Source organism: Cimex lectularius, unplaced genomic scaffold (genome assembly GCF_000648675.2).
Source record: "Cimex lectularius strain Harlan isolate CLEC.00 unplaced genomic scaffold, Clec_2.1 scaffold75, whole genome shotgun sequence".
NCBI classification, from domain to species: domain Eukaryota; kingdom Metazoa; phylum Arthropoda; class Insecta; order Hemiptera; family Cimicidae; genus Cimex; species Cimex lectularius.
This window is the reverse complement of record NW_019392758.1, coordinates 144,459-288,637: the sequence shown is the minus strand read 5'-3', so window position 1 is coordinate 288,637 and position 144,179 is coordinate 144,459. Positions and strand designations below refer to the sequence as shown.

The window sequence follows — 144,179 nt, the reverse complement described above, 5'->3', positions numbered from 1 at the left end:
TATATTATTTAAGTTTGAAAGAAATGGAACAAAATTTTATTAAACATAATATTTTTAATCATAACGTTTTTGTAGTTGACGACTTATAATAAAATTTGTAAATTATGTGCCGAGGGAGGTTAAATAAGCTCTGCCCCTCAGAAAATTGAAAAACTCCCATCTTCCCGCTTCATGATGTTATTTAACTGAATCCCATAGGACTTGAGATGAAATGAAAACATTTTATTTTCAGTCGGATCCGCGCAGATTTTCCCCCGGGTAATCCGACGATGTCCGGAGGTTTGTTGTTCTCGCCCTTCAACCGATTGCCCGTAAATTCAGAGAAAGGTAAATACAATTAACGGAGCTGCTGATAGATACCGGAGGAAATGTAAGAACAACGACTGGCTTCAAACGCTTTATATTGGAAAGCAGTCCCACCGGTGGAGGAAAAAGTCCAAACCCAAAATCTTAAGACTCAATCGAACACGGTTTATGTCTAATGAGCGGGTCGGTTTGAAAGGTTTAGGACAAAGTTGACTCTATGGGATGTTTATCTTTTACTAAACTACATAATATTATACTTCAGACATAAAAAGTAGTTCACTTTCAAAGGTTAATGATAATAATCTAAATAATGACTGTACGAGACAATGTCATATTAACATTCAGAAATTGAGAGACTAGACTGTACAGTGGATCGATTAACTGTCAACAACAGTTGATTAACAAGACAAATACAAATCATCAGATATGCTAAATGACGTCTTGATTCAATCAGAATAACTATTGAATATTATATGCTAAATATATAATTTCTGTTTTGCCCCAGAATATGACATATTTTTTAAACATTTTTCCTGATATTTTTGGGGCTCAGTTCCCGTTAATTGTGCACTAACGTTAACCGTTTGTCATCATTAATTCGGTTAATATGTTCAAAAGTTGCAGCATGTGGTAGTACCGAATCGCGTGTATTGCGGATTTTGTTTTAGCGCTAAAACCAGGTAACAAAAAAGCGGGGAAGACGTTTATCCGATGCTAGCCGACGCAAATCCAAAGTCCAATTTTCCATAAGATTGTATTACCCTCTTGCACTTCTGCCCGATGCCACGCAGCGCTACGCGATCCCCACTGTTCAGATTTTCGTCGGGTAGCATCGGGTACAGTCGAAGACAAAAGAACCGGACACTCTATATATATATANTATAATTTATTCAAACTTCGTTTATTATAGTCGGTATATTAATTACAACCTACTTATTATAATATAAAACAAATTAACAGAAATCAAAATTTCATTAGTTTTTTAATTAATTTTAATGGTATGGAATAAAATTGATCAAAACTCCAGAATACCATTTTTGATATAATGAATTTAACTAACAATTTATTTCTTGGTTTTGTTCATAAAATTTAACTAACAATTTATTACATGGTTTTGCTCAAAATAGTGCATTAAGAACAAAAGAGTCGTTGCGACTATGATACTGATTTGTGATAAATGCTGTGGACTGCACGTGGCGTACGTCGCATAGATGTGCACACCCTACCAAAACGTGACAAGGAGTCGGGTAGCGTCGCATAGCGTTGCATCTTGTAAGTATGTTGTAAGTGTGGTTCCCAGCTTTACCCGATGCAATGCTATGCGACGCAACCCGACGCAAATCCAAAGTCCAGTTTTCCATAAGATTGTAATACCCCCGTGCACATCTGCCATATGCCACCTAACGTTACCCTACTCTAAACTACGCGATCCTCACTGTTCAGATTTTCGTCGGGTAGCATCGGTACAGTCAAAGACAAAAGAACCGGACACTCATATTTTTATGCAAACTTCATTTATTATAGTCGGTATATTAATTACAACGTACTTATTTTAATATAAAACAAATTAACCGAGATCAAAATTTCATTAGTTCTTTTTTTTAAATTAATTTTAATGGTTTGGAATAAAATTGATCAAAACACCGGAATACCATTTTTGATATAATGAATTTAACTAACAATTTATTTCTTGGTTTTGTTCATAAAATTTAACTAACAATTTATTACATGATTTTGCTCATAAAATTACTCCATTTTTGTCGAGTAGCGTTAGAACCGGACACTAATATATTTGCAGTTTATTTCGAACTATGTATATGTAATTTTGCCGTTATATCAATTACATCATGCTTATTTAAATGTAAACCAAATTAAACGTGATCAAAAATTCATGAGTTTGTGTAAGAAATATTTAATTATGATGGTTAGGCAGCAAATCTGAAAACATACAAGGGACATACAAACATACAGGTAACATACAAAAAACATACAAGGGAATAACTTTATTTAAATTTAAATAACAATGTACTACATGGTTGTGCTCATGAAATTTAACTAACAATTTATTACAAGGTTTTGCTCAAAATAGTGCATTAAGACCAAAAAGTCGTTGCGACTGTGATAATGATTTGTGATACACGCTGTGTGAATGCACGTCGCGTACGTCGCATAGATGTGCACACCCTACGAAAACGTGACAAGGCGTCGGTTGCGTCGCATAGCGTTGCATCGGGTAAGTGTGGTTCCCAGCTTTCTCCGATGCAATGCTACGCGACGCTACCCGACGCAAATAAAAGTCCAATTTTCCATAAGATAGTATTACCCCCGTGCTCATCTGCCCGATGCCACCCAACGCTACCCTACTGTACGCTACGCGATCCCCCCTGTCCATATTTTCGTCGAATAGCATCGAGTACAGTCGGAGTCAAATGAACTGAGCACTCATATTTTGATTTCAAACTGTATGTATTATTGTCGTTATATTAATTACAACATACATATTGTAATATAAACCAAATTAAGTGAGATCAAAAATTCATTAGTTTTTATTTGAAAAAATTCATTTTAATCATTTGGCAGAAAATTGATCAAAACATCTGAATACCATTTATTGATAGAATGAATTTAACTAACAATTTGTCAAATGGTTTTGCTCATAAAATTTCACCATTTTCGTCGGGTAACGTCAGAACCGGACACTCACTAGTTTATTTTGAACTATGTATATGTAGTTTTATCGGAATATCAATCACATGTTTATTTTAATGTAAACCAAATTAAACGAGATCAAATATTTATGAGTTTTTATAAGAATTATTTAGTTATGGTGGTTAGGCAGAAAATTTATTGAAACACCGGATCACTTGATTGAAAACAATTAAATTTAACTAACAATGTATTACATGGTTGTGCTCTTAAAATTTAAATAACAATTTATCATAACGTTTTGCTCAAACGTGTTGCATTAAGAACAAAGGCGTTGCGATTGTGATACACGCTGTGTGACTGTACGTGGCGTGCGCTTGACGTCGTATACATGTGAACACCCTACCAAACGTGACAAGGCTTCGGGTAGCATCGGGTAACGTGGCATAGCGTTGCATTGGGTAAGTGTTTTCCCCGCTTAACACTTCCATAGAGAAAACGTTAATCAACTCAAACGTGTCGACAATCCATATGGTACTACAAATTATAAATATTATATTTCAGTTAGGAATGAATCAAAATTAATTTTGTTTTTGGTTTTACTTATGTAACTTTCTGTTTTCCACTATGTTATATTTCAAATTTTTATTATTTACAATTACGGTTAGTTCAAACAATGAACCTTAACTTTTTGGAGAATGTTATTTGAAACTACCGTTTGATCATTCACCACAACAAGTCTTAATATGGAAGGTTTATTGGCCCAAAGGATATAAAACTTTTGTTGCTAATGAATTGAAACTTCTCGCTCTTGATACAATTATTAAAGTTTAGAAATTCTGACAATAGAGACACAAGGCAGTCAATCAAACGCTCCGAGGAACAACATAAAACATTCATCCTCTTCAACAAACTTCCTGTTACGATCGTTACTTCCTCAAATAATTTATGGGAGAAATGCCTTAAATCACTACTCTTAGCAGCTACTGGAATATTGTTTTACTATTTGTTTTACAACCGAAACAAACATCAATCTTTATGATGTAATTTATCACTAATTCAATGAAATACTTATTTCTTTGCACCAAAATGTAAATTGCCTGATGTGTTTTTGAAGTCGTTAAATATGAAAAGAAGCCATACTTTTTTTTATTCAGGGTACTTATGTTAAATGTAAATAAATTCCATTATATTATTGCATAAGTTTATCACATAAATTTAGACAATTTGTGTAAGAATCAAGTTTGGATTTACTACATTGCTAATATCATCAAAACTCGTGCGAATAAGGAATAGCGAATATAGATACTGCACCATATTCTCACGATGAACGTTTCATAAAATATAAAACAAAGATCCACGATGATATGGTCAAACATAAACTGGGTTATTATAAACATGTATGTAACAAGGAGGGTGAAACTTGTACGAAATAATGAACAGTAGGAGGATAATTTTATTTTATTATATGGAACCAATCTCAGATATTTTAGTTTCTTATTGGTATTGAAACCTCACTAATTTTGGATGGATAAGGACTCACTAGCAAATAATAAGTGAAATACCTCAATTCTGCCTGAGGGGCACACCTGTGAGGTACGTGGAGAAGGTGCGGTTCCTCGGCCTCCTGTTTGATGAAAGGTTGAGATGTCAGACACACATCGACGCCGTCGAGGTCCAGAGCAGGAAAACCCTCTCACTGTTGAGATTTGTTGGTCACTTTAGGTGGCGAGCGGACACGGAGATTCTGCTAAAAAAATTTTGACTCGCTGCTTTGTTCGAGGATCTTTTATGATGTATGGCTTATTCCTCGGCCCGAAAAACGCGCCTGAGAAAGCTCGATAGGCTCTATTATCAGGGTCTCAGAGCAATCTCGGGGGCGTTCAGGACCAGCCCCTTGGCCAGTCTGTGCTGCGAGCTGGGGGTCTTGCCTCCCGAACTTCGGAGAGAGCAACTCACCCTCGGTTACGCGGCCGGGTTCTTGGCCAAGCCGGAGCACCCCCTGGCTATGAAGATCCTCCACTGCCCGTACGGAGTAGTTTACGACAGGCTTCGCTCGCGGACGGAACCCCTCGGGATTCGCTTCGGTGAGTCCCTAGGGAGGGCCGGATTGGCGCTGGGAACGGTGCTTCGGTTGGGCCACCGGCCGACAGCCCCCTGGACCTTTCCGGCCGTACTCGTCCGCGACGATCTGGCGGACTTGTCTAAATCGTGTACGCCGCCATACCTCTACAAGGCTAAGTTCCTTGAACTTAGAAATAGATACGCCGGTTTTCGTCTGATTTTTACAGACGGGTCTAAGACCGTTGATGGTGTGGCGTGTGCTGTGTATAGCGAGGGAGTGGCCACCTTTTGGTCGTTGCCCCCTCATTGCAGCGTATACACGGCAGAGCTGTATGCGATTTGGCACGCGGTGCGGACCGGGGAGGGCTCAATGTGAACCCTCTCGTCGTGCTCTTGTTAGAGAAATACGCGGAGCTGGAGTCTCTCGGAAAAAAGGTGATAGTTGTCTGGATTCCCGGACATGTCGGCCTGGAGGGTAACGAACGGCGGACGAGGCGGCGAAAGCCGGTACGTCCCACCCTCCGGATCGGACCATCGCGATCAGGCCCCCTGACGCTAAACACGCAGTAAAAATATGATAAAAGAAAGATGGCAGCTTCAGTGGGCGGGGTCGTCGGAGAGGCTCTTGCGAGTCAATAGCACCGGCAGATGGCCCTCAGAGAATCTGAGCAGGAGACGAGGGGTCGTCCTCACCCGACTGAGGATTGGCCATACGCGGTTGACACATGGGCACCTGCTTTTGGGCCAAAGCCCGCGCAGGTGCCCCTTATGCAGTAAAGGTTGCTCGATGTGTCCCACATAATAGAGGCGTGTCATGCCTTGGCTCCATACAGAGAGAGTGTAAGCATGCCGCCGGACTTAAGAAAAGTTCTCGAGCACTGCAGTGAGTTTCAGGATCCCCTGTTCCGCTTTTTAGGGGAAAATTTTTTTTTTGTATATAGTATGTTTTATGTGTTGTGTGTCTATATGTTTTGTCTGAGTGCATGTATTTATTAGCGTGATTGGCGAGAGGTGAGGGTAAAATATAACATCATCATCTCCCCTCGAACGTTGAGAGCGTATGAGTGTGTGTTCGGGGTCGATGGCGGAATATTTATAAAAGTACTCCATCGACCCCCTAGATTAGTTTGAGTATAGGTCGGTGGAGGAATATGAAGTACTCCACCGACCAAACGAAATGAGTGTATTGTATGAATGTAGTGTTTGAAAGTGTAAATATAATATTGACTTAGTTTGGGGCTGAAATGACCTAGCTGTCGGAAGCCCCAGTAAATAAAAAATAAATAAAATAAATAAGTGAAATAGTGTACATTATTATAACAATGAAAATGAAGACTATCGTGGCTTATAGAATAACAAAAACTGGAAATAAAAAGAGAGAAGGAGATAAATAGACAGAAAATAGAGAGAGAGTTTGTGAGATAGAGGAAGAAAGAGTGAGAAAGAGCGAGAGAGAATGTCCTTTTATTTCTTAAAATTTAAATTTAGTTGGTGAACTACCCATTTGATAAATAACATTAACGAGAGAGAGAGAGAGAGAGAGAGAGAGAGAGAGAGAGAGTGAGTGAGTGAGTGAGAGGAGGTGGAGGTGGTAGCGGTGGACGAGTAGTAGGAGGAGGAGGAGGAGGAGGGAGAGAAAGAATGCAAGGTTATGAGTACTATAGTTCTGAAGGACATGACGGTCGTGATGGTTTCCTATACTCTCTCCGCATTAAAACCAATATGTAGTTGATAACATTTTTTGAACCTCGCTGTTTCGTTCTCAGGAAGAAGCTCATAGTAAAGGATATCCGTTCAATACTAACAAATGCACAGCGTGGTCACCCTACAGAAGGAAGAAAAATTTCTTCTTAACTCGGCAAGCCTTTCTCCAATCCATTGCCTCTATTAATCCATTTTTTTTATAACTGGTCGTATTGGTTATACTTTCTTTCCCTAAATTTATATTAAGTTGAAAAGTAATTATTACGTTCAAAATTGAAAAAGATCCTCACCGGTGTTACAGGGAATAAAATGTTGAAAACATGAATATAATTAGTATTATAAAAGCAGCTTAAGCCAAGTTTTAAAAAACAATTTAAATCTTCTTTTTTTTAATTCTCCATCATTATGTCGTTTAAGTCAATAACAATTGGATAAGCAAAATATACTTACATTAAGGTTTGTGGCTAACAAATTAGCAAATGAACGTCCGTGCGAGCTTTTTAGGTCAACGAAATCAAAATGAAAAAACATTGGGTCGAAAGGTTGAAAATTCTGTCAAGGCAAATATTAGAATTTATCTACGTCGAAAGGGAAAAGTTCATAATCTCCATTTGGCCCGGACTGTGATGAAACAGTGCTGAGGAGGAGCTTTAAGCTTTAGAAAGTAATTGGCACCATGTCAACCTAAAGCCCGTCTCACTCTTTAACTTTTATGAGAAAAACTTTCGCCATAAGCGGTTTAAAAATGTTATAAGGCTTGTTAAAAATTGTCGTATTTAATAACGTCCGGGTAAACTTCGGGGACCGTATTTTCCCATTAACGGAATTTTTTTCCGTTATCACTTTAGCCAGTTATTCCGGGAAAGCAATCTTGGAGGGGATAATTTAAATGAATTTTGTATACCAAAGAAGTGGGATGTATCTCACCTTCCTATGTAAAATATATTGAATTCCTAAACCCAATAACTTCACCGAAGATTGGATATCGGAAAGAGTTTATTGTTTAAAAATTAAAAATTTCACACAATATCAATCGACTAAATTATTTACTTGACTCAATTATTATTAAAAATTACTTTCTCTATTTAATAAAAACAATAAAATTTAAAAAACCTGACTTAATAAAATTCCAGATTTTAGTAGGGAACTACTACTTTTGTATGGAATACAAGTTAATCATTTCTAATTGTAATCTGGGTACTTTCCTTCGTTAAATATCGTTTCTATTGAATACTAGTCTAAAGTGTTTAATAAGTAGGAATGATTGAATTAAAAAATAAAATAAAGTATACATTTATAACTAAATCCTTCATAAGGTACTATTTATAAAAAACCAGAGGATTAGAAAAAAAATATCAGAGGATTAGATCCGTATAATCGATAGTGAGGCCTGTCCCCAATCACAGATGATCAGTGATAGTGTATGTATTATGGATGACGGCTGATTCTGTGATTGAGTTGCTCTATCATTAAAAAAAAGGTTTTCTTTCATGAGAAATTAAAATTCTAATTAATTTATGTTCATTTCTTTATTACTAAATAAACAGCAGTGTAATTTTCTTTTCAATTACTACATTTTATTTATTTGGAATAATTGTTGTTAAGTCTGGTCACAGCCTTAGTCGAGATCACACTGCCTACTTAACTCATCGTCCAGCATTCAGCTAATACTTTAAAAACCTCGAAGTTGTATTAAAAAAATTCATGGCTTATTTTGACTTTTAATGCACAAAAATTGTAAACAATTGTGTACAATTCAATTAGATTTTTAGTCTTTAACAATATTAGTTAATTTTTATTCGTAAAAAGGCAGTATTTTAAGTGGACAATACAAAGATTTTTGGCAAATTTTTAAAAATAATTATACGTAATAATTAAAATAATGAAATAGAGTTTAGGAGGTTCTTGATTAGATCTTACACTTGTTGCATATTTTCGCTTAATAGCCAAAAAATTGCAAAACGTAGGCCAGCCCAAAATACACAAAGTCGGCATTCAACCTACAATTTAGATCTTCGAAGTAATATAACAAATTTTATTAAATATGTAGCCAAAAGCGTACCTTTTAAAATACGAAACATTCAAATAAGTTTAAGCAATTTACTATATTTCTAGTTTTTTAAAAAAATGTAATTTATTTATTTNTATTTTTTTTAAGGTAGCTTTTCTGTAGGAAGTCTGGCGATCTTTCTGGTTGTGATCTGGGACGTTATTTCTACATTTTTAGTCCTCCCATACGTGGTGAAAAGGCTCTGAAACTATCTCATTCATTAACATTCACTCCTAGCCTAGCCTATATGCGGGTTTCAGAGTAATCGATATTCCTCTGAAACGTTCACGCTAATAAATCCATCCATACATTATGTACAATTAAAATTACAATTAATCTAAAATATTAACCTAGGTTGGTCGGTTTATGTCGTACATGATATTCCACCATAGACCCACCCATGCATACACTACTATCGCACTAATAAATACATTCACTCAAACAGTAACCAATCATTCTGTATTTCCAAATTTAAAAAATGCGAATCAATTGGCGCATTTAATATTACAACAGTGCCTCCGGCCATTCACTCTAAAAGATATTACAGCCTAATTCTAACCTAAATCGATGGATCTGTAGAGTACTCGATATTCCTGCCCAACCCACCCAAACACACTCAGTTTCGCGCCAATAAATACATTCATTCTACCCAAAACACACAAAGAGATATCTATCCTAGTTTGGTGGGTCTGTGGTTACTCGATATTCCGACCACTACCCACCCATACACTCACACATTCTCGCCAATAAATACACTCACTTCAGTAAGGGAAAATGAAACCACGTGTGGAGAAGCATTAAAGGCGACCATATGCATTTATTTGCTTCAGATATTCGATTGCTTTCTTGCTGTTGTCACTGCTGTGTTGTAAAACCTCTTTCAAACTCGAGGATTTCTAGTTGTAGCCACAAAAGGTTTTTACATATAAGTTCCAAATCAATTAGAAAAAAAGAAACAAGAAAATTTTGTAGAGTTATTAAATTCAGCCTACATTTTACTACTTGGGAGTTATGTTATTATTTTATGACCTCTCCTGTTCATATGTTGCATAAAGTCAACCATGTTTTTAGACCAACTTTCAAGTTCATATCGGATGAATAAAATAATTTCCAATGTCTTGAATAATTAGCGGACAACTAATGAGAAGAAAAACAGAGTTGTCTTGGATTGGCTAGATAAAAAGGGTGAATGTTATTTGCTGGATTTAGGTTGAATCTGATCTTCCATTTCCTGAACCATTCTTTCAAGCAGATCCTAATTTCTAAAGACCATTTCTGGGTTTGTTGCTGGGATGGCTTAATGGCAGTATTATCGGCATATGTGAAGATTAGTGTTTCAGGACCGAGGATGCTGCCTCGCAGAACACCCGCTTCGATGTAATAGACGTGAGAGAAAGATGTTCCGATTCGTGCTTAAAAAACCTATTGAACAGTAATTTGAGAATATAAAGATGCCATTGAATTTAAGGAGGCTCATATTTAGGTAAAATATTCCAGCTTTCTCAAGTGTTTATTCGAAAATGTCAGTTCATTTCCTCCAGATAATAAATAGTTTTGCGTGTATTAAGACTTCATCGGGTTTTTGGCAGTCATTGAAATAAATAAATAACACCTTTTGTACTTGCTTTTTGCAACCTTGAAAATAATATCCTGGAGGCAATAACAAAATTCCTGGTTTTCGCCATTCGTCAATTGTTACACCACTTTTCCTTAGCGTTTCAAAAATTGCAGATGGTAATAAAATTTTGGAATTAAAAAATAAATAAATAAAAAAACAGCGATTTTACAAATTGTAACTAAAATACTGCTGTTTTACATACACTTGTATGTTTTAATGACATTTTGTCCTTATCAAAATTCTTTTCATCTGCAAGTTGTTTTGTTTCTTAAACTGAAATAGCAAAGTTTAGGAAAGATTGATCTCCAAAAACATAATAGACTTTTGTCAGTTATTCCTAAACCATTGAACGATTTGTATCTTAAATTCCAATTACATTTTAAATATCAATCGTGCTAATCACTTCAAATATTTGTGTAATGTCTTTTCCTCTTATCGGTCGGATTTTGTAGACGGAAAAATTTATAGAAAGTTAAACGTATTTTCAACATATCCCTGAAGCGTACATTTCCGTCTGAACAATTTTGAATCAGTACCTAGGAACTTAAGACTGGCCAAAAAACAGTAGGAAAAAACCAATAAGTCAAACTTTTCTACATGTGAATTACAGATGGGTAAAAGTAAATATAATTCCCTGTTTTGTCAGCCCAGATTATGGTCAAATTTTATAATTTGAATTATTCCTAACATATAAAACACAGCATAAGTTGTATATGCTATTAAGATTTCTCAATCGGACATTTGTTTACATCTTAGGACAGGGTCAGTTTGAAAATTCTGAAACTAAGTTAACACCATAAGGATATTTATCTTTTACTAAATTACAATTCATTTCACATCGGATATTGGTAAAAGAAAAAATAATGCACAACATTAGATGTTATTCATTCAAAAATAAAAGCGTCAATGTTGTAGTGTACCTTTCAAAGATAAATGATAATAATTTTAATAATTTAAATAATGCCTGTACGAGATAGTGTGTCGTATTAACATACAGAGTAAATTGAGAGAAGACTGAACAGGAGATCGATGAACTGTCAACAGCAGATGATTAACAAGATAAATACAAATCATCAAGAATGCTAAGCGGCCTCCTGATTAGCTCCTAATCAAAAATGATAATTAATAATATTATATAATATCTTTAACTTAGATCAGGAGTGTTAACACGGTCAAACATTGTAAATGATGTATTTTTTATTAGGAGGTTAACATTTATGATATAAAAATTTTCTTAAACACTAGATTGTGTTTAGCATGCGGTACGACAAATAAGCTATGTTTTATGAAGAGTATTGTTTAGATGTTGAGTACAGTTTAAATATTTGATTAAAAAATAATTTATTTGACTTCATTTCCAACTCTGCTATGTATTCTCATTTTTGTTGTTTAGTGTCTGAGCACTGACAAAAATAATATTACAAATTTTGAACAGTATAAGGCTGAGCAGATAAGAAATTAAACTCTTTATTTAACTCAGAGGAAGTAATATTGTTAATACCGTTGTTGACAGTATTCAATGCTTGACTGATGTGGTTAAGGTAGTAGCAAATTTGTTCCCGAGAGGATTCACACGGCTTGGCTTTGTATATAAATACTCCGGGGAAGTATACGTACCAATGACAAATCTTCATTGGTAAACTTCAAGTTTGAACTCGTGTACTGAGGATTTAGAAGTTTATTTGATTCTGTCCCGTTTTAATTTGAAATTTATAATAGTAGTAGTTACATACATATTTGTAAAAGTACGTTTATTGCTTATATTTTAATAACAACATTAATTCGTTCCCAACAACGTTAATTTAACTTACTAGGATGGGGGTGTATTACACCCCAGCGTTCTTTTTCTTTTTATTACCACTTGTCTTTTTCTCAAGGATATTGAGGCTTTAGGTAACCTAAAAGATCTAGTCTAGTCTGTTATCAAATCAGGGAAAAACTTCAAATCGAAAGCATTCTTGAATGATCATCTTATTTTTAATCAAATTATGAGTGTGATGTTTGATAACTGATGAAAATTGTTTATTTATTTCCGCAATATTATTTTTATTTTATTTTTTAGTTTTGTTAATGCCATGGTGGTAAGCCCCAATAACTAAAACAAAGTTAATTTCAAATAGGGAAGAAATATTAAACAATTATTGCGGTAATTCGAGGCTTTGGTGTGTATTGTGTAAGACTTTGACATCTTACCAAAAATAAAGGACATTTTAATTAACGATGATGACATTCCTGATGGTTTGTCTGAGAAAACAATTACCATGACAATTGTGATATTGACGTAGTTTATTGTCTGAGGAATACCAGGAGCAATCTAACACTTTTTTAAATTATTTTTTTAAGTTATGGGGTTAATTAATAATTATAATCCTTTTCCCCATTGCTACCTAATTAGATCTATTTTTGGCACCTCTATCAATTATTGCCATATCGTGGAAAGTTCAATTGTTCCTATAATAGTAAGCGCTTTTCTTGGTGCCATTTTGCGCACCTCTTTTGGTGTGAGAGTTGCCTTACCGTAGTGACTATACCGTAACCGGGCCATGCTTCGCATTAACAAAAGATATGTGCAGATGTCTCTGGTTCCTCCAGACAATATCGACATATTTTTCTTTGCTCTGCCTATATTCTTTAGATGTTAAATAAAAGAGTAGTGGTCAATATAGAGGCCTATAATTTTTCTCAAATCTAGCCAGCTGAGAGGGAGGAGGTCCTTCGCTTTCGTTTTTGAGAGATTTATAAATCTCTTAGCTTGCCTCATACCAAATCTTTGGCCCGGCGATTCAGTGTTGCTTTCTCAAACAATTGTTCCAGTTCCAACAAGCACACATTCCGGTGGGCGCAGTATTGGTTCTGGCCCCATAGATGAGAGGGTTGCCCATTTTTTTGCTAGTTGGTTAGACTTTCATTTCCTTCTATGGCTTTATACCCGGGAACCTGCTTTAAGGTATTCTTGGTTTTCCCAAGTCATTAAGCAATTTAGACACACCCAGATAAGATTTATTTAATTTTGTTTAGGACGGTGAAGTTTGAAGCATTTTGACACACTATAAACCAATAAAAATGAATGAATTTAAAAAGAATCAGTGTAATCTTGATTTGAATTTTTAAGAGTTAGGTAAAGTTTGAAGCGTTTTAGCTCATTATAAAGCAATAAAACAGAATGAATTTAAAAATAATCACAAAAGTCTAACTGTTCTTGTCGTGCAATGAATTAAGGTTTGAATACATTTTGAAAAGTAAAATTTTTTATTACCTAAATAAAGTCATAACATATCTTTTTTTTAAACATATTACGTGAAATAAGCAAATAGCCTTTAAAAGTAGTATGAAAATAAGAAAAGTCTATTAAAAAAATCATCAAACAATAAGAATATCAACTAAATAACTAGTAAATGCGTTTATTATGGTACCTTTACTAATACTAAAACAGAGAGCCACTGTCATATAACTTAATTTTTGAAAATTGTAATTCTACTTTCATGTTTGCATAATTTAGAAGTAGTTAAACTAGAAACACCTGCGCCCATAAATGATAACCGGGATACAGTGCACGCAAGACAGGGGAGTAGCGCGGGTTTAGCCTAAGTAGGCCGAGTATGTCAGCACAAAAGTTTACAACAAAAGCCTTTTAAAAAGTCAGATTACTGGTTAAGTCACATCTAGGTAAAGTCTGACTAATGCATCAATTTGGGAAGAATTGGTTTGGGAGATTGCTGTTTTGGGCCACGGTAAACGGAAAGGGCTCTTGGATTGCAAAGATCCAGGACGGAAACGCAGAAGCACTTTAGGTAATGATATGCACAGGATGGCCATTTCGCCATTGGAGACTTAATGAGCCGTGTCGTTTAGAATGTTACCACATGGGATTCCTATTTTCATATGGTGTCACCTTACAAAATTTACGGTTGATTGGAACATTTACATAAATTATTCTATTATTCGAATGGTACAAGCTACAGGCTCGTCTCCCGTCGTTTAGCGTATAACACATCTTTTGACACCTAAAAGCAAATTATTATGAAATATACTTTCCTCCTAACCATTTACTTCATAATGTATGTCAAGAAAGAATACTTAAATTATACGGGATTTATTGATATTAAATAAGTTGGCCCTTCATTTTTTAAACTTAGCTAAGTTTGTTTATTAAGGTTGTGTTTTCGAATTTTGAAATCAGATTATCTTTCAAAAGACATTAAAACAATTTGTAGGTTGATTGTTCTCTATCATTCGACAATCATATTTTTACCTAACGATTGTAATATTTGCGGGGCAAAAGAAACAATAAGATAATGCCAAAACCTTGGCTAGAAAGGTGTTTAAATAATTTTTTAATACTACATACCGTACTAGGAATAGTCCTAAATAGGCATTTTTGTGCTATAACAGCCAGTAAATATTTTTCTTTGATGTCCAGTTTTCCACAGTAATATTATTAAGACCGGTGTTATTAGGATATAACGCATTACTTATTCAAGTAATTAGTTATTAATTAGTTATTACAAAAGGGGAAAAGTTGAACATCTCTTCTTTCAGCCTATGATAATAACGTTTTACTTTCCTGTCATTACAACAGAAGCCTAACATCAAAATCAACAGAATCTCGTCAAACGTTTAAACTTTGTCCTACAGTTCTAATTTCTTTACAAAGATCTGATTTGTGCCATTAAGTGTACTATGTAGGATTAAAAATCACTACAATGTAGATCGGTAGAGGCTAAACGAAAAAACTATGATATGCCGTAAAACGGTCTGGAGAACACTCTAATAAGAACTTTTGGTGAACCCCACAGCTATCTAAGTCCCTTATGTGCCAACAAAAAATTCTCAAAAATATCGAAAGTATAATTCTGACACTGGATGAATCCCTTACCTAAACCTAAATGTGGCGGTATTTGAGGAATGGAAACATACCTCGGGTTTTCTACAAAAGCGTTTTGTGAATATGCCATCAAAGGAAGAAGTAGTCAAAAAACCCAGATCAGGCAATACATGGTGTTAAACTCTATTGTAAATAAAATTAAAAATTTTGAATTTCTACGTTTTATTTATTTGTAAAAAATACAGCTGTTCAAAGTATTGTGATCAATTTGAAGGAAAATGAATGTACAAAACCTACCAAAAAACCCAAGTTAATTATCATCACCAGAATTTTTATTTAACTTTCTATTATTTATTTGGCCACAATATTTTAGGTATTATGTTAATGTGTGTGCTACTTATTGCATTTGTCATAATTCATAAAAACTACTATTGTTACATGTTACATTGCTAGAAAAAATTCACCCAAATGAAATAGTTTATTTAAATAACTGATACTGAAAAAATAGTATGATAAATGTATTAAGATGAAGATATAGGGTATGGCAGACACTAAATGAAATATTTCAAAACCGCACTTTCGAAGTTTTTTCTTCCAATTAAATTAATAAAATTAAATCAATGAAGTTTCGTTTAGATATTCAAACAGGCTTTTATACTTTTTACTTTGCTTGTTAGTAAATTATACCATGCTTTTATTTCATAAGAAACTAAATTATTTAAAATTTTAAAAATGGTTGCAATAATTGTGCTTTTGATCAAGAAAAAATACGATGATTTTTAACGGAAAATGGTGAAAAAATGTGACAAATTGAACTTTTTTTAGTGATGTCATACTAAGATAGGAGTCATGACGAAACACTTCCATAATTTAAAAAGAAAATATGATCGTAATTGACTAATCGCTTTAGTAATTAATTCATCAGTCATTATGGCAGAGAGGAATTAAACGCAGGGGAAATTAGACGATCCACCGATCCTTTTAATTCCTTTTCCACCGGTTCGTCTCCGCCCTGAGCGTTTTTTTTTTTTTAATTCCCCTGATGGAAATCCTTTTTCCAGAGAAATAAGGCGTTTCCCAAGACAGATGTTTATTGGCCGGGCACGTGAAACCGATAAATCCGTGACAAGTCTGACAAGTTGTGACCGAATCGCCTACGGCCAAAATCGGCCGAACTCTTAAAGTCGGGGATTAGTCATCTGGCAAAAGCGGACTTCGATCCTGGCGATAAACGGACCGAGGGGATATCCAGGAGGAGATCGATTCTAACTTATTTCAGAAAAAAAATGCTTCCCCAATTTGGCTTTTTCTCTAATCTTAAAATGAATTAAAGCATGTAATTAGTCCAGTTATAGAAAAACTGAATCTAATATCTTTCTTACACTGTAATAATAATAAATCTTACTTTTTGTCTTTAATCTCAAACNTTTATATAGCTTCACAATATAATGATATGTATTACGACAATATTTAGAAAATTTTACAATAATGTTGATTTGTAGAAAAAAATTGAAAAAAATTAACACGCCAAAAGATTTCCGTTCTATTTTATTTTATTTTTATATTTATTTTATTGTATATTTTTTAGTATTTTTGCCGTGCATTTATTTTTGTTTTCATTAGTTTTACAGAATTGTTTTTGCTTAATTTAGTAATATTTCATATATTGTATATAGCCCTGAAGCGGGGAACCAGATTGGGCCCGAAATGCACCGGCATCAATAAAATTGGACTTAAGAAATTCTCTATTTGTATGTACCAATATTTTTTTAAGCTTAGTAATGCATTACATGTTGATTTTATTAGAATATGAGACTTTTAAAAAAATTATAGTAATTGTATTCAAATCATGGCAGTAGTGTATTATTTTTTTAAGAACTATATTATTTTAAAGATGTGAACTACAATATTATAATTTTTTAAATAATAGTTTAATCTTTCAAATATTAAATAATTATACAAGTTTTTCCAGGAATATACGAAGAGGTAGGCATTATTTGGGCATTTTTAATGAGATTAATAGAATATAAAAGTTTTGTTAAATTTTTCAGAAAGAAAGTATTGTTGTTTCACTTACGTAACTAAATTTTTGCTAAAACTTTTAACATATGAAGACAATTTATGCAAATTAGAAAAAAAATTAAATGTTGTTTCAGAAAAGATAATAACTGCCCCCGATATTTACATTTATGTCTTAGTGTTTGTTGTAATATAAATCGTCAATGTTACGTATTTTTTGAAAATATATTAACAGCTAAAAGTTAAGTATGCCAAGGCACTTCTTATCGTTTTCAACTTTTTCTTATTCAAGGCCTACTTTTTACTTTTCCTCGTTTTTTTCAAACTATTTTGAATAGGTGTAGTATTTGTTATACACATAAATCTCTCTCAAGACATGGTGTTTTGTACAATTTTGTAATTGTGTATTGCGCTAAAATCGTAAATATCTGAAAAATCTACAGAATTAAAAAATTATTATTGTATACAGACGATAATATATACACTCAAAGACAAAAAACCGGACACCCGTATTTTGTTGACTATTACAAACGATATGTATGTATTGATATCGTTTTATTAATTAAAACATACTTAATGTGTACTAAAATAAACGAGATCAGAAATTCATGAATTATAACAAAAATTATTTAACTATGACGGCTTGGAAGAAAATTCACTAAAACACTGGAAAATCATTTAGTGATAGGTGTGAATTTAACTAACAATTTATTCTATCACTAAATGATTATAAGGTGTTTTGGTGAGTTTTCATTTAAACCAAAAGAAATAAATAATTTTTATTAAAAAGAATTTCTGATCTCATTTAATTTGGTTTACATTAAAATAAGTATGTTGTGATTAATATAACGATTAAGTACATATAATTTGAAATAAACAACGAATACGAGTGTCCTGTTTTTGAAGTATATTTTATTAAAAAAATTAGTTTTGGTTCCTTCCAAAAAGAAAAGTTTCCACCTTGCAAAATACTCGGCATAACCGAAAACTTGTTTGTACTCTCACGACAATTTTTTCAAAACCTAAAGGCTAGAAAAAAATTCAATATGGTTAAAGAAATAAAAGTCAGGCAAAACTTTATTTTTCAGCCGTGCAATATATAAATTTTAAATGTTATTATTCAAAAGGAAAAGAAAACATGATAGTCATCCCAAAATAAAAGAAATAAAGTTTTTCACGGCAGGATTAAACGCCCCACTAGAAAATTTGAAATAAAATGTTCAAAGACTATTTTTAAAAGCTTATTTGTTTTACAAGAAATACGATACGACTGTTGGTTTGTAAATCTATGGCAGAGGTCCGGTGAACGTATTGGCCACGATAAGATATCGATTTACGCAAAAGACCCATTAAAAAAAGAACTTTTTAAAAAACAATATTGTTTTATCAAGTAAATAAATTTTTCGGGTAATTAATCTTGTTAAACAAATTATAGTAAAAATTTGCCTTTAAATAACAAAGGTTAAGTCAAATGTTAGAAGATTTTTTTAAATAAAAAAATTAAATTAAATAATACATAATCCAAAACAATTGAACACATATCTGCATTTCTTCTCTAAGACACAAAATTTGATTATACTTAATATTATTTAAATACTAAGTATTTATTTTAGGGGGAAGATAATGTAATTGTAACATTCTTTATACATTTGAGAATGATTTGTTTGGTAACACGAGATGAAGTTGAATTTCAAATACACTCTCAGGATTAAATTTCGGGAGGTGGAGTCAAATATTTTCCCTCTTCAGTATTGTATCGTACATAACGTAACGGAACGAAGTTCGAATTTGTCTGCTCAACATTTAATGGCATTCTCGCCAAAGCTGCGCGCACCACACCGCCAGAGGATCAAGAACTAAACTGTCTAATTCCATTGCGGAATCACTAAAGTATGGAAATAGTTGTTATTGTATCCGCATAAACAAATGTCCGTTGGACCTCTTATGAGTAAACTTCTATAAATCCCTGTTCAGAAATTTACCGTCTAATCAAAGTCAGGGGTTAAACTGGATAAATTCCGTGGTATTGTACTTTCATTTATAGTCAGTTTGTAAATAGTTTTCTATATAAAGAGCATCTGGCATGATGCCTTTCTTTGAGGTTTAAAAAATATTGGTTCACACAGAAGTAATTTTTCTTGCATAACGTCTTCATTGATTGTTTCTAAATGTGTCAAGGTCCGTCGCTAGAAGTGGATTGTATGAGTACCACGTTTTATCCTTGCAATTGTTCTCCGATCCAAGTGACCATGAATTATAAATAAATCTACTTACAGTATCAAAAATAGATTTATCTTATTACTTTTTTTTGAAGAAATGCAACGAATTATTCTAATTTTATTACAATTAGACCGTAAAAACACTATAACAAACTAAGCAAAGGTCCCGGGTTCGAATCCAGCAGCTCTTCATTTGAACCCGAGATTCTTACAAATGGCTTTTTTTTTCAAAAACACCGGCAACCTGAGGGTTGATATAACCTCTGCTGTTGCGAACCCTCGAGGGGAAAAAACTAAGATGCACTGTAGCATTACAGTTTGATTTATATTTTATTCCTTTTTTTGGAAATTGCGAGACCATTTTCTTCTACATTTAAAAATTAATTTAAACTACAGATTAGCGTTTGAAGAAATCAGTGTTATGAAGTAGTGATTTTCAAAAAATAATATGAGTTAAATCCATTAGATTTCGTGGTCCGATGGAACAAATAATCTCTTTCAAATAATTAATCTTTATGTAAGGTATTGGCTGAGATAAAAAAGTCATTTGTCGCCGAGAATCGAATAATCCACGACGTTTGAAAAATGGCAAAAAGGAGGGAAAATTCAAAAGGTGGTTGAGATGGGGAATTGGTGTCAGAGTGGATCGAAGTCACGATAGCTCAAGTGGTAGAGCAGCGGCGTATTTAGCCGAAGGTCGTGGGTTCGAATTCCGCTCGTGATACTGACTTTTTTATCTCAGCCAGTACCTTAAATAAAGATTAATTAATTGAAATATGAGTTAAAGTTCCATTAAAACACAACGTTCTAAAATCGTTTTCTTTTTAATTAATTTATTCCATTATTCAAGGGAGGAAATGTTGTCCCTTCGAAATTTAAAAATAACTGTTCCTACTCTTTACAAACTCTTTACATAATTGGCAAAGGATTTAGACGTTGATGATTTTTTTAATCCTAAAATAAGCCAAAGATTAAATGGTATTAGCGTTCGCAAAAATCTCATGCCGATCTTTACTTTGGCATAATAAGGCAAAAGTCCAATTACGTCAAAGTGAATTGCGTGCATATCGGCATTGCGCAAAGGTGTAAAGAATGTCTTTAACAAAATCATATTAATTGTTTTTAATTACAGAAAAACAAACACTCTTATTGTTTTATTTATTGATTTTTTGATGTAGTTATATAGACCACATTTATCAGACCGTGAAGGATTTCAATCATCCATCCGATCTATTAACAATTCAAAACAGGCGAACTAATATTTTATTAATCTTATCTTAAGATAACAGACTATTAATTAACTCTTAAAATTTAAAAAATAAAAAAACCCCACCTCCCTGTGCATACACTTTTATTTTATACAATACTGATTTTTATATAGCAATTTTGAAAAAAAATTGGAATGGCAAACGACTTTCAGTTCTTGGAATTTCAAAAAATATACACACTAATTCAAAAATTTTATTTTTCATTATTAGAATTAGTCAAAAATTCGAAAATGGGTGGGAAATTGAAGAAGCATTAGGTACTGCACACAAGATGAATAAGCATACTTAAAGACGATAAAATACTGGTTAAAATGTTTGTAAATTGGGTGAAAGTGAAAGTGAAGAAAAAACACCTTTACATACCATTGTACGATAACGACGGAAACCTATTTAAAAAAAAGTCATATGATATTTCTACCATCCTTAGAAAATTACTGAAATCAGCGGGTTTATATTCTTTAATAAGATACATGTAGGTAAATGTTATCAACAGGACAAATCATTAATCATTCTTCCAAAATTCTTCAAAAGGCTTCCCACATAAGTCAGTGGACAAAAAATAAGGAAAATAAGGAAAAGGATAAGAATAAATCGGTAGATATAAAATTTTCACAAATAAAATTCACCGTCGATTGAAGTATTATGCCGTAAAGCGATACATGTAAATACATATCTAGAATGACCCTAAGTGCCATGCTGAGAAGCAGGTGAATAAAAAAAAGGAGGAGTAAAGAAAGTAGTTTTATTGGTCGCTAAGACACACCTTAAAATAAAATACCAGTATTCAAACAAGTCTTAAACTCTATGGACATATGGCATTCAATTCCAAACTATGTTTGCATGTACCGAACTAAGTTATACAAAAATTATACAAATACTCCAAAAACATCCGCCTAACAAGGGCAGAGCATCATCATAAGAAAGTGATTTACGAAAGGGAGCTAGGACATTGGATTACTAGTTTTAATACTTTGGTGCTACTAGGTCGAAAAATGTTGGACATCTATATGTCCATAATAAAATCATTTTTAAAAAAATGGTTTTCTTCCATCGTTGTAGATATATTTGAATGTTACTATCAGTCGATTTACATTTTTACCTAAGATAAGTGAATAATATGCAAGACGTTACAAAATCCAAAAGAAAGTTTCAGTAAAGTGGGCCAAAACTTTTTGTAAAAAAAAAATTGTTTTAAGAACTCTTTTAATCTTCCAATACGAATTTTTGTAGCAAACAAAGAGTATGTATTTGGCTGATTGAACCAGGGACATATTTTTTCTCACCTATTTCTGGTTGACGAAATACGAGAAATATAATTTTTTTTTCAAAATTTATTTTCGTGGTGCAGAAAATAAATATAAAATTCATTTCTTGCTTTAAAAAATATTTTAAGCTGCATTGCTATGTAGCTCGGTAAAAAAATTTATAATTCAATATATATAGCAAATATATAATATGGCTTGCTGGCAAATACAATTTTAACGATGTGACTAGGAATTGTTTTCTATCTTATTTTAAAAAATTCGACTTATATATAATATAAGTCTATATACTTATATATAATAAACTTCCAACGCATTCAAGACAAAAATCTATGTTTAAAATTAATTGAATTAATTGAAATATTTTATTCTTACATCCTAATGGTCATCGGCAAGAACGCTTAGACACGTGAATAATATTTATCGTCCTAAAATTTAAAAAAGTTGTTTCATTAAAATCTGTGATCCCCGTCCGTAGCTTCACCTCGTTAGTCACAGCGGAAATCCCATTATTTGCTGCCAAATACCTGTTTCACATCTGTTTACACGAAAATGTAGAAACGACCATATATTTACAGCGCCGGAACATCTTCAGAATGTTGAAAAGAACAACATTGAATGCCATTTAAAATGTTGTAGAACAATAATTTAGTTGTTAGTAGAGTTGGGTTTATAAAAATATGTATGTATTTATTTATTACAAATATAATTTATTATAAATAAATAGTAACTAAATAACTGTATCATTTATTATATTTATCATTGTAAAATTAACGAGTGGTCTTAGCACGGCGAGTAATTATTTAACCGGGAACTGTTAGAATTTGATTTACATAACGGCAATGTCAATTATTCACTGTATGATACTAGGGGGAGAGTACGCGTTAGAAACATAATTATGTTCGAGAAACTTTATTCGTTACACATCCAGCCACAACAATGGTAACAACATCTTTAAATCCCAGCTGAGTTATTCAAAACTTCAAAATACACAGAGAGTACATTAATGTAAAATTCTTCCTCGCTGTGTTTTATCGGGGAAGGCATTCCGGGAATAAACCCAAATTATCAGTCGGCAATTGAATACACCATTTCCAACAATTGTCATAAACCATAGTCAGGCTCACAATTGTTTCCGAGTAATTTAATTTTCCAATTGCTTTCCCGTAAAATATGCTAAAAATTAATTGTCCTACCGTTTAAAATATATAACCGCTGTGTAATCTTTCAATTAAACCATGAACTGATGAGCATTGTTTATATAATTGACCATTTACTTAAAATTGTTTTAAAAAATGTTCCGATCTAAGAATGTTTTTTTACTTGTACACATCTTAACGTTAAACCTCTTGCAAATTAATACGTATTAGTTTTAATACAGTTTTAACAAATAGCTTATCCGTCTTTAGCTCATTAATGATAATCTTCGAAATTAATGATGAACCGTGATGCTGGGGGCGCTAATAGCTTTAATGGCTATTAACCCCTTCATCTCCATCATGACTTAAATATAAACCCTCGAGCCGGGTTTAAAGATTATTTAGGCCAATGTTTGAAACAGGACTACAATTTCAATAATTATCATTCTGCCCCTCATTATATCGTCCCAAATAAAATTATTGATGTAATTATTTTACGAAAATATATGGTAATAAAATGTATGGTAAGAATTATTTTGTTATTTGCCTTGACACAGTTTAAATGCGTGTACACATTTGTTTTACAGAAAACGATTAATACCTCATTGTTAGTCGTGCTCTCACTCTCTCTGTCTGTCTGTCTGTCTGTCTGTCTCTCTCTCTCTCCCTCTCTCCCTCTCTCTGTCTCTCTGTCTCTCTCACTCTCTCTCTCTCTCTCTCTCTCTCAGACTCTCTCTCAGACTCTCTCTCTCTCTCTCTCTCTGCGTTATGCTTAAGAGGAGAAAACTATAGTTAGTTCTTTGTAAAAATTTCCAATCAGATATGCCAAAATTTAAACTATCGATTTGGAGATCACAGTCACAACGATAATTGTTCTTCATTGTGGAAATATTTACGTTATAATACGATTTTATATACTTTACCTTTATATACCGTCATTAATGAAATCGTGTATGATTGTTTTTCAAACGTTTATGTATGATTTATAAGTGCAATATTTATATTAAAAATTGTTCTGAAGTCAATTGATTTGATGTTGTATGATTCACCTACATGGGAAGTTGCGTAGTGATAGCAGCCATTCTGAAACACCTTTAATAATTATCACCGAAACGGTATCACAGGCACTTGAGCTTTAAGGATCCTGGAGGATTATGCGGTAGTGTAAAGTGCTTTACTGTTGAGCAAGATCGTTGTTAAATGTTTGTTGGGATTTTTTTATGTAGAGCTTACAAGCATATGTATGGACACATAAAATGGAACATTAGAATATTGTAGATAATTTTAGATTAAAGTTATTTGAGAAAGAATAAGATCCATGGGTTCTTAAAAGTTTTATCGTTGTTTTATACATTAACAATTGTCCGCATGTCTCATTTTGATTCCCATTGTCTGAGAATTCAAAGTTAATTGTTTGTATATGAAAGGACAGAGAAACCGTACAAGGTTTAAGGAAGGTAATGGAGTTTCATGTAATTTCATTGGAGAACAGATACTTATAAGTATGATCAAGTTTATCTATTTTCTTTTTCCATTTTCTAAATTTGTCTACTGTTTGTTGTAATTTGAATTTGGTTGAAAGTGTACGTAATATCTGCTGAATCTATTGGAAAAGAGATCACCGAATGATACAACCCTGATAAATGGACACAAAGTATACTATTAACACTCACTTGCATTGATTCAATCAATTGATAGGATTTTACAAAAATTGGATGTTTTCGTTGATCCGTGTTAGATTTATGGTCAAATAGAGTCTTCATGATGTACCCAATGACCTAACTGACGGTAAACGTAGGTAAATAAACTACAATTTTCCAGTCTGAAATCATAGCGATTGAACACCAGAGAAATAAAAAAAGCTAGGAATACATTCCCGAAAGATAGCCATTTTTCTGTCAGTCAGGCAGAACTTAGGGCCCTAGCAACATGCGAGGCAAAGGCAAAGAGGTTTTGGAACTGCCTTGGGCACTCGGGGCATAGAGACAATGGAAAGTTTGACATGTTGGCCAAAAAGGGGGCCAACATGTCCTAAACCCTACCGTAGCTTAGCATCCTGCCACAAAAGAGAATACACTTAACAAGGATACTTAATGAATACAATACCTGGTGGAACAGATATGAGGCGCGCGAAGAGATTCATAGAAGGACCATCCACAAAACTTACTAAAGAATTACCGGAAGACAACCGCAACCGAACCAGGGATTCAGGTTGGCCTCATAACAGGGCACTGCCACTTAAGAAAGCACATGCGCCGGATAGTAATATAGACAGAATAGGCACTATGCATAGGAAGAGAAGGAGACCACAAAACATATTCTATGTTTCTGTGATGATCTAAGTAGGTGCAGTTTCTTGCATCTAGGACAAGAAAAGGGGCAAGCAAGATCCTACACTAAGGAGCCGCTGGCAAAGCTATGGAGGCTGATTAATTAATCTGAAACTGGCCAGTGAATTATAAATAATAGGGAAGCACAATAAGTTTATTCAGGTGGAGGTGCAGTATGGCTTGTAGCCGCCTCTTTTATCCATATCCCTACCCGTATGGTCATGTAACTTAAAGAGCAATTCCTAGCGTCTGTTAATTTGCGATATTTTCAATCATTTAAGTGATTCTACGATAGTCTTTTGTAAATGTATATTATATGTCCCAGGTCTGGTGCATATAATATCGGAGGTTGGCATGAAATTTCCATTGAAACAGATTGTATGATAAGTGGAGTTTTGGAGAGTAAAGGTGATGTGAGAGTGTTCATCAGCAAAATAGCATTTATTTTTGTTAGGAAGAGCAGGAATGTAGACTATGTAAATTAAGCGATTGGGAAATGAGTAATATTGTTCCTGCGTGTAGTATATCGATGAACACGTGCAACCTAATTGTTTGCAATTTCCTCTGGGATCTGATTTGAAAAACTGTCATCTACTTTTCGATTTGGCGGATGATCGGGGATTCATTTAACGCGAATCGGGCCCCCATTGCCGTTTAATCGTATTCAAAAAGGGAAACGTTTTACAATCTGTCCGGCTTCCGTAAAATACGGCTAGGCCAGTAATTATCAAGCTGAGTTAACAAATCGTCCTAACTTCATTTGCCTTGGACGAACTGCCAACTCTCGTTAATGGACAAAATTCGTCGGGATTGATTTATTGGGTGGTTGCCGTCTACTATGTCGTTTGAAAATTGATTATAATCAAACAACTAAACAAGTTGTGAGATGCTTACTCACAACGTTTAAAAAAAATTAATCAAGTGACAACCACTATAGAAAAGCCATATAAAAAAGATAATGGATTAATACAATGCAACTATATTCAATACCAAACTATATTTTACAGTTTCAATACTCAATATTTTAATATATNTATATTATATAAAAATTGTCTTTATAAGAAAATAGACTATCTAGACAAGGCAAAGACAAGAAAAAGTATATATATACAAGACAAGTATTTAATGAAGTATAATTGAATAACAAGTATAAATATCATTACATAATTAAAACTTGTACTCCACTGACTATTAAAGGTAACTTTTTTAGACCAAATCCGCTATCGAGATTAAATCTTGATTAATCAACGTTAATTGGGACAGGGCATTAGACTAAAAATGAACTGGCATCACATTTGATCAAAATGTGTGGTGATTAGTGTCCGTTAGTCGATGATTATTCGGAAATCGTGAGATGCGGTCTGGTGTAATGTAGGTTTCAGAAAAACATTTTCTTAATCGTGCCAACTTTCGATCGTTATAGAGATCATCTTCATGGCCCGGGATTTATAAACATTCTTTAAATTTAACAAATACATGTAGGATGTGGAAAAAAGTAAATTTATACAATACGAAAAAATATTTCTACTCAACTCTTTTGATCAAAATTTATCTCCGGTCTATCCTCGTTGTAATCCGACGGAAAATATGTTGTGGTTGGGTGTTGAAAAACTTGATAAAGTTCTCACATCATTTTCAGTTTTCATAATAAGGCATACAAATCCTATTTTTTAGTTTTTTTATGTATATGAGAATGAAGTACAATTTAAAAGGCAAAAATTAATTTTTAAATTTCATAACTAGTTTTAATTTCTCTGTAATAATCTGGTACTTTAACGAGCTCTAAGCTACTCACTTACAACTCTAAAGAACATATTTCGGGGCATCGGTGGCCCCAACGGTTTAGGCGTTGGCACGGCGCTCATCACTGTAAGGTTAAGGCCCCAGGTTCGAATCAAACAGCCCTCCATTACTCATTTCCCAAACGCTTCATTTACATAGCCTACATTTCTGCTCTTCCTAACAAAAATAAATGTTATTTTGCTGATGAACACTCTTAAATCACCTTTACTCTCCAAAACTCCCCATATAATACAATCTGTTTCAAAGGAAACTTCATGCCAACCTCCGATATTAGTGCACCACACCTGGGACTATACATTGACAAAAGAGTATCGTAGAATCACTTAAATGATTGAAAATATAGCAAATTAACAGAAGCTAGGAATTGCTCTTTAAGTTATATGATCATAGGGATATGGATAAAAGAGGCGGCTACAAGGCCTACTTCACCTCGACCCGAATAGAATTATTTTACTATTATTGATAAATCACTTGCAAGCTTCAGTTAATCAGCCTCCATGGCTTTGCCAGTGGCTCCTTAGTGTAGGATCTTGCTTGCCCCTTTTCTTGTCTTATTTGCGAGAACCTGCACCTATATAGAACTACACAGAAACATAGAATGTGTTTTGTGGTCTCCTCCTCTTCTTCTGCCCAGTGCTTGTTCTGTCTGTACTACTATCCGGTGCATGTGCTTTCTTAAGAGGCAGTGGTAAATCAACAAACAGGTAAATCCTGGTTCGGTTGCGGTTGTCTTCCGGTAATTACATACTTACAAATGGGCTTTTTTTCAAAAACACCAGCACCCTGAGGGTTTATATGACCTCTGTGTTGCGAATTCTAATTTAAAAAAAAATGATAATAATAATAAAAGAACACATTACAATATGCAAGTAGCAACCGCATTAAAAAAAATTAGGAAGAAGTTTCAGGATTTATTTCATAAGTTGTTACATAGTTGTTCAATATTATAATAGCTATATTTATTGAAAATACACTCAGATTAAGAAAATGTATGGTCTATTGTCTATCATGTAACAGATAAACAACACTAAGATAAACGCTAAAAATTATAAATCTTAATAAATGTTTTTCTCTTAATTTCCCAATATAAAAAGCATCGCATTATAACAGTTTTAAAGTCATTAATCCACCGATTATTGGAGATAAATTTTAAAAGCCGAATTCGCTATTGGGATTAAATTTCTATTAATCAACGGTATTTGGACAGGACATTATACGAAACATGAACCGGCATCGCATTTGGTCAAAATTCATCCCTGGTCAATTCTAGCTGTAATCCGACGGGTATTTGGAAAATATACTCTGTTTGGGGGTCGGAAAACTTGAGATAGCTTTCAAATAATTTTATATTTACAGATTTGATTAATCGTGTGTCTTAGTTGATTTTTTTTTGTATTTGTGATTTGCAAAAAATATATAAGACAAAATTTAGTTTTAAAATTTTGACACCAGTTTTAATTTCAACAAAGGACTGCAGTTTTTTTTTTTTTTTTTTTAATTGGTTGGCCATTTGTTCAACCTGGCAGACGAACCGTGTGATTGCTGTTTTAAATGGGTCCGCTGGACACAGTGTTTGCTTCGAGCGTCCAGTGTGGCACTTATTGTTCACTTGAGAGTCTAATCTACAATTCCAATTAGTTATGAGCACTTTGCCGTTTTCGTTTGCAAGTTTGGTTAATTTTACAATTCTAATTCCACCAGACAAGATGGGCTCGGACCTTTACTCTTGAGCTGTTTGGGCGTTTTTAAACAGTGTCCGACTAACAATTTTTTAAACAATCGTTTTAATTCTGTCACATCGGGCTACTGCTCAAATTGGAAAGTTTTCTTTCATATTGAAACCACTAATAAAACAACACTATTAATGTTTTTGACTTATACTTTTTTAATTTAGAATAATCCCTTAACTAATCGTCGTTCTCTTACCATTTATTATTTTGATACCCCAACTCTCCTTGTTTTTGTCTGTGTTTGTCGTATCAACACGACACTCTCCGTCAAAAATACCATAATATTGCAACACCTATGAAACTCCACATTTTTTAGTTTTTGACCTTAACCCACGTTTTCTGTACATTTGTAATAATATTTTTATAAGAAATATATTGAGGATTAATTTACTAACAAACGAAGTGAATTTCATCCCGAGATGTATAGTTGTGATTTATATAATATATATATTTTATATCTATTATACATATTGGTATAAATAACTTTACGTTTAAACGCATATATTAAAAATTGGCTGTGCAGTCTGTTCAGAAGTGAAAAATTTCAGGATACAGTTTGTAAATTATGCCTACTTATAATTATTTTAAATTTAACAAAAACATTAAAAATTGTATCGTAAAATCAACTATTACCTTCCTCTCACGTCTCATGAATTTGAAAAGCTAACGAAGTTTAATCATTTTTCCTGTAGCACACTTAAATTATTCCGATAATTTTTTATGATTATAAAAAGAGAAAAATTATATATTTTATTACTCACGTTTTGAATGGCATATTCAAGGATTTTTACACAGTTTTCAAAGATAATTTTTTGTGATAAAAAAATTTATTGTTATCAAACAACAATACTTCTATGCGTAATAAATCAGTAAAAATAAAGTATTAAAAAAGTTTATATTGAACACCGTTTTAAATATATTTAGTTTACATATAATCAATCAAGTTCAAATAAACTTGAGAGTTAATTTTTTTAAATTTGATTTATTTCAATTTTTTATGGAAAATACGGTGCAACTGGGAGAAATGTCATCAGTTTTTATTTTTTAAAGATTATCTTTGATTCATATTTTTTCTTATCCGACGAACAGTTTTTTGTCGAACATCTTTGTGAATATCAGATATAACACAACTCACGAGAGGGCTCGTCAGCCAAAATCTTTTGAAGCTCGTTTGTGATATGTTATATAATACAGGAGATACAAGTCTCTAAAAAACCAACCCAGGTCAAGGTTAAATCGACTAAAGATTATGATATTAATTAATTATTAAGATTATAATTTAAGTGCTCAGATCTGGAAGGAAGCGGAGGAAAGGAAATCGCAACGATCCAGAAACGTTACGACCAAACGAAAATATTTAACAATTCCCTTACCATTTCAATGAATTGCAAAAACTTTATTTTTCTATTCCGAGAGAGAAAAGTTTAAAAGATGTAGATGATATGAGAATAACATATACTTAGTTAAATATGTTTCAATCTTATTTATCAGTAAGTTTAAACCGGAGCTTTAAAACCCTGTCGCGGGCCATATCGAACTTCGGAGTGCCGGTGTTTTTGAAAAAAAAAAAAAAAACCAAAGTTGTAAAAATATTGGGTGAATGCAGGGGCGCTGGATTCGAACTTGGGACCTTTATCTTACAACGATGGGCGCTGTGTCCACCGTTGCGGCCACCGATGTCCCTATTCGTCTACACTTTGTCTATTGTGAAATCCCCATCATTGTCGAGACCCTCCCATAAAGCATTAGGCCTTTCACCAGCTCCCAGAGATTTATCAAGGGCTCCCGTATGTATCTTACAGACCTTGGTGTTTCCGCCCCATCCTTTGCACCAACAGAGAACATTTTTGCTGTTGTTCTTCTTCCTGGCAATATCTGCACAGGCTTGTTTCTGCAGCTCCGAAACACGTATGCCTTCGGAGTCTGCAGTGCCCAGTCCGCCGTCCTATCATTCTAGTCCTAACACGTCCGAGGTTAAGTACTTCTGCGTAAGTTTCTGCCATGGTTCTTTAATGGACTTTTTTGCCTGTTTCTATCCTGCAATATATTTCTATTGAAGCAATTACTTATTCTTAACCCATTGGCTGGTGGTTCTATGTTTTTAGCAATTTGATATGCCGCAAAAAAATATAGAGGCCATAGTTGTCCTGATTGAACAATTGTTAGCTCCTTTACCGCCTTCCTCGTTGCCCTATGGCCTATAACACCGGTACCCAAACAATGGTAATATATTTGTTTTCCCAAAGTCTACCAGGGCCTTTATAAAATTCCAACGGTTCGGGTATTATTACAGATAAAATAAAGCTGCTTCAATAAAAATCACATGGTATTATTTCTTTTAATATCTAGTGACAGTTTTGGAATTTCAATTAACTGCTTATGTTCTCTAAAATTTAAAGGTTTATTAAAATTGTGCTATTTATTCGAAATGTATCATGTGCCATTGACTAAAATAAATATATAAATTAAAAAAGAAATATGTTACCCGTGGAGGCTAGAAGTTATTGCAAAAATAAATTAATAATATAAATTTTAAATATTAGTAACGAACTAAATTTTTTTTTTTTTAATTTATCATGGGTTTGTTTACAAAACTGAAACTTTCATGAATAAAATAGTTAATTACAATGTGAAATTGTAAAACTTCAGTTTTCTGTACAAGTCTGTAATCCGTACTGTTCCTGACTAACATTTTATGCAATAAATTAAAATAAAAAATACACTTCTTTCAAATGTTTTATTTATATTATGTATAGAATATTTTTAATATAAATGTAGTATAATTTACATTGTACTTTGATAAAGTCGCTTCTATATACAACGAAGTATATCCCAATTTGTTGACTAGACTATTATTAGTTGCCTAATAATTAAATTTTGTTAAGGCTTAGTCAACCTTCAGAATTAATTAAATAATGTAAGTAAAACATTCAGACTAGACCTAGATTTGTTTACCCTTGACAACGCCCTACGAATAAAATGAACCAACATAGCCACGCCCACTGGGGTTACATTTGACAGTTTATCAACCTGGCGTTATAACAAATCCCAACTGACCTAATATTTTTTTTTTCAATTTAAAAAGATTTATTTATAACTAAACATAAATATAGTTACGTACTGTTTACAGTGTCAAATTAAATGTGTGTACTCGTAAAATGAAGCAAACTAAGCTTCATTAGATGGTTTCTAGTGTGAAGTATGCAATAATAATGATATAACTTCGCAGGCAATCAATAAAAGTGGGTCCAACCGTAAGTTGCATGTATTAGGCCTGGTAAAGTATAAAACGGGCCTTCCTAATCAACTTTTTCCACGGGAGAAGTTTTTCTTTATTGAGGACAGCATTCAACGCGAGTGTTTCTCCTGTAAAAGTTTGTCCAGTAACTTTTTGATTACGTATTCATACTGCACTATGCCAGGACTACTGGAATCGGTCCTTATAGAAGTGAAAAATACATGTTTATACTAAATCAGAAGAAAAAGTTTTTGTATAAACTATTTTATACATAAGATAGATCAGATCGCATTTAAAGGGTAAGTTATCAACTGGTAAATTCTCTTTGGGNCTCTCACTCACTCCTCGCTTAGACTACAGAGGCAACAAACAGACACCCACTGAAAAAGACGAAATGACGAAAAATTTCCGTTTCCTACATCTGTGCGTAATTCATCACTATCGGTTCAACTTATGATGGACTTTTCTAATAAAAATGCGATAATTATTCTTTCTGTAAAGCTTTTTTTTCTGTTTATTTGAGTTTAGGGGGAAAGATAAACTCGGAAACTAATTAAAAGATGTTTTAGGGATTCATTGAGGCCAAAGTTCTTAGATTAACTCACTTTCTTAGCCGGACTGACGTCTCATTGTGTACTTTGGACTAGGTAATGATTACTCTTATCAGAAACAAACAAACTTCTTCAACGCTCGAGCCCCCGGCGTCAATATATTTAATAATTTTTTGTCTTACCACTCCACGTCGGTGCCATTCCGTAAGGTCAAACCCGATTTGGCAATAAAACCGCCGTTATTAATCATGCATTTTTGATTTTATAATAGTTGAGTAATTTATTATTAATTTACCGATAGATTCGTAAATTTGTCTGATTTTAATGAAGAGAAAATCGATTATACAAAAAATATAACCAAACGATATGTTTTCCATATGTTTATTTATTAACAAAAATATATACAGATTGTTCCCTACAAGTATTTATTTTATTATATTTATATAATGATCTCATTTGTCAATAAAAAAACCGGTCGGAGTTTTATTAATTAAGATTGATTAAACTATAAAACGAACATAAATCTCCGTACTTTTTATTAACTAGGTAGGAAGGAATTCCTGTTATGAAATTACCCAGCTCGGTCTTAATTACAGCTGTTTTAAATCTGCTCAAGTTTCATCCACATCTTTTAATTAAAATTTGCATTTTTCACATATCCTCGAATGGCAGAATTTCATAAAATTTTGCTGAAAACACTTTCATAAAATATCGGTTCAGCTTATCAAGCGCTGCAACAATTGCTTAGACGGTTAAAAAAAATCTTTTAAAAACTCTAATTTGCATATGTAAATAGAATCCGGTGTCTCGAAAACTTTCATTTGATAACAGTTAAATACATATTCATTGAGCTGCCCGTAACTATTGATACCTCTTTGTTTCCTTGAAATTAACACTAAAGCACTGGAATTATTAATTATCTTTCAACTAATTAAGGTTTCAGTTGAGATAAAAAAGTCAGTGTCACGAGCGGGATTCGAACCCACGACCCCCGGCTAGATGCGCCGCTGCTCTCCCACTTGAGCTATCGTCACTTCGATCCACTCGGACCTATTTCAACCCCACCTTTTGAATTTTCCCTCCTTTATGCCATTTTTCATTATTCATTATTAATTATCCTGTACTTAGAAGATCAAGTTGTATCCTTATATAGGACACAAAAACAGTATGTTTTAGAAATATATCTGCCAATATTTACTATTAGGATATATTTAACGTAAATCTATCTTTTCAGATAGATAATAAATGTTTTTGTACACCATTTCGACTTTAATTGGGATGTTTATTTCTTCTAAACGGCCAACCTGTGTTCCTCTACTTTATCGGAGTACCTTCAAAGGAAATATAATTTATGATTGACAAATAAAGTGCATTTCACTTTAAAGATAGTCTTTGTACCTTTAAGGGTTTGACGAGTAAGTAATCGAGATGAAAATCAGCTTCTTTCCTTCTTTTTGTAAATGTTAGTTTCCCCGATCGTGGGCAAACATCCAAACGGACACAACCAACGAATTAAGCTGGAAAAATAGCCGAACGTGGAAAAGATGGGATATGAACTATTTACCGTCTACAGTAACCGCTCCGAATATTGGCAATTGGCACAAGCCCACTTTTAACCGGAAAATATCACCGATCCGAGGCATTTTTCACCCTCTACACTACAGATTTCCTTGTTTTTCATATAAATCATGGCCATTGCCCATCTAAACGGATCTAAATTAAAAAGAAAAACTGTTCTTTTATTCTACTAAAAGAGTGTAATTTAAACATACTTATTTATTCTTAGAATGTATTACTGTAGCTATTATTATTTATGATTTGGAGTTGAAAGAAATTATTGTGCAAATAAGGAAAAGTAAAGCACCGAACTTGTAACCTGTTTCATTAAGTTTTAATGCCTTCATAAGATAGCCTTACTCCAGTTGTTAAACTGAATTTTACATTACTTGAGTACAAACTTCTTAAATTTTTTCTTCTTTTTTTAAGTGAAGGTAAAAGAGATAAATCAACTTTTCCTGCGTACCAAGAACTTAATGAAACTGGGAAACACTTCTTTTCTTTTTATTTTTCCTTTTACAGATCAAACGGCGGGAAGACGATAAAAATATTATTTTCTTGGTTTATTTTTAAAAACGGCAGGAAGGAAGAGTTTTATTATTAACGAATAATTGATAACATTGTTAGACAGTTTTTTATAAATAAAACAATGAAAAATACTATCGAATAATTCATATAGCACTAGTTATATATTATGTAACACTCTTACATAAATATACTATTATTTATGCTGTATTTTGTGAATAAATAATCTTTGTTTATAATACTTTATATATAATACTTTACCAATATTTAAGATTGTTGATAAAATAATTGTTTTGCATAGAACTAAGTTATAATGATTTTTCACTCCGTTGCATATTTAGTGCAGAGTTCAATGAAACAATAAATCAGCTTACGCACATTCCATTCACGTATTCATTCTAATTTTACTAACAAAATAATACGTTATTTGGTTTATAATTTGATCTTTAAAATATGTAATATTTAAATGAGGAAATAAAGAAACGGCCGTAATAGCAGGAGCTATGGTCTGACTTAACACTTGGCCGATTTATAGCAAATATTAATTATGATTTATGGAAATTTGAATTGTTGTGACTTACTCTATTACCTAAAAATTCTTAGACAATGTTAAAACGAATTTTAAATAATCAAGAGTAGCTGAAATTGATCAGAGTTTTTATAATTATTTTTAAATACGCCACAATCTGATCCGCAAGAATTATACATTTTTTAACAATGAGTTAAATGTTATCACTGATTTTATTTATACTTTGTTTTAGATACTAGATCAATAATATTAGACATGAGTCCAAGCGTTCTTGCTAGCTTACGAGCTGAGAAAATAATGTAACTTTTTTTCTCTTTTTTTTTAAACAATTAGGTAATATATAAACATGTTTAAGTAGGCCTTTACGATCATAAACATTGAAATATACAATTTATGACCTAGCGATGTAGCAAACTAGGTAAAATCAATTTTTTTAAAATAAACAAAATTGATAAATATTCGTTTTTTGCACTTCAAAACATAACTGAATGCATTTTTTTGGGGGGGGAGGTAGGGAAATAAAAGAATTATATATTTTTTCTCAAATTTTTTGCCACCACATGATTCAAATTTTTCAAAATTGGTAAAAATAGCTATAACTTTGAAACGGGTAAAGATCCACCCGAAACTTTAAAGGCCCCTATAATCTACTTGTGTTGGCAAAAACTTTCCTAAATAAAACGATTGAAGAGTTTTGTTTTATTCCATTCTAATTGTTCAAGCTTATGACATAAATTTTTGATTTTATTGAGGGTGAAATTTAAAAAATTCGGCTTTTTAGATGTTTAATCACGTTGGATGTATACAAAATCCAGCTGAATATTATGAATTTTTTATGTAGAACACCGGTCATCGGAAAAAAAATATTGATCCGGAACACGGCGCTTACCATTGCAAGGTCTTGCGGCCCTGCATTTGAACCCGCCGTACTTACAAATGGCCTTTTTTGCAAAAACATCAGCAAACCCGATGGGTGATATGACCTCAAGGGTGCTCTGGGGGGCGACGGTGGTATCAACGGTTAAGACGTTGAAACGGCGCTCAAAACTGTAAGGTAATGGTCTGAGTTCGAATCCAGCGACCCTGAATTCGATTCCCAACGTCGGTTCCCCCCCCCCATATAACCTCGTAGTTTAAACAAATATATATATAAAATCCTGTACTGATCGGTCAGAATAACAGAAAACCTCAAAGAAAGTATAGATTACAACATTTTCAAAACAACCCACAAGTTTTCAAGTCTTCTGTATCCCGTTGGCGGGAAAAAAACTGGTCTCGAGTGCATCAAAACCTATCCTGTTATTACCTGACCGGACTGTTTTCTACCGCTTACCAGACATGATACTTTAATGATGAAAAGGCTTGGATACTTTTGAAACGCGATCCATCCTCCTGTTCATCTCAGGCAGTGAATCAAAATAATATTGACAAAAAAAAATGCCCAAAACGAACAGTTTATTTGGGCATTCTTTACCGGAAGCGTCTTTTTGTTTTTGTAACTCTTTACATCTGTAAACTCGTTTAATACATTCCTGCAAATTTGTTTCCTTACATATTTGTTATATTTGTCTGAAAAGATTCTAAAACTGAGCTGTAAATGAGCAAATGTTCCAAAACGTCAGTATCACCAGTTTTACATAACCGGCATTGATACGTTGGATAATACGTGCTTTTAACCATTTAGAAATAATCAAATTAATTTTGAGCTCGCCAAACGTATTTAGCTAATAAAGTTAATTTATTTATATAAGATTAAATAGAAATAAAGATAAATTTATTTATATATAAGTAAACACAAAATTTGTCTTAAAGCCTACCAAAACACAAAAATTTACCGTGTATTTTGTTTATTATTAGATGTTTCTTTTGCATAGTTTGAAGAATGCCTCAAAATACATTTAAATTTTTTAAAAATGTATAATAACATTTGTAAAGCTTAATAGTATCAGCCAAACCACTAACATTTATATAGTCTGCTTTTATATACGCATCAAGATTTAAATTTTTTTTTTTCGTACTTACAAGTACGTTAATTTAATTAACAATTTCAATTAACTATTCTTTTTATGTGAGGTCTTGGTTAAGATCAAAAAGTCAGTGTCACGAGTGGGATTCGATCCCATGACCTTCGGCTTCGAATCCGCTCATGACACTGACTTTCATCTCAGCCAAAACCTTACATAAAAAGAATAATTAATTGAAAGAAGTAACTTTGTCAATTGAACACTAAAACGAAAATGGATTACTTAACAATATTGATTAAGTACAGCGCTGATTAAGTCGCTAAATAATAAAAGACAATTAAAGACTGTCCAATAAAAATCTAAAATTAATATTAGGTCATCAACCTGTGTTTTTTCTTCACCACAACCATTTTTAAATAGAACGTTGAGTTTCATACTAAAACAGAATATTTTGTTAATATTTAAACAGAATTATTATGTTCAAAGTTAAAAAAAATAGCGATACAGGTAGAATACGTGTCGGAGTTTTCGTTCGAATCGACCGGCAACACCCACGGTAATGACCGAGTCGACGTCTGCCTCAGTTTTATTTAGTACACACACATTTTGGTCGACATCCAACTCAAACCTACGTCATCTTTCCTATGCGCTCTGCTAATCCCGGTTCTTTTGTCAAAGTCGTCTGGAAAGTGTGTCTGTGCGGATGTGACGTGCCCGACGACCTTTGATAAGATCGCATTCGACACATGGTGAGTAAAGTTTCAACGTTCAGCTGTTCAGGGCTTTTCAAAACTTCCGCGACCTTTCTCTTTCAAGATACGCATTTTATCATTTCTTGTTAAAAGGATTTTGTTGAGCAAAATAATTATTGATGTTGAAATAAATAAACAATTAATTAAGGTTTACAGTTGAGATAAAAAAGTCAATGGCACGAGCGGGATTCGAACCCACGATCTTCGACTTGATACGCGCTGCTCAATGCGTAAGATATTAATTGGTCAAGCGGACCACGAACTAGTGAATTTAATAAATAAACAATAGCATAATGGAAACCTCTCAGATGAATTTTTTTACGCCAATCAAAATTTCATTTTAAACCAGTGGCATTTCGGTTTGCTTTTCGTTGTTAAGAAAACAAAATTAACTGCATTTAACCAAAACTGCAGTACTTAATTTACTCAAGTTCAGCAGAATTGTAATAAGAAAACAACAATTGCACCAACACATCACAATTCAAACTATTGTACACCAATAATGTTTATTTTATTTTGCCATATAAAAATAATACGTACACTCAATCAACTACGTTAGCTAAACTTATTGCTTGACTTATTTATCATTTAAGAACATATTTTTTTACTTTGCTTCTACTTTCAAGCCTTTCGTTTAATACCAAGTTGATATTGCTGTAAATTCATATTTGTAATAATATAATACAATGATTCCAAGGATTGTTTTAGACATCTTTCCCTTTTTAGAACGAAAAAACAGTAAACAACTATATTTGGACAAAAGCGCATAATTTAATTTTGTCAAGTTTAGCAAAACCTGATGGAGTAAGAAAACAACTATTACAGCAATAACTTCATTGATTAAATTAGTTTATACCCAATTTTGTTCATTAAACAACATAACAATACTACATACATGCAATCAACTTCGTAACTTGTGCTTATTACGGTCAAACAAGTTATTCACATGTTCATCCATTTACATTCATCACCCTTTTCATTCCACTAATAAAATAAAAATTAATAAAACATAAATAAAAATTCACTTAATTAAGGTTTTTAGTTGTGATAAAAAAAATTCAGTGTCAAGAGCGGGATTCGAACCCACGACCTTCGGCTTGATACGCCTTCTTGAAGTCACGATAGCTCAAGTGGTAGAGTAGCGGCGTATCAAGCGGAAGGTCGTGGGTTCGAATCCCGCTCGTGACACTGACTTTTTTATCTCAACTAAAAACCTTAACTAATTGAATGATATTAATTGGTCAAGCGGACCACGAAAACTAGTGAATTTAATAAATAAAAATAAACATTTTCTCGAGGACTTCAAAGTCTGATCAACCAATATGATTAAATCAGTTTAAACCAAGTTTACTGAATAAAACAGTAAAATAATACATATCATCATCAGATAAAAACTTTGCGATGGTTGATCACAATTAGCTATTTTAATACCACAAACGTTCAGCACAACATGTTTTTTTCGTTGTGTTTCGGCGACGATACAAATGGTACAATAATTTTTAAGTGGGCCAATAATATTTAACCCATTTCGGTAAGCTTTCCTTTTACTACGAAAACAAAACTGCATTTCCCAGCAAAAGTTCAAAGTAATCAGCATCATTTGATTCATTAGAAGTTCGAAATGTCTGATAAAAAAGAGCAAGCAGTATCGGATGAATTTAATCCCAGATCAAATCGACTTAGCCCAATATTTTCGTTACTGGACAGCTTTTTCTAACAATCTTTTGCTAAAGCAGCATTAAAGTCATACATATTACGATAATACAAATAATACTCTTATTCATCGATATACTGGGAATCATATCTGATCATTTTTAGATTAAAAAAAGCAAAAAAACATAAAACATGGCAACAACACAAATTACATACAAACCATCGTCCCTTCTTTTTTTTAAATATTTTATTTATTAGATTATAGAATATGGTTAAAAATGGAATACATATTTTATTAGTAGCTATAATTTTCATAAAAACACTTGAAAATGCAATATAAACCATCAAACTGCTCGTATGGCCAATTTGAAAAAGAAAAATATTGTAAGTTTTTTGATCATTTGTCCGCGAATTCTAACAATCAGGTGGCCTTTCAAAAACAAGAAAATTATTATAGTATAACAAGAATTGAATAAATAAATAAATTTATTTATTTGGAAATAATAATAATCACAAAATACCAAACATTTTACGGTTCAGTTCAAATATTTGTTCAGTAAATAAACATTATATTTTTCAATTGTAAAGCCTTGCTTTAACGCTGATAGAGTAATCGGTTATACAGAAAATTTATCGGTTTTGGTGGAAAGTAAATCAAGAGTATACTTCACAATTCTATTTGTATGTGTATTCTCCTATTAATTTTATCGGATAAAATTTTTATTTACCATTACATCGGAAACTAGTCAGAACGTCGTGTTTACATAAAATTAAAAGGACGTAAATACTTGTTTTATTAGAAGCGATAAATATAAACTTCTCAAATGACAAAATTGTTATGGGATATTTGCTTTTCGTCTTACTAATTTTACCAAACCAATATTATTCAATGAAAGTGACTTATCTGTTTTGCGACTTTTGACGTATGGTAAACTTGAATTTCAAGAAATTACCTAGAAATATGTATAAACGTATTTATCATAGCAACCCATTAAAACCGGCTTTTCAGCATAGTAATCCATTACATTATTTTACGAGATGATTTATTGTGTTAATCTTGTCAAATAGCTGAATTTCTCGTTTAGAATTCAGATAGCCTAAATTTAATTAATATTAAATAGCAGGACTGTGAAACCTCATTGGTTGGCCTGCGAGTTGAACGTTTATTTCACGGCCGAGAAATAACTATTTTAGCAATGTATTAATACATCTAGCAATACTTTTTGTTCAATTATCATGTACTAGGAGAATACGTTACCTTTTCCAACCATTTATTGTTTATTTATTACACTAGTTACATCATAAAAATCTATGAATAACAATTAGGTTTTGTATAATGTTCATATTTTATGATCATTCTGGTGCGTTCGTTAAGTGTCAATATTACGTCTCTTACTGTTTATTTTTATTTAAAAAAATTACTTTTTGGACCGGTTGATGGCCTTCAGAGAAACTGAGCAGGAGACGAGGGATCGTCCTCACCTGATTGAGGATTGGCCGTACGCGGTTGACACATGGACACCTACTTTTGGGCCAAAGAACGCGGAGGTGCCCCTTATGCAGAGAAAGGTTGCTCAATGTGTCCACTTAAGGCGTGTCATGTTTGGCTCCATACAGAGAGCATGTAGGCATGCCGCCGGATTTAAGGTTGGTTCTCGGACCCGGTAGCGAGTTTCAGGGTCCCCTGTTCCGCTTTTTAGGAAAATTGGAAATTTTTTACTGCATATGGCCGTCAAAATATGTTTTGTGTTTCTGTGATTTGTATGAGTGAGTGAATGGAGATATTTATTAGAGTGAATGGGGAGGGGCTGATGATAGAATAGCATCCCCATCGCCCGTCGAGCTGTGTACGTGACTTGGGTCGTTGGCGGAATATTTATAAAAGTACCCCATCACCCCCAATTTATACTAGTGTATTGTATGCAGGTTGATGGAGGAATATTGAGTACTACGTCTACTAAATAAAATGAATGCAATGTATAGGTCTGAATGTATTTATTTGTGTGAGCGCATATTGAGCGTGTGTTGTATTTTTCATGCGCTCGGGCCTGAAATGACCAAGATGTCGGATGTCCCTTAAAAAAATAAAATAACTAACTAATGAACTTTTGGTATAATTGTTGTAAAGAAAACATCCCAAAATATCATGCTCCTTTGTGAGGGTTTTTGTTTATATTTCCCCTTTCTTTAGTAATTAACCGCTCAATTTGGCACGATACCATTTGAAAGATAAGAAGAAAACCTGGTTTGGAATCTAACTATTACAGTATTATTTATCGATTCCATTTGAAAGATAAGAAAAAAACCTCGTTTGGAATCTAACTATTACAGTATTATTTATCATAATATTTTTTGTTCAATTATCACATACTATGAATATATGTTACCTTTTACAACCTTTATTATAAATTTAATTACATTAGTTAGATCAAAAAAATGTATTATCTATAATTAATTTATGTATAGTGCTCATATGTTATGATCATTTCAGAGTGTTCGTTAAGTGTAAATATTACGTCTTTTATATAGCTCTTGTAATAAAAGCTTACTCGGTTTTATTTTTACAAGAATGTGCTTTTTGTGTCATATTATTGTGAAGAATCATCCTAAAATCTCATGCTGCCGTGTGATGGGTTTTGTTTATATTTTCCCTTTTTGTTAGTAATAAACCGTTCGATTGGGCACGATACCATCTGAAAGATAAGAAGAAAACCTGGTTGGGAAACTCTTAAATGGTCTATCGGATAACTTCGACCCTGTAAATCGGATGTCATGAGATTCCCTTTGTGGCACCTCCTCGGAGAGGAACCTTTCAGAAATTCTACCCTAACGAACTCAAAGACTTAGCCCAACGGAAATTTGAGCCGTTTGCAATAAAGACTGCGAACTCATTAATAATTATATTAACCTTTAAGCCTTCTAAATGCTGACGTACGCTGTCATGTTACAGAATTTTTTACATTGCTCAAAAGAACAAAAAAGTTTTATCACTGCCATGTAGTACCACTCATAATAAAAACTGTTCTTACGATAAATTTTTACCGATTTAAATCCAGATTTTTTTTTCAACATTATCAACTTTTTCAAAAGTTTATAAAACAGAGATATGCACCATCTTAATGAAAGAAAATCGTGAAGTGTTGAATAATTGTTGCATCATTATCTTGATTGTAGTAAATATTTGTTGTATAAATTATTTGTTTGCCAGTGATTTATTCATTATTTGGGGCGATACACAAAGAAGCTTAGGACCCGAGTCAGTAATAAGATAAGANATGTTTTAATGCTATTAATATACGTCATTTAATTCCGATACATATAGAATGGATAGATAGATTGATTATGTGGAATCTTTGACCGCTCTTTCTCCCTGGTATCTAAATTATCTACCGGCGATAAGATAAAAACCGGAGCGTTTTTTACATGGAAATTATCTTCAATTCTACTCAGAACAAATATCGGGTGAAGTGTAATTGACTTTCTTTGGTCATGTGTAATTTTTGGCTTAGAATGTTGCTTTAAATACGTTGATGTTTGATGAAAACATGCCACTCGTCCAAATTTAACAATACGCCTTTCATCCTCCGTCTAAATATAAGAATTCTTGTATAGATTTGGCAAAGCAATTTTTCATCTAGACGCAAATTATTCAGTACAAGATATAATTCAATTATTTAGAGTATCGTCGTAGAAATTTTTTCGAATTGGACGCATTAAAACATTTGGCATAGGTACATCACTTGTGACTCGAGGTTAAAACTCGTTTTCTATTAATAAATTACAGAAAACGATACTGTTTAACGAACCCTCGTTGATAAAGTAAAAATATTCTTATTATAGTTTTAGTTAGAAATATAAAAAATAATTTACGCTATAACTTTTTTCTAGAAAAAAATTAATTACATGAATAAATCATGTTTTTATTTAATTAATTACATTATTGCCTGATGAAACTATGAATTTGAGTTAACTAGAGCATCATAGCATATATTTATTTGTCAAACAATCAGCTAAGGGATCAAACAATAAGTATTTAAGTTATCAGTATCTTGTGCGCCTTCTTCCTGGAGTTGGAAGTACTGGGGATTTACTTACCACAAGCCGAGCTTTGAATCGAGTTTGGCACCTCGGTATGCTGTCTATGCTTCAGTGCAATCTTCCTTTCATCTACTATCTCATACTTCACAGCTACCTCACTGACAGGTCTTTCCGAGCTGTTGAAGGCAATTCCTCTCCTCATTGGCGCGGTAACCTACGTAGTGTTGCTGGTTGGCTCACTTTTTGCGGGAGAATCTGGAGAATCGTTAATGGTGTTGATGGTGGTGATGCTCCTAAGGTGGTTCCCTTTCTTTGGAATGTTCCGAATTGGAGCTTAAAAAACTTTAGCCTCTTTCATGTACCTTGTAGAACTAGTTATGGGCCTTCCGGTCGTATTTCTCGCCTAGCTCGAATTCTCAGTGGTTCATCAAACATTGGCGATCCATTTTTTCATAGTCGCAATATGTACAAACTATTAATTTATTGTTGGTAAACTCATTCAGCAGGCCAAGTTGGCCATTAGTATACATTATGCTGTGAACACTTGGTATAGTCCATTCACTAACGGCAAAAAGGATGGAAAATTCAAAAGGCGGGGTTGAGATGGGAATTAGTGTTCGACGAGTGGATCGAAGTCACGATAGCTCAAGTGGTAGAGTAGCGGCGTAACTAGCCGAAGGTCGTGGGTTCAAATCCCGCTCTGACACTGACTTTTTTTATCTCAACTAAAAAACTTAGTGTAGTGTGTGGCCAGAACGCTACCCTGAGAAACACCAACGTGGATAGGGAAAAACGGCCTTCGATGACTATGAAAAATCGGTCAGTGAGGTAACTGTGCAGTATCAAAAGGTGGATTGAAGTATGCCCTTGGGCATGAACAGCAAGCCCGTGCCAAACTCGATACATTAAATCTAAATTTACTTTTATGTGTAGTTTTTAAATTTCTGTTTTATATGCTATAATGGATGTCTTATTTTGAGAATGTATCCTGTTTAAATTTTGTACAAATAAATAATCATACCTTACTCGGCCATGGGAAGTATGTGACTTGAAGATCTGGTAGAGGAAAAAACAAAGTACGATTATATGCCGAGCTTTCGGCCTTTTTATAAATGTTTATATTTATGTATATATGTAAATGTTTATATTTTATGATAAAGTCCTTAAATAAATGTACAAGTCTGTGGGTTCCTATATAGTGATACTATTTATGTAATATGTACATTTTAACTTATTTCTATGTGTAAATATTTAGGCTGTGAGGATGGCCTTATAAGGCCAAAAGCTCAGCAAGTAGTTTGTTTTTTTCTTCATACCTTGAGCAGGAACCAGATTTTCAAGTCATAAAAATTAAGGACAATAGTTGAAGTGACAAAATACAAATTTATTTAATAAATGTAACAACGTTTATTTTATTTTTAATGGAATTTTTATTTTTTATTTTATACCATAAACCTTTAGCTTAAACTAAAATAGAACTTTTAATAGATTTTTGTTAAATTTCTTATCATTCAAGATAGGAAGAAAAACTTTGAACATGTCCATTTGATTCTCTTTTTCATCATGGAACTGTCGTCGGTCAAAACTATTGCAAACTTGGATATGTTCGACAACCACTTCGGCGAGAATATTGATTTTGTCCCTATTGTTCCCTGCTCACTGTCTGGGGTCAGAACGTTACATTTTTCTAATCGGAATACAATAGGCCTGGAGTGACAAAGCGATAGAAGGTTTTTCGCCGTTATCCCGATACACCAGGAGAATAAGGGAAAAACCTCTCTGGGTTAAGGTTTATCTCCAGCATTGGAAAGCCGTTCTTTCCCTATACATTACGAATTGAGATGCCACCGATAATAAATACTTCTTCCACTCGACGCCCGCTTAGGCGAATTTAAATTTACATAGCTTTTACTCTGTTTCGGCGACCCGCTTTCTATTTAAAGTGATTTTTTCTCTGTTCGAATACCGGCGGCTTGGAATACGAAAGAAAAATTAATTCTTAACTTTAATTGAGTTTACGCCCTTCGTATTCTTTGCCACACAGAGAATGAAGTAAATAAAAATTATATAATCAAAATTGATTAATAGAACGATGCCATATCAAAAACATAATCGATATGTTCAACGGTCCCAGAATTAAAAAGCACCAAAACAATTTGGATATTTAAATTATCTATTTAAAAAAATGGGAAAATTAATGGTGACTCTTTATATTCATTAACATAAATACATAGATCACTATTTTTCCTGGTCCGCATGACCAATTAATAACAGCCAATTAATAAGGTTTTAAGTTGAGATAAAAAAGTCAGTGTCACGAGCGAGATTCGACCCACGACCTTCGGCTTGATACGCCCCTTGAATCCCAGTCGTGACACTGACTTTTTTATCTCAACATAAAACCTTAATTAATTGGATGATATTAATTGGTCAAGCGGACCACGAAAAATAGTGAATTTAATGAATAAAAATGAAGTATACTTCACTAAAGCTCTCCGTGGCCATTTCACTTGTCGCCGAGAATCAAATAGATTACACGACATTTGAAAAATGGCAAAAAGGAGGGAAAATTAAAAAAGGTCGGGTTGAGATGGAAGTTAGTCCCGAGGGATCGAAGTCACCATAGCTCAAGTGGTAGAGTAGCGGCGTATCAAACCGAACGTCGTGGGTTCGAATCCCGCTCGTGACACTGACTTTTTTATCTCAACTAAAAACCTTAATTAATTGGATAAATACATAGTATAAAAAGTTCAAAAAAACATTTTATACTATTCGGCATGATCACAAACCTTGTAAATTTATAAGTATTTTATAATCTAATAGATAGCTCCAAACAAGTTTCAAATAGTTTTATGCCAATTATTTCTTTACACTATTAAAGTAATAATAAAAAGAAATTTAAAAATGTCTTCTAGCCATTATTTATACAGCAACTTCCTATGTGCTTAGTTGTTTTTCATGACATATTGCAGTAATTTTTAAATAATCGTTTAAAAAAAATGAAAAACTCTATTTCGAAGAATTATTTTCTTCCTATAGGAGAACCCATGTATGCTCCAAATTACATAAAACACCATTTCTACTTTTTATGACAGTGTAGAAATTATCACGAAAAAATGTTTCACATATGCGGTGGAATCGTTAATTTTGTCATTACAGAACTGATTAAAAATACATGCAGTAAATAGTAGTTCTTCTGGAGTAAGTCAAGCGTGAGTATTGAGTCTAATTTTATTTTTATGACTCATCAATAAATAGCATATGGTAAATCAGCTCATAAAGCAAAATAACTTTTTGTACAATCTATGTAAGACTATGATTATTTGGAGATCTGGTCACCAGACCGCATATGACGATCTGCAAATAGTCATTACTTAACGGTCACTAAATACCACACATTTATAAGACTGTGTTAATATGAAAAGCGGGGTCCGAGTTGTATGACATTTATCTCACTCATGTCATTCTTATGGACAAAATTCCCATGGCTAAATCCCCAATTTAATATAAATTTTTTGAAAAATTACTTCGACAAATGTGAACTACTCACAAGTGAACCTAGACAAATCTAAAATTTTTATTCTTGTTTTATATAGTTCAGCTTTAAAGAGGGACCAGGGAGGTGACCGGAAAGGCATAGTTATAGTTCAAAAACAAACAACCTAGATAATAAAAAAATTTAACACCAAAGTAAATCAATAAAAAAATTATGTTGTGTTTAGAAGTGAAGGCAAGCTGATTTCAAATTTTTTTTTGTTACACTTGAAAATGACCCTCAGTAATGTTTGGGTGGGTTTCCTTGCGCAAAACATGATCCTTCCCTATAAAACATTTAATCTTTTTTACCTCTGTGGTTAGATCTATCACCTGCTGTAATGCATAAAGTTGGGTTATGTATATTTTATATTAAAAAAAAGCAATTAAAGTCTTTCATAATGGATTGTTTCCTCGCCTAACAAGAATGAATTTTGTCTATGTGTTTTTTTACTGATGTTTGTTTGTCACATCTATAACGTAATTTACACGTTATGTTAAAATCATGAAAAGTGGATTTATAACCAACATGAATAAAACTAGTTTTTAATTAATTAATATGTAGTTGTTTATCCCAAAAATACCGTAGTATTCCCATTATTATTGTAAAAATAATTTAGCAATATAATTCTCAATGTGGAAGTTGTCTACTTTCTATGAGTAGACTCAATATTTTTTTATGAGAGTTCTATGTTTTATTTCATATGCTACAAATAACAATAATTATCTGTTATTTATTAACTTAAACCTACTTTCGAATGATTCATTTTTAAGAAAACTTGATGATAAAAGCATTGTATTCTACTTGTACTTTAACCAAGATAAGTATAACTAACATTACGTTCCACAAGTAAAGCAGCAAGTATACATTTTTGATGTATCATAGATTTACCTTAATATTCAAGAAGAGTGAGCTCATAAATCTAGGAAAGACTTTGTTTTTAATATTTTGAAAAAAAAAAGTTAAATTTGATCTAGGTGCTGAAAACAGTATACTTGACTACATGATATACATTTGTCATACAAAGCTGTACTCACAACTGAGCATTTTAGTTATCTACAAAAATTAAATATAGATTTGAAAAGTCTATTTTTAAGGGTCTCTTGTTTCCCACCGGGGTCGATTCCAGCGTTCCATCTTTTTAAAAAATGGAATTATAAAACGAAATAAAAAAAATAAGAAAAGAACATTTCCCAGAAAAATTAATAGAAACGACTATACATTTAATTAAGATTACTTTGATTAATATACTTGAACTTTTTTAATTGTCTAGAGTCTAGACGTTTAAATTGAGTTTGACAATCTGGATATACATGAGTACATTTAAATTTTAAATGTGTAGTATTTAGTGGCCGTGTATCTCACGATATCCAAATAATCATTAAATTTTTAAATTGAAAAAAAGTCATGAAAGTTACCTATTTTACTTTCCGCTACTTCGAGAGCAAATCAAAATAAAAGCTGCAATTATTATTGCAATAAAAAAAAAAGATTGGTTCATTATGGGTGTGCAGCAAGACCTGGAAGTATCCTCCTCCCCTTAAAAATCATTAGGGCAATGTTTTAAACTATTGAAAAGTTTTGGTTTCCATATTTCAATTTTAAAAACTAACTTTAAAATTTAACTTTAAAAATTAAAAACTAAAACTAAAAATTGAATTTAGTTATTAATCTTAGCTAGTTTGATAGAAATGTCTTTCTTTACAATGCACTCCCTATAGCTTTAAATTTTCAAGACTCTTTTACACTCTCTGATCCAAAATCATATGAACTTCAGCGTTTTTACGTATTAAAATGTTTCAATTATTTATTTACAAACATACAATATAGAATGGCGGACCTAAGTTGAAATATTTATGTAAACAAATAAACTCATTAAAGATGATCGAGACTACAGCACTGGCTGGATTCGCTTCACATGGTAGACTTGGAAATGTTCTTACCATTAGAAATAAACGAGACAATTATAATTAAGCCAATAACCATAAAAAAATGACTGAATTTAATAATAAACTTTTTTTACTGGCTTATTTCAAAAAGACTGTAATAGATATTCAAATCCCGACCATAGACACGTACATTTAATTAATTCAAGTTTTTTAACCTTAGCCAAAAAAAAATTAGCTGTAAAAGTATATTTACAATGTTTCTTAATATAGTGTTACTTATTCTTGCGTAAATGAGTCATAAACATTAATTATCTTTATCTATAAAATTTGCAGAGAGCCCCTGCGTTAAATAATTAGCTGTCAGATTCTCGTCTCTTTCAGAAAACGATGTTTTTTTTAAATAAGATTACCTACAAAATCATATATCGAATAACTCATTAACGATGAAAAGAATTAGTGTTTACCAAACAAAAAATAGGTAACATTTCAGTTTATTTTGAATGTAAATGGTTCGAAAGTTGATCATTTAAATTCCACCATCTGCAAACTCAATTAAATATCCATCGGAATTAATCATTTTTAAATCCCATTGTTTTGTTATTATGACATAATGGTCTTAGAATGCTGGCTTACTTTTCTACATTAAAAAATCATTAAAGATTAAGGTATGCTAATTTCTTCTAGACAGTAGTTTAGAAACATTTTACACAAGATTTCGTTTTATCTCTATGCTTCTGCTTAGTTATGAATTATTATAGATTACTGTTTTCAGTTAAAACTTATCTCGATACACTAAGAAATAAAAAAAATTCTCTTCAGTTTATCCGAATGATAAATTTTTGGATCTCTTCAACCTGCATAATTTAAATAACACAATTCTTCATATTTTGACCGTTAAATATGAAGACGATAAATAAATTCTATTTATAGTTAACAGTTTACCCTATCCCAGCGAGACCCCAGTGTTTGATGTAAACTGGTACTGCCCGATCCCAGCCATTTACCTTTGTCAAGGTTAGTTTACAAGCTGTTTCGTCAACAAACGGAATGAATGATTTCGCAAACAACCGCGGAAGGTTTTTTTTTCCTTGAATGCCGCGAAAGAAAGAAATGTTTCTGCCATAGAGCTCCCGCACATAAAAATGTACTCAAATTGTGTAAATTTTGCATGCACCGTGATAGACTAGTGCTGCCAAATCACAGATACAAAGTGCTATATTTATTTACAATTTTTCCAATACTGCAAAATAAGGTGTTTATGTCTATACATTGGATTAACTTCAGCAATACACTTGTTTATCGAACTATTTATCGATATACAATAATAAATTTATGTATTGGTATATTCGTCCGTATTTATGTTACATATTTATATCAAATTCTCACTCTTCCTCTCTCTCTCTTTATCTCTCTCAATATTTTTCTCTCAGCGTTTCTCTTTTTCAATTTCGCTCCATTTTTTCTTTTTTTTCTTTCTCTCTTTTTATTTCACTCCATCACTTTCTCTCTCTATTTTCTTTCTCTACCTTTCTCTCTTTCTCCTTTGCTACCTCTCTTTCCCTCACTCTCTTTCTGTCAATCTGTACAGGATGTTCGGCTACTGATGTTACAAACTTTGTCCGTAGTTTCTGCATCCAAAATAGAACCAAAAAGTTCTAAGTAACTATGTCCTGCATCTCAACAGTTCCAGAATTATTAAACTTTTTCTGATTTTTTTAAGATTTCACGGCCTTCTTTCAAATTAATAATGACAACTAAAAAGGTTTTGAACACGTCCGTTGATATCAATGAAAACTGCGCTAAATTTCAAATGAGGTGTGATCAATACTAAACTTGTAAACTTCCGTGAAATAAGCGTTTTAGTAGCGAGAACTTTGAAAAATAATTTTGTTGATTTTAAACTACTATTTCCAAACCTAGAGACCAGCAGGTTTCAGAAAACGTACGCCATTTAATATCCTTTTTAGTGGAGTAATTGCTTTTTTACTTACTGTTTTCAAAGATGAAGAAATTCAGGGAAGATAGGAAAAAACCGTAGCTGACGGATTGGTAAGGTGGAAAATTAAAAAAAAAATTAAGGAAATTTTGAATGAATTTATTAAACTTTTTTTTTAATTTGGGTTCGAAACAGAAATAGTGCAAGTGTTTACTTATTTACCAACGCGACTGCAACTGTGATTAAAGAATTATTGTATTATTATTCTCATTATTATTATTTTATGTTTTGCGAGTTTAATGCGACAGTAGCGCGTCGCAAATGTATTGCTGATGGTGGAGAGCATTTCGAATCAAAATTATCCTTCAACCACGATTTTTTCTTTTTCTTCAATAATTTTGATTTCTTTGAAAAAGGTAATTGAAAAAGCAATTGCACCACTAAAAAAGATATTAAATATAGTACGTTTTCTGGTTTTATGAAATTTGCTGGTCTCTAGGTTTGAAAATAGTAGAAGAATCGACATGGTGTTTTTCAACGTTGAAAAAAAAATATTTTTCAAGATTCTCGCTACTAAAACGCTAATTTCACGAAGTTTACAAGTTTAGTGTTGATACCATCTCATTTGAAATTGAATATAGTTTTCAATGGTATCAACGGATTTGTCCAAAACCTTTTAGTTTGGAGTTATCAATTGTTTATTTGAAGCAAGGTCGTGAAAACATAAAAATCAGAAAACGTGAAATAACTCCTAAACTGTAGAGATTCTAACCATATTTAATTAGGACTTAGGAAGTAGAATCTACTGGCAAAGTTTGTCGTAGGAATAGCCGAACACCCTGTAACCTGTCTAGTCTACCTTTTCCTCTCTTTTCCGAGTTTTTTATACGACAGCTCGTTCCCGGCCCAAATTTGCGAGATTTTAAATAAAACGAAATTTATTCATTCAATCCTCCTCGCTTTCTNCTCTCTCTCTCTCTCTCTCTCTCTCTCGTCATTTTTTAAATATTTTCATAAACTATTTTTATGACACTTTCAATTATATTATATATACACTGATTGTGTTTATTTTACACAGTATGAATTTCTAATTTGATGTGTTCCTCCGGAGATTGGGTAAAATAGCTTTCCAACAAACATTTGCTTCAAGTTCATTATATTAACCAATTAGCGTTATTTGGCAACGAAAATTGCTAATTTTATTATGGTATTATAAATTATATCACAAGTTATTTTAAAGTAGTTGTAGGCACTAACTAAGGGAATTCGTCGTATTTTTATTTTCTTCGGCCAGACCGACAATTAATTTTCTTGTGTAAAGCAATATCGTTAGATTCGCGTAAATGTCAGAAAAGAAAAATAATAAGAAGGAATTGTTTTTCAAGACGAATGCGTTTTCTTCTTTGTAACCTTTGTAGACGTATACATTTAAGTCAAAAGGTTCGGGAAGAATGAAAACGCCTTGTAATATTTTGTTTTGAAATGTTGAAATTGGCCCGAAGCGAGAAATTATGTAGAATTAGGTTTGCACTTTCCCATTTTGCTAACGATCTAATTTGTCAGATGGAAGAGGGTAATATTCACGAAAGTATAAGTGGATTCATTAGTGCCCATCGCAGGTAGTGTCGCATCTAGAAAATGAGAGGGCTAATTTTGACACCTTAGGAGTAAAATGAAATCGTACAAATCGAAAATCTTTTCCTTCGACATGAAGTTTAATGAAACTCACATTAAGAGAAGTTGTGTTGTAATATTGAAGGTTAAACCACGTTAAACATTTAAACATTAAATTCGTTTATCAAATTTAAAAAGAAATGTAAGAAGTTGTAACTACTCTTATATAAATGGTTCAATATATTATTTTCATTGATAGAGAAAATTCAAAACTGGTACTTTTAACAATTAAAATCAAAGAAATTAAACATATTATTTATAAACTTTACTGTATCAAAAGCTGAAGTTAAAAATATTACACACAATTTTTTTCAATGCGTAATTAATCAATCAATTAACAGACTCATTACCCAAAATATTTACTAAATTGTTCACCCCCCATTTGTAATCGAAGAAATTTTCCCCTTTATCATCAACACTTTCATCCATTATGTCACGTCTCTAATAACAGCTCTTCTGGATTTTCGTTTTTTTAATGATGCACAAAACTATTCTTCGGGTTATGGTACTGAACAGGACTGGTTTTCCTATGGAGCATAACTTTTTCATGGGGGCAATTGCGTGGGATATGCTCAATTGTCTCTGCCTGGTCTAGACGTAGTCGACATTAGTATTCTGTTTATAGCCCCATGGTTTACTAGAGTCCCATAAATATTCCTCAGATATATAAATATACCTTACGTGTATTATTAGTTAGAATTAATGACTCCTTCCTAATTCCCCATTCGGTTGTTTTTGAGAGTTGTCTGTGTTCTTGTCTGTCGTCTGGCATACGTTTCTACTTTTTCGTTGGTTTTTTAGTCGTTTGTTTTTGTTAGTAACCCAAGAATATTTTTAACGTGGCTATTATTTACAAAATGGATTTCGGCTTATGAGTTATTCCGTTGCTCCCTTTAAGTAATTATAGTTGCTGACTTTATAACCTGAAATGCTCTCATGACAGTGGGTACACCTTAGGGTCAGGCAGTTTGTACAACCCAATTATATAAGACAAACTTTTAACTGATCTCGTAGGCTGGGAGAGCCTACAGAGCTGTCTGGCTATCTGAGTTTATTATTGTTGCGTGAGGTGTTTGTTATTCACTTCAAATACACATATTTTTATGGCTAGTAATTCTAGTAATTCAGAGTAAAAGTTGGCTGGTTGGACCGAGGTTTTACCTTTCCATTTTTCTCTCTTTTCAGTAATTTTGAATGGTTTATAAAGGTTCAGTATTTTTTCTGATAGGCCAGAGATAGTTTTAGCCATGTCGGGTATACCAAGTTCGTATAAAATTTTGGTATGGCCAGCATTTGTTTGATGCTTTCTTTTAATTGTTCGATGAATTCTCAACTCAATGTATTTTTTTCTTATCGGCCTGCAGTATCCTTGATTTCTTGTTGGACGTTATATTTCTTTGGAATAAATCATCACAAACAAGAACATTCAACTCCTCAAACCTTTTAAATATAGGTACGGATGGCAGCTCGAGAATATTTTCTATTTTGGCTGTGTGTGTTCGGAGGAGTGGTACTAAGTTATTACTATTATTTGAACGTTTTGTATAATTCCCCTGTCTTTTTTTTGTTATATTTTTGGTCACCATATATCACTTACATATGTGATCATGGGTACGAACATCATATAACTATAACGTAGGACCTAGCCCCATGATCTATCATTGGCACATTAAACCTTTGATGCTCAGTCATTTTTGACCTTTAAAGCATAGTATCTTTAAAAAAAAAGTTCGGTATACTAACAATGGCGGTCTACAATTTTCTTTCAGTTTTATTTACAAAGCACCTATGGATAAGTACATACTATCCAAATTTACCAATCCAATTTTCCAAGTAAATAAAGAACCTCATTTCCGTTAAATTTTGATCTAAGATTTTCTTTTCAGAGTTAACTGAAACTACTTGGTACAGCTGCAAAAGCATCAAAATTGAATAAAACGATAACATTTTACTTTCTTTTTCTATTTTCTTCGTGAGAGTACATTTTGTATTTTAATAGAGTTTTTTCACTCAAAAATGCATTAACAATAACTAGGTTCAAGTATTCTCCGGAAAATAAACTGTCAGGGAAACATTATTCTTTTTAAAAAGGGGCTAACTTTCTCAAATTTGTTAAATAAATGTCATAAAAAGACTATAAATGTTTTCTATTTGTCCTATTTCAATTTTGAAAAACGATTTCAACTGATGTACAATAAATAAGGGTTTACGTGCGAAATTTGACGTTTTTATGTTTCCAAACTACAATTCTATATTATATAAATGCAATATAAATAATATGTATGCATATGATTAAAAATTTTCTTCTACAAATTTACAATTCGTTCCACGTTCAATGATTTGTAACGCCTTTTGCACTTTGAGGTCAGCTTAGAAAATTTGCATACTAATTTTCCGGTCAATTTCCCTTTCAAGGGGTGCGGATGATTTGTTTTCGCCTTCGGGAGCCTCAGGGATTTTATTCTCTCCTGAAATAAGGTGGCTATGTATTTTCAAAACCACCTTATAACGTTCACCTTATAACAACGATAAAAGAACTGATGCAGTTTCAAGTTTTTTTTCTAGCATTCTTAAAAGCAAAATGAAACACAAAATTATCTGCAATTTGAGCTTAAATTTTTAATAAACGTATCAAATAATATTCAAGTAAACTTAAATTTGTATATAGTATAATATTGTATTTAATATGGACGTGCCATATTTAACAAGAATTTAGTAAGAAATTTGAATTAATTAATAGGAAAATATTTGAAGCATATAAATTAAAATCTGTTATGATTCAAACCTACTTTCTGCCAGATGTACGGCTTAGAGTTGAGCTTAAGAGGGGGACCCGGTGACCCACATATTCCAGACAAGTTCGTCCTAGACGTTCCATGATTATAATCCAGAACAAATGTGAATCACCACTTCAAACGGCTTGGTCCGTTTCTTTTCCCATGAATAAAGCGACAAAACATCACAAATTTCACTCACAAAGTAGTCAGTCGATAATTTCAGCAAGTACAGCACATAATCCCATGGTGATTTTTCAATTAATATTGTCTTGTTTAATTATTCAGAAATCGTGAGATGCGGTCTGGTGGCACTGTGAACACGACACGCAAGATTGGCACAATTACACAGAAGACAAACACTTCGAGCCCTGAAGATGATCTCAATAAAGATCGAAACGTTGGCACGATAAAGAAAATGTTTTTCTGAAACCTACATCATACCAGACCGCATTTTACGATTTCTGAATAATTATCGATTAACGGTCACTAATCACCACACATTGTCTTGTTTCTTTTGTAATATTGTCGAATATTTCAATACATTATATTTTAGCATAGAGTTGATACTACTATTTTTTCCAATGTTTCCATTTCCTACTTTTCGTCTTCATAAAACTATCCATTTCTTGTACTAGTAATTACAACGAAGGTGATGTGTAGGTATACTTATAATTTATTCTTATTCGATAAATTGTAATTAAATTAACAAATATATTCATGTTAGTTGGATAAAACCAAATAGAAAATACAAACAGTAAACAAAAAATATGAGTCTTCATTTTAATAACGGATTTACTTAAGAATAATAAATATAAAGATTACACATTTTGTAAACAAACGCGTTTTCTCGACTTTTTTCAATTTTATTCCTGTTGTTGTCTTGTTTGTAAAAAGCTGTCAATTGGTCAGCATCCACTTTGCCCGATTTCTCAACCTTTTTCGAGTTATTTGCGATTGTTGAGCAAAATACGTGGCCCTTTACGTACTCATGATAGAAAATTGATCACTCTTTCTCCCAATTTTCAAGAGAGCATAAATTTTGAATCTCCATGTTTTCGCAAATTTTACGCTCTACAACTTTTGTTCACAGGACTTTTTCAAAATAGTGAACAGAAAAGCGACCATTCTTACATTTTTGTGTGAAAAAAACTAATTAAAATTTCCTATCGATTGCTATTGGGCGCCGCTCAAGGACGATTTCCTGTTTTGATTTCCGATTTGAAGTTTTCGTAAAAAGAGCTATTAATATGTTCCCGAATGTTTACATTTAGTGATGAATAACTGAAGCTATGAAAATATTTAAAAAATCATCTTGTTCAGCGTAAAACTTACTTATAATATGAGACCTAACGAAGATCTGTGGCTTAAAAGGCTGAAAAAATATGCGTTTCCCATGTTGCCCATTTTTTCGTGCAAAACCCAGATGTCGGTTTTTTTTCATGGGGAGTGAAATGTATTAACGAAAATAATCCAACATGTATCATCCTGAGCGAATTCTCAGATTTTTCTGATTGTTTCAGTATTTATATATTTTAGTAGGAACTCCATTATATGTAATACAACTGAGGTTTATATTAATTGTCGAACTGCTTAATTAAATACAATAGAATTTAATAGAATATAAATTATACCTCAATTCTGAGAATGCATGATTAACTATAGACAATTCAACAACTTATCCCAACAACTGCAATATAATATAATCAGGCAATTATATGCAATATAATTACTATTAGGCGATTAGATTATTTATGTCGTCAGAATTGGGAACAACGTTTTTTACCAATTGTGTCTAACTAGTGGATGGAAGGACGATGGTAGGAAAAACTGTACGTTTTGTGGGTGCGCCGTCTGAATTACAGGTAAATTTAAGCATCAATCAGAAGTAGTGACGATGGATAGAACTATAATCTCAACTAATATTCCAAGAGACTTTTAGGCTTTAGAACAAAAAGATTTTTGAGTCTGTTTTTCTTTAAACCGTTGCCAATGGCTATGAAAGGGCAATTATCCTTATGAAACACGCTGAAATAAAAAAGAGGAAATTGTTGGCCCAGTTCATCCGGAGAGCAGAAAAAAGGGGGTTTACCTGCCCCAGGGGTGTAACCGTGATAACACCAAACAACCCTTAGCTTCCCCCGAGCTAACATTTGCAATCACCCTTTATTGGAGGACGGCGGACGTCCTCCGCTTTTAAAAAAAGAACAGGTTCAAAAAACGCCGGCCGTCAAGGAATTACCTGTCGGCATGTTTACGTATCGTGTCAAGGGCGCCGTTGTATGAGAGCCGGTCTAGAGCGCGCTGCACAAAAGCTGCATGACTATCCAACAGACTCTTGACAGTACACGGCAATACGTAGTTCTGTTCAGTGGTCTTCCGTCGGATTAACAATTGGTGGCCCGGTGAGTGAGCGTTTTGTAATTATAAAGAGAGAACAATCAACAATTGAACCCATCAGAACAAAAAATTTGCTCTTTCTACTATTTTGTCCGTAGAGAAGCATTTGTTAAAATCAAAATGTGGAAGACATGTACAAAATTGGCAAATAAATACTTTTTTATTAATCAATTTTAACAATAAAAAATTTTGCTCTCACCCAGAAAACAAAAAACTCACATATCACATCATGTTTTACTTTTTCTTCTTTCATCAGTCAATCTCTGTTAAACTATTTTTATACAAGATTTAAAAGAATTATGTTAATGTGGTTTACTCCTTTTCATATTTGTCCAATAAAATTTTAATCTAAAAGAAAAAATTAGCTTAAAAAATAAGAAAGTCTATTGAGTCTCTTTCAGGTTAAAATTTACAGAACGATAACAAAAATCATAGAAATATACCTAATGAAAATTTTACTTAAAAACACCCCTGAAACAAACAAGTCTAAAAATGAAAATGTATGAAACAAGGTGCAAATTTGTTCTTTCTTCATACAAGATTTTGCATATTTTCCCCCTCAATCGAGACTAACGAATAAATTGTGTCTGACAATATAACTTGTTAAACCCTGTACATTAAATCCATTCATATACTAAGTATTTAAAAAAAGGATATTAGTCACGTCGGAGCGACAGAATTACTGTATTCATTTAATCTCTTACTTATTATTCTTATTGTGATATGTGGTTGGTAGTACAAGATGGTTCCAAAAATTTAGGTCAGTCATTGTGATCTTACAGTAATTGTTCTTAGTACAGTAATTTTATTAATAACTCCAACACTATTTCGAATAAAATGATAAAGTAAACGTGGTAGAGAATTAAATGTATTTTAAAATTAATTCCTAGAGAATGTTTAAGACCATGCTTAGATAAATAGTACCAAACCCATCTGTCCTCTTGTTTAAATATGTATTTTACTCTTCAAAAGTATTAATAATAAATAATAAATTGTTACCAACTAATAAAATATAAGTAAAATAAAAAGTGAACAAATGTTTCATTTTTATTTAAACAAAAAACAAATTTGACTTGTTTAATGTTTTTCCCCTGAATACAAAAATCACCTGTAAAATCTCAGCTTATTCATTACGAAAGTGTATTTTAATGAAAATTTAATCATTAAACAACTATATTATCATTATTTGATTATATCGTTATTGTTATTTTCTTTCAAAGGTTTATAATTTATTTTTATCTTATTAGTTTTTTTTTCTATAGATAACACCAAAACCCAATTTCCTAAAAATATTTGTCATTTATATATATCGTTTTCGGAGTGCTGCTCATTCTTTTTCAGCTTTTGAGCTTTTGATATTAAAAAGTGTTCAGTTGCATAGAAAACAGTAATGAACACTGAAAAATATTTTTATGAAATTGTCTTTTGCGTATCTTCGTCTATGGAATAAAATAATAAGATAAAAAAGTCAATTCTCTATACCTTTAATTCTTCTTCAAAGAAAGAAGGGAAAAAATGAAAACATGTAAATTGTACTTTCTGAGATGTTAGCGAAAATGAAGCTACTTCATACGGTCTTTTAAATTTGAGCTTGGAAATTCGGTCGAGTCTGGTTCTCGGGATTGCTTTGAAAACTGAAAAACATTCATACTGAGTACTATCTCATACTGAGATCTTATCTGACAGACTGATTTTGCCGAGTCCGGTAAGTCCTTGTTACCTTACAAACGCATTAGGACGGGTGTTCCTCACGGAAGCACACTTAGCCCATTTCTATTTTCAATATACACTGCAGTTATTCCTGCACATGTTAACATTTCAACACATACATTCGCTGATGAAACAACCATTCTGACACGTAATTCGGACCGTTCAATTAACACTCAACACTTAAAACATCTGAATGAATTAAAAGTATGGTTCACAAAGTAGAGAATGAAGATAAACCTAACGAAAAGCGTACAGATATATTTTTACCTTACGTAAAAATATCTCTCCTGCAGTGAATATAAATCGAATCCCATTGCCTACCACTGACCTTGTGCGTTATCTTGGACTTTCCGTGGATAAACGACTGACTTGGAATCCCCACACAAGACAGGAAAGACAGCAAACAAACAGACATTATACATTATTAAAAAAACTACCTGATTCACAAACAAAATTAACCAAGTTTTAATTAACAAGACAATAATTAGACCTTTCTGGGCGTACGGTTGTGAAGTGTGGGGCTCAACCAAGGATTACAATTCCTAATGTCTCCAATCAATCCAATTAAAAATTCTCCGTCAAATTATAAATGCTCCTTTTTACGTTTCAAATTACACTACTCATAACCATCTACACATCCCGTTTGTACATAAGCTCCTCAAAACCCGCTATAAAAAATTTCATCAATCACTGAACACACACAGTAATCTATTAGTACGATATTTATCACTTCCAACCCTACCTGAAAATCCTCCAAGAGTATTGATCTTCTCATTGAGCGAAAATTGAACAAGATATCAGTGAAGGAGTGTTGCCACAGAGCAACCTCTCCAAAAGAGACTCAAATGACAATTTCAACATATATGAACATAAATACAATATGTGTAGTTGTAAATATAAAAAATATGAAAAAAAGCATTTGGAAAAAAAATCATCTTAATCTAGGTGTTATTTTTTGACGAGGGCTGTTTACTAAAATAAATATATGCATATACCATTTTTAAGACATACGAAAAAACTATTCACACTCTATAATCTTTCAATGGCTCTTCTTTTTTAAATTAAAAACAAGTCTTGTCAATTGTTCATTTAATTAATAAATCAAGCACCTTCTTCAAAATTGATCATTTATTATTTATTTAGTTGGACCTTTAGTACATCAAATACATTATGAGAGGAAAAGTATCTTTTGAATAATCTAAAATTCACATGTTTTCCCCTTTGTAACCAATTCCTGGAAAATAAATGAGCTTTGGTGTGGTAACCCTTGTTTCACCAGTTATTAACGATTCAATCCAAAAGGAAATTCTATTTATTCGGGCCCTATGGGAAAAAACCAAGTCCACCACCGCCTAAAGGTACACGACAAAACAAAAGGGTTTACAATAATTAAAACCAACTTATTCAACTTGTATTCGACCCTGGGTCAAAATTTAACTATAATATCTCAGAAATTATGCATGATATGGCTCCGGTCTATTGTTTGCGTGGCTAACATTACGTCTGAAACTTAATTAAAAAAGTCATTTGATAATTTTGATTTCCATTATTTTATTATTTATAACTCAACCATTCGAACATTTCAATGTATAATACATTATGTGAGTTGTTTTGATTCTACTTTTAATATATTTGGTGAATAATAAACGATTTTATTTATAAATTTGTATTTATTTTTATAAATATCACAATTATTATCAATATCGTTAACAAACTTTTCTCCTATTTCAAACGAGGTTTCGCAGCAGCAGGGTTCATATATAGTTGTTTACTTTTAAAGCCCTTTTTTTATCTATTTGTTTTTTATTTTTATTTCATTTTATTTGTTTTAATTTTTTTAATTTCTTTTGACAATGGTTCCCGCCCCCTCAAACTATACAGTATCATTAGACGCGGTTTCGACAAATTTACAATCACACTATTCACTTGAATAATTGAAGATAAATATATTGTTTAAATAATTTTGTGTTTGGACAATGATCCTGAGAGTTATAGCATAATGTAATCTATTCAATTTCATATTAACATATTATGTACGAGAAATTTGTAAAAATTCATTTATATTACTGTCAAACAAGCAGATAATAATACTTCGTTTTACAAAAAACCCACAAGTTTTCAAATTATTTAGCTTCTGCCAATATCCCGTTGGCGGGAAAAACAGGTCCCTAGTGCATCAGGACTGGGACCAAACCTGTTACTATCTTAGTTTCTGAACTGTTTTCCTACCTCACCAAACATGATAATTTTATATAGAAAAGCTTGGATCCTTTTCAAAACAAGATGATCCAATCTCCTCATTATCTCATGCATTGAATCAAAACATTCTAGTTAAAACAAACAGGGAAATCCCTTAACGATAGGGGATAATTGCATTTTAACATAATTAAACATAATTAAAAATTCATTGCCGAATTATCAGGATGAAAATATTTTTAAAATAAATAGTTACAATAAATCAAAACGTAGGAAATGTTTCTATCAAATTTATGATTTTCTACCTCCACCTTGGTTTATTTTCTACTCTAAATGTAATTAATGAATTAACGATTATTTGGAGATCGTGAGATGCGGTCTGGTGTGACGTTGGTTTTAGAAAAACATTTTCTTTATCGTGCCAACGTTTCAATCTTTATTGAGATCATCTCCAGGGCTCAAAGTGTTTGTTTTCTGTGTAGATGTGTCAATCTTCTGTGCCGTGTTGAGAGTGCCAAATTTTAATGAATTCAAATAATATTAATCCTGGTAGTGAAGGATAACTCCTTTTTTTAAGATTAATACTTGTGTGGTATGAGGTAGATCTGCATTTATTGAATACAAGCAGAATCAATATCAATAATTTTATTTTTCTATTAAATCTGACTGTTTACACTGTTGTGTCGCTATAACCGTACGTTTATTTGTATTACATAATTATTACTACATTTTCTCTAACGTTTGAATATAATTCAATGTCTAGATTAAATAAAATGAATAAAAGTGTATACAAAATTAAATAAAGATTGAAAATTAGAGACGAATTTAAATCGTATGTAAACTAAAATGTAAATTACATGTTGGTTTTTTCTCAAAATTATATGATTATTCCTACAAAATTCGCCCGGAATTATAAACAACCGTAATACTAAATAGGTACTGATTTTGCATTCGGCATGTTTGCCGTATTTACTTATTTTAGGATTTTGTTCTAAAATTATTTCATTAAAAAACGAAGGAAATACTAATTGTTTGAAAACAGCGCTGGATGATGAAACACCTTAGAATGAAAATTTCTTTAAACGCCTTCAAAAATAAAGTATGTAAATAAGAAGAATTAACGTATCCATAAAACGTAAGAACAATAACAAAAAGAAAACTATTTATTAGTATTTGTTAACATTGAGTATTGTCGAAGTATTTCGCTTTTTTTTAATAGATTACTTTCAGCTTTCTTTCTCACTTCGTTCTCTTTCTCTCTCACCCTCCTTCTCTCTCTATCTTTCTTTCTTTCTCATCCTTCAATCTTTCTTCCTCGCTCACTCTTGCTCTACCTCTCTCTCTCTTTCTCGCTCCTTCTCTTCTTTCACACTCTCTCTCTTTCTCGCTACTTTTCTTCTTTCATTCTCTCTCTCTCTCTCTCTCTCTCTCTCTCTCTCTCTCTCTCTCTCTCTTTCTCTCTTTCTGTCATTTTTCTTACTCTCGCAGACAAGCTAATTTTTTTTCTACAATCAAATTAGATAATTTGTAATGATTAGATTTTACGATATTCTTTGATAAGTGTCCAAAATATAAAGTTTATGTTATTCATCACCTCGTCCCATATATTTATTTAATTTTATTGTTGTTTTTTTAAGGAAAACATAACTTTTCCTTGTTAGAAATACATTAAACATTTATTCTACATTCAATTTTTAATGGTTAAAAGATGGGCAAAATGCCAACCGAATGAGGAAAACGATTTCAAAATTAAATAAATCCATTGCAATTCAAGACTTATTTATGAACCAAAAGTGCTCAATTTCAATATATTTTTTTAATATACAGTTCTAAGGTAATTAAATTTCTGCTCTCTTATGGTCGTAAGATCTTGTAAATTGAAATTTGATCCATATTTTCCCTTGTCGCTTGTTTAAAATGTTTTGTAAGTGGATAATGAGAAGGTAAAGAAAAATGTAAAGTGATTCTTGCAATACAGAAGGCCAAAACAACACGGACTATGCTGGGATTCGAACCCAGAAAAACAAGATTGGCAAATACCAATCGGAATCCCTAACCACTCGGCCACCGCCTTCCCTAAAGAAGTATTTCAAAAAGGCATCTTGTTACAATTTTCTATTTATCTTTGTTAGAATACATCTGTGATAAAAATTAACAGAAATTTGAATTTGTTTCAATTGATGAAATATAAACAGTTATCTTTATTTGCAAATATTTATACTCTAATTAAGCTATATTAATATTTTAAAAAATATTGATTCAAATATAATTAAATTTAAAAAAATTCAATATCACACATCGATTTGTTCATAACTATTCTGAAGAGGTTTCTTTAATTTAAAGATAATCATTTAAAATTTAGTAGTTTGATAATTATAAAGGTTTTTCAGTGGATAATCTTGATTCAACAATTTGCCAGACATGCAAACGAGTTAAATGACATTAGAAAATAATTTAATTTCATCATATTTTCTTTAGTGTTCGTCTATAGAAGTTTACCTCCTTGTAATCACAATCGTCAAATGGATAAAAAAAGATCAGGGACGAGGGTTATCACTGTTACGCGTAAAAAAACAATTATTTATTGAATTGGTCAAAGGAATTAACTGCGTTCTTACCATTTATCTTACACCCGGAGTTGCACGGAATCGTTAAATATTTAAAATTTGTACCTGCTGAAATCGTATTCTACTTTCGATCCCTGGACGATAGAGCATGGTTGGTCGCACTGCGCAGTGAACATGGGAAGAAATTTTGAAGGATATTCTTGTTTAGAACGAATTTTTTACTTATTAGTACTAAGCTTTTTTATAATTTTTTTCACATAAGCCATTCTTTATCCAACATGAGAATCAAATATTTATAATTATTAATAGGAGGTATTTACAAGTTATAACAGCTATTAACAGTCATTTAGTTGATGCTTATTAAATTATACTTATTATTTATTATTATCTATTAAATTATGGGCAATAACAATTAATTGTATACTTTTAAAATACAATTGTTTTATGCCCTACTAATATTTACCCAGGGTCGTTTCTTGTTCCGTAATTGTAAATATTTGTTTTCGTTGCTACTCGTGAGGCTTATCTCACATCTTAATCCTTCTCGTTATTTCAGACGGTATTTGCCTAGTTCTGTTAGATCACAATAATGTAGAAAATGTGGCGATAAAAATAACCATATTAAATTTATTTTCAGGGTTCCTTTGATAAATTATTTATCTTAAGAATAAAGCCTTCTGCAGTTTATCGTCAAGAACCCCACACTACACTTAAAATTTAAACATTTTACAAAGAAATACTTTTCCCTTTAGATGTTTTAACCTATTTCAAAATTGGTAAAACAATCGATCGAAAAACTTATATAACTAGAACTTTTAACTAAAACTTATATAATTAGAAAAATAATTGAACATTTTTTATACTAAAGCGCTTTAAAACCTTTTTTTTCTTATTTTGTATATTTTATTGTACGATAAAACTTTTACCATTACTCGTAAGCGAGATAACCTAAAGTTATATAACGCTGAACAAAAATGTTAGTTAGGAACAGTACGGATTACAGACTTGTACAGAAAACTGAAGTTTTACAATTTTACATTGTAATTAACTATTTTATTCATGAAAGGTGAAATTTGTGTGAATTTTGTAACCAAACCCATCATAAATTTAAAACAAAATAATTTAGTTCGTTATTAATATTTAAAATTTAAAATTATTAATTTATGTGGTGTTTAGTGACCGTTAGTCAATGATTATTCGGAGATCGTGAGATGCGATCTGGTGTGACGTAGGTTTTTAGAAAAACATTTTCTTTATCGAGCCAACGTTTCGATCTTTATTGAGAACATCTTCAGGACCTGGGATTTATAAACAGTGTTTAAATTTTACAAATACATGTAGGGTGTGGAAAAATGAATTTGTACAATGCCAGAAATTTTAAATAAAAAAATGAATTTATACAATGCTAGAAAATTTTAGATTGAAAAAAAATGAATTTATACCATGCTAAAAAAATTTACATTAAAAAAATTAATTTATACAATGCTAGAAAATTTTAGATTAAAAAAATGAATTTATACAATGCTAGAAAATTTTAGATTAAAAAAATGAATTTATACAATGCTAAAAAAATTTAGATTAAAAAAATGAATTTATACAATGCTAGAAAATTTTAGATTAAAAAATGAATTTATACAATGGTAGAAAATTTTAGATGAAAAAAATAAATTTATACAATGCTAGAAAATTTTAGAATGAAAAAAATGAATTTATACAACAGGAGAAAATTTTAGATTAAAAAATGAATTTATACAATGCTAGAAAATTTCAGATTCAATCAAAGTATTTGTTCTACTTCACTTCCTTGGCGCGAAAGACAAAAATACAGTTGATCTATGAAAAATGGAAACATAAAGGTAACTAAATATTAATGATAATGTAAAAATAAATGATTATTTTTTAAATTTGCCCTTGCCATGAGAATTGCATGCTCGAAGACCTTGTACCCGTCCATTCTACCCACCTAAGTTAGGCTTCGAGGTTTTCGACAGTTAGGTCTCAGTTATACGTAGTATAAGGCCTTTATTTCACAAAGAAAACTCATAACAGAACACTCAGTGACTTTCAGCCCAAGACAAGTTATTTACGGTGCCATTCCTTCTAGCTCCTTTAGGCATAAAGCCGAATTTAAATATGATTCTCGGACACGGTAGGGAGTTTCTGGGTCCCTGATGTACCGACCCTAGGGTCAGAAATCGGGGTGACAACCCTTCGGGGTGAAAATCCAAGTCTTTTCGCTCCTTATATTAGAATTAATACGTCATTTCTGTTATAAGCTATGCATATTTGACCAAGTTTTTATATTTTTTACTTTTAATGTTTAATGGCTTCAACTACATTTTTAACGAAATACTGTAGTTTAATTTTTCTCAAGAGAACGTTATAATTTTAGAGCTAATCTAAAAATAATAACTAATTTTACAATATAAAAACATTTGCCCACAAACGAGCTTTTCCCACGAGAGATATCTTCGCGGATAAATATTGAATACATTGCGACAATTAGCGACAAGACTTTTTAAAAAAATAAGAAAAAAGTAAATGGGGCAAGGTGACGAGAAAAGGCCACTTTCTCTTTTATCGTTGTTGGTATCTTTATGAAAATAGGATATGAGCTATCCGGCACCTAAAATGTTGGAATATATCACGCACTTAAATTAAAAGTAGAGAGAGAGAGAGAGAGAGAGAGAGAGAGAGAGAGAGAGAGAGAGACAGACAGACAGAGATAGATAGAGACAGATTATCGCAGAATGTACAAATAAAAAGTTATAGTTAAATCATCGACTATTTTCCTATAATAGGTTATTACTATTATTATTAATAAAGTTTTTAAAAGTAATTAAAGTTGCAGTATTTTAATCGTTATTCAAAATTTATGAATCTTTCTAAGAACGTAAATGATGAAAAAAATAATAACATTACATTATGCATTCCTTATCTCAATTACATAACTATATTCAAAAAGGGCAAAATATGCAAATAGATATATGTCATATGCTACGTTAAAACGGATCAATGCGTGTTTTTACAGTTCAACAATGAATATAGAAGTTACGAAGAAAACTTGGATATACTAATAAGAGAACAAACGGTTTTACAAAGCAGTTATTGCATATTTATGAGATAAAAGCAATTACATTTGAATATACAAGTACAAATTCAGGATGGTTTCATTAAAAAAAAGATATACTTAATAAAAAAAAAAAAGTTCAAACAACTAAAGTATCGAGATGTCACCGATAACAGAAGTAGACGAAAATAAATCTAATATTGATAATCATGTCAAGGTTATATTTGTTAAACAATATATTATCACAGATAGCCCAGTAATTAAAATTTATGAAGAATTGAATTATTCTGCACCAATTTAACTTTATGTCTAAATATTATAAAAACAATTTTTTCCCGGGTGGGGGATATTCAGAAAATGTTAAGGTACTGATTTATTTGAATGTGTAAGTAAAAAACTTAAAATATTTTACGATAAAATCCTCCATAATATCCTCTTAATCCATATTTCATGAAACATCGGCAGAAAATAAAAAAGGTGTTTTTTCTAAACTACCTCATTCTTGACCGCTCCTCACCATTCCATCAAATTATAAAAGTGAACGTTTAATAACGGTTATAGCTCACCTTGACGTACGAACATAATCCATCTGCGGGAGATCAAATTCGAGCTATCTGCTGAAATACAATTCTGTTATTTTGTGAACGAACCACTTAGCAAAAAGGGTTGAACTAATTTTTAGCCAGAAACAAATCGATATTTTTTTTGCACCCCCAAGAACCGCTGAATACAAATTTCTTATAAAGAAAACATTTTAAAAACTTTCATCCAAATTTTCGCCTTCCAAATAACTCAGTTTTGTTTTCGCAAATCACGAAAATGATAATAACTTGGAAACGACTCCAACAATCTATCGGAAATTTTACAGGGCTTTAAAATCTTACAAATTACATGTAGGGCACAATCAGCGCCTCCATAAATAAATTAAAAGCAGCAATATAAAAGAAAACGTTTGACGTGTTTTTATTAATTTCATTCTTAATCTTTCTTCTTTAGAATGGCATAATATATAATTTTTAAAAATTCATGTAGAACGTATAACATCTTTCACACAAACAAGTAAAGAGAGTGCACTCTCAACACGACACGCAAGAATGGCACAATTACACAGAGACAAACACTTTAAGCCCTGAAGATGATCTCAATAAAGATCGAAACGTTGGCACGATAAATAAAATGTTTTTCTGAAACCTACATCACACCAGACCGCATCTAACGATTTCTGAATAATTAACAAAGTATAACAAACTATCGTTCCAACGATTGGTTACATTGAATTTAGATACAATTCAGATGGGTTATGAATTTTTAAGTGTGGAAACAGGGAGTAATAAATTCCCATGGTTATACTATCCCAAAAATGTTTTTAGCCTAACAAAAAAATTATATTTGAAGGTTTTAAAAGTATTTTTCAGAACAATGTTTTTCGTCCTACTTTATTGAAAACGTCTTTTTTGTGGTTTATTATATCCAATCTTATTTAATACTATCATATTATTTTCTTAACATATCTCGGTGAAAAACAAATCCATTGACATACAATAACTTCAAATAAATGCACAACAAAGGCTATTTTAACAAGTTATGGAAAAAACGTCAACGTTTAAAAATTACTCAACTATCTCAACTAAAAACTTAATTTATTTAAAAATTACTTTTAAACAATTTCTCAGTCCCTAAGGCCCATTGGCGCTCGGATAGGGGTCTAACATTTTTCGATCAAAACAAGTTCCATTGAAACCGTAGCCTCCCCTTGTGAATTGCATAAAATAGTCAATAGTTCTCATAGAAAACAATAGGATACCTCAAAAATATAAATGATTAAATAATTTATTAGTAAAAGCTGATTAAAAATGTTTCACTTTGTATATGTCAAGATTTATTATGTTTCTTATTTACTTATTGTGTTTGTTTTTTCCAGATAACAGAACTACCGTAGCGGATCATATATCACAGTAAGTTTATTTTTATAATTATGATGTGTAACGTATTTTTGTGGGTAACACTCATGCAAGAACCATTGTAAAATATCAATATTCTAAAAAAAGTTATATCCATGTTCCTTTTATGAACATGTGCACGAAATGATAAGAAATAAAAATGCTAAAAAAACGGAATTCAATGTCATGATGATAAATAATCAAATTAAATCATCGAGCGAACAGTCGGTAATCTGTTTTTTTATTATTATTATTTTATGCTTTGTCTATTCGACATACAGCCAGCGAAGTATATACAGAGCTTGGGGCCCCAGCCCACCGTAATCTGAATGAGCGGATCAATAAAGCCTATCAATACTATTTTACGTCAATATTGTTTTACAGTTACAGATGATAAAGAATAAATAAAATATGTATCATTTTTATATAGGTGAAGAGCAAGATCGGGTGAACTCAGGTGTGGAAGAGAGCAAGAGCGAAAGAGAGAGAGAGTGTGTGTGCAAGGGAGGCAGAGATAGAGAGCGAGAGAGAGAGAGAGAGCGTGGGTGTGCAAGAGAGGCAGAGAGAGAGACAGAGACAGAGAGAGAGAGAGAGAGAGAGAGAGAGAGAGAGAGAGAGAGTGAGCGAGCGACAGAAAAAAGACAGAGAGTAAAGAATGAAAGATGAACAAGAGAGAAAATGTGTGCGATAAAAAGAGAGCAAGATATATCAAGTAAACATTAAATGATATTTAAGTACAAAGAAAATGAAAGTGGGTGAGTTGTATAAATATGGATTGGAAGTGAGAGTTATCAGTGTAAATGAAAGAAAAACAAATGTTTTCCTACAAATAATAAATGATGGAGTGAGTATGTGGTGTATGCTTGGCTTTTTATAAAGATCAAATTGATTCTTTCTATTTGTCTTTAATTTCGTTAACCAGCCTATAACAAAGTAGAAAGACAGTATCATTCCATCTAGGATTTTTTCTTTTTTTTATGTTATTCTAATCATTTTGTTTATTTCAGCTAACCAGCATCACCCTGCCACGGGGTTTTCAGGTAATTTACTATTTTAATTTAAATGTTTTTATTATCAGTAATGTATGGGGACATCATAACTATTTATTCTGTATTCTTCCTTCTAATGAGAATATAGAAGATCTATAATCTTCTATGATCTTATTATTGTCTGGTATCGCTAATCTTCAACGATAAAAATAAAGGTCGGGTTGAGATGGGAAGTTAGTGTCCGAGTGGATCGAGGTCACGATAGCTCAAGTGGTAGAGCAGCGGCGTTTATAGCCGAAGATCGTGGGTTCGAATCCCGCTCGTGACACTGACTTTTTTATCTCAACTAAAAACCTTAATTAATTGGAAGATATTAATTGGTCAAGCAGACCACGAAACGAGTGAATTTGATAAAAATAAAATTTACTTTAAAAATATTAATTTAATTGTTTTTATCCGTCTAGTTATCATAATTCTACTAGTTTTTATACTAAATCGACAGCTCAAATTAAAAATCAAAATATATCAAAAGTTACATCCACCCCGTTACTAACTTTAAGCTTTGAATCGAGCACCCTTTATGGCCCAATGATCTGCTTTTAGTCCAAGGCTCAAATAGTCTTTAGTCAATAATTCAGTCAACCTGAAGGCAGGAGATGAAAAGGAAGAAGAAAAAGAAAAAGAGGAAGAAAAAAAGAGAAGAGTTTGAGAAATGGAAAAGCCTGTTTTGTAGAGCCGACATAATGGGGGTAAGTGTGTGGAGGCGGTCCAGGCAGACGAGTGATAATAAAAATGGAAATTGAATAGGGAAAAACGTAATTTCCTTATCGGGGTTGCAGTGACGTTTGGTAACCCTGCGTTGAATGTAATCTTTATCCTTCATAGCATTGAAAGTTATGTAATAATAATAAAAAAGGTTAATGGTAAACGGCTTTTAAACACAAAAGTTGTGAAACTTTCACCTGTTTTTTTTTTCACTCTCTAGGGCGACACATTTGTTCGATAAGTCGCGTACACCAAACACAACAAAGCTTACGAAGTTAGAAACTTCGACTAATAAAAAAAACCTAACACTAACTTTAGAAAGCTTTCCGGTAGAAAACCCAAGTTTCATTAATAGCATGACAAGAAGTGGGGAGAAAAAAATTCTAAATTTTTCTTGCATCTTTCTATGTACTCTACATTTCTTCCTCATCATCACTAAATATTCTTGCCACGTTTTTGCTTGTAAATATATATATTTTATATAGAGATGTTTTAAAAATTTCGTTGTTAGGCGAAAGTAAAACAATTTCAGATATATTTTTAAAAACCTATGTAACAACAAAGAGAGGCTACCAACCTTGGATCGCCGATTTCAATAGATACTAGGTCGAAAACTATTAGACACTAATCGGAGCGTTCATGCCACTGGACACCAGGAAAATATAGACAAAAAAATTTTTTACGCTTTTATAAATATGGTTTTCAGCCTTTCCTCTGCATGTGTGTCAATGTTCAACACATGTTTCCAGTAAAATTCGGTGTTTCACTTCACAAGTCCATAACTCCTCTCGATGTTATCCAAATTCAAAGTTATTTCATTATGTAATATTTAAATTATATTGGATATTTGCTCTTTTATTCTTTTTCACCAAGGTTTTGACTTGATGTCATCGTCATTTTTGTGATTTTCCCGTACAAAATGTACTCAAAGATGTTTCAACAAGCAGAAAATGAATATTAACTTCGTTTCTAGGTAAAAAATTTTTAACTTAATTTTAAAAATCTCAAAAATTCATACAACTTTACGGAGGTTTAGAACACTATCGCTTAACCCTAAGGATCGTGCAGTTGTTTCAATGTTATCTCCATTTTTGATAAAAAGTTGAGGAAGGTTTTGTTTATTTAATCCTTTTTTTTCTCTTACAATAAATTTAAATTCAAAGATTGTTATAGTCTCAAAGAAGAGAAGTGAGGGCGCCGGTGGCTATGGTATTGAAAAGGCGATTCATCACTAATACAGGGTGTTAGGCTACTTTTTTATTTTATAAACTTTGCCAGTAGATTCTACTTACGAATGGAACCAAAAGGTCCTAATTAACTATGGACAGAATCTCAACAGTTTCGGGGTTATTCCCTTTATTTCTGATTTTTTTAAGATTTCACGACCTTGCTTCAAATAAACAATGATAACTCCAAAATTAAAAGATTTGCCCAAATCCATTGATACCATTGACAACTTTAAATTTCAGATAAGATGTGATCAAATCAAACTTGTAAACGTTCGTGAAATAACCGTTTTAGTAGCCAGAACTATGAAAAATATTTTTTTTTTTCAAAGTTGAAAAACTTACTATGGTGATTCTAAATTACTTTTTCTAAGCCTAGAAACCAGCAAATTTCAAAAAACTTACTCCATTTAGTTACGTAATTACTTTTTTAATTACTATTTTTAAAGATGAAGAAATTGATGAAGGAAAGGAAAAATCGTGTTTTGACGGATTGGTAAGGCGGAAAGATTAAAAAAAATTATAAATTATTAATAATTTAAATTTTATAAAATTTAAATAATATCAATTTTAATAAATTATTAAAAAATTATTTAAAAAATAAAATAAAAACAAGGAAAGTTTAAATGGATTCATGAAATTTTTTTTAATTTGGATTCGAAAATATATTATGTATTCGAAATAATGCAAGTGGTTACTTATTTAACTACACGACGACAACTTTGATTAAAGAATTATTGTATTATTATTCCCAGGAAAAGAAGAGTTTTAAGTTAAAGTTTTGTTAACACTATGGCTACTTTTTCTAATTAATAATTCGCTTATGTACGGGTTTAGTGCGACTCAACTGCGTTTACAAGTTTAGTATTGATGACATCTTATTGGAAAATTATCGTAGTTTTCAATAGTATCAACGGATTTTTCCAAAACCTTTTAGCTTTGGAGTTATGTGTTTATTTGAAACAAGGTCGTGAAATCTTAAAAAATCAGAAAAACGGCAATAACCCCGAAACTGTTGAGATTCGGACACTAGTTACTTAGGACTTTTTTGGTACCATTTTGAATGTAGGAATCTACTTGCAAAGTGTGAAAGACGAGTAACCGAACACCCTGTAAAAGGCATGGATACTTACAAATGGGCATTTTATCAAGAACACCGGGACCCCGAGGATTCATATAAACTCATAGTTGAAATACCCTCGCAAAAAATGGGAGAGAAAGAGGGAGTGTGTGTGTGTGTGTGTGTGTGTGTGTGTGTGTGAGAGAGAGAGAGAGAGATAGCTTTACAATGAGAAAAGTCTAGAGAATTTATGAATTTTAATTGGAACACGAACATCCAAAAAAATTGCCCCCCTTTGTTTTGGGCGAAAAAATAGATATTTTATTATCCGTTACATATATTTTTGATTTCGTACATTATCTTCAAAAATAAATGAAAAAATGCAAACTGAAATATACATACAAGACAAGCCTTATGAATGTACAAATTAACAACTGTTTACACACATCATTTAACCCTTTAAGGCATTATAAAATTTAAAAAGAAAAAGAACCGTCGCGAACAATAAAATCATTTAATCAGACTTAATCCGCAAAGTCATTGACCGGCAATGATAACGCCGACACCCTTTTTCCGCCTTTCGTGAGGATAGACCAAAACAGGGAGGGTAGGCAAACTACAGCGAGGAGAAACCATCTACAGTAACTAAGTTTTATTAATCCTAAAGTTGTGGTAGTGACCTATTTTCAAGAAGCTCTGTGAAACAAACTTAGAAGCCAATCCTAAAGTCGAAAGGTTGCGATACAAAAAAAAATTGTCAAATGATAGATTAGGATGCATTCATTAAATTAAATTGAGAAGGAAGTTGAAGCTGAGACGCCATTACCTCCGGGCACGACTGTTCCAAGATCATGAGGTATTGTTTCTCGGAGAAAGGATTCTGGAGACAAATTACTGAGCCTGATGGATGAGATTAATACATTCTCTTCATACCCCCTGTCTGTGTTCCGCTTTGTTTCCCTGGCTCCGACGTAAATTATTTAATAGTCGGCCCGTCCGCCCTCTCACACCCTCGTCATGTGTCGTTCTCCAAATCCTGCACAGAGATTGGAGAGGTTGGATGTAAATTATTTTGTACTTGGAACGAGATATCCGTCAAGCCAGATCATAGTTTTAACGGTTAACGAACACGAAACAGCTGGACTGTATTATAGATATATTACGTCCTAATTACAGTAATTGGCATTGCCACAATAATTCTAATTATAAACGTGTAATTTGAATGCTTATTTAAATCGTATTTTTCTCATACTTAATAACACACTTGATTCTAAAATCTACGGTATGTTTTTCTCAATCCTGTAAATATGAGGTAAAATAAATATAAACGTTGGGATGAAAAATGAACTTGGTCGGCACCAAGTAGTACGTAAAAACCTCTTGTTTCAACAAGGAGTTTATATGAACCCTCAGGGGTGCCGGTGTTTTTGAGAAAAAGACCATTTGTACGTATGTATATTTTTATCTCGCAGTTATGAGTCGCCTTGTCTGTTGCCACCGTCGCGACGCCCTTTCGGTATTCTCGGGTCTGCCTGGTCTCGAAGAAAGAGGAAGAAGGAAGAAAATAACGTTTTATACAAACGAAATCGACATTTTCTCGACGCGAATAAATTCTTCTTAATTATTGTACTTATAATGCTGACCGATGTTGTCAACAGCTGCATATTTTTGCAATTGATAACAAATTACGATTTGAAGAGTAGAGCTCAAGTTTATAAGAAATTTATGCAATTAATAAAAATTTCTATATGAACAAGAGATTAAGCTTATAATAAGAACTTTACTTAAGTACCTGCTAAAGAAAAGATTGTTACGTTTTTCAACAAAGCTGATTGTGTCAAAATGCACGCTTTTCCCACACTCATTAACTATATACTAATTTAGCTTGTATCTAAAAACTATTTTCCTTACCCGTTTATAAAACAGGAGTAAGTAATAGACAACACAATACACCGTAAACCGAAACGGACCAAACAAACGAGCTCGGAGCTGTAGAATATCAAATTACTAACTGAAAGGGTAAAGCGCATTAAATGTTGGGTATCCACTTTTGCCTCTTAGGTAAATTGGTTTCTGTTTGGTGTGAAAACAGGGAAAATTTAGGAGATTTAATTTGCCTTTTAAAGATCTTTGTTTCCTTCATAGTTCAAGTAAAAATAATAATATTTATCTTTCTGCCCTTTCAAAACCATTGAGTCTTGCTTAGACCGATCTGAGTACTGTTTCACTGTTACGTATTTTATAATTTATTGAGGCAGTTATAAACGTAAAATCTTTGTAAAGCAAGTAGAAGAAAAACGCCGGTTCTGGAACCTCACCCCCTCAACCTTCATGGGGTCTGACGGGGTTCACGCCAATTAACCATAAATTTTTATTGATGTACATTTACGCCTTTCAGGTTTTTTTGATATTCTAGCCATATTATACAGCTTTTTGTAAACATTTTAAATTAGATTTTTAGAAATTATGCTTGAAGATATTTCTGTTAAAATAAATTATGCACCGGAAATGTTCCGTCCACCGAAAAAAATTCAAAAATAATCATTAATACTATACAAAAATAATTATTATAACGATGTTTTCTTATATTTCGACCTCAACAGTTTAACTTATGGTTTTTCCTTCTTGAAGGTGGGATAATAGGTCATCTCAAAAAAACCACAACCAGTTTTTATCCACAACGTTCGGATTTATTTTAATCCTTCGTCAGGTGAGTTAACGCAATGGTTAAAACAGTGGTCGTCAGTCATTAATATTTTATAACAGTTTATTTTAAAAAAGAGCCAGTCTGAATATGTACCATACTGGCTCTTTTTTTTAAATAAACTGTTATAAAATCTTAATGACTGAAGACCACTGTTTTAACCATTGCGTTAACTCACCTGACGAAGGATTAAAATAAATCCGAAACGTTGTGGATAAAAACTGGTTGTGGTTTTTTTGAGATGACCTATTATCCCACCTTCAAGAAGGAAAAGTCATAAGATAATTATTATACTTTCTTATTTTACAATAAAAATCTTGACGTATTTACACCTAACTATTTATTTTGCTTCATATTGCTATAATGGTACTTTTTAGAGCATGTTATATAGAATATTTTTCTGTTTGTTGCATATAAATCTTAATTGTGATGCTCTATTTGAATTTTTATTTGATCATGAAATTGTTAGTTAATTAATCCATGGGTAAATTTTTTTCATTTAAATGATTTTTCGCCCAAGCCTATTCAAACACCATACCGTTTGGCCTTGCATTTTGATCATTTTCGAGCATTCCAAATAACTGTTTATCGCTGTGTTATGGAAGTAACTACAATTTTTCATCAGAAAAAATGCATTTGAAATGTTTTCATCGAATCTTTAATCGGAACCACTCATGGTCATATACGGGTAGTGACCTACAAGGAGTTGAGCTTTACGTCAGTTGGTGACCTTGTATAAACCACAAATGTCTATTGATCCTTTACGCAAGATAGTGAACGAAGAACATCATTAAATGCGTTGTAAAAGAAATGTAACCCATTTCTTAATATATTGATTGATTTCTAAAAACAACCATATTTATATTCATTGTCGATGCAGACGACATAAAATAACTTCAATAAATAATGATTTGGAAAAGCTGTTGAAACTTTATTTAATGAAGTTTTGACCAGTATATTGTTGTTTTTATTTACCAATACATTTTCGGTATGGTTTCAATATTTGCCACGTTTGAATAGGGGCTCGGAAGAAAATTAGGACATAAAAATACATTAACAAATAAAAACAAAAATATGGAAATGGTTGAAAGTTCATTTTAAAAAATCAAAAAACAAAAATAAGAAAATGAGTAAAACAAACCAAAGAAGAAAAGAATAGAAAGAAAAAATACAGTAAACTATTAAGCATTTGTATGGTAAAAAGCAATTTTGTCTATTGTAATTATTTTGCATTTAATCATTCTATCATTAATCATAGTAATCATTGCATTTAATCATAGTATCAGTTATTAATCATCGCGATAAATTAAATTGACCTTGTTTTTTGATCTTTGATGGGATTGGTCAGGAGTGAGTGGCAGACGAAATTTCACGGTCGTCCTCAACTAACTTGTTTGCTTAGATTAAAATTAAATAAAATTTAAAATACTCCTACAGGCTTTAAAATAAATACACAGGTTGGTTTGCTATGTTGTGAAAAAAAAAGTAGGGTCATACTAGACAGTAAATGGTGGAAGTCCGCAAAAACGGGTTTTCTAACTCACCGTCCAGAAAATACGATTTTTTTTCAACACATTTCGAAAACTTGTTTTGGTCTTGGAACACATATACAGACGACAACAAAATTCTCCGTTGCCTATGCATTTTTAAACAAAATTAGAGGTCTTTATTCAGCCTAATTGACAACCACAATTTCACTGCCACAAATCTATAGAATTTGAACTTTGGAAGATCATTAAAGAATTTTGCTACGCTGAGTCAAAACTTAACTAGAATTTGGCGAATTTCACAAACTCTGTGCCATTTATGAAGCTTTTGATGCTTTATGCTTGGTAAGATCGGTATATTCTATTTGCGGGAAATACGGTAGATGAAACCCCAAAAAAACCGCATATCATGGAAAAATCAAGGTTTTAAGCGAAGGGGAATATTTAATCAGAATGTATGACAGAATTGTTTTATTATATGAAAATAAAATTAACTTTTTTTAAACTAAAGCAGACAGTATTTTACGAATATCGGCATTTTACTGCAGAATGTTCTCAAAGTGCATTCCATGCATTGTCTAGCAGATTTCCTCATCGCTTTCGCTGTCACATCGAAAGTTAACAGTTTTTACAAATTTTGGCCTGTATTCAAATTACACATTTTTGTTGAAGGCTGGCTGACTAAATGTCTTTTCCCTACAAAGAAACAGCAATTTCTCATCTTCAAACCCCATGTACAGTTTTCATTCGTTAAACTCAATCTTGAATTAATTCGATCTGTAGTGCTCAGTTTTTCCTTGAATATCACAATTCTCTTATCAATTCTAATTAAATTTTCACCTTCGTTCAAAACCGTGATTTTTACATGAGTCACTTTTTTGTGGTGGTTTGATCTACCATATTCCTCGAAAAAGGAATGCACCGAACCTTATATTCATACCATTCAAAAGGTCTTTACTTTACCTGGAATCCTATTTAACTGACCGATGATTCAGAGTGAGGTGCGGCAACGAATAATCAAATATCAGCCGTCATCAATAAAAGTCGGCGTACGAAAAGGGTGCATCTTAGTCCCATTTTGTATTCCATCAGTGGGCACCTATTCAGATGACACCGCAATTCTTTACTGGTACAAAAATTAGAAACTAAAGAAAAAGACTCAACGACGAGTACATAGTGAATATATTAAAAATAGTCTTGCCCTCATACACTGTACATCATCAAGGAACTTCCGACTTCCACTCAACTCATGCGTAGGAATTCCTAGAAAAGCTGACTTGAAATCCCTACACGAGACCTAAGAAACAACATACCACAAGACTTAAGCAACTACAAAGACTCCTAGACAGAAATCCTCTTGACTGCCAATTGTGCACTAACTCAATATTACTGCGACTGTCTTTCCTATAACCAGAGCATTCAATCCTTCCAATCAAAAATGCACAGACAAATTGTCAAAGCTCAATACTACGTCACTAACCTCACTATCCAAAACGCCCTCATAATCCTTCGATCTAGGAACTGATCCGACTGCATTTCCCAAACTTCCACACCATGCGTACGATCCATTGTAACCCTACTTCCTAGATTTACTTTCCCATTTTGAGAATAACCCTCGAGATTTCCTCGCCGTTGCCTGGTTTCTCTAAAATCTGCCTCCGGGTGCAGTGCTAGTGTCTGTGTTTTTGAGAATGTTACCAGTGAGAAGTTGTCATTTGTGAATTTATGTTGTATAAATCTTTATCTAATGGCTTGCGTTTAGAAGTTTAGAAATGCGATCTTTTTTTGTATTTTAGTACAAATGTGATTGTGATTATTGAAAATAAAATCTACTCTCTTGCTAAAATAAAGACCTCATTTATTGGGAAAGGATTTTAGAATTTTAAAAAATATATTTATCACTTGCAGAATAATACTGTGCTAATATTCATTTTAGTTTTATTGGCATAATAAAAATTATTTACACAAAAATAAATTTGTACTTAAGCATTTTTCTTAAACATTTTTTATTATTTTATATCGGAATACAATTTTACAATACAATTACATTACAATCTTTACAATACAAGGTGTAAAAAGGTTTTTATTTCATTAGGATGAAGATGATTGGCTAGATTCTTAATGGAATTATTTTCCTTCTTAACTTTTTAGTATCAAACGACCAAGTTCTGTTCTAATCTTCGTCCAGCAAAATTCCAGCTGACAGACAAGGAGGATTGGATTTCTTGTAACAACCCGTGAACATATTGTAGGTAATAACGGAAAATTGCATTTACTAAGCATTCAATCATCTTCAAAGTCAAACTGTCATTGTACTCTTGCTGGACTTTTGACTTTTGCTTCTTCTCAACAAAGATGTCACTCATGTAAACGTCATGCCATTGTGTTACGTAAAACCTTATGAAGTTTCGTAAATTAAATTAAAAAAAAAAAAAAAAGCTAGATCTGTATCATTTCAAACAATTCAAACTATTGGATAATTTTTTCAGTCTTGTAAATGTTCAAGATCAAAAATAAATAGGGGAAAAAAATTGAATTCATTAATAAAAGATTATGCATCTAACATGATAAACAGATAATAATTAGATTATGGCATTTTTAATTAAAGAATATTAATTACAGTCAACTAAGAAAAAAAAATCAAAACGTACAGACAACAGTACAAACTAAGAAAAAATGCTCAACGACAATGTGAAGATCTGCATTTAATAATGTAATTAATTTTAAACAAATTTTCGAAAAAACACATTCTTACAATATAGTATTTACTAATTCATTTCTGGTTTCCAACGGATTTTCAAATTAAGCAATTAATCCCTAATCATTATTAAAACAAATAAACACAACATGACACAAAAACCAAAACAAATAATTATATTGGAACATTCTAAAATAAATCCTATTGCTCGAATTATCTTGATCATTATTCTGGTAATTCTCAATTAGTCTTAAATTTGATTTGTTTTTAATAGAAGTTCAATGTTTACATTTTAATGTCAATGGCCCAATTATTAAATGTAGGCATTTATCAACACGTTTGCACATTTTTTTTAATTATTAAAATTATTTAACATTCTAACATCTACTTACTTATTTTTCATCAATCTTTTTGCAAAGATAGTTCCTACTCACAGTAAGTTGTTTTCAAAAATCCGGATTTCAAGCCTACAGGAGTTCTACAACCTGGTGATGAGTTGTAGGCTCGAAATTCGGATCGTTGAAAACAACTTAGTGTGAGTAGGAACTATCTTTTTAAAAAGATTGAACAAAACACTCACTCCATCATTTATCATTTATATTTTTCATCATATTAACTTTTTTTATTTACCCTACTATCCAATGAAACCAAGTTATCTTGTCAAGGCAACAAAAAAAAAAAAACTCTGTTTTGGTAAAAACATATCTTTAAATGCATTTACATACAAACCTTGACTTCCTCAATTGCACTTTAGAATAATCTGAATCGTCCATGACACAGTTCCAATTTGAAAGGAATGTAAACTAGTTTTTTCTTAAATAAATCAGTGCAACAGTCAGACTCATGGTCGCATATTGAGCTCTAGTATGGTAGCCAAAAACGCTTCAAAGGAGGCACAAAATAAAATGCAAATTCTACAAAGTTTCATGTGTCTTAAGGTCTACAGCTTCACCACAGTGATGGCAACTGCACTCGACCCTGCACCCTTATGTTCATGTACAAAAGGTGGCTTTCCAATGTCTCAACATATTCCTCAACATATTAAACCAAATAAGATGGGTATAACCTGACAACATGGGGGGGAAGCTCAATTTTAGTCAACCCTTCCAAGCGGTCAAAGATAAGAAAGACTTTTGAAAAAAGGTAACCCCAAGTTTCAGGAAGTGGCCCTAATATGGTAAACTCACGGACCAAAGATGGAATAAGGAGAAATTGTAGGGAGGAAAAAGGCCAAATTTCAACATCTTCCAAGGACCATGCAATCCAACTCTCTGCACAAGATATATTTATTTTTGGACAGCTCCAAGGAAATTTTTGCCTAATTTCCCAAGGAAAACAAAATAAAATAACCTTGAGTTGTGTTCTCTGATATGAAGGTATAGAAGGAAACAGGCATGCTGACCAACTAGCCAAAGGAAGGGAGGCTCTCACACCCATTGGACTTAACCACAACTAGGCACACTGTAGAGTGTGCTTGTCAAAAGTTGGAAAAATGGCTTGAGAAAGAAAAACTCAAGTTCTCAACAAAAGCACTATGTATGAGGCAAAATTAGAGATTTGATAAGTTCTCAAGAAAGAAGGCAAATAAATTCACCAGGCAAGATTTGAAAAAAAATTTTAAGTCCTCTACACTGGCCACTGCCCTCTTAACTACCCCCTAAATAAGAGACAGAAACGTGCTAAATTTGCCAAGAAAAACCAGAGTTGTTGGCACATTCACTTTGTGTTGTAAAGCACTAGGCTGTACACAGTATAACAACTCTCATCAAAAGCTAATTTTTTAGATTAATTAATTATATTTACATTTTTATTTATAATATGTAAACACTTTTAAACCTTGGCATTGATTTTTTTTTAAATGAAGTATGGAAGGTTGAAGTGAAGATTCTATTTTTAAAAAGTCAAACTTGATTTAAAAACCTAAAGTACTTATCCACAGTATATTGCATGAATATTTTAGAAATGTTGCGTAAGGATGAAAATGGACAAGGTTATCTCCATGAAAGCCAAGAGGGGAAAAATGACAACTATGCTTTCCTAGAATACTGGCTGTACTGCCCGTATTATGATAATTAAATGTTAATTTGTATTATATTTGTTATTATTATTTTGTTGCAATAATAGTTTTTGCTATCATATTTTAGCATATATATTTGTTGATTTTTTTAATATGCTTAAAATTATTTTGGCAGAAACATTGTTATTTATGTTTAATAAATTTGCTTTCAGTATGATATTCAAGCTTATTGAACATATTTTTTGTTTGTGTTTAGATTGTCTGAACAACATCTAAGCACGTCACAATGTTAGGATCAATAAAAAATACATATCACATAATGCCCAAGCTTAACCAGAAAATGGTAGCATGGACATTGTCTAAACGGTTTTGTTCACAACAACCAAAAATAGAGTACAAACCAATTAGAAGTGTTTTAGTGGCTAACAGAGGTAAACCAAATCATTGTATTATTTTCCTTTAGATTGCTATTTACTCACTGAATTGTTTTCAGGTGAAATTGCTATACGAGTTTTCCGAGCATGTACAGAATTGGGAATAAAATCGGTAGCCATTTACTCAGAACAGGACAAAATGCAAATGTTTAGACAAAAGGCAGATGAAGCCTATTTAGTAGGAAAAGGCCTTGAGCCTGTGCAAGCTTACCTAAATATACCAGAAATTGTTAAAGTGGCCAAGGTAAAAATGCAATATTTGATTATGTATTCTTAAAATTAAGTCAATTCAGTACACTGTGGGTATTAAAGGAAAATGGTGTTGATGCAATCCATCCAGGGTATGGATTCCTCTCAGAACGTTCTGACTTTGCACAAGCTGTGCTGGATGCAGGCCTCCGGTTCATTGGACCTTCTCCAAAGGTTGTGCAACAAATGGGAGACAAAGTTGCAGCTAGACAGGCAGCGATTGACTCAGGAGTGCCAATTGTACCTGGTAAAGATATATATTTGTCTTATCTCATAATTTCACTAATTTATTTATTACTTTAGGTACACCTGGGCCAATTACTTCATCGGATGAAGCCATGGCGTTCTGTCACGAACACGGTTTACCAATCATATTCAAAGCTGCTTTTGGTGGTGGTGGGAGAGGAATGAGAGTTGTTCGACAAATGAAGGTATGCAAGGAAAAATTGCATATTTTATAACAATTTTTCCTTTGTTAATTGTTTCAATTCTACAGGATGTATTAGAGTCTTTTGAAAGAGCAAGCTCAGAAGCAGCAGCTGCTTTTGGAAATGGTGCACTATTCATAGAAAAATTTATAGAAAGGCCTAGACATATTGAAGTCCAGTTGCTTGGAGATAAAGCAGGAAATGTTATTCATTTGTATGAAAGGGACTGCTCAGTACAGAGGAGACATCAGAAAGTAGTAGAAATTGCTCCTGCTCCACATTTAGACCCTAAGGTAAATATACATATATTTGTTTTACATTTCTTGTTTCTTGACTAACCATTCTTTCTCAAAATATATATTATAATTTGTACATATTTAGGTAAGAGATGCTATGCTAGAGAAGGCACTGCAGCTTGCAAAACACGTTAAATATGAAAATGCTGGTACTGTGGAATATCTGTTAGATTCCCACAACAACTTTTATTTCATTGAAGTAAACGCTAGACTCCAGGTGGAGCATACAGTTACTGAAGAAATTACCGGGTAATTATTATGAATCTATTGCCAACAGTATAGTTGTAGTAATTAATTATATTTTTTAGAGTGGACTTGGTCCAATCACAAATACGAGTTGCTGAAGGGTTAACCCTCCCAGAGATGGGATTGACTCAGGATAAAATTAAGAAAATTGGGTATGCAATTCAGTGTCGTGTCACCACAGAAAATCCTGCATCAGATTTTAGGCCTGATACAGGCAGAATTGAAGTAAAATAGTTGTTTTTCATACATTTTCCCTGACATTTCTCTTTGTTAAAATAACCTTTGATGATTAGGTATTTAGATCCGGTGAAGGAATGGGTATCAGAATTGACAGTGCATCAGCCTATGCTGGAGCAGTTATAAGTCCTTACTATGATTCTCTTTTGGCTAAAGTCATATCACATGCTACAGACTTAAGTTCAGCAGCAGCCAAACTTGCAAGAGCACTGAGAGAATTCCGTGTAAGAGGAGTCAAAGTAAGTAGCAGTTAGTAAAATTAAATCAACATTGCCCACAAAACTCATGATATTGTCTTTTCATAGACTAACATTCCATTTTTATTGAACGTACTGGAAAACCAAAAATTCATGACTGGTGCAGTTGACACTTACTTTATTGATGAACATCCACAATTATTTGCAATCAAGACTTCACAAAATAGGGCCCAAAAATTACTGAATTATCTAGGAAATGTTCTCATCAATGGACCACAAACTCCCCTTGCAACAAAGCTAAGGCCTCCTAGGATAAAGGTTCATGCTCCAGAAATACCTGTTGGTACGGAATATATCAATTTTATTGTTTGTCTTTTATTTTTTTCTTTAATATTGTAGTAGTTTAGTAATTGTTGGTTAGTTCGATAAAATAGGTATTCAAATCTTCTGGAAAAAATAATTGTTTTAAAAAATCTCCTAAACAGAAAATGTGGAACAGGTAAGAAAAGCATGTTAAGCACATTGATTGCTCCCTTGCATGTTTCTTGTAGCTTTTTTGGGGGACAATCTGTTTTGTTACACTTTTTTATTTTATTAATTTTTTAATGTTTAAATATCTTAAATTTTATAGTAATAATTTATCAATAAAACATCTTAGCCCTGTGGAATTCTGTTAAACAAATCAAAAAACCCTTTTTTATAATCAAACTGTGCAATTATTATTATATGATGATAGTCATGGTATTATTAAAATTTGAATAACAACATTCTTAAACTATATTGGTAAAATTCCAGAATGATGATGTCCTATTGAGAAAACTAACATTACATTGGTTTCAATTGAAAAATAATTATTTACATTTTATTACCTGCTTCTGAAAATAACATACACTTTTTACAATATAATAGCCCTTTATTTTTAAAATGCAATAGTTAATTATTCAGAATAGTTTTAAAGCATACTCAGCCAGTAAAACAAAAAAAAAAGATTACCACATATTTTACAGCATAAAAAGTATGTTTATTATTAAATTTTACAAAATAATTTGATAAATAATCACAATATTGGTATCATAATCAATAATAAGTTTTTCATTGGATAATAGCACTTATTGCACTTATGGAACTAACATATTTCTTTTTGTGAACGAACTATTTACATTATCAGAATCATTTTATAATTTATATGAAACATCAGATACAATAATTGGTTATTATTAATTCAATTCTTTATCCAAACAATATCCAAGTTATATTGAATATTAGTCGCATCTGGTCGTATGTCAAGTGCTGGGTATGTTTCATTATTCAAATTAATTATTTTTGCCTGTTTGCTAGAATATTTGTTTTGTACTTTTGTTGTTAGTTTGTCTTTTGTTTCCATTCTTTACCTTTGCATCTGTGTGCAGATTATAGCCGGCCTGAATTTAACGAGGAAGGAATCATGATAGGTAAATAATACAAAATTTTCAAATAATAATATTAAACAAGTAACATCACTCAAAAACATTTATTACTTATTTGAAATCTAACCTTTTCATAAATCTGTCTAATTATGAGCTCTTTCAACTTTTTAAAATGGTTCTTCTAAACAAAGCATAATAACTATTTTGTCTCTTGCAGATGTGCCTTCATGTAAGTTTTTTTTAACTAGAACTTTAAAAGCATCTGGCAACATGAAATTTTCAGCATGAAATGCATGCAGTTTTAGAAAGCGTAACATAGAGAATGTTTTGCATATTAATATAAACTTTAATAATTAAATTATTATGAATTATACAATTATGTGAAAGAAAGAGATAGAGAGAGATAGATAGAGTGAGAGTGAACGTGAGAGTGATATAGAGAAAACAAAAATTTTCATTATCGTTTACAGGAGATAAACTTAAGAATTTGGAAGTTGAACTCAAAAATATATAACATGTGACAAATACAATTATTATTTCTCCCACCATTAAAATCATATACTGATCAACAAATAGACAGGGAGAAAAATTATGAAATAACTAAAAAATATAATATTGTATTGAAAAAGAATAACAGTACAAAAGGAATTATACTATATTTTTTAATTTAATTTATATAAGATCAGTTTGGCCCATATAATCCCATGCATACAAATATGTGCGGAATCAAACCGATGATTTCTCATGGCAAGCCACAGGAATCATTTATTATGCTTTTGGTTGTCCAGGGTCAGTCCTCAGTCTTATCCACTGAATTTAGACTAGACTGCATGGGCTACCAATAACAAGGTCATTTCGGATGTTTTAACCTAAACACACTCACTTTTTCACTCATTCTTGATATTTTATCATTGATACATGTGTAGTACCAACATATTCACACTTATAAATACATTCTAATGAAACATTTATCACAGAATACATCTCAGTATTCAGTAATTAACTGCAGTAAAAAAAAATCTATGTATAAAAATAATCCTGTTTCCTCCAAAAATTGCAATATGGGAGTCACTGGTCCTGATATCATGTGGCATTTCAACTCACTCTCAATATGGAGCCATGGAATGAGACTCTTTAAATGGCACATGTTGAGCCATCTTTATTTGCATGCTGAAAACAAATGTGATGTTGTAACCAAAATTCCATGTGCCAATCGCATTTAGCCGATTCTGAGTTAGGTTAGGTTGGGTTAGGATGATCTTTATTCTGTAGTTTAGACACTCTGAGAGCCACCTATTGACTATGCTTGTGGCATGCCGAGTCCATTGGCACTTTCTTAATTGCCCAGTCGGACTGCGATAGTAAGGTCAGAAAAGAGAATCGGCTTTCAGTGTCTTTCTTCAATACATTGCCCTCCAGCCCAATATTTCCAGATATCCAGATCCAGACAACAGTTTTTCAGCACACTCTAATTCAGTGTGTCTCAATTTTTCCTTTAGAATCTACAACAAACTCAGTGAGTTAGTGCATACGAGGTAGGATGAATTCTCCTCAGAATGCACAACTAGTTAAACAAGAGTCTACTATAATAAAATTCAGTAAACCCCATGTGATAGAATAATCAGAAACAATATATTTCTCTCATATCAAAATTATGTCAGAACTAATTATGGAGAAATTTTTAATTAAAAATGCAATGATTGACAATTTATGCATATACTTTCATCTTTCAAAATGAAACATTCTCTTCACTCTTATGGTAAATAGTAAAATATTGAAAGAGCATGAAGATTACTAGTAAGCACTTGAGAAATGTTATTATTTAGAACTTATAAAATAATTTTTTATACTAATATCTTAACTGTAAATTACATTAAGACTTAATTGTTGAATTAATTACATTTCAATATAATTCTGATTTAATGGCCTTAATTAAAAATGTGATATGCCATGGAATAAACATTAAATTAAACATGATTATGCAGGTACGTTGGCACCGCCAGGTCTAAGAGATGTATTCATAAAAGAAGGGCCAGAAGCTTTTGCGAAAGCAGTAAGAAATAAAAAGGAACTACTACTTATGGACACGACTTTCCGAGATGCGCATCAGAGTTTGTTAGCAACCAGAGTCAGGACATTAGATTTGCTAAAAATTTCACCTTTCGTCGCTCACAACTTCTCAAATTTGTACTCCCTTGAGAATTGGGGAGGGGCAACTTTTGATGTCTCACTTCGATTTTTGCACGAATGTCCTTGGGAACGTTTAGAAGAAATGCGGAAGTTGATACCAAACATTCCTTTCCAAATGTTGCTCAGAGGAGCAAATGCAGTGGGATACACCAATTACCCTGATAATGTTGTTTATAAGTATGTTTATAATACATAAAATTCTTATTGCATTGAATAAAACATATTTAATCATTTAACTTGTTTTTAACAGGTTTTGTGAGCAAGCAGTACAATCTGGAATGGATGTATTCCGGGTCTTTGATTCTCTAAATTATTTACCAAATCTTATTCTTGGAATGAATGCAGTTGGAAAAGCTGGAGGAATAATTGAAGCAGCTATTTCCTACACTGGTGATGTGTCAAACCCTAACAAAAAGAAATATGACCTGGAATACTACAAGAATCTTGCTAAAGAACTAGTCACTGCCGGAACTCACGTTTTGTCTATTAAGGTAGTATATTTTATGCTATAAATATGGTAATTTAAAAGAAGTAAATAACTAACATGTGTGGTGTTTCGTGACTGTTACTTATGATTATTTGGAGGTTGTGAATAATCCAGTTGTGAATATCCGAATAATATATAATTAACGTTTATTTTAGGATATGGCTGGACTTTTAAAACCAAAAGCTGCAACACTGCTAATATCTGCATTAAGGGAACAACATCCTGATGTGCCAATACATGTACATACTCATGACACAAGTGGAGCTGGCGTTGCATCAATGCTTGCTTGTGCTGAAGCAGGAGCAGATGTTGTTGATGTAGCGGTCGATTCGATGTCTGGTATGACTTCTCAACCTTCAATGGGAGCTATAGTCGCATCACTGGAAGGCACCCCACTAGATACAGGTTTGAATGTGTTTATATAAAGATAGTTAAGTTATTAATAGCTTTACTACTTGCTACAGGTATTCAACTAAGTAAAGTGTCGGAATATTCAGCCTACTGGGAGCAGACGAGAACACTCTATGCACCGTTTGAGTGCACAGTGACAATGAAATCAGGAAACGCGGATGTATACCAAAACGAAATCCCTGGAGGACAGTATACTAATCTACAGTTCCAAGCATTCTCACTTGGCCTAGGTGAAAAGTTTGAGGAAGTCAAAAAGGCATATTCTGAAGCAAATATGCTTCTAGGTGATATAATAAAGGTGATTACTTATATATATATATTTTTTTTTTTATTTAAAAGAAATAGCCATAAAATTTTTAAGTGATTTAAATTTCAAACTCAATTTAGATTTCCACAATGCGAGACAAGTTTTGCAAAACATATGCGCTAGTGAATTTCATGCAGTGGAAACCCAGCTCTGCACTGTCATATTTAAATTTAAATTTAATTTGTGTTTTTTTTTTTTTTTTTTTTTTAAGTTAGATGGTTCTTAAGCTCAGAAAATTTGTTCCATTTACGCAAGTGTTCTTTAGCTCTTGTTTTAATTGAGAATTTTAATTAATTTTCATTTGAAAAAAAATTCAATTAAAAACACTTGCCTAAATTGAACACATTTTTTGAATTTAAGAACCATCTAAATTAAACAGAACACATTTATGACACAATTAATAATTAACTCCACTCATTTAAACACATCCAGTAAACGAGAACTTTTAACACTACCACCAGCCCCCCCAGCCAAACCGTCCCCGCAGGGCTCCAATTTTGGCCACCTCCCAACCTAATATATATTTAATTACTTAAATACCTATTTAATTTTGTGCTTTGAATTTGTAGATAAATTCATCCTTAAAATTAAATAAAATTAACTGTTCAACTACCTTACAATGTTACAATTAATTAAGGTTTTCAGTTGAGATAAAAAAGTCAATGGCACGAGCGGGATTCGAACCCACGATCTTCGGCTTGATACGCTGCTGCTCTACCACTTGAGCCATCGTGACCTCGATCCATTCGGACACCAACCTCCCATCTCAACCACACCTTTTGAATTTTCCCTCCTTTAATTGTAAGATATTAATTGGTCAAGCGGACTTGAAACTAGTGAATTTAATAAGTTTAAAATGAAGTATACTTCACTAAAGCTCTCCGTGGCCATTTCATTTGTCGCCGAGAATCAAATTGATTACACGACATGTGAAAAATGGCAAAAAGGATGGAAAATTCAAAAGGTGTGGTTGAGATGGGAGGTTGGTGTCCGAGTGGATCGAGGTCACGATGGCTCAAGTGGTAGAGCAGTCGCGTATCAAGCCGAAGATCGTGGGTTCGAACCCCGCTCGTGCCATTGACTTTTTTATCTCAACTGAAAACCTTAATTAATTGTAAGATATTAATTGGTCAAGCGGACCACGAAACTATTGAATTTAATATCTTACAATGTAAATGCCATAAAGCTGTATTTAATAATGTATTACATAAATTATAAAATTGTATCAAAGCGATACAAAATATTTTTACTATATTATAAAGGACCCACTTTTCATCCCTATTCATCAATACTTTTAAAAAAGTTCATTGCATTTTATGAGGGGTATCACAGTTAGAGAAAAGGTTCAGTAAATATTCTTATATCCAGCTGCTCTCAGATGCCACAAAATTCTTGTTTGAAATGTGATGTGTTTCTCGATGACTGGGTGATTATGATTGATTGAGTGATTATATTAACTGTTTTTAGCCTAACATTTCTTAAGAGTAAGTTTTGTATTTTATTTTTCTTTAGGTAACACCATCTTCCAAAGTGGTAGGTGATCTTGCTCAATTCATGGTCCAAAATAAATTAACTGCAGATGAAGTTACAAAAAAAGCTGGTGAACTTTCGTTTCCGCTTTCTGTTGTTGAGTTTTTACAAGGAGCCATTGGGGAACCCTACCAAGGATTTCCTGAGCCTTTCAGATCTATGGTAATTAAAGATCTTCCAAAGATCAAAGGCAGACCTGGTGAAACGCTTCCTCCCCTAGATTTTGACAAATTAGAGCAAGATCTTATCGAAAAGTTCTCAAAGGAAAATGTAAGCAAGAAAGATGTCCTGAGCGCGGCTATGTATCCAGCAGTCACAGATGAATTTATTCAATTCCGGAATCAGTATGGGCCGGTTGACAAACTGGAAACAGGCATCTTTCTCACTGGCCCTCACATTGGTGAATCCGTTGAAGTACAACTTCAAAAGGGGAAAATGCTGGACATAAAAACAGTAGCTGTGTCTCAGGAAGTGTCAGCGAATGGAGAAAGAGAAGTATTTTTCGAACTAAATGGCCAGCTGAGATCAGTAATGATTCGTGACATTGAAAAATCCAAGGTAAGAACTGTAATTGCAACAAACTGAATTCACAATTCAATTAACAAATATAATTTATTTTCAGTCAATTCATGTCCATCCAAAAGCAAGTAAAAATGACAAGGGTCAGGTTGGTGCACCGATGCCTGGCACAGTAACAGAAGTTAGAGTGAAAGTAGGAGATAAGGTGGAACCGGGTGATGCTCTTGTCGTCCTTTCCGCTATGAAAATGGAAATGATTGTCCAAGCTCCGATTTCTGGGACTGTTAAAGCCATTGATGCAACCGTTGGTCTTAAACTTGAAGGACAAGATTTACTTGTAACTATCGAAAAATAATAAGAAATCTTAAGTTTGACCCTTTTGATTTGTTAGATTATCATTATAATTACATTCTAAAACTCATGTTACATCAATGAGTTATATCTGTTTTAATGTTTACTATTTAATTAATTACATTTGAATGAACTTTTTTTTATTGTTAATTAGATAGGGATTACTGGACATACTTCAAATTGATTTTACTAAAAGACAAATATTACTACATAAAAAAAGCTAGTTGAATATAAACTGTATTTTGTAAAGAAATAACTTGTTTATAATTTAATTATACTTTTGTAAATAAGTTGTTAAAAGATTAATTTAAACATCAGTTCTAGTCATTGTCCATTTCTACTGCTGATATTCTTTCAGTTGCTAATATTATTTTATAGGACTTTTGGCTGTCCGATAAATACGAAAGTTGCATGATGACTGATGATTTATAGTATATTTTTGTACATTTATTTTATCATTGTTATTTTATTGTGAATAGTGTAAAGATTATTTTTTGGGATGACTGTAATTTGTGCAAACGTTTTATTAATGTACATATTTGGAGTTTATATTTGTTATATTGGATATTTTTGTAGTAATTATTATTAAAACAAATGTTGATGCAATATTTGTGTTATAATCCTTTTCTCTTTATTATTATTTCTTTATTGTTATTACTTTCTCTTTTATTTTTTCCTCTTAACGACTTTCAGCAGGCAGAATTGTAATCCACGCCTGTACTATATGCTTTGTAAATAATTATACGGTTATATTGATAGGAAAAAAAGAAACTTAATTTAATCATAATAAGTTAACTAATTGATTGTTTCAAAACCGTTTTATTGCTGTGGCTGAAAAATAGTAAGAAAATAAATTATTTTACACAACAATGCAATAAAATTTAGCAATTAACTTTTTCAAAAATCTCCAAGACTAATGAACATGGCCATCTGACCCTATAAATGTAATTAAAAACACATGATTACAAAGAAATAGAAAAATTGTTGTACCAGATCAACAGAGTAGCTCTCACCTATCAAGAGTACAGTCAACTGGTGGCCATCAGAGTATCTAAATCAAATAAGAGGAATCATAATAACCCGACTAAGAATACTAGGTTGACACTTTTACTTTCAATAGCCATTTATATATAGAAAGTTGGACTGAATTGAATCTTAATTAAAGGGATATTCCTTGGGATAATATAGAGAGTGAGTAGGACTGTCACCCAATATTATAATTGTTCACAAGCACTGCAGCGAGTCTTTGGGTCCCATGTTTTTTAGAGAAACAGAGCTGTTTTGTTGTACATAGCATATGATAGGTATCTCGTTTTGTGTTTATGTTTTTGGTACATTGGGAGTGAATGCATTTATTAGAGTGAATGTGCAGTGCGTGAGGGCCAAGTACCCCACCTAACCCTACTTGAGTGATTGGTATGAAAATAGGAAAGAATGTATGTGAGTGTGCCTAGGTTTGAAACTCTTAACATCAAAGAACTTTTTACTTTTTTCTTTACCATATTCTATCCATGGTTTAGTGTTAGTGGGTTGAAATGCAATAGTAATCTGAATGGTGGGTTTTGCTGCTTTGGTCGCATATTTGTTGCCCTAGAGCTCCATGTGTCTATCACCCAGATTGCTATCATTTTTCCGAGATGTTCTAATTCAGCTTATCTTTCCATGTATTTTTTTTGTTTTGTTAGGCAGTATTGACAACACAGAAAACGAGCTTTATGAAATTCATTTTTATTATGTAAACATTAAATAATTGATCACTTTCTGATCTTTTGAGTAGAAGTTTTAGAAGTAAAAATATAAAAATCACTTTGTTGCAAAAAGTTCAATCAATAAGGCTGACCACTTACTGTATAATAAACATCAGCAGTGAGTCACAAAAGGTTCAATTGTAAGGAGCTTTTTCCATTGACTTTTTGTCTAGTTGAAATTTTCAGGCGAATTTGTAGATCAATTGTGAAGCAAGTGTTACATTGGTGATGCATGAAGGGGTGAAGTCAGCGTACTCAATTGTCCCTTTCAGTGTATAGTAGGTAGACAGTAGTGTTGCCAATACTCCAAAAATAATCAGCAGAACGTTAGATATTTTCTCAACGATGGAAACCTGTTCACCCTGCAGGTCCACAAATGGCAGGATAGAATTCCTGTCTTGTTCTGTCCTTCTCTGGAAGAGATGCGGCTTGTCCAGGTGATCCTCCATTGACAGGTCGACCCTTGCATGGTTGCCGACAATCCATGCTCGATCTGTGGCTATTTCTCTGATGGATCCGTATCCGATCGGAAAATATCGGGGAAGAAGACGTGCTTTGAACTGGGCCTGGAGTGAACGAAGTCTGGCATAGAGCAAGGGTGGAAACACAAACATGAGCTGGCCCATCAATGCACCTCCTATCAAGCCCATGATCAGGTCGAACCTCGGGACGATCTCTGCGAGAAACACTGCCCCCAGGACCACACCTGACCTTAAAAAACATCTCCTCCATCCAAAACCTTGAGCAAAAAGAAATATAACGAAATTTTTAAGGATTCATGTATTTGGCATTTCATTGAAAAAGATTTTTTATCTTCATCCTCCAAAACTGTCCATTTCAATAATGTAATTGATCGTTATAAATCATGTATTTTTAGTTATTAAAAACTTTTTATAAAACTCTTTTTATTTTCATGAATTAAAATATATACAATGCTTAAAATGCCTCACCTACTGGTATGTTAGCTTTTTCTTCAAGATCTTGGAAAAGTGGTGTAACACCAACAACCATTGACAAGCTAATTTGAACGGTTACAACAATGAAATTTGCATAAAGTGATTCTGAGGGCTCCAAGCCTTGCAGTGTGTTGTAACGGACAGCATTTCCATAGCAAACATAGCAGATTATTGTTGTTATTAGAAAAAGAGATCCACTAGCTTTAATGTATTTTTTAAAAGTAAATAAGAATGTTCATTATTAATTACTTTGAAATAAATGCACAATAACTCACCAATAAATGCTATGATAATAGCTTTTCCAAGTTGATTTCGGTTTTTCATATCTACTTGTATTGTCAAAATTGTTGGGTGAATATCAAACTGAAGCGTTCAAACATACAATTATCAAAGACAAAAAGTATAATTGAATGAAAATTTTAAATTTTTACCTGGAAGGAAAGTATACCATACGCGATAGCTGCAGATTCCCATGTTGGATTTGGAATGAATGGATTACTTGGAGTTTTTCCATTTAATAGGCAAAACCAAGTTAGAAAAGAGGATAATAAAACAAAACCGACTGAAATCGCAGCCAACCATCTGTAAACAATCTTATTTATAATGATACTTAGTTGTACATATTAAAGGAACACTAACTTCAAATCCTTCGGACTCCCAAGCCACATAAACGGGCATAGAATTACTCCAAGAATGATAATCCAATAGCAATAAGAAAAATCCAATTGATATGATGAGACTTTTAATCCTATTAAATGAAAATTTTGGGCAGCTGCAAATTGTAAAATTGTTTAAAACAGACTAATGGCAAAAGTTTCAGACATTTATCTTTTTTTACCAACAATGAGATTAGGAATGCTGCCACCAAATACTGCTAGGCGTAAAATTAAATTTACATATTTGCTACACATCTTTCCATATGCCAGTTCGACCACGGCTGAATATGGATATCTGTAATTGGATTTACTTTGAAATAAACACTGATTGTAAAAATTTACCATAAAGCATTACCTATTCTTTTCTAAAATGCCAAATTGCAAATTCTCAGCAATAATCCAACATCGTCCTAACATTATTGCTGTGTAAATCTGAATAAAAAATACAAAGAAAGCTAGTGGCATTCCTAACCAACCTGCAAAATTGGTAAGTTTATGTTTCACCTCAACATAAGTAGTGTTTCTTATTTAAAAGTAAAATATAAATAATGCGCTTTCAAAATAAACTACAAAAACTGTTGTAAATAAATGGAAATCTGAATCTTATAAATTGTTACAATTAATTAAGGTTTTCAGTTGAGATAAAAAGTCAATGGCACGAGCGGGATTCGAACCCACGATCTTCGGCTTGATACGCTGCTGCTCTACACTTGAGCTATCATGACCTCGATCCACTCGGACACCAACCTCCCATCTCAACCACACCTTTTTGAATTTTCCCTCCTTTGGAAGATCGTGGGTTCGAATCCCGCTCATGCCATTGACTTTTTTATCTCAACTGAAAACCTTAATTAATTGTAAGATGTTAATTAGTCAAGCGGACCACGAAACTAGTGAATTTAATAAGTTGAAAATAAAGTATACCTTCACTAAAGCTCTCCGTAGCCATTTCATTTGTCTCCAAGAATCAAATAGATTACACAACATTTGAAAAATGGCAAAAAGGAGGGAAAATTCAAAAAGGTGTGGTTGAGACAGGAGGTTGGTGTCTGAGTGGATCAAGGTCACGATAGCTCAAGTGGTAGAGCAGCGGCGTATCAAGCCGAAGATCGTGGGTTCTAATCCCGCTCATGCCATTGACTTTTTTATCTCAACTGAAAACCTTAATTAATTGTAAAATGTTGATTGGTCAAGCGGACCACAAAACTAGTGAACTTATAAATAGTATAATATTTCATTAACAAAAAGTTCTCTGTTGAACTCCTCCCCTCTCATTGTGTTCTAGTAACGTGGACGTCCCGCCCTCCGAACCAGACCATTGTGAACTGGCTCTTCCATGCTAAAATTGACTGAAAACATGATTACATGGAAATGTAGCCCAGGTGGGCTGAATTGGCAAAGAAATCTCATGTATCAAGAGCTTGGTTAGTAGGTGACTTTCAGAGGATTTGAATAGAAAAGAGGGATCATACTCATCAGACTAAGACTAGGCCATATGAGTGTGACGCATGAACATTTGCTTTTGGGTCTGTGCATGTGATCAACATGTGGACAAATGTTACTCAATATGTCCCACATAATTGAAGAGTATTATTCTTTGTCTCCATGTTTTATTGTATATAGCGCATGATGGATATTTCATCCTGTTTCTTTTTTGTGTGTATTGAGAGTCGAGGTATTTATTAGTGTGAATGTGTAGTGTGAGAGGGCTGATGGCACAATATTGAATATGCTCTCAATTAGATATGATATGTGCAAAGGTCGATGGAGAAATATTGAGACTCCACCACCCTAATTGAATACACATGAATTTATTTAATAATGGATTTTGATTTAAAATTATTAATACATTGGGTGCTGAAGGACCTGGATATTGACAGCCTCTGGAGCCTAACTTAGGAGACGGAACGGATAAGACTGAAAACATGATTACAAGGAAATGTAGCCCAGGTGGGCTGAATTGGCAAAGAAATCTCATGTAACAAGAGCTCGGTTAGTAGGTGTATTTCCTATATATTTTCTTTTTTTATAATAAAAATATCTATAACTCACTGATAACATTTTTAATATTATATTTTCAAAAACTTTTTTTATTGGCTTTAGTAATAATTACTGATTAAAATAACTTTTTTTTCTTGAATGAAACTTACCACATTCTATTATTGCTCTTGGTAAAGCGATAACCGGAAATACACCAAATAGGTCAATAATGCAACAAATTGTGAAGAAAAGAGATAATCTGTTGTTTGAATTACACCACTCACTTAGGAACATATTAGAAGAACTGACTGGTAGAGAATGGGGAAGAAGCCCAAAGTGAAAACATTCGGTTATGTAATAACGCACCTCCTGAAGTGGATAAAGTAAGTTATACCGTATCTAAGAAGCCCTACAAATCTCTGATCTTGCTTTTATTTGATCCATTTATTGAATGCTTGGAAATGAGTGCAGGAAATCAGGTACAACATTTTAAATAAACTATTTTACTAATACAAAACTATTTATTTTAATAAACATAAAATACTGTTTGTGTTTGTTAACTACTGCTGAAAAACAGTCAGACTAGAATAGAAAAAAATTTAAAATTCCCTCAGCAACTGCCTAGTTACAGATATTTACAACCAATAAGAGAAATAATGAAAAATTACTGTATTACATGTGTTTCTCTTCTGATGATAGAATAATAAACTATAATTTATATATTTACACAAATGTACAAATTAGTCAAAATTATGTGATTATAATTCAAAACGAAGTCTAAATTCTTTGGGCAAATTTTAATCAATCAATTCCCCTGATTGCTTATTTCCTCAGCCATCGCTTCTAAGTCCACAAATCCGCCTTCTGTGTCCTTGTCGCCAAGAAGGTTTCCGATGTCGGATTTCAGCTCAGAAAAACTGGGCCTCTTTTCTGGATCGTTATGCCAACATTTTGTAAGAACTCGGAAAAATTCAGATCTACAGTGCTTTGGCTTTTCGAGTCGGTAGCCTTCACGAACATGATGCATTACCTCTCTGGCACCCATCGTGTTGTACGGTGTTGACCCTAAAATAATAAAAATTATATTGGCAGCTATAATTTGAAATTAAAACATCAGCACATTCCATAAATTTGTAATTACTTAATTTTAATTGATTTAAATAATTATTTTGTTTGCTTTTATAACAAAAATTTCATTGTAGATTTTTTGACTCACCAAGAGTAATAATTTCCCACAAAAGTATTCCAAAGCTCCACACATCTGATTTGTGAGTAAACAGGCTAAAGTGTAGAGATTCTGGCGCCATCCATCTAATTGGCATTGCACCCTGAAAATAAATTATTTTTGTTTGAATAATGAATATTCAAAAATGGTCATTTCTACAAATAAAAGCATGTTGTGTGATTATTAAAATTATCACAATATAGTGTACTCACCCTATTTGGCCTCTGTTCGTATATTTGACCAGTGTCTCGTACGTTCCTTGACATTCCAAAATCTGCTATCTTGCACAGTTTGTTGTGGTCAACAAGAATGTTGCGAGCTGCTAAATCTCTGTGGATAATCTATCAAAACAAAACAAACAATGGATCAGTATAGAATACAAATGCTATATTTGATCAGGCCAATTGAGATAAACTAACCCCTTTAGTAACAAGGTATTCCATTCCCCTAGCTACACAATATGCAAAAACAGTAAGGTCTCTGGATGTGAGTGCTGAAGATAGGTCTGAAAAGTTGAAGTAATGTGCACGAGTCCTGTGCTCTCTTAAGAAAGCAAGCAATTTTCCATACATCACGTATTCCATAATAAGTAAGTATGGCTCTGAAAATTAATAAAATGAAAATACAACACTAATTTCCAATTAATATATTTAATTTTTACCTTTGTCAGTACAGCATCCAAGAAGGGTAACTACATTGGGATGTGCTCCAAGTTCCTGCATGATCCCAAGTTCACGGAGCAGATCTTCTTTTTCCTTTTGTGTAGCTCCTTCTTTGACAGTTTTAACAGCTACAAGCCTAGTTAAACCTTCATGGCCACTTATATCATCTGCTTCAGCTTTCCAAACCTTCAAAAACAATTCTATCTTTACTTGTTCAAATATTAATATTTACAAAATTACCTGTCCAAAGTTTCCTTGGCCAAGAACCGTCTGCAAACGAAGCTTGTCTCTAGGGAATTCCCATTTTGTTATTGGTACTGGCACTATGGCTGGTTTTGTCTCTTCCCAATTCTAAAACAAAAACGATAATCAATTATACTGTATTAACTGTGTTTTTTGGTGACCGGTTGTTATTGTTTGTTGAAGTTGTGAGAAGCGGTCAGGAATAAAGTATTTTAGAAAAATATCTTTTCCATTTTCTTGCCGATGTTTCGGCCACTATTCGGGACATCTTCAGGGCCTGGGCGAATAACAAACGTGTTCATTGATAAAAATACACTACAGATGTAAATATAAATTATGAACCAAGTATTTCATACTCACAAAAAATGTTCATAATTCTTATTGTGACATAATGGTTTTGTGTAAAACGTTTTAAAAATAGTTGTGAAACGTGAATTTGTATTCTGCTGTTTTTGTTTTTATATGATTATGACAGGATGGGACGCGGTAAATCTGGGAAATTTTGTTTGATCCTAGGCGGTTTTATTTAACTTAAAGGAAGTCGATAATGGGGATTTTCTGCATTTGATTTGTGATTCGAGGTTTTGTTCAATATTGGAAAGGTAGTTAATTATTACGGACGATAACGAAGGAAAGGGAAATAAAAAAATAAAGTTTAATGGTTTATGATGGCGTAGATACGGCCGAGTTTGCAAATATTTGTTCTGCAACTATTGCTGTTTTTGTCTGTGTTGAAGTAAACCATTTCTAAGTATTGCGTTTTAATTAACGCCAATACTTAGCGTAAATCAAAGTTGTGCTATTTTTCAAAATGGTGTTTGGCGAATGCTGTGGGATTATCCACTAATCCCACAACATTGGCCATTCACCATTTTGTAAAACAACACAACTTTGATTTCGACAAAATGCAAATACTAAAGACTGAAAAAACAAAAAACAAATGGTTTACATCAACAGAGTCAAACAAGACTTCCATTGTGAGAAATAAAATCTCCAATGTTTAAAGAAAATTTCCCAGATTTTCCGTGTCCTGCCACAATCAAAACAACAGTATGTTACAAATTCACTCTTCACAACAATTTCACACGAAACCAATATGGCACCACAAGAATAGCACCACATTTTATGTAAGTATGAAATACTTGGTTCATTATATTTGCATCTGTATTCATTTTTTCCAATCAACATATGTATTGTAATTCACCCAGGCCCTGAAGATGATCTGGATAAAGGTTGAAACATCTGCAAAAAAAAAAATAAAAAGGTATTTTTCTAAAATACTATATTCCAGAGAGCTCCTAACGACTTCAACAAATTTATTAACTACAGTACAACAGTCATTTGTCAGATATAAAGAAAAATCTCTTTACCAAATGAGTTGGGACTCTGGGCAATTTTGTTGGCAGAGGCGATCTGTTGTACTCTGACGAATATTCCGATTCATCCAATACCTGAAATACCCGATAGATTAGTTTAGCTTAATAATTTACTGTTATAATGAACTAGTGGATATTATATTTTTCACTATAAGAGGAGTACTAAATTTGTAAGTTTCCTCAATAAAAGTCCACTGAATAGGTCTTTCCCTTAAATTAAAATAATTTTAAAACCACTCCTGTGATTCCAAATTGATATATCATTTTGGCAAATATAATTGTTAAAAATAAAAATAAAACAATAAATTCAGATATACCTTCTTCTTGCTCTTCAGCATGATCTGCCGGACAATTAAAAATCCTCCAAGAATGAGTGGTATGACGCCCAGGCCAGCCAGAATGTACGTTACAAGGCTTAGAGTCGAATCCTGGAAGCTAACATTTATTGTCGATGGTTTGATGGTATGGTTCCTTTGGTGTACCACCCAGAGATTATCAATTTTCGAAAGGTTAAAACTGCTAGGCTCTTTCGTCGTCGTTTTGATCTTAGCGTCTTCTGATCTTTCTGTTGTCCTACTTAAAATATCATCCAACGATTTAAAAACTATTTCTTCTGTAGTGTAATTGGGAGTGGAAGAAGGGCGTTCTGTTATATAGGTTGTATTTGCAGTTGTAGGTGCAGAAGTAGTTGCATTATAAGTGGTTGGTGTATTTGTAGGAATAGTACTTGTAAAAGGAGTAGAAGTGAAGTTATTAATGGTAACTGAAGAAGGAGTAGTTGTTGAAGTAATAGGAGGAGTAGTTGTAGAAGGAGTAGGCGTTGTAGAAAGTGTAGGAGTTGTAGAAGGTGTAGAAGTTGTAGAAGATGGAGGAGTAGTCGAGGTTGTTGTAGTAGTAGAAGTAGTAGGAAGAGTTGTAGTAGGTTTAGTAGTAGTAGTTGTTGTTGTAAAACCAGTAGTGGAAAATGGGATAGCAGTGCTAATGTTGTTAGCTGCCATGGAAGTTTTACTTGAAGAAACTGATGATTTGGAAGATGATTGAAAAGACGTAGAAGATTTAACTGTTGTTTCTACAGAAATCGGAGTTGTAGTACTTGTAGAGTTTTCTATCGCTAGTTCTCCTTCATTGACACCTACTACTTCTGAGTTTCTCATTGGTGGTTCTTTTTTAGTTCTAGTGGCTTGCGTTATAATTTTAGGCACTTCTATATAGGTCGGAGGGGTAGATACGACGTGCACAACGGGGAAGGTGGTATTTCTTCGATAAATACTCCTGAAAGTTACCGGCTTGTATGATGTTGTTTTAGGCCTGAGAGTTGTATAAGGTTTACGTCTTGTACTGTTGAGCAATGACTCAAATTTGAGTGATCTATCAACAGACGGAATATCCGAACTGTTTATTTTCACATCAGAACCGTTCTCATATTCATCTGATGAGTTAAGTTTTATTCTTGGAAACCGTGGTGACTCTTTCACAGATACTGAAGTGACGACAGCAGTCGACAAGATCCTCGCAGTAGGACTTGGTTTTAAAATTGATATTATTTTGGCCGGTTTATCAAAAGTTGGCTTAACAGTTCCATCACTGATTACTTCTTGAAGAGGGGCTTCAATGGATTGTTTTTCTTTCAACGGTTGTACATTAATCAAAAGATGTTGCGTTTCCGTTTGATTTGTGTCATTCTTAATCGAATCGTATCGGTTCAACCTTAGCCCATAGTTTGGAGAAAGTACAAGTTGGGTTTTTACACCACTCTCATTAGACTGAAGATCATAATGTACGTCTTTCTTCATATCAGTCTTATTTGAATTTAAATTAGTGTTATTTACATTATGGGACTCTTGGGTGGCGTTTTTACCACCTTCGGATAATTTGAAAAAACTCGACGAATGCCTAAGTTGTATAGGGCCTTGAGGAACTTTGTTTTTCTCAACCGTTTTCTTCATGACTGTCACATCCATGTCATCGTGATAGACCTCCTCGGCCGGAAACAGCTCCGTAGAGCTGCTAGCCATCCCCCTCGGAGTTGACGATGATTCGATCGAGTTGACACCCGAAGGAGTTGAACCGGTAGATAGCTTTCGCCCAAAGTCGAGGAATGGGAGTAAGTGGTCTTGCGGTACGTCCTGTTCCAACGGACGGAAATGGTTGTACAAGTTGTAGGACATTGTTTGGGGTAGGCCGGTCGTCGAAGGGTTAACAGGGTCTCTTCTGCGCTTCCTCTCTCCTCCGTCCTCCAATATAAGCCGTTGGCGCTTCCGTCCGTGTTTCACAATTACTCTCTGGGTGACTTTGTCGTATTTATTCTCCTCTTCTTCGCTATCCGACTTGACCCTGCTCTTCTTCTCCTGGAGCGAGTGCACCATGTCCACGCTCTCGTCCGCATGAAGCTCCCCACTATCTGCAGACACGACTAGTCTATATGGTCCACCGCCGGCAGTCCATCTCCTTCCTTTATATACATTTTCTTCAGTTTCAGCTCCTAAAATAAAAAGAAAAAATTGTCTTTAATTTGAAGTAAATATAATTTATTTTAAATTGATTTTTTTTAAAAACTTATTTTGCGTGATGTTTTAGTCAGCTCCGATTAATACTGAGCTTTATTTGTCTATACTCATAAACAATATAAATATTCTTTGAAGTAAATGACGTAAAGAGCTGGAAATACATGAATAAAGAAGATTCACATTGAATATGAAACTTCGACTGTATTTTTAAATAAAGTTAAATGAGGGGGGAAACTTTACAGACTGCATAAACATGGCACGGGGTCATTAGTGTCAGAATAAGCAAAACACCAGGAGAATGCCACCTTGTCAGTACAATACGTTTGGACGGTGCTAATTAGTGTCAACGTTCAGAAAATAAAGGAGAAACCCCGCTGTTCCTCGAAAAGAAGAAGCTGTAATAGCATCCGATAATTATATATTCTTGGCCCAAAAGCGGACCTGTGAACAGCTTAGAAACGGGCACAATGACTGCTGATGCTCGGAACGACAAAAAAGTTAAAAAAGAAAGGGTGTCTCAGAAGAAAAAACATGGTTAGCGCAACGGGGCTTGCCTGATGGGGATCCGGATTCAAAAGAGTTGTTTGATTAAAGCTATCTCATATCGATTGTTACGAAAAGGATCTTTGTAATCAGAGGGATTCCTATGGCCATTGTAACCACCGGACCGACAATGGCCTCATCCCGTCGGTTGAAAGTGCCCGAGGGTGCTTCTATAATAATTAATCAAAACTGGAACTAGTGAACTCGTCTTTAAAATAAAATCATCACAAAAAACAAAACGATTATCGTTTATGACTTAGTTGTGCCATCTTCGTTAATGAAGACCGATTGTGAATAATATGAAATGTGTCACTAATGTTTGAAACACGTTTTCATGTTCTAAGAGATCACAAAATAAGGAAGTGAAGAGATATTTTCTCTTGACCCTATTGACTTTAATTACAAGAAGTTGATGAGGAAAGAGCCAATTAATCAAGACTCCTTAGAAAATATTTGATAGAGTAATCAAGGGCACAAATGAAACAGTGTGGAGTTTTAGTACCGAATCGTTAATCATGTTACCAAATAAGGAAATCCAAGCATGATCTAATAATTTTAATTTTCACCACAGATCATAAAATAAATATATTAAAATAATTTCATAAACATATTGTTAATATATTACGTCTGTTGTATAAGAAAACTGTATTTGTGAATTTGAAACTCTTAGGTAACGGCGATATATTTTTTTACCTTTTTGATCGTAAGTTGTATGGGATTTCGCTATTTATCACACCACTTGGAAATTTTCTGTGATTGTAAAGTGATCATTAATGATGATTCATCGTTAGGTCAAAAGAGAAAAGCGAACTGGAAAACAATCAATTGGACGGGTTATTGAATACAAATTTTGTCCTGGAACACCCGAATGTCCATAATCCTGCATGTACTCCCCCAAATAACTTTTACAAAGAGAAGGAACCTTAAACTAAAAGCACCTTCTTGAGAAAAAAAAACATCCCTTTCTTCATGAAAACGAATAACATTAGGTCAAACGCTTATCTGGAAGAAATGTATAGACAAAACAATACAAAAATGTAAGACTGTAACAAGTGTTGGTCAATGATTTTGAAATAAATCCAAAAATAGCCTACTATACGCAACGAACCTTTGGCCATATGGAGCTCAAAAATGGTGGCCAAAAACCTCAACAAAAGAACAGCCAGGGTCAATCAAAGATATGACAAAGGTTGGGATGTTTTCACATTACAGGGGCAACAATCGCCCTATTTGTAAGCAATGAAAGTGGCACTGGGATTAGCCACCGTTTCATACATCCAGAGGACGGCATACGAGGTGCAACCAGACTCCTAGGATAAGGAAATGAAATAAAAATCGACAAGAGAAAGCTATCACAAAATCCTAAAAAAAAGTTCAAAATGAAAAATGTGTTTACATTTAGATTAGAACTTTGTCCAGGAGAACTGATGGATGAAATCCTCCTTTTTTTTACATAATATTAAATTGATCTGTAGACCTCCAGAAAATAGTTTCGAACTATCTGGGAATAAAGGCTCTAATTATTTGGAAATGCAGGTCTATTGAAATCACTGAGAGATTAAAAAAAGTATTTTAAGATGTTGAGTAAGGAATAGTCTTTTCCACAATAGGCATTTATTACGTCAGACGCGTATCGGTCTAATGTAGACATCCTCAGAGACTTTTTAAAATATAAATTGGTTTGACGGTTTTTTACATTACAAGTACAGAAGTCTGGACGATATGGACGTGGCGAGTAGTCTGTTTCTTGACTAAATGAATTGAAATCTTGAATATATGCCTACAGTGGAAAAGACAATTTATTTCCTACCCATCAACTTATTATGGAGTCCCAGAAAATCAGGATTTTAGACTTGAGGAAATGGCTTCACCCATCCTTTTGCAGAGAAATCGAAAGCAAAAACAGTTACGAATATACAATTCACATTTACACAGATGGAAGCAAAATAGATGGGAAAGTAGGATGCGCTTTTGCCGTACACGGAGAAAACGTTCCATACCATATCTGCTACTACAAGCTTTCCTCGCATTTCTCTAACAACCAGGCAGAGCTGATGGTGATAGAAGAGGCTCTTAAACGGATTCAAGGAAAAGCTATCAGCTTATCAGCACAGACAGCCAGACTTGTTAAAGTCCCGAAAAAGCATTGCAAGGACAGTCTAATGCATTTGGCAAATGTTAATCGATTTGTAAAGAAAAGGATGGAAAATCTCAATAAACTGGATTAAAGCGCACATCGGCATACAGGGGAATGAAGAAGCGGACCGAAAGGCAAAACAAGCAGCGAGAAACTTTCAACCTGGCACCGATATCGCATGCACTAAGAACAACCAGAGAAAACGTCAACTAGAATGGGATGAAATGTAGAAGAACACTGAGAACGGAAGTCAAACCAAAAAATTTTATCCCAACAATATCACACTCATATAAAACCACACAGATTTTCTCTGTTCGCGGAAAAAATAAAGCACACCTAAAAAGTTTCTTAGGAGGTGACACTTGCGGATGCGTATGAGGCGGAGCACAAAATTGGGAACACATTATTTTGGACTGTGCCAGGTTCGACAAGGAAAGATCCGAAAAATTAATTAATACATTTACTAGTTTTCGAGGTCCGCTTGACCAATTAATAATTAATTTGAAAAATGGCAAAAAGGAGGGAAAATTCAAAAGGGAGGTGTTGAGGTGGGAGGTTAGTGTCCGGGCGGATCGAAGTCACGATAGCTCAAGTGGAAGAGCAGCCGAAGGTCGTGGGTTCGAATCCCGCTCGTAACACTGACTTTTCAACTCAACTAAAAACCTTAATTAATTGAGATTAATTAATTAATACATTTAAAAAAGAATTTTTTCATTTATTAAAAAACTCAACTTTGATTTAATTTAAAATATTCAAAATATAATAATGTTAATTCAAGTCATTACGCGTTATGCTAATAATTATATTTAAAATGTCCATAAATATATCATTGATTATAGAAAACATGTAATATGTTACATGGAGCTAGTGGTAAATAAATTCCTTTTTATTAGGGGTAAGAGGGAAAAAAATCAGGTTGGACACCACCAAAAAATTATAAGTATTTTAAGGCATAATCGACCATATAATGTTTCGAAGTATATTAAACTTTTTATTTAATCTTCCCAAAGAGTTCTATAAGCCGAATCCCGTTAGAATTAACAATTGTGAGACTTTTTAGCTGGAATAATAGGCATTGTGCAAAGGCTGAATTTGAAAACTGCATCTCTTCATTAGCGAACCTCACAGCTAAAATCGTGGGAATTGGTCAAGGCGATTGAAAAAGGCGATGTATCCCGCGATTGTCCGAATTGTGCAACTGCTTCGTTTCGGCATGTACTTGCCCTTTAGACGGGGTTCGAGTCCATCCCTTTGGCATCACTGCCTATAACCTTTTGCCGTAGGAAAACGCGCTGTTCCGAATTGCGTAAAAGACCGTTTCGTCCACTCGTGCGCCTCTTGGGCAATTCGTGCCCCGAGGGGGCTTCCTTCCCGAGATGTATTCCGAAAGACGCTTTTTATCATTTTTTTTCCCCCAGCGGTTGGATAAACAAAAGCCCGGACAGGATAGGAGGCGTGAAATCAATTTGATACTTTTTTCTATTTGTTTGCCTATTTTTCGACCGGATAGGCTTGCGACAAGTATTTTGAAAAGCCTCGCCGTCATACATCGTTATCTATTTTAAAATTTAAAGCAGAATGAATTACTTGTAATATCGAATTAACCATGGCCGGTCTTGACCAACAAATCTCCAATTTTCAACGACCACCTTTAAATTACTTTAGCTTTATTAAACGAAACATTGTATACTGTACATTACACTATATACCCTTAAATTGTTTAAAATTACATTAAAATAATCATTTACATGTGTAAAGAAAAGTTTACCTGAAAGCATAACAATACAAAATTAAATACTTAGGAAATTATTTTTCTTTTTTCCTAAGGTTGCCCGCTTTTTGTTTTCATTTATTAAATTAACCATATTGGTGATAAATAATTTATCTATCATTGTTATTAGTATTTTGATATTTTATTACTTGGTTTTATATGTTATTTATTTATTATCAAGGATTTATAAATATCTACATATGTACCTGAAAGAGAAATTGTAAACTAACTCAGCTCTGAAGATGTTTTCAATTAAAGGAAAGCTTGGCATGATGGGAGTTTCTATGTTTCTGTGACCTAATACCTGATTATCACAAACATTAATGGAAAGAAATGCATTAAGCAAATTTGAAAGAAAGAAAAGCCCTCAGTTTCTTCGATAAGCTTTTTTGAAATTATCCTCTTCAACAGGGCTTAAACACTATTCCTAATTTCTTTACTAACTTTTTCGTTTCAACCAAAACGTTATATAAAACTTCGTATAAAATTCGAAGTCCTGATTAAGGCGACATATCCCTCGAAAACTTGATGAAGAAAAGGTGTTTTTCCTTTCTTTCAAATTTGCTTTATCCCTGATCGTTTACCTACAATCATAATAATAAGGTTGATTTCAAACACATCAACGAAATATTCATATTGTCAACAATAATGAAAACAACGCAATTTATATTTACACTTTTCATGTAAGGTCTTGGTTGAAATAAAAAAGTTAGTGTCACAAGCGGGATTCGAACCCACGACCTTCGGCTCAATACGCCGCTGCTCTGACAAGTCACAATAACTCAAGTGGTTAGAGCAGCGGCGTATTGAACCGAAGGTCGTGGGTTCGAATCCCGCTCGTGTCACTAACTTTTTCGTTAACCAAAAGTTACATAAAAAGATTAATTAATTAAATTAAGTAATTTGATCAATCCGACCACTAAATATAATGTATCTAGTATTTACAGTTAGATGTAAAAACCTGATAACGATTTTCTCAATTTTACTTTCTTTTCCTTCCAATATTCGGTTCTTCTGGACTGAATTCTTGTTTTAAGGGAGGAAAGAATCGAAATGAAATTAGGCACTGAGCAAGGAACATATAATAAGCATAGATTTTCATTCTGTAAGGTAACTACTGCTCATGATGTTAACCCTTCTGCGACTTTTCCTGAAAGTCTTTGTAACTACTCCTCATTTAATTGCGTCTTTATAGAGTCTTTAAAAAGTGTTGTGTATTAAGAAAAGCTACACATGCTAAAATGAAATGAATTGAAGCTACGATTAATTTCAATGTCAATATCTTGTCAATATACAATACATTCAATCAAATGGTTATAAAATTTTAGCGATAAGTTTTTGTAACTTCGGCTAATTTCGATAAGGTTTTATGAGATCCAGATATCTGAGCCAATAATAGATAAATAGGCATGAAGTACATACCAGCGCGTACTTAAAAGGCTTGTTAAATGAAGTGTCGGCTTTTAAATTCAATCCGTTGTGTTGTTCAATAATTCGATTTAATCCATTTTGTGTTTTTAACCAGTGTTTATTTAGTCATTACTGTTTAAACACTTAGAGAAGAGTGTTAAGGTGCTTTTCGTCCGAGGACTTGCATTCTTACATGGTAGGCTAATTTAAAATTGAGAGAAAATGGTGCATTTTTGCCATTTAATTGTGTTGTTTATTACTGCAAAGGAAAAACCGGTGCTCAGAGTGCTAAGAGAATTTGATGATGTGTAGGGTCGAAGCTTTAGGAGAAAGCACAGTATGCAAGTGGTTTGTTTGGTTCAGAAACGGAAATTTTGATTTGGAAGGCGCAAAGCGCGCAGGTTGTCCGTTTATGATGAGCAAATTCATGCTTTTGTAGCAATAACCCACAATTAACGAAGGCATCGCAGCGTAAAGGAGGTGTTTTTATGAGCTTCTTTCGCCTAACCAACACGTTAACTTTAGTGTATAATGCACCAAATTGGATCGGTTAAAGTCGGTAATTGACCAATAATGACCGGCGTTGGCACCACGATGGTTTTTCTTCGGGGGAGCGACACTCGCCCCCACATGTCTTTGCAGAAGACATTATTGGAGTGTGTCGGTTTTTCGCCATCTTCAGTGTGTTATTTCGGCAATTGTGTCGACAAACTTAAAACAAAACAGCAAGGATAGGGAGACCAAAAATGATCGGAATCGATTAAGCTACAGGTTCATCAGCTCGCAGATCCCAAGAGGAAATTTCAGACTGTCAGAAAAAGGAATAAAGAGGTTTCTGGTGAGTCCCAGCAAAATAGTTACAATCTATAGTATTTTTTTTAATTTAAATTAATTGTTTAATTAGAATGTTTGTCTTATTTCAAGACTTTCAAATTTTTAATTTCGTTTTAAAAGTGATACCGGAAACACAATTTTCAAGTGAATTAAAACTCGATTGTTTTCCAAAACCGGAGAATTACATCAGATTTTTGGTGGTTCTAAAAAAACGTTTTTGGTTTGCAATGTTTTCTGTCCTTCAACGTTGGGAAATTCGTCTGAAAAATTTTTATCAAACCGTGAGAGCACTTCAAGTATGCCAATCGATGGAGATTCGTTCAGTGTTAGTTTCTAAATTTTTTCTTGAAACAAAGGGGTAATGAATCTGTAGTTTAATCGTTTATAATCTCCGGCTACCGGTAAGTCTGGGTTAGCCAAATATTTTCAGGTTTTGGTACAATTGGTTGTTACAGAAGAAAAAGCTATATAAATTGAAACCTGAGATAAATGCAAAAGTGCACGATTTTGAGCAAAAGCGCAAAATTTAAAATTATTCTCCTGTAAAGTAGGTATTTCTGATTTATCTAAGTCCCTGTGCCTAAAAAATAACGGAAATTCAGTCAATTTCGTTTTTACGACCGATTCAGAATAGGCCATGCAATGTTAACAGACGGACACTTAATTTTGAGCAAAAGCCCATGCATGTGTACGGCAGGTTAGAGGCAAGAGAAAGGTTGCTCGATATTTTACAGATAAATGAAGGGAGCATTCTTGGTTCCATATAGAGAGAGCGTAGGAATGCTTTTTGATAAGAGAATTGTGCTTCAAAAAGACAGTGAGTTTATGGGTCTCCTATTTCGATTTTGGGAGTAAACATAGTTCTTTAATAGTATATAATATGATAGTCTTGCGCACCTAGGGTGTGTAGAGAGGGAATGCATTTATTGTCATGATTGTGTAGTGTGAGAGGCCTAATGGCGGAATATTGACTACCCATCCATCCTCAGTTAGGTACCTGCTAGTAGTTTATTGGAAATTGTAAAATTGTATTGGTGGAAATGCCGGTTGGCTGCGAGAAATGATAGGCTTAACTCGGTATATACATGTATGTAAGAAAGTAGGCTCATAATCACAACTGAAAGAAGATTGGAATAATCCAAGACGGCACGTGTAGATTCTGCAAAGAGGCAGAGGAGACGCCAACACACCTACTAACAAAATACTACACTTGCCAGCCGGAGGAAATGCTTTGTGAAGCACAATGTGACATTAGAAGAGATTCAACCATTGAAATCGGGCCTACTAATCAAGTTCCTTGATGAAATGGGACTCACCGGTTTGCTATAGGCACATATAGATCTTAAAGGGCGCAGTATATTACACCCCGACTATTACATCTTTATCTACTTATTTGATTGATACTTAGTGAGGAAGAATTCGTTTATTTGAATGAATTTAAACAAATCGTGAGACGGCAAATTTTGTTGAAGTGTCTAACTCTATTGTACATTTGTGTACTAAACCCTTTCTAAAAATACTTTTACTGAAACTCTGCTGTATATAAGCACAAGTTTTCAGCCACGTTCTATACGTAAAACGTGATTTATCTTCTTCCGTAGTCAAAGTGAGAACCGTATCTCACGGGCAGCGTGAAAGTCTAGTCTGTCAATCTTGAGCGCCGACGACCTGATTTAACTTTGTTCGCAATTTTATCTTGCCTCCTGGTCCACTTTTGGTAAATGGGACATTTATTGCGCCATTCTCTTTGCCCGCTCTTCTCAAAACTAAGCCTGATAATTGTTTTTTTTCTGATTTATCTGGAAAAGGAACGCGAAACAAAGGGGAAAAGTCGGCAATAGCACGTATTCCTGACTATGTTTCTGAAGATGACTGTTATAAATGAGCGTTTATAAATAACCGATTGATGTTTGTCCATGAGGTTGATAGTAGAGTATAAAAACGTAATCTCAGCATATTTGCTTTTTGGAAAATTTATCTCGAAACATATTTTTCACCTCCACGCTATTGCCTACTTGATAAACGTATTATTAATTGCTCAAATTATTTGAACATTTCTGTAAAATTGTAATCCGCGATTGTGTCGAACGTCCAATGAAAAAGTATTGAAGCTTGGTCTTCTTGCTGGGTCTAGTGGGTTTTGTTTAAGGTTTATTTCCAGTTAAGGTTTGTTTAAGTAAAATTCATCGACAGAAACAATTAGTACAAGAATTTTGTGACAATCGGTAAAATATGTCAGGCCAAAACAGCGAGACTATGCTGACCGTAATGACCGTACTTACGTGGTTATGTATCTGCTTTGGAAACTGCTTTACGTTTGTTGATTATTTTCTGTAATGTTCTTGTATATATTTTTTCATAATATTTTAAATAGCCATCAAAATAACAATGATTTTTAAGAACGTGAAAATTAAATTTAAAAACCAGTATATTTCATTTGTACAAAAATACACTTGTAAGCGCGTGCCCTATATAAATAATATTTATTTTATTTTATTTTTTTACGTGGGTTCTCAACAGCAGTCATCAACCCTCGGGGTGCCGGTGTTTTTGAAAAAAAAAGCCCATTTGTAAGTGTCAAGTTCGAATGTAGGGCCGCTGGAATCGAACCCGGGACCTTTACCTTACATTGATGAGCGCCTTGTCAACGCATAAACCATTGCCGCCACCGACGCCCCCATATAACTAATATAAAATATGTTAATGTTAAGGTACAATAACAAAAATATTCATAGTAATAAATTGTAAAATGATATGTAATTAAAAACTACACTCATTCACTAATACTACTCGTTTTCACCTTGGTCAATTTAAACGAGATCACTATCTTGTGGCACATTGTTATCGGACGGTAAATTGTGATCAAAATCTTAAAATGTAGTGTCAATAAGTCATAAATTCACATGAAGGATCAATTTCATAGTCTCTCTCTTTTTTGCTTGCTACAGGTTCAAATAATTTTAAAGCAAACTGTTTGTTAATCCTTGTGGTTGAATTATTATACATTATGTATACAAATATTTTAAGGTTATAAAGTAGTATGGAATTTTTATATATATATATTTTTTTTATTTTTTTTTATTTTTTTTTTGGTCGGAGTAGAATGATACTTCTCTACGTCAGGAGGTAAACTATGTAAATATAATATAAAAGACACAAAGTCATTTGATTTCCAGTCTGACTTCCAGAAATTGTGACCAAACGAAAAAACACTGGGAAACTGCAGAAAATCGTGAAATGCAATGACAATAAGTGGAAGCAATTTCATAGTATTTTTTTGTCTCACTTATTGTCATAGGTCCAAATATTTTAAAAACAATTTATTTTTTCTAGTGGTTTGCTTTTTTCGTATTATTATTATTGTATATTATGTATAAAAACGCAATGCTAGTATGAAATTTTTATTTTGTCCCCCGCATTAGCCAGAGTAAAGTCTACGTCAGAACTTGAACTTTGCAAATGCGTATAAGAGGCAAAAACGATTTAATTTACATCTCTTATAGAAATTGAGACAAAACGAAAAAACATAAATACATACATGGAAAACTGTGCCGATAAGACCCTTTGAAATTTGAATTGAAAGGAAGGAATAGGCCATAGGGTTGCAGGTGGATACCACAATTGGTTCAGACAGGTTCATTATTAGTTCAGTGAATTATTATAAATGTTGGCAATTTTCCTGGCAAATAGCCCACGTAGCATATCATGGTAATCTAGGAAAAAATTTAGTACAAAAACGGGATGGATTTATGAAGTCATGACAACAATATGACGAAGCCATTTTTAGAATAGACGATTTATCAAGTAGTGTTCATTGCCCATTAAAAAAATCTGGCTATACAGACTTTACTTCTAAAACTCTGAGATACCCAAAAACAGGCAAACCAATTGCTCTCACGAATTATGGCTTAGGCTGACAGTTAACTCTATTTCTCTAATACAAAAATATGGCTTTTCTCATTCGGAAAACGAATAACTCATTTTCGGTATAATCGACATACCAACATTATTTTTATCGCTTATATTTATGTAAAACAAACCTAAGACAGCATATAAATTAGTAGGATAATCTAAATATGACATAATAGGCAAAATGTTTTTATTAAAATTCCATTGTGTACATGATAATGCTTGTAAATTATAAAAATCAAAAACAAATTATAAAACATCTTTATTCCAATAATTTATATTTTGTAATATAAAAAATAAGATGTTTAGTTATTTGAAATGATTTAATTTTATGGACAGTCGAATGCTGTACCACTGAGCTATACCCCCACTTTTAATTTTATGGACAATGAAAAAAACAAAACAAAAAAAACTGCTACATGATTCAGACCAAAGTACCATTAAAACTAATATTATTAACCCATACGCAAGCATATATAAGCAAGCAAAAATTAATCCTGAAAACTATTGACCTTAAAATGTAGGCTAAACCTGTATATGAACCTTAACTAATAAAAAAGCGTGTAGGAAGTACCAGAAATATTTATATTAATACTCGTTTACGTGGAATTTATAATTAGGTAAAACAAGCCAAATGAATGAGCAGCATCTATTAAACATGCTATAATTAGAGATATGTAAAATAATGTTCATTTTTTATCATAAAACAAAAACCACTAACCAGGTTATTAACACGTTGCGTGCTATATTTATAAATTTAATTATGCCCAACAACATGTAAGAACAGGGCTTTTAATGTATTTATCTTTTTCAGGGCAACGGGATTATATATCTGTTGAAAATTGGCCAGATGCGTTTTCCCTCGAGAAAATTGCTGCACTCGGGCATGCATCATTTTTCACGTCATTATAATATGCAAATGACGACATCAGCAATGGCATTACGTGTTTATTTTCGCACTGCCCTGGAGCATTTAACGGGCTCCCGAGGAATCCAATCTCGACGGAAATGTTATTAAATTCAATTATACATTTCACCCTCATTGCGATTATAAAATGCTAGATTAAAACGAGGCGGATTTAAACTAGTTCCAACTTGATTGCCGCTGATTAAGTACTAAGCAAAAAAAGTGGATCGGAATCAAGATGTTTTTTACCTTTTCAAAAATTACAGAAGAAATTTCTTAGATTTAAGATAATATTGTCCTTTGTACTAAATTAAAATCCTGCATACCTTTACCATTACCAAAATTTTGTAGTAAAAAATATCCAAGTTTTTCGTAGTTTTAAAAATTATAAAAACTGAATTCATTTTAAGCAAACTGACTATATATAAATGCTTGACGATTGTTCAAAATTTTTGTTGTTTATAATTTTCCAAATTATTTTCTTATTTAAATGCTATGCTATAATACAATACATAAAAAATGAGATATAGTCAGTACCAGCCAACCTTACGAATTTCAGTTGCCTTACCAATTTAAGAAGTTATGGTACAAGCGGGAATAATTTTATGATTGTCAGCCTTTTTGTTCACAATTTTTTTTAATGAATTAATTAATTTATTTTAAACGCCTTTAATAACACTAAAGAAGATCCACTCTTATATTGTAGATACCCAAATTGACCCTTAGAGTTAATGATGTGTTCCGCGTAACCCTTTCGGCATTGCGCCATCTTCAGTGAGTAACTGTTTTACATGCATACCTTTTAAGTAACGACGGGCAGTGTTAGAGTTGATGGATGTTGGTCTGGGAGTGGGTGAACTCATGCTGACCCGGCTTTGGGGCATTGATTGGGTACGTCTTCACTCGCGGGTTTGTTCATTTAATCAAACGCGCCATCTTCAGTGAAGAACTGTTCAGCAACCGACTCGCAGACAACCAGCCATAATCAAATCTACCGCCAGCCAGGCTGCGTTATTTAAAAGGTATGTACATCAAACCATCAAACAGTGAATGCGACTGAAGATGGCACAATGCCGCGAGTGAAGACGGACCCAATAATGCTGGTTTAGCACAAACCCTTGCCACCACCCAAATCATCCATTGCCTTGATAGAACACAATCATAAACTTTGAGGTACACTAATCAGCAAAGAATTGACATTAAAAGATCACTAAAGATCATTGCTCAGAATATCTAAAGGGTTTTAAGATTAAAATTTTGTTTTGTCGAGATTTTACCGTAGCAGAATGGTTTCTAAAGTTTAGAAGTGGGGCGTCGGTGGCCGCAACGGTTTAGGCGTTGACACGGCGCTCATCACTGTAAGGTAAAGGTCCCGGGTTCGAATCCAGCGGCCCTAAATTGAGGTTGATATAAATAACCTCTGCTGTTGCGAACCCTCGTTAAAAAAAAAGTTTAGAAGGCTAAACCCTCAATACTTCTGAATCAGAAAGAACGTATGCTAGAAACAGTAATCTCATAATAATATTTATAATTATGATCTCATACACTTTTTAATATTAAAGCTTTAGTAGTAATTTTATATATTGTTTCAGATAAGATACTGTTTATTATGTGATTGTAGTGTTTTCACCTCTTTTAGGTGCAATTAAGTTATCATTTTCTTGGTATACGAGAACATATTAAAACAGTTTCGTTAGTTTTTGTAGGCGTTTCTCCGACTATTGCTTTTTAACGAATTTTTTTCATCTAACACTTAACTACATTTTCTATGCCATATATCATCTTTTTGGTGTCTGATAATATCAAAAATTCACTTAGATCATTTTGTATGTCGTGTCCTATTTAACAAGCAGATAATAAATTGAATTAATTTAATCTTATTTTTATTTCCTATTTTTTTAATCAAAGAGAGATGTCGTTTTCATGAGACTGTTGAGGGAAATCGGACATAAAACAAGAGGGAAAGCGCACGGACTTCGTGCTTTGTTTTCTCCTTTCGAAACCTTCTTCCATTTGAGTTGATCTCGTTCAGCCGTACCTTTGACGCAGGCACATTTTGATATCGACCGTTAAGCGTACTTAAAATTAATCTTCCAAAAATATCAATAATATGCAATCCATGTTGGCTATTGGCCTTATTATGACGGGTAAGTAAACAGGTTTATACGGAATTTTTAAGAGCTTTTCAGCTTACAAATTAATATTTTTGACAATAAATGATTAAATTTCTCAATTTTGATTTGTACATGTTCAATTTCAAAGAATTGTAAATGGTTGATGATCCTGTAATAATAGATTTGGTGTGATAACAAAATAATTTCAACGCTAATTCTGTATCTGGATACAGGTTTTATCGGATTCTTCTTGTGTAAAAAGCTATTTTTTATTTTTGTAACATAAGAAAGGGTCTATTCTTCACAAGGGTGACTTTTATAGGTCTAGGGCTATTTCCATACAAGAGAACCAATTAAAAAATTCAATTTTTTGATGTCGTGATTTTACTATGAGGTAAAGATTTACTTTTCCTTTTAGTTTTTAATTCTATTTTGAAGTCGAATATGAGAAGCGTGAAAGGGCTTTATCTGCTCCAATTCCCCCCAGCATGACGGGCCGTAATTTGTGTTTAAAGGCGTATCGCGGATCTGTCCCTTACAAATGACATGCCATTATCTGGACACACGGCAGCCACATTATGCAAAAGTCCCATTGTCTCTCCCGAGTTGACAATTTGCTAGTTTTTCGGCATCTTCTTACTTTCAGAAGCGGAACTCAACTTCCAAGCAAAAACAGATAACGTTTCGAGGAAGGAAAAAATATTATGTGCCGATTTTAAAGAAACTCTTTTCACAAGGTATTATTCAGTAGTGGAAGTTCCACCTGATCTATTTTCATACCTTGTGAAAAGAGTTATGTATATATATATATGTTATAGTTCTAATTATTCAATTTTTGTAATTTGTATCAGATGATCCAATAGATAATTTTGTAAAACTTCTCATATATGTACACACACACATGAAATATTTAACTTAAAAATAAAATATATTTATGACAGTAGTTAAGGTATAAATATCAAAGGACAAGTTTACAGAACGATTTTTTTTTTTTAGTTTCTGTGCTTTGTAAATTTTTAAAAAAATTTAGACCCCGTTAGCATTTTTGCTAGTCCTACAAAATGCCAAATCATTTTTATAAATTTCATCATAAAAGTTGGTGTTATAGGGCTATAACTTCTGTAAACTTGTCAACGATTTTTTTTCTTCGAGAGCATAATACAGGGTAAAAGGTAAGTTTAACTTTTGTTCCTCCTACTGTATTTTTTGGGCATTTTTGTCAAAAACCACAAGACAAAGAAATTTTTATCTTTTATCTAGTTTCTCATCAAGCGAAAAGGTTTGATCTGGCTCTCTGGGATAACAGAATACGATAGGAACTTAATTATTTTAAATTGTAACATACTCATCAATGTACATTCTTTGACGCTCAATTTAACGGTGCATACAGTTTTTAATTTGTAGCAATCTTTCTCTCATAAAAACCTTTTACAACTGTTTTTCGGATAAACAATATTTTCTCCAACTTCTTCAACTAATTTACATATTTATCATTTTAATCGGTAGTAAATTAATTGCGCATTGTACTAAAAGAAATATTTCGCAGCAATTGCCTGAACATCGACTACCATGACACTATGGATTAGATTATTAAAGCGCGATTCAGCCTGGTGTTATTTTCGGTCCACAAAAGATTTCGTTTATCCGAAAAACGGTGTATGGAAAACGTTTTTTGCGAATAACTGTAGAATTGTTGCTCCAAACCAAAACCCGTTTACTCCGTTCAATTTAGTATCAAAAACCCTTTCAAAAAAGAGAGTTAGACCAAAACTTTTTAGTTCATGAGTAATTACGAAAATAATAAAAGTTTGCTTGTCTTGGGATTTTTTCCAAAAACGTTCCAAAAATATGGAGAAACAGAAGTGAAACTCATTCTGAATATTCTGCGATATTTAATATTACGATAAGAAGTATTATGAATACTACCATTAGTAATATTACGAATGGCCTTACGAAATACCAAAGAAACTTTTATAAATTTCAACTAATTCAAAACATAAAAAAGAAATGTGTGGTGATTAGTGACCGTTAATCGATGATTATTCGGAAATCGTAAAATGCGGTCAGGTGGGATCCTACATGTATTTGTTAAATTTAAACAATGTTTGTAAATCCCAGGCCCTGAAGATGATCTCAATAAAGATCGAAACGTTGGCACGAATAATAAAAAAGAAATGCGGTCTGGTGTGACGTAGATTTTAGAAAAACATTTTCTTTATCGTGCCAACGTTTCGATCTTTACTAAGATCATCTTCAGCGCTCAAAGTGTTTGTTTTCCGTGTAGATCTGTCATTATTGTGTGTCGTGCTGAAGTGCCATTCACACGACTCACCAGTATGACACATCCACAAGGAAAACAAGGACTTTGAGCCCTGAAGATGATCTCAATAAAGATCGAAACGTTGGCATGATAAAGAAAATGTTTTTCTAAAATTTACATCACACCAGACCGCATCACATGATCTCCGAATAATCATTGACGGTCACTAAACACCACACATAAAAAGAAATTTTAATAATACACCTACTACAAAGTCGTCAATGAAATGATTCATTTTCATCTGGAACTTTTTTTAAAATAAATTATAATTGTAAATTGATGTTATTTCAGCTGGGTTAAAGAAACATTTTAAAAATAAATATGATTCATAGAATTTTTAAATGAAAACAGTTAAAAGGTCTCTTTTTCGTGTAAATTGATTTCACCTGTCATCATCGTCTTCAAATTCTGGATCAATGATTACTTTTTACATTCGTATATCTTATTAGGAGAAAATAATTAAAAATGGTTTAAACATAATTCACTGCAGTAATACATATTCATGTAAAATTATTATAATTGGACCAGCAAAAACAATCCATTAGTTCACGCATATAATTATTATATATTGCACGTTTTTCCTTCTGCATCATCATTTTATATATATATAATAATCATCCCTAATCCACATTTTCTTGCTGTTAAAACACTTGCTTACATGTTAATGAATCGGAATGTAAGCCAGACTAAGTTATCTAAATGAGTCTGACTCGAGATTAACATCTACAATTGGAGGACACTTCAAATGATAGAACAGATGGGATTGTTCAAGGGTCCTGCCGGTAGTTCTGCAAATTAATCATTGAAAATATATCATAGCACAATGAATTTAATTAGTGAGGAAGCCTGGTCGAGTTTTTGGCGTTTTAATTTATCAAAACGATAGAAGTTCATTAAAGGTACTTCGATAGATCATGGTGGCATAAACCGCATTATCGTCGGGTCGTAAGATGTCCAGTGAAGGTCGGAATCAATTAAACACACCCTGGAGCGTAGGTAGAAGGCAACACCCATTCCTACTAATAACGTCAATCGTAAATTATGACACAGATTGTAGATTAACGGCTAAGTGCTAACACAACAGTACTATTGAATGATAAAAAAAATTATAATAAAAAACAAATAAAAACTAGTATAATAATATTTTATTTATTTACATTGTTTATAAGTAACCTCCGTTCTGACAAGGGGTTTTAAATGCTATGACTTTAGCCCTAAGAATGACTTGTCAGCATTTCATAATCACAATTCTTGCTGAATAATTTGTCAACTCTAGATTTTTAAGTTTATGCACTTGTAATTTATTTGAACTACTACTTGTTTACCAAATTTATTGTTGTGAAATAGTACAAGAAACAATTTTGTATTTTTGCAATTATTGATTATTGCCGACAATCAATCATTTCTATAAAAAAAACATTGGAAGAAGGGTTATATTTACTTTTTTCAATTAATTAATCTTTATGAAAGGTATTGGTTGAGATAAAATAGTCAGTGTCACGAGCGGGATTCGAACCCACGACCAGTTAAATACGCCGCTGCTCTACCACTTGAGCTACCGTGAGCTCGATCCGCTCGGACACTAACTTAGCTATTTATATACCTTTCATAAAGATTAATTAATTGAAAAATGTTAATTGGTCAATCGGACCACGAACTGTAATGGATTAAATTTACTAATAAATAATTATCATTCAATGCAATTTTCTGGGTATTATTTGTCTGCATATAATCTCTTGTCAAAAATTTGAATCAACCATTCAAAATCGTACCTTTGATTTCGTTTTCACGTTGTCAAACACGTCACATTTTCTAACAATTTAAGCATTAATTTAATAATTTATAAGTGAAACGTTCGTGTTATTATTCTGTAACAAAGAGTTGAAAGTTTTTTAACAAAGTTTTTTTTTACAAAGTTGAGTTTTTTAATAAATGAAAAAATTCTTTTTTAAATGTATTATCTTTCAATTAATTAAGCTTTTTAGTTGAGATAAAAAGTCAGTGTCACGAGCGGGATTCGAACCCACGACCCTCCGCTAAATACGCAGCTGCTCTACCACTTGAGCTAAGTTATTGTCCCAGCGGATCGAGGTCACGATAACGCAAGTGGTAGAGCAGCAGCGTATTTAGCGGAAGGTCGTGGGTTCCAATCCCGCTCGTGACACTGATTTTTTTATCTCAACCAATACCTTTCATAAAGATTAATTAATTGAAAAAAATTAATTGGTCAATCGTAATTGTAATGTAATGGATTATATTTACTAATACATAATTATCATTCAATGCAATTTTCTGGGTTATTTGTCAGAAAATAACCCCTAGTGAAAAATTTGAATGAACCAATCAAAATTGAAACTCTGATTTCGTTTTCGCGTTGTCAAACACGTCGTACACATTTTCTAACAATTTAAACATTAATTTAATAATTTATAAGAGAAACGTTCGTGTTATTATTCTGTAACAAAGCGCAACGATTTTAAAAATAGGAAAGAGAAAGGAGAAAATTGTATTCATAAAATACATACAGTAACGAATTGCAATATTTCCATAATTTCACAATTGGTCGGTCACATATCCTTCTGGAAGAAAAACAATGGGTCGATAACGGCTTAGTTCTTCCCTGACCAGCCTTGCTGAAACGTGTCGGTCCTTGACACATGCTAATAATTAAAAAAACATCACGAACCTCTCTCTCTCTCTCTCTCACTCTCTCTCTCACTCCTTCTCTCTTTCTCTTAGTCTTTTAAATTCAGAATCTTTAATAACATATGTACGCGAAGGTTGAGGAAATAGTTATTGACGAAGGCTACGCCAATCCGTAATACAAGCAATGTAATATTACATTGCTGTTATATGTGTATTGTGATTTTTCGAGAAATAACACCAACATGTTGTGCTATGAAAGGAATTGTAAAAATTCACAAATTACCAGGAAGGAAATAGTTTTAATTAAAATCTTTGCGGCAGAAACTCTTGCTTGATACTAAAATGAAAATAACTTGGTAGCAAATGAACAGGTTCTGAAGGTTACACTTGTTGACTAATAGTTATTTTATGCACTATAAAATTGCAATTCTTTATTTTCAAATCGTTATTTTCTCTTTCTATTACCGTTCCTTTTTCCCTCAAACTCTTCTCTCTCTCACTCTCTTTCTCTCTCTCTCTCTCTCTCTTTCTTTCTTTCTCTCTGTCCTTCTCCTTTTATCTGTTCTATTTTGTTACATATATATTTCAGTTTTTTAAAAACGTACCGGAGGCCAATCTGTTAAAAAGATCTTATCTGTCTGAAATAGTAGTAGCATTAATCAGTAGTATTGAACTTAGGCCATGCAAATATTCAAATAGATAATAATCAATCAGTAAAAATAATTAATAATTTAATAATAATTGTATTAATATAAATCAGTGATGATTTATTGATATATTATGGTTGATAATCAAACAGAACAAAATATTGAAATTTCACCGCACAAACCACCACCACCGCTAAACCATCTTGACATGCAATTCATGCAAAACGGTATTGTACTCGTTTATTCTCACTCGCACTTTCTCGCTCTCTCTTCCTATTTGAACTATTTTACATATTTAAAAAAAACCCACTTCTTTCCATTTGATTTCGCCAGTCTAATGAATTACCAGTGATTTGTCCAGTACGATTATGCATATGCGTTTCTTATTTATCCAAGCAATCTGTGGTTTTGAATCAACGATTCATTGAACGACTAATTTGAAGCATAAATGGAAAATAACAATACATAACGCAATTTTAACCAATGTTGACAAATGTTATGATTTGTTAATAAACTGTTTGGTTATTTATATTATGCATGTTTTTTAAAGTTTGCCTGTAGTATGACAATCAAGGTTATTCTTGGTCCGCCTATTCTCGCCATGCTTTTGAATTTTACACGTATCGGGACTTCTTCAACGCATCAGATAAGACAATAGAAAAATGCGCATACTGTCTGCATTATTAACCAAATAAGTACGGACTAAAGCTGTAAAATTTGTTTTGTAGTGTAATCAGTTTAGAATATTTGTTTATCAATTATCGATTTTTTCTTTATCCAGTAAGTGAAAGCCTTAAAAAAATATTAATTTAAACAACAGAGAATTCCCTGATTCATTAATACAAAATTACCGTATCACACCCACAAGAAAAGTGACACAATTCGAAAAATTATTTTTTATTTATTAATTTATTATATGAATTATTTATATAATTTTTTTAAGAAATCGGGTGTGTGATGCTACAGGAAAAATGACACAACTGACACAATTTCAAGCATCAGTGTAACTATTTATCAGGAAAAGTGGCACATTTCGAGTTACGTCAGTGTTCTTTTTTCTAGTGAAGGATTTTATGCTATACCGGAGCACATTTTCATATTATGAAAAACAATTGTTAATAAATTGAACAAATATGTTTTTCGTTATGTGAAATTAATTCAGGACTGATGATGACATTAAAATAGGTCGAAAGCTTGGCAGTAACAACTGAATTTGCTTATTTTCTTTTTTTGCTTCTTGCTTTGTCCATACCTTGAGAGAGGTTCGTGAATTATTTAAATACATTATTAATTGTAATATTGTTTTTTCAAATATTTTTAACAATGTTGTCTTTTAACATTACATTATTTTATAGTTTCAATGTTGTTTTAATGTTTCAAATGTATTATTTTTAATAATCAATACAAACTTTATTTCAATGATTAATTTATTTTAAATAACTAATTTGCCCTGACTCCAGTGGCAAAGCACATTTGGGTCAAAAATAATTCTAGTAAAACGTACTACACGGAGTATCAGGAAGGTACTGTCATAAAATAATTAATGCCTTTACAGTCCGTCATTCATTAACCATCATTATCGTTACAGCAAACAAAATTTCCTAAATTACCGAGAGCCAATATATGGAAGAAATGTGTCACAATCAAAAAGGGGTATTTTTAGGGGTAGTACAGCTGAAGGTTTAAAGGGTTGGGTTTTCGCTTAAGTCTTGGAGAAACGAAAGACAATATTGATGGATCCGGTCAGTTTTATTTTCCAACAACCGTATTGACGTGTACTTAATTAATACATAAGTCTAAAAAAGTAAACTTTAACTTGTCTTAGTTCAACTACTGTAAAATTTTCTTTTGATGAGTTATGTCACTTTTCTTGTGGTTGTGCGATTTAAAGCCTGATTACAATTATATCGAAGGATTTAAATAACGGTAAATATATGTATAACTTGGTTTCAACAAAAACGTTTTATCGTTTACTACGAATCTTGCATCTAAAGTGACCAAAGCGTGTTCGCAGTCGATCGGCATTCCAAAGCTATAAATCTAGGCCGGATTGAGATTATCTGCGATTTCAAATGAGGTCGTTAACTAAAACTAAAATTATAAACGGGGCTTTTGTCATTTTTTCCCTCCGTGCAATTATTGGCAGGATGAACTGAACACTAGGAAAATCTTTGTTGAAAATACAGTATAAATAGTAAGTATCTCTTCGCGGAAATCGTTTTGCAAAATTTAAAAACTGTTAATGGACAAAAATAAACTGATTTGTGCGGTGTTTAGGACCGTTACTTGATGATTATTTAGAGGTCGTGAGATGCGGTCTTATGTGACGTTAGAGGTTAGAGAAAAAAAATTTCTTTATCGTGCCAACATTTCGATCTTTGTTGAGATCATCTTTAGGGCCTGGGATTTATAAACATTGTTTAAATTTTACAAATATATGTAGGATGTGAAAAAAATGAATTTATACAATGCTAGAAAATTTAAGATTAAAAAAATGAATTTATACTATGCTAGAAAATTTTAGATTAAAAAATGAATTTATACAATGCTAGAAAATTTTTGATTAAACAAATGAATTTATACAATGCTAGAAAATTTTAGATTAAAAAATGAATTTATACAATGCTAGAAAATTTTTGATTAAAAAAATGAATTTATACAATCCTAGAAGATTAAAAAAATGAATTTATACAATGCTAGAAAATTTTAGATTAAAAAAAATGAATTTATACAATGCTAGAAATTTTTAGATAAAAAAATCAATTTATACAATCCTAGAAGATTAAAAAAATGAATTTATACAATGCTAGAAAATTTTATATTAAAAAAATGTTTTGTCTATTTGGCGGGACTGAAGAGATCTAAATGTACTACTGAGACCCCACCCATAAAATGTAGTTATTATCAAAAGGATCAGTTTTAAGATATTAGTAAGGTTAATTTTAATTTTAGTACTTTTTTTTTTTAAAAGCTCACACACCAAAGCTTAAACAATACACATTTGCATAATATTGCATGTAGCACTCATTATCATAATGATGATTAAAACTTAATGTTTATTTTAAAACAGTAGAATTGTTTCATCATATTTCTTCTTTTTTTAATTAGGGTTTATAGGATTAAGTCTTCCCACAGATGAGAAAAAAAATTACAATTGCCATAATTTCACTCGTGTCCATTACGAATGTTGTCGAAGTAATAAAAAAAATGGATTTTCCACCAACAGTTTGTATAAACATTACAATTATATACAAATTGTAATCAATTATATATACAAATCAAGATTACAACTAGCCAAACATTATATACGATACAACTTGTATTTATATTCGCAAATGTTAATCCTCTATTTATAAAATGCCTGACGTGTGTTGGTTATGAATTGCTAAGAAAATGAAATGTTGGCGTTTTTGGGAGTGTTGAATATTTATTGTTCACTAAATTAACGCTTTTTATATTTATTATGTTATTGAAAATCAACTTTTGTTGCAATAAATGTTTTATATTTACGAATGACTTCGAGACTTGAAATTTCATGAGATTTATTTTTATGGTTGGTAAAGTAAAAGTATCGATCCAAAGATAGTGCACATTCCATCTAACAGCAACCATTTATCTTTTTATCTTACTCAGGATAGAAACTCTTGAAATGGAAGCGAATCAGTACAACGCACACTTTCATCTTGCACCTTTTGTTACTCCACATCTTATAAATACAAGAGGGAAAAGTGAACCGAACGTATTTTATTTTTCAATTTTACGAGCTTTTTTACCCGGTCGCAAAAGGGAGAGTTGTATACAAAAGACGATTTTATTGACAGCTTTCACTTCCGAAAAAAATATTGCTATTACTGTTGTCTTATGGTATTTTATTTTCGCCCTCCAAAACGACCCACGCTCGGGGTTTTCAGTATGCAACAGTGCCTCATGTAATATTTATGCTATTCTTCAGTCGAAATCCAATGACATTTTGTTTTTAATTTAATCTTTGTCTTCTTCCTACGAAAAACGGCATAAATAAGGCCGGGAGACTGTGAGAGCTCTTTAAGCGCTCGTGCTTTGCGCGAGGTCATAATCTTTGATGGGAGTAAATAGGTTATTTATAAATGGCACGAGGCACATTTGAATTTCCGTAAAATAAGTTTCAAAAACCTTTAGTTCTTTAATTAAAGTGTAAATTTTTAAAATATACTACAATGTTGTGCAGTTGAGTTCCAGACCTTTTTCAAATTTGTTATACTTCTCAGGTTCGTGCCAACTGTTCACACGTTTATTATAGAGTTATCCTTCCTTTCTGCAGTATCTTAATTTTGTCGTTTAATGTTTCTTAACTTAGCTTTTTTTTTATACAAGGGTTTGCAACAGCAGGGATCATATAAAACCGGTGCAGGCGTTTTTGAAAAAAAGCCCATGTCGGGTTCGAATGCAGGACCGCTAGATTCGAACCCGGGACCTTCACCTTACAGCGATGAGCGCCGTGTCAACGCCTAAACCGTTGCGACCACCGACGCCCCCCCTTTGCCTATTCTTTTCCTTTTTTTGTTATATTGTGATGATTGTATTTTTCCGGAAATTTTATATGAGACTCCTGGATTGTATGCAAAGTGAGATCTCTAATTAACTTATTAATTTGTTGTCTATTACTCTAAGGTTCTGATAAAAAGATGATAAAATGATCGAGAATGACCAAAGATCAGATTCATCAATTTGCATGTTTATGCGAATAGTTATTGTTTGTTAAGGGAGGCTTGAGTAACAAATACATAAACAATGGAATAAATCAAACTATAAAATTGTATATTGTTCAAGAGGCAACACTCTATTTTTCAAAAATAACCGAATTTATAAATTCATATAAGACACCTAACTGCAAAACGTTGGTTTTTTTCTATCGAAATTATTCCTGTTTGACATGCGATATGTAAAAATTGCCATGTAGAACAATTAACGCGGAACAGGACGAAGTGGAATGGAAAGGCGTTTACGAAGTGCGAATTGCTGAAGCAATTTGGGAGAGCTGTGATGTAAAGCGTTATCCAATCGTTTTGGCTGATGCTCTCTGGACTAATTTTATTGTCCTTTTTTCCGATGGACAATGGGGAATCAGGAGGCTAATATCACCGTTACGCCAAACCGTTTCCAAACAGGCTTCGGATCCGACGTCCTTCGTGACCCATTTGGGATTTCTCGTCCCTTGTGCAATCCGACTGCTCCTGAGGATTGCCTTTCTGCCGACGATTACACTGCAAAATTATAGCGTGATTTGGTTCCTTATAGGTAGATCGTGAAGACCAGAAGTCGTCTGAATCAAAGAGAAACCACATACTATTGGAGATACGAATATGATCTTCCGAAATACGTTCTTACCTCGGACTAAAATAACTTATTTTCCAATAAATTATTTACAATCCAGTTGTTTGTAATAACTAAGACGTGGCTATGTATCCCTGAAAAAATCAAAAGGCCAATCGTAACGGGCCTGTGATGATGGATAGAGCAGTTGCAACATCTATCGCATTCCCTCGACCTCTCCCCTTTAGATAACGGCATTTTTTAACATAATTAAACTCTACTTCTAATTCGGTATGTTTCTGCACCATCACAATATACATTAACAGTTTTTTAAATATTTCCTAGGTCAATTAAAAAATATTCCAACTATTTTATTACAATTACTGAATAAAGATAAAATAGATTAATGAACAATTAAAAAATTGAACCAATCGTTTATTAGTTTCACTGGTGGCATACATTTACAGGCCGACCATTACAACTTTATGGTAAAAATGAAACCTTTCAATTGCTTCAAATTATTTTTGATTATAAAAAATGTGACTGTGTGTTGTTTAGTGACCTTTAGTTAAAAATTATTTAGAAATCGTAAGATGCGGTCTGGTGTGAGGTAGATTTTAGAAAAACATTTTCTTTATCGTGCGAACGTTTCGATCTTTATTGAGATCATCTTCAGGGCCTGGGATTTATAAACATTGTTTAAATTTTACAGATACATGTAAGAAGTGAAAAAAAATGAATTTATACAGTGCTAGAAATTTTAGATTCAATCAAAATATTTGTACTCACTTAAAGTATTTGTTTTCGATGTACATATGCCATTCATGTGTGTTGTGAGTGCCAGTGACATATTGATGTTTTATGTCTATACACATTGGATTTTGAAGGGGTGGGGAAGGAAGTCGGGATAGAGAGACATTTTTATATGAGGAGTCGGCTTCTTTGAGGTGAAAGGAGCCGACAATGGGAAAAAATGGGTAATGGGTCGGCCTGATTATCCTTTCAGGATTATATAGACGGGGATAATTAGTGAAAGGAAAGCCAAATTGTTGAAGAATTAGACTATGTAGAAATGTTTGACGTGTGGAATGTGATGATTGTTTTATATGTCATATGTTTGTGTGATGTGATGATGATATATGCATGTTATCGATATTGAATTTGATTAATGTTATTAGTATAGATGCGTCTGAGTTTACATGTGTCTGTTCTCTAATTGATGCTGTGTTTATCCCTTTTGTTGTAAACCATTTCTAAAAAGTTACGTTTATGTTTGTTTTGAGTGTAATTCAATTAATTAAGGTTTTTAGTTGAGATAAAAAAAGTCAATGGCACGAGGGGGATTCGAACCCACGATCTTCGGCTAGATACGCCGCTACTCTACCACTTGAGCTATCGATTCTCGATCCACTCGGACACAACTTCCCATCTCAATCCCACCTTTTGAGTTTTCCCTCCTTTTTGCCATTTTTCAAATGTCGAAGGAAATTGGTGTCCGACGATAGCTCAAGTGGTAGAGCAGCGGCGTATCTAGCCGAAGATCGTGGGTTCGAATCCCGCTCGTGCCATTGACTTTTTTATCTCTACTAAAAAACTTAATTAATTGTAATATATTAATTGGTCAAGCGGACCACGAAATTAGTGAATTTATGTGTAATGTTTTTGGATTGTTGAAGTCGAAATTGTGTTGGTGTTCAAAATGGTGGTTAGCCAGTGCTTTAGGATTTTGTCTGTTTTTTTTTTTCAATCATAGATATGTTGTTTTACTCTCTTGTCCAGATATTGGGATGTAATACCAATAATGTTGCCGGAAAATTTAAACAATTGATTTTGTAATTTACGTCAGATTTATTTGTTGATGGTATGGGATCTTTAATTCTGGAAAAAAGTGTATAAATTGTTTATAGTTTTTGAAACCTATTTTAAAGTTATCAGAAGAGAGAATGTGACTATAGATATTTGTTATTTTATCACCCAAGCAGGCTAGAAAAGCCAAATTTAGTAAAAATTTCTCGTCCTGATGTAGAATTAAAAGAGAAAGCCTAATAAATAAGTTGCGTATTGTCTCAAAAAGCCGTCAAACGAAATCGGAAGAGAAAGATTAGAGATTTCGAGGATACGGCTTTCTCTTGCACTTTTATGACCGTGAGTGCAGGACGGTGGCTTTTCCGCCCCCCGGCTGTGATCGGAGGTCAACGGGAAAAAAGCCAAACCCGAGTTGAAAGTGAAATCCCGGCTCGTTACAGATAATCCGGCAAATCCTTCTTGGATATTGCAAAATGGGCGAGACCGGATGTTTTCCGACTTTTTACCCCCATCATTGTACAATTTCTTATTGTGAAGGTGTTTGGTGGCCCGCGAATCCCTGGCATCGACCGAGTGCGCTTTTTATCAGTGTATATTCTTGTCAAATAGTTTTTTGCCCAAGGATAAACCGAGGCAAATAGATTTACTGACCAGAAATCCATATGCTTATCTCAGGCCAGTTTTCAAAATAGTTTAAACCTTTATCCGACGCTTTATCCATTTATTGAGCTACATCTGGATCGTACAATAAAACAAATCTATTTCCATATAAAATAGTGATAAATCATACCCAAGTCTTCAAAATTCTGCGTAATAGGAACACTCACCTGAAAAAGAAAAAATAATTAAATAATTGATCTACTTAAGCAATATTTTTATATGTGTTGAGTGATGTACAACGTATACTACTATATTTCAATTAATTAAGGTTTTTAGTTTAGGTAAAAAAGTAATTGTCACGAGCGGGATTCGAACCCACGACCTTCGGGTAGATACGCCGCTGCTCTACCACTTGAGCTATCGATCCTCGATCCACTCGGACACTAACTTCCCAGCTCAATCCCACCTTTTGAATTTTCCCTTCTTTTTGCAATTTTTCAAATGTCGTGTAATCTATTCTGACTTTTTTTATCTCAACTAAAAATCTTAATTAATTAAAATATATTAATTGTTCAAGCGAACCACTAAAACTATTGAATTTAGTATACTACTATATTAGAAATATTCCTTGTCATTTTATGGTTTATTATAATAATAAAATTATTAGAAATAACACATTACAAACAAAACCAAGGCGACTGGGCAAATTCACTTTTCATTTTCCTCCTCTTTTTCATTTTACTCTCCAAGAGCCACTTCATTTTCCGGGTATTTATGTTTTTTAGGGCACGATTATCCCCGTGATAACCGCGGCCCGTGACCAAATCGTTTGAAAGAATGCTGGAGAAAAATTAATTTTACGGTCTCGCACTAAGAGACAATCGGCTATAAATACTGGGCGAATTACACACGGTACCAGGCCGTCTGGCAATGTTGACATCCATTACGTCTGGTCAAAACACTCACGGTTCCTTAAAGTTCGCGATTAAGAAGCCTTTTACGTAATGGCTATTAACTATTGTTATGCAAAACGTCTTCTCTTACTTCTGTTATGTCGTGAAAACTGATTCGGCCAGAAAGGAACTAATCCCGAAGAAGGACACTGTTGATTAACTCTTGACCTACAAATCGTGTCCAAAGTTGATATAAATACATATTATATATAATAATGACCATAGTTCGATCGTTTTTGGTTTTTTGCCTGAGCAAATAAGTAAAAATTATCCAAACTCTTGTGAAACAGAATGTTAATAACTAGGCTGGGTTAAGGCTCGTTACAGAATAGAGGGAAACGAAGAAACTGACAGACTGGCCAAATTAGCATCCACTGACGAGAGGCCAAATTTGGCATACACCAAACTTCCAAAGTTATCAATTATAAATAAGCTTTTCGAAGAGAGGCTAGAAGAATGGGAAAATATCTGATCAATCACGTACAAATAATGGAAGGCAGACTAAAAATTCTTGTTGTCGATAAATTCCAGCAGCACATCCAACTATCCGCACCACTAACCCACATCTTAACTAAACATGGCCCAAACAACAGCTATTTTTCCCGCTTTCATCTAAAGCGATTCATCTGCTCCTGCCTGTCAAATTTCCCAGTAGAACAAAGCATAAAACATCTAAAATATATGGGTGCCTACTAATAGAACAATTGCGTTGAGGTTGTATGCGGAAGTGCCAACTGCAAGACAAGAATAAATTGCTTATTTAGTTTTTAATTGATTTCTATTTATTAATGTTATTCACTATANATTACTACTCTTCCAAATTATTCTCATTTCGGATCGCCCTGGTCCACCTATCCTCGTTTGGTTTGCGCTACGCATATTGGATATATACATTTTATATATTTAACATTTATGGTTATTTTATTTCATGTAATATTTTGTATGAAGCATGTAAAACAAAATATTTTTAACAAAACCGTTACAGTAAGTAGAAAAAAATTGAACAAAAGAGGATGGTTAGGGATTCTCCCCAAAGGAGGATAGGCAGACTATGGTGATCGGAAATGACAAAACTATATGTTCATTAAACCGGAGAAGAAAACCAAGAAGAAACACCGCTATGTAATACTCAGCTCAATCAAGCTCATAAAATTGTTTTCTTCTTATATAAGTTTAATTTAGATTTAATTTTTTGTGTATTAACGTTTCGAGGCCATTTGAAAGTTGTCCGAGTAATATACACCGTAGAGTAAAATTTACTAGACAGGAAAAAAAGCCAATCTAATTTAAATACTTATTTTTTTATTCGTGGGAATTTCGATTTGGATTTACCTAAACTTAAATCTGCTCATGTATGTTTGATTGACGCCATATTGGGAAGACTAAACAAAGCGTAAGCGTTGGTCTCTTCACGGGGTGTCCTTCTCTGGTTCCATACCGGTTTGTTATTTATTACCAACTGCATTGGGTATTTTTATACTATAAAAGATAATCCTTATTACCCGTTAATAATTATAAGACTTACATCATCCTCATAAGAATCGAACATGGTTTACTCACCTGCCTTGAATTAACTATACTTCGACAATTGCAGTAATACCTTGTTGATAGTATAACCATTAAATTAACTATTTAATACTGAAATAAGAACAAAGACATCAACGATTGTTTCGAACACACGCTGCTCGTCTCAATTCAACTGTCTGCCGCCTCAGAACACGATGGCGCCCCAATCTCTTGGTTTCTTCCATCGTGCCCGACCTCTTTTGACCTCTGGAAGGGGTTATTTACTTAAAATCGCCACATATATACATACACATGTACAAAGTTGAGCCAATCATTCTTGCAGTCCATCAGCAATACCAGTTTTTGTAACTTACAATACGGTTCCGGCAGACCTCGAGAAATCACACTCCTTGGATGTTGACAGTCTGGGTCAGTTGTTTTATTCATACAACTAACTAGTTCGGGTTCCGGTGCTGTCAACAGCTTTGTCACCAACTAACGCGTGCAGTTCCTAAATCCAAACCCATTCACACTCTTACTCATTCTTAAATACATTATTTTTTATTTACATACCATTCACTCAATGGTGGAGGGTATATCATCATTCTTTACATCCATTGTATAACTAATGTACCAACGCATGCAGTTCCTAAATCCAAACCCATTTACACTCTTACTCATTCTTAAATACATTATTTTCTATTTACATACCATTCAATCAATGGTGGAGGGTATACCATCATCCTTTACATCCATTGTATAACTAATGTAATTGAGGGTCGAAGGGGTAATCAATATTCCGCCATCGATTCTCTCAAACTAAACTTTCACACTAATAAATACAATCACTCTCAACACACTCTACGGACACAAAACTATCAATACTAAATCCAATAACACAACCCTGTTTTCTCCAAAAATGGAAACAGGGACTCAGATATTCACTGCCGTGCTTATTAACGATTCTCTTACCTGGAGAAACTCTTACACGTTCCCTAACTAGAGCCAAGGAATGTTACAATTCAATCCAGTGAAATACATCGATTTCAACAGAAACCTTTCAACAGAAATGATGAATGGTGGAGTGAGTGTGGTGTTCAATCCTTTTTCAAAAGATAGTCCCTACTCACAGTAAGTGGGTAATATTTTACTTACTGTGAGTAGAAACTATCTTTTTAAAAAACCTTTCAACATTACGGACACAAGCGGGTTTTGGCCCAAAATTAATTGTCCGTGTGTCAACCTCACAGGCCTAACCATCAGGGCATCCATCTAGTGCTCTTGATACATGAGAGCTTCTTTGCCGACCCGGCTAACAATTTGTGGGAATTTGAAAAATTTTGAACTAATGAACATAAAATAAACCACATTATTGAAACAAAACTTTTTACGTGGAACTACTAACAGGGTATGCAATGTTAAAAAGTTACCAGCCAGCAGAACAACCACTCCGGATCGTCAATGTTTACAAAAGATTAGCTTGTAAAATGTATAAACTGGGCAAAACGTGAATTTAAATAGAATAAAATGTATAATTTTTATTATTTATTTATTTATTTATTTATTATAGAGGGTATTGTTATGAGTAAAGGAACAACCTATCTAAGTAATACAGCTGTTTACATGGCTGGCTACTCTTTATGAAGTGTTTATGATTAAAATAGTTTTATGTTAGTATATGTAGTTGTACTCGAAATATCTAGGTGATAAACAGGAATGTATAAAGCTTTAAATCGAGCGATTGCACCACACAAAATTTCTTGGGGGCGATTTTTTCCATTGAATTTCAATCTAGATAAACGTGAAACAAATTGCTCACAATTAAACCACTTTGGAAGCGGTTGGCATTTAATATCAAAGTTGCATGAATGTTTCTTCTATCCATGAATTCGTTTCTCAATCAGAATTTATGTGTTAAGCGGAAACGGCTATTCACGAATTGTTGATTGCCGGGTCAAGCCGGCAGCAAATCGGATTTTTAATTTCTTAACTGGACATGAATGAGAAAGAACAACCAAGAATCTCAATTAGAAAACTTGAAAAAAATGTATGAAAATTTTCTGGCCTAAATGAAAAGATACATTGGAAAACTCAATAACAACTTGCATTGAGAGGCTCGACCATTTGTTTTTGTAAATATAAATGTTGTTGTGCTGTTGATTTAAATAAAACCCGCTTTGTTTTACTGTAAAAAAGGGAAAATATTTTGAATTTAATTTAAAATAAAAAAATATGCCAATAAGGAAATCGTTTAATAACTTAATCATGACCTGCTGTCTAGATTCTTTGAAATGTACATTTAAAGCAAATATCAATTTATTGCATTCGACACTTTTCGAAAAAAAATTTTGTATTAATTTTTAATGTGTGATGATTAGTGGGGGGGGAGAGTTGGGCACTCTCAACACGACACGCAAGAATGGCACAATTACACAGCAGACAAACATTTTGAGCTCTGAAGATGATCTCAATAAAGATCGAAACGTTGGCACGATAAAGAAAATGTTTTTCTGAAACCTACATCACACCAGACCTCATCTCACGATTTCTGATTAATTTTTAATGCAGAGAAACTTTGGTGATATTTGTTTTCTGCGCCTCAAAATCTCTTGTATGCAAATTTTTGAGAAAACAAAGATTCAAATTTTTCGCTTTCTGTTTCAGAGTTTTTCGAAAATTAAAAAATAGTGGTAACATGGAAACAACTGATTTACATGAATCTTTACAAGGTTTCAGAACCACACGAAGTGATATAGATTTGGCTTCCGTACATACATTAGAACTGAATATATAAAATATAGTTTATACATATACATTTAATTGACTTATTATAGCCAAAATGTAAACTGTTTACGAATATTAAAAACGGTGAAATTAAGCTTTCTAACGGTTGTACTAACGTTGGATTTGGATCAAATTCAGAGATCTCGTGAATTTTTAATTAGAACACCGGATCTCAGCTGATCTCCCAAAAAATATTGTTTTATTGCAATGAAAATTTGAGTAAAGGGTTTTTAATGTTGCTAAAAATATAAATCCGAATCGTTTTCCTTTTCATTTCAACAAAAAAATTTTGATCTAAAACTGTCCACTGGAAGAGTATTTTGGTTTTTGTAACTTTTTATACATTTAAACTGAATAGAAATGATAAATGGTAAAGTGAGTGTGTTGACCAATCTTTTTAAAATGATTTATCTAATCTTATGTATTCTATTACATTTTCTATTATCCTAACTAAAAACAGAAGTAGGCAAGGTAAGCGTAAGTATTGTGTCATAGTCATCATAATTTGTCATTCTTGATTTTTCTCAATTGATTTGCTATTTTAGTTACTCCGGTACTTGATGGACGTGCAACTTTAACAATTGCAATTTTTATTGTGCATTATCAAAATAGATGGGAGTGTGCGCGCGTGTGTGTCTGTGTGTGTAAGAGAGAGAGAGAGAAAGAGAGAGAGAGAGAGAGAGAGAGTGAGTGAGAGAGGGAGAGAGAGAGAGAGTGAGTGAGAGAGGGAAAGAGAGAAAGAGAGAGGGTGAGTGAGAGAGAGAAAAATTGGCTTTGTTTTTTAAAGTGATATTTTCCTATATTATTGATTAAAATAATATTTTTATTGAGCACAACATCATTTTGGCTTGTAATTTCAGTTCTGAATCGTTATTATTATCATTGTGATCAATGCTGCTAACTCGCCCCAATCAGTAGATAATAAAATGCAATAGTGAATAGAAAAGTAATTTTCCACCATGACAATGCGAATCGCCGTCGTTTTTTGGTGACAAGGCAGAAATCGTTGCACCCGGCCTGGAAACTGTGATCTCACCATCCTTACTAGTCATTCATAGTGTTTTCACATCATCACCTTTTTACTTTAAAATTTGAAAAAAGCAAACAATAAAAAGCTTGCTCATGTTCAAGCCATGTTTTAGAAATGATTAAATAAATATTTCACCAAAAAACAGCTTTCAAACCTGCGAATGAGCAAACTATTGTAAGTCCTATTAAAAAAAAAAACCTGGCAAAATACATCAGTTTTCCCATGTATAGTATAGTTTATTTTGCTTCGCCTGGTTACACACTTGTCATACATTTCTTACTATATAACCCACGTTTTTCTAAAGATTGCAGTTTTACAATTATAATTTATTGAAAAAGTATGTCATTTCTCATGACCTATACAGGCAATTATCGCTTCTAGAATTTTAAATAGTATTTGAAGAATGGCTAGGCAAGACTGAACCGACTTTTTGCCTTGTTTGCATCATCAATTAAACAAAACTCAAAAAGGAATTGTGATCCTATCCTGAAGAAAAGATTCATTGTGTAATTCCCGATTTGGGATTTTAAGATTCAATCGAACCTCCTCTTCATCTGATTACCATTAGAATAGCTCAATTCAACCGATCTCTTGCTCAATTTTTCAGAGGTTTTCGAAATTGCCTGTCTTAAAAAAACGAAATTGTATTTTTTAACTAGTTACTATCAGGAAAAGACCCAGGTGCACGGACGGTTAGTTTAATTAAGACCGGGTAGAATATGATCGTTAGTAGTTATCTTTGTTTACTGTCGAAACGTTCCGGAGATTCATCAAAGAGATAAGGTTTGTTTCTTTTTCTGAACTGCGTAACTAGCTAGGATCAGATAGAACAAGGTTAGTTAGTCCAACAATGAAATAGATCTCATAAAATAATAATTGGAGCTTTTCAGTTGGTGTTCATAAATACAACACAATACAAAATGAGATTTCTATAAATTTGCAATGTGAGATCGACCTAACTTAAAAAAATCACTCAACAATTGGTAAAAAGTGGTAATAACACATGAAAAATTTATCGAATTTTTCAATATATTTAATATGTAGATACCCAGCGTACAGATAAATTCAATATTTTAATAGACAGGATTACTGCTTTACATATTTGAAAAAAAAAATTTACCACCTGTAAATTAAGTACATTATGTGATGAGATGCAATACTATTTTATCATTTGACATTGTTACATATAACGTGGGACACTCATTTAATTTTAAAAAAATTGTGTTTTTAATTTTTAAGGCGTCGATGTTATTGACCAGCAAATTCTTTATTTAAGATGGGCAGTACATCAAGGGTAGGTGGTCAGTCAACTTTGACATATTATCAATTGCCGACATTTTGACCTATATTTGATCTTTTTTAAAGCTAAAAGTGGTGATGATATATAAATTACAACAGGGGCAATCATTAATAATCATTATGATTGTTTGTACGCCTCTCTTGTATGATGTCAACGCATGTTAAAACGAATATACTTACCACAATTGGTAAGGAAATGAAACTTAAGTTGTAACTTCATAATTATGAACCGAAAATATCTGTATTTTACAGTTTGTGAAACAATACAGGTTAATTTTTTTCTAATTGTAAACCGATTTAATTTTATAGTTCCATTGTGCTTACTTTTAGACTATGAATTGTTGAAATCGACCAAATCATAAATAATGCATTTGATTGAGTGAGTTGCCAATAAAAATAAACAATCGTTCTTCTCTGATAAAAAATGATCTCATCCGGTATAATGATTGGTTGTTGCAAATCAGAATGTAAAATTGTTCTGTGTTTTTTAAACAGTAAATATTAATTTTTCTTGAGAAAATTGTTTTCTTCAACATTGCCCGGTTACAGAGTAGGTTGTTTATTTAATAGGCATTAAGCATTCTGAATCGTATCTTTGTGATAGACTATGATATCATGCTTTTAAACGATTGGAATAAATTAACATAAGAAATATATCATTTATGGTTTGACACTAAAAACAAATCCTTTGTTTTCAGTTGCACACTGCGATATTTTGTACTGCGATTTTTTGACCAACCCTGCTTCGTGTTTTTTTTTCTTTTTAATAGGGTAAATTCTAAGCCTAAAATGTCAAATCTAACCTTTTAAATCCTAGCGAACAAACATGATTTAAATCCGTTGAAAATATTTCAAGTCATCATCACATCCTATGTGTTAACCCACCGTCGAAATCTCTACTTTCAAGTTTACAAGTTTATTTTGTAACAACACGAATTGAGACCCTCTGTTACTCCAGAGTTAAAATCGAAGAGGGATATAAAAATAGCGTCTGATCGTACTCTGCAAAAAGTATCAATAGTATGGCCACAAGATGGTATGGCAAGCACAAGTGGAAGTATGTTAAATGCTGGTGATTACATCACCCAAGACTGCTGAAAGCAACCTACTTCATCCGCTACATGTGCACTGTGCAATGGACATTATTATTTCCCATAGGGGGGGTCGCAATATCATCCAAATAGCAATGAGGTTTTTTAGTGTGCGCACTTTGCACTTGGTCTTATCACACGATTCTCAAAATAGGAGTGACACACCTTCACTCATAAGTGGTCCGTGTTAATCCTGTGAGGTATTGTGTAGAAACCATTTATCCACAGACCAAGGTGACTTCTCCCGCTTGCCCCTTCCGAGGTGGTGGGCCGACATCTATGCACCCGACCATGTGTCGCATAACTAATGGACAGCCGCTCACAGGTACTGAAATTTTTCAGTTGACTAACTTGCTATACTATCTAGATAGATGAGGTAGCTATATCTCCCAGAGTGGGAGCCCCACCAGCATCGGAACTTCTATATCTGCTCCGGCCGCGGTTATTGTTTATAGTCGAGTTTCTAATCACCCCCTAGAGGACTGCCTTCGGTAAAGGAAGCCGATGAAAGCACCACCGAACCACAGGCTCTATTCTAAGTACCCTCCAGGGGTCTCACCACTATGAAACCAATTCCGTGTAGTGCCCATCAGACTTGGAACTTGGTACTTGCTACTCCGTACAATGAACAGCATCCGGCCAACTATATAAGATGTATAGTGCGTAAAGAGCTCCTGCGATCAAGACAGCCTCCGACGGTATTCGAACATCCTTCAGCCGAGCGGAGAACTTGGCAACCATCTCTACAACGATCATACGTCTCCATACCTTTTAAGACGGATCTCTAGACCATTTCGCATCAATAACAACGTATCTTTTGCATATGGTCGCGGGGTCTATTCAGCCTTCAGTCTCCTGACCTACTCCCACTACTCCTGCACCAGTCACCTTAGACGACCGTAGCTCAGTTATACCATCTACTACCATCTACCATCCTACTATTCCTGATATTAAAATCGGACGTTAAGACCGCCACTTCCAAGCTGGCCAAAACACTTCTTTCTCCTCCATTTGCCCAATTCTTGCTAGTGTTTTACAGGGGTCTCTTCTACATACTCTACACGGCTGATCTATCCACTACTGTTTCAATAATCTTCTCATCCTCGTTACGAACGATGATACCTTGGACTATACTTCGATAAACGACTTAAACAAAAATCCCGATACGGGACTCAAATGTAAAAATTGAAATACTAGATTCAGACTAGTAAACAGACTACGAAATGAGCGATCCATGCATACAGTAACAAACAAAAAAAGACTACACCTCCCTGCTAGCCCTATTATGGACATACGTACTTGAACTGTACGGAACCGCTAAGTACTCCGATCTTAACAAACTACAAACCCTACTAACGGCCCCCATCACTGGACGGCGTTTATGCCTTACATGCAGTTTTGTGTGTCTGTGCATACAACGTTGTGTGCACGACCACTCAATATAATAACAATTTCTACATTTTCTCCCGTTATTTATTTAAAGTGCAGTTGTAAATAAATAAATGGATTAAAAACACACGAATTCACAACGAGCGGAATGCAGGAAACTTGGAAAATTTGTTTGTATAAAGCTTTGCGTAAATTGCCGCTCTCCCGGAACATAATTAAAAGAAACAAAGCCCGTTTGTGCTTGGGTGAAAGCAAGAGTTAATTGATTATTTGTTTTTGTACCGTTAAGCGTTGATTTTTCGATTAGGCAGCACCTTTTTAAAACATCTAAAAAAATATATTAACGATAGAAACTATGCCTAAAGCTATTTTTTTATATGTTCCAAAATTCCATTATAGAGTCAGCGTTAGCAAAGTAGTTGCTAAAACTATCCAGATCCATAATTGTTTTTATTAAGTAGTGTTCAGGCCTGTCGCCTTATTGTTTCCAGCAACCTTTTAAGGAAGTTTTTTAATGTATTTTCCTAACAAGATGTAATTAAATTATTAATACAAATCGGAGTGTGATATCGTTTATATTTAACAATTTTCGACTGTCATTTCTTAATATTTACATGGAATAGTTAATTGCGAGAAATATTGGAATGTTGGAATGGAATTATTTGAAAATGTTGTATAATTCATTATGAATTCAACATCTTTTAGCGTTGTTAGCAATAATATTTACAAGTAATATTGAAATAATTAGTATGCTTAAGTATTAATTTTTTCATTGAAATAAAACATAATAAAATACAACTGATTTTTTGGAGATATGATGTGCGGTCTGGAGAGAGGTAGGTTTTAGAAAAACATTTTCTTTTCAAAAACATTTTGCCAACGTTTCGATCTTTATCGAAATCATCTTCAGGGCTCAATGTGTGAACATGACACACAAGAATGACACATCTACACGGAAAACGAACACTATATGATACTTATGGACATTAATTTACATTTATATTTATGGACATTATACGTCTTTGTGGCAGAGAACTTAAATATGTTTACACTTTTTGCTAATTGGCCTAAAGAAATAAAGGAAGTGGTGAAAAATTATTATAAAACCCACTTGCAGTGAGATTAAATAAATTATAAATACAACAGGCTTAGGACACAGAGCCTTTGTAGAATTTTACATTATCTAAGTTAAATAATTCAAGAGATGACCATTTACATTAATAAATAAATAAATAATTTATTAATAATTACATACATTATAAATTATAAGTCATTGACTAGACATATACGATAGATTAGTTTAATGAAAAAACATTTAATAATAATTAATATCATAAATAAATTAATAAATAAGCAAGTTAATAAATAATTACTAATTATTATAAATTAAAATCATTGACTAGACTTGTACAATAGCTAATCAGATAATTACTCATTTTTTTGGTAAATAAATTAAATAATTTAATAACTAAATAATTTAAAAAGCAGTCATACTAAAATGTGTTTGATCTTTCTGTGTTTTCAATTTTTGTTGAAGTTACAGTTTCTTACATTATTTACTGTCGTATTTGCACTATCAGATTGAAGCCCTATTTTTTTAATATTGAAAGTAGTTGTTAATATTTTTTCGCTATGTAAATTATTAGATATAATTTTAGAATACTGATGAAGACGTGTCCCATATACTGGAAACATGTCATGCCTTGGTTCCCTACAGGGAGCGTTTAGGCATGCCATCCAATCTGAAAATGGTACTCGAGCACCGCAGTGTGTTTCTGGGTCCCCTGTTCCACTTTGTAGGGGAAATTGCGGTTTTTTATTGTATATATTCTTATGTGTTGTGTGTCTATATGTTTTGTATGAGTGCATGTATTTATTAGCGTGAATGGCAAGGGGAGAGGGTGAAATATAACGGCATCATCGCCCCTCAAACGTTGAGGTTAATAAACTGTTGAAAGCTATCAAAAACAATAAATTGCTTTCTACCCTTGCCAGTTTTCTAGAGTATTATATTCTTCGCATAACTCGAAATGTTAAAAACCAAAACGAAAAATTAACAGACATGTGTTATGCAAATTTTAGGTAAGACGTTTCATTGAAGAAACAAAAGGTGGGAGTTACCGTCACACGTTTAATGACTTGTCGATAGTTGCGGCTGTGAAATGAGAGCGCACTCAAAATTCTAACAGCCAAACAATTAAATAAATTAACCTAGTTGTGGGTCATTATGTACTTTTTAACCTACATTTCAACAAATGTTTTTACCCCATTTTTTAAAATGACCATTTTCCGTGGAATTTGCCACAATTTGCTGATTCCAAAGTCTTAGTAAAATTCATTCTTTAAATGACTGAAAATCCTATTGAAAGGAATATTATTTTGAAAAAACTATATTGATTATGAATATTTATAAAAATTATGTTGGGCGTGTACTGAAGATGATTTAATGTTCATAAAATATATTTATTTTAAAAAATTGTAAAACGCGAAGCTGTTTTTTAAAGTCGACTTGTTTTTCTTCTCAATTCAATATGTTATGCATTATCGTAAATTTTTACTGCAAATTGCAGGTAACTCACAGGGAATCAAACGTTTTGAAGGATGGTTGAAAACAATAGACATTTCAGGAAGACTAATTGGAAACATCAATGAATAGTACGATGATTAGAGTGAAAATTTCTTCCAATAGGCACATAGTACTATCATGACGTTATTGATATATTGTAATATACTTTTTTTCTACAAAATATTGCGAAACGATGTTTCAAAAGTTTATAGAGAACGAACAAAGGGCGTTAGAGCCGGGATAGAAGAGGCCGTAAGGACAAACGTCGTCCTTCACCCGGTTGGATCCATTATCGGATCATGGGAAGAAGTCAGCGGCTGTCAGCCGGGACTGGAAAAAAACGGATGTCTACTCTTATTAAACCGATGTGAGCCCGGACCAACCAGGACGGAGATTTGGGTTGGAATAGGATAATCGGGTCGGCCCTCAGGGTCTGGGTTAGGTCCGTGAGAACTTGGAATAGGCCGTAAATTAGCATTTTAAATTAATAGGAAAAAGACCTGAAATTAAGCCTTTAAACATGCTCAACTATCGTTGCAAATCTAAGTTCAAACTAGAGTAGTTTGTGTTCTGTTAAGGATTCCAAAGAATTTGAATTAATCAAATTAATGGGTTATTAACTACCTGCTAATTTCTATCTCCTATCTATTCATTCGTCCGATCTAGCTGAATACTTAAGGCCCACACAAAAATACCATGACTACTAATTTACCACGGAAAATTCAAATATTTAAAAAAACTGTGAAGTATCTTAGATATGCAAGACAGTTTTCATGGAAAATATACATTTCAATGCAATTTTCAGTCATTAAAATCTGTTTTCCCAGCAATTTTGTTCAGCAGATCGTGGTAATTTGGCATTTACGTCCTTGCATCGACACGAAATGATTGCTTAAAAAACGATGTAAATAATTTGTTAAGTGGTATAAATTGCCTAAAGACAAAACGATACCTTTATTATTATTTTAATTATGTTCGTTCGTTTTGTTTTTAATGATATTTTCGTAATTTTGATAACAATTACTGACCAGCGCTTCACGATTATAGCTAAATAGCATTTGATATTGACGATAATAATATCTAAAATTTTAACATATAAAAATGGTACTGATTTTGAACAAGAGATTTTGAAGAGGGAAAAATTTTGAAGCACCACAATTGTACAAAACGAGAACAATATAATTATTTTCAAACACACATTTATGTGACATCTAGAACTGTTAAGATTTCGTGACGAACTGGGATAATGGGACACCGATGAAGACGAATTGCCGAAACGCTTGACAGACCAACCCAGCAAGAGGCAGACCAAAATGATCGGTAACGACCAACTAACAAAGAGGTATCATTCATTTAAACTGCCTGTTGTATATCCAAAGCATAATTGTATAATCAAGCTCAAAGGTTGTACTATCAATTATAATTTAAAACAACAACAATTCTGTTTGTTTTATTACTTTTTATTTTTAGTTAAAATATCAACAAAAAAAAAGTGTAGCCCGAGTAATGAGCCAATGAGATATACATCATATTTAGTATGTCATTGTAAATTTTAGT

General features: G+C 32.9%; 3 protein-coding genes across 8 annotated transcripts; 1 reads left to right on the top strand and 2 right to left on the bottom strand.

Moving 5' to 3' along the window:
- The first annotated feature begins 38,056 nt into the window (after positions 1-38,056).
- Positions 38,057-91,738, top strand: LOC106661079 (pyruvate carboxylase, mitochondrial). 6 transcript variants are annotated; one of them, XM_024227347.1, is made up of 20 exons: positions 57,922-58,003; positions 69,463-69,496; positions 70,489-70,521; positions 79,864-79,964; positions 82,684-82,858; positions 82,921-83,105; positions 83,174-83,357; positions 83,414-83,541; positions 83,607-83,831; positions 83,920-84,083; positions 84,143-84,305; positions 84,374-84,556; positions 84,623-84,857; positions 85,924-85,965; positions 87,906-88,287; positions 88,361-88,601; positions 88,753-89,002; positions 89,062-89,306; positions 90,828-91,403; positions 91,468-91,738. In XM_024227347.1, the coding sequence occupies exons 5-20, from the start codon at positions 82,714-82,716 to the stop codon at positions 91,717-91,719; spliced, it is 3,600 nt and encodes a 1,199-aa protein (XP_024083115.1). In that variant the 5' UTR covers positions 57,922-58,003; positions 69,463-69,496; positions 70,489-70,521; positions 79,864-79,964; positions 82,684-82,713; the 3' UTR covers positions 91,720-91,738. The 6 variants fall into 6 exon arrangements, with proteins under 6 accessions (XP_024083114.1, XP_024083115.1, XP_014239714.1 ...); XM_024227346.1 differs by lacking the exons at positions 57,922-58,003; positions 79,864-79,964 and adding an exon at positions 38,057-38,096; XM_014384228.2 differs by lacking the exon at positions 79,864-79,964.
- An 864-nt stretch (positions 91,739-92,602) lies between these two features.
- Positions 92,603-97,497, bottom strand: LOC106661144 (amino acid transporter AVT1E-like). The gene is made up of 8 exons (XM_014384360.2): positions 97,226-97,497; positions 95,431-95,551; positions 95,258-95,370; positions 95,059-95,191; positions 94,851-95,001; positions 94,695-94,782; positions 94,414-94,620; positions 92,603-94,202 (listed from the first exon to the last, which is right to left on the bottom strand). The coding sequence occupies exons 1-8, from the start codon at positions 97,347-97,349 to the stop codon at positions 93,646-93,648; spliced, it is 1,494 nt and encodes a 497-aa protein (XP_014239846.1). The 5' UTR covers positions 97,350-97,497; the 3' UTR covers positions 92,603-93,645.
- Positions 97,498-97,556: 59 nt separating this feature from the next.
- LOC106661143 (macrophage colony-stimulating factor 1 receptor 2-like) lies at positions 97,557-103,044 on the bottom strand (the record flags this gene model as incomplete). The annotated part of the gene is made up of 8 exons (XM_024227355.1): positions 97,557-98,120; positions 98,272-98,383; positions 98,493-98,621; positions 98,700-98,881; positions 98,942-99,128; positions 99,183-99,293; positions 100,556-100,636; positions 100,879-103,044. Coding segments are annotated over 8 exons (3,228 nt in total), but the record flags the coding sequence as incomplete, so codon positions are not given.
- Between the last annotated feature and the right edge of the window lie 41,135 nt (positions 103,045-144,179).

Excerpts from the sequence above, each read along its gene's own strand:
- LOC106661144 (XM_014384360.2), bottom strand. The coding sequence starts at position 97,349 with ATGTTCCTAAGTGAGTGGTGTAATTCAAACAACAGATTATCTCTTTTC. Across the intron at positions 95,552-97,225 it reads AAGAGCAATAATAGAATGTG|GTTGGTTAGGAATGCCACTA; the intron begins GTAAGTTTCATT and ends CCAATTTTGCAG. Across the intron at positions 95,002-95,058 it reads GGGAGTCCGAAGGATTTGAA|ATGGTTGGCTGCGATTTCAG; the intron begins GTTAGTGTTCCT and ends GATTGTTTACAG.
- LOC106661079 (XM_024227346.1), top strand. The coding sequence starts at position 82,714 with ATGTTAGGATCAATAAAAAATACATATCACATAATGCCCAAGCTTAAC. Across the intron at positions 83,358-83,413 it reads AGGAGTGCCAATTGTACCTG|GTACACCTGGGCCAATTACT; the intron begins GTAAAGATATAT and ends TTATTACTTTAG. Across the intron at positions 91,404-91,467 it reads GTGACATTGAAAAATCCAAG|TCAATTCATGTCCATCCAAA; the intron begins GTAAGAACTGTA and ends ATTTATTTTCAG.